Source organism: Larimichthys crocea, chromosome VIII (genome assembly GCF_000972845.2).
Source record: "Larimichthys crocea isolate SSNF chromosome VIII, L_crocea_2.0, whole genome shotgun sequence".
Taxonomy (NCBI): Eukaryota; Metazoa; Chordata; class Actinopteri; family Sciaenidae; genus Larimichthys; species Larimichthys crocea.
Genome location: NC_040018.1, coordinates 7,487,163 through 7,630,999, shown reverse-complemented (window position 1 = coordinate 7,630,999; position 143,837 = coordinate 7,487,163). Strand labels below are relative to the sequence as shown.

Genomic DNA, 143,837 nt, shown 5'->3' with positions numbered 1-143,837 from the left:
AGGTCAGCCACTGTCACCACACTGCTTATATATATTTATATATACACGTATATATTTGTTTCTGTCTACACTTAATATATATTTACATAAATACACACAAATACAGCTACAGCTGCGGCGCGGCACCTGCTCCGTGATGAACGAGTCATCGACGGTGAAAGTTGACGTTTTATGAAACGTCACGTTTTAAATATAAACCATTCAGACAAGCCGACAATAAGTATTTATATTAATAATAAGAAGATTACATTTGACACCCATGTTTCACACGACTGAGCTGGGAATGCAGTTTATCCACTTGACGGCACAGAGAAAAGCCGGTTGCATCATCCTCCACATCCACCCAGACTGTCTACATCCACCCGGCCTCTGTCTACATCCACCCGGCCTCTGTCTACGTCCACCCGGACTCTGTCTACGTCCACCCGGCCTGTAAAATAAAAATTCACACAAGCATGTGCAGCAGTGTTCACAACTATGGAGGACCACAGCTGCCAAAACAAAACACAAATAAATTTAACTTAAAAACTGAAAACATTAACATAAATGTGTTTAATTTATGAAATGATATTTCTGTTTTTAATTACTTTATGGATTTTATCTTACTTCCCCTGTTTACGTTTCTATTTAATGCATTCATTTATATTACAGTGGTCCCGCAAATAACCCGCAATAAACGAAATCCGCGAAGTAAGTTTTACAATTATTATACATGTTTTAAGGCCGTAAAACCCCTAACCACACGCTTTTATACACCTTTTTACACGCATTTTGTACAGTACTCCCTTAGCCAATTTAGGGCGCAGAACACAATGTGCGTTCATACTGTACAGTACGCTGTAAAAAAAAAAAAAAGCATGTGAAATTACACTAAAAAAATCAGAGGGACCACTGTATTCAGTTTTCATTATTTATGCATTCATTCTGTGTTTTCTCTTTCATCTATGCTTTATTATGCAAATGATGGGGCTTATTTTTGTAGTTATGATCTTCCTTATTACATAAACACGGTGTGCATTTATCATTGGTGTTTTTATCTTTGTATTGAAATACTAAACAAATATTATGATGATGTTTTCTGTCTCTTTCTAGGGAGTGAAACAGCCTTTCACTGAGGTCATCAAAGCCAACATTGGTGACGCCCACGCCATGGGCCAGCAGCCAATCACCTTTGTCCGTCAGGTGAGTGTTGGACAGGAAGTGACAGACTTGAGTGTAGATTAAGTCATTTCGAGTTTGGATCTGTTTGCTGGGAAGAAAACATTACCTCAAAGTTATTTAAGAAGGTTTTCTTAATGTTTTTTTTTAGATTTCTAGTGATGTTACTGTTTACTAGCTTATACTTTAAAATGCGTATGCCGTCATGCACCCAGCATACATACAGACACTACGTAGACACTTTGTTTACCACACCCAGTGTTAGATCACATCCCTGGTTCATGCTGTAGCCGTCAGTAGTTCGTCATAAGCTGCTAATTGGTCTGTAATCGCTGTGTTTGGACACAGATGGAATCTCGTGTGATCTCAGGAGTCCAGCTGCATCGCAAAGTGAAAGACTCTGGTTTGATGTGTGTAAGATTTATCTGAGCATGAAGCTGCATTGCAGCAAAGTTCCTCCTTTTTACTTCCAGGATCAATGAATAATGTGCTAACAATTTCTGGAAATAGGAGGGGTGAGGAATGGAAGTACACGTTACTGACACGTGAACTCTAAACAGCTGTAGCCTATTCGAGAAAAGAGGATGTGGTCATTGCTACAGATTACAACAGGCATTGCCTTGTCTACCTGGATACAGTCTCTTGGCAACACTCTGCGTGGGGCTGAGCAAACTATCTGTGCACCCATTGTGCCGTCGCTCCTCTAGCTCTCTTCTCTTCAGCTCACCTACTTTGCAGGGGAGCGACTTCACATGACGTGCGGGCAGAAGAAACTGTTCACGCTCCACGCCCCATGAAAACTGTTGATGCACGCTAATATTAAATGACTTGATTTGAATGCAAACATTTGAATATGTGCTTCTCCCATCTCCTTTTGTCATTTGCGTGCAGGTGGTGGCACTGTGCTGTTTCCCGGAACTGTTGGACAGTCCGGCTTTCCCTGACGATGCAAAGCAGCGAGCCCAGCGTATCCTTCAGGACTGCGGAGGACAGAGTCTAGGTTTGTGTGTGTTGTTCAGGTCACTGTGCGCTAGGGATGGGAATTGATACGATTTTTACGATTCCATTATCGATTCTGCTTAACGATTCGATTCTTTATCGATTCTCATTTGGGAAAAAAGGAGAACAAACAGTTTGATTAGCATCATCTAGAGGAAGTGGTGAACTGGAGCGAGTACTAGTACAGCTGCAGCCTCTGAGCCAGCCAGACTCTCTCTCTCGTCATGGTCATCTTCTAAATGTAATGCAGAAGGTATTTGTTTAATGTTAACTGTTATAGCATGTTTTACAAAGAAGCACATGGCGCTAACATGGTAGGCAGTGTGTTATTTACCTTCTGTAGTAACCGCAGAGGTGGTCATAGCCTGGCTGCTGCCGCTGCTGCTAGGTTGAGATTCATCTCCAGTCCGAAGTGTGTCAAAAACACGACATTCATTTAAAAATATTGCATGTTGTGTGTGCAAATGTTTCTGCATGTTCGTCGTGTTCCCTCCTGACGCTGTTATCTCCACTTTGCAATGATTGCAAGTCGCCCTGTTGCCGCCTGTTTTGGTAAAATGCAGCCAAACTTTGGAGCGTTTGAACCGAGTGGGTGCCATTGTTTACTACTGATTGCACTGCACGTGTGAAACTTGTGTAAGTTACGTGGCGTAATTTGTCGTGCTTACTGGAATCGAGCGTGCGTAACTTCTTGCGGAAGTTACGCGACGTGATTCGTGCTTTCGATTCCCATCCCTACTGTGCGCTGTGTGTATGTAGGCGTGGTGTTGGACATAATACCAGAGTACATGGAGGTGTACCAAGAGGCTTGTATATGGTATGATATTGTTGTACTAAAAAAAACTCAACAACACATATTAGTTGTTGAAGTTACAGAATGGAGTTTCTTTATTCACAAACGGCTGAGTGTAGACACACAAACCTGACAACAGCAAAGCTTAATTTTAGCCTCGCTGTCACTGGTAAAGGCCGGTAGATCAGATGTCACTGTCCAGATACAGATCACATGTTAATACCAGGGGTCAGCGTGGCATTGGTACATGATTAGATGATTGCTAATAAGTGGAATAGGAAGATGGTAGATGGATCCCTGTTTGCTTCAGTCCAGAAGAGGAGTTGGCCAGTTTAAGACCACTGTGGTATTTTTGACATGACATGGCCTGCGTAGCATTCAAGCTCTACAACTGGCGGAGATGTTTCTGTGTGAGAAGTTATCCTTCAGGTCTTTCTACCAGAAAAACTTGGTAACGCTGTGAAAAGAGTTGGTTTTAACCCAAACCATGATCTTTTGTTGTGTAAACCTGGCCAGACACAAACACATAAATCAGTTGTGGCAGGTAAAATTACTGGGAAAATGGAATACATGGTAAAAAAACAAACACTGTTTTCTGTCCAAGTTATACTATTTACTTTCTCTTGGACTGGTTGTGCTGGTTGTGCTGGCTTTTTCTTCTATTAAGAGAAGGAAGGCAATGAAGCTGTACTTACCAGCAGGGAGGGGAAGCTAACTTGTAAAGGAAACAAAACCAACATCATAACCAACCTAATTTTAGTCCTATCAATATGACTCCTTCATACAGGCTGCCACCGGTCAAAATTTTCTGTATTCTGTAGTTGTAATCCATGTAATGATGAACCCTGCGTGTCCAGTGTTGAGTCCTGCAGTTCGATAGAAACCACGACTTTGCATTAAATGTATTTCTTTTTTGCATGTAAAAATATTTGATGTACTGTATGTTGTGTTTGGGACTCAGGCTCGTACAGTGCCAGCCAGGGCGTGGACTGTGTCCGACAGGACATTGCTGACTACATCACCCAGAGAGACCAGGGTGTACCCGCTGACTGGAACAACATCTACCTCACCACAGGAGCCAGCGACGGCATCATGGTATGCTCAGCACTTTTTAGGTTGATGGCAGTGAGTTCATAGAGATGCATTATGACTATGACTGAGCCGTCATAATCATTTATTTCCACATCCTGCCTTCTTATATGCTTCTATAGGAGTGCTGTATTTGCTGATTTCTCAAGTTTTAGTTGCAGAAGAGTATTAGCAGGATGGTTTGGAGCAGCTTTAACAAATGAATCTCACAAGCCGTATGTTTTGTTTCTAGAGCATCCTGAAGCTGCTCGTCTCAGGTCAGGGCAAATCCAGGACAGGCGTGATGATCCCCATCCCTCAGTACCCGCTTTACTCTGCAACCATCTCTGAGTTAGAGGCAGTGCACATTAACTACTACCTGGATGAGGCAAACTGCTGGGCGCTGGATATCGAAGAGCTGCAGCGAGCTTATCTTACAGCCAAGCAGCACTGTCAGCCCAGAGTCCTCTGCATCATCAACCCTGGAAACCCCACCGGTAGGATATTATTGATGTTCATGCCGTTGTTGTAGGGCTGCCACAAACGATTATTTTGATAGTCGACTAATCACCAATTATTTTTTCGATTAGTCGACTAATCGGATCATGCGTAAATTCACTGTCCCGGAAAGGGGCGGGTGAGCGAGCGCTGTAAAGCTCGCGGACGGAGCCGTTAGCCACCTTCGCCCCAGAGTCTTTCCATGCCGACCCAGAGCCGCCGCGGAGGAAATGCGCCCGGCGGAGGCCAGCCAGCATCGGGGAGAGGATCCCACGAGGGGATCCTCCCGCACCGTGCGGCCGTCCCTGACCCGCCGAATTAAATCCCCCGGGCAGACTACGCGGAAGTTGCGGCAAAATCGCGGTGATTGGTTAAAATTGCAACACCGCCCTGAATTCACGGGAATTCACTGAAGTTGCGTTGAAGCAAACTACTAAATTAGTTGTCAACGATTTTGTTCGTCGACATAATCGTGACTAATCGTGGCAGCCCTAGTTGTGAGCAACTTGGTCACACTGTATTGATTTAAACTGTCGTCTAACTCTGTGAATTAAGGATTTATTTTGACCAAATCAGAGTTGGTGGCAGGTTTGGTGAGTTTTATTATTTTGTGTCTGAGTTTGAATGAAGTGTGTTTGTAATTCTGTGGTTCATCAGTGAAGTAAGCTGCAGATCGGAGTCTCCTGACAGTGACAGCCAGACTCCGAACGGGTCAAACACTTTAACATTTTAAGTAGACTTGTGTCATGTCAGAAAGGGTTAATGTAGGCAGATGTAAACATTAGACTAATTCATAAGTTGGTTAACACACACAAATTGAGTTTCATCTCCATTCAGTGTGCAGAGGTTGTTTCTCACACACTGAATCTTTTATTTTTGCTCTCATACACATGAAACATGTTTGTCAGCGGCTCGGTATTTACTTCCAGTGTTACTAACGTTTCTGTATGTATGTCTCTGCACTGTGCTCTTCAGGTCAGGTGCAGAGTAAAAAGTGCATAGAGGAGGTGCTGCACTTTGCCTATGAGGAGAATCTGTTTGTCATGGCTGATGAGGTAACTTCCACTGCCGGCACATTGATCTATAGCACCACATGTCCTCACAAATACTTTCTATGTTTAATGTTTGTCATCATTTTAAATGCCAGACGTTCAGACCTCACATGTTGTTGCCCCCAGGACACTTGACATTTAGCATTTCACTGTGAAAGACAGATTTTCTTTAAAAGATATCTTGACTTTTAGTCCCTAGTATGAATCAAGCCTAAACACAATGGATCGTACAGTTCACATAATGCTCTCAGTGCATCAGGAGTGTCTTTGTTTGACCATGACAGCCTGATTGATGCCTCAGACTTGATCTAATATGACTGGCATTTCAAACTCGGCGTGATTAAAACATGTGATGACAATGAAGACATACAAGTTCTGTTGGTGTCATAATCACATTGACACTAATCTAATGATTCCATTATTCTTCTTTCATTTTCCAGCAGTGCCCTTCTTCATGCATCTCCACCAGCTCTCCTCTGTCCCACTGACACAGTTCAAATTGGACTAAATGTGTGTGTCTGTGATTGGACAGATTCTTTTATTGTTATCCAGTCTGTGACAGAGCTGTCTGCTGTTTTTTTCCAGGTTTACCAAGACAACGTGTACTCGCCTGACTGTCAGTTCCACTCCTTTAAGAAGGTCCTCTATGAGATGGGCCCCGAGTACTTCAACAACGTGGAGCTGGCCTCCTTCCACTCCACCTCCAAGGGCTACACTGGAGAGTGAGTTTCCACTGCACTGAACACACACCAAACACACACACACACACAGCTCTCGTCTCATTACAGGGTGATGGCACAGGAATGAATATAAATATTTGAATATGTACATGAGCTTCTTCAGGAGTTTTTTTGTACCTGACAACTTAGGATATATAATTCCTGAGTGTGTTTCTCAGCTCTGCCACAGTTCATACACATTCACGACTTCAAGTTAAGCAGCAGGATGTAAACATTAGTAAAAGTCTCCAACCAGCATGTTCTCGATTACAGGAAGAGTTCCACATTTTAGGACATTTTCTCTCTTGCTGAGTTAGATATGAGGATTGACGCCTCTGCTAACACGGCACAATAGCTTCCTTGAGCCTTGTTGTTACTGTGAGATTGCCAGGCCTTGTATTCACAAAAACAGGACACTGAGTGTCTTTGTTCCATCTGCTGCTCATTGTTCATTGTTGCTGTAACTGACAGGGAACAGATCATGAACTGTACCTCCAGTGTACGACCTTTCTTATGATCTGTGTTCTGTTTATCTCCCACTCAGGTGTGGTTTCCGTGGAGGCTACATGGAGGTGTTGAACATGGACCCACAGGTGAAGGCCCAACTAGTCAAACTGCTGTCTGTCCGCCTCTGCCCTCCCGTCTCTGGACAGGCAGCGATGGATGTCATTGTGAACCCCCCCAAAGTGCACGAGCCTTCGTATGCTCAGTTTGCCAAGGTAAGCTCTGTGGCTTCCGTTTTTCCTAAAGCAGGTAAATGCATGTCTCAGAAGACATTAGCACTGCGACTCGCCTCTGCACTGTTTGAAAAGAGAGAGGGGATTTGGAGAAATAAATAAGAACTGTGTGTAGAGGCTGACAAGATATGTCCAAACGACTTCATTGATCCCAATGTAAATTGTTCTTATCGTTCAGATTCATTATTAATGGATTAATCCCTTGATGGATTCCTGATCAGTTTTCCAAGTGCACAGGTTTGCAAAAGCTCCACTGTTTAACAGTTTTTACTTTATCTGTAGCAGCAGTCGTTTGTCTACATGTAAAATAAATGAAACAACAATATTTGTCCAGCCGTCATTTTAATTTACATTTTCTTAGTCAAAGAAGTCCTGCCTGTTCAGCGATATATGTATGACATTCATTTTCCTTCACGTTGCGAGTTTGACGTCATTATAACTGTCAGAAAAACAATGACGGCATTGATTTAAACGATAATCTAAAAGGCAAGACTAGTTCCCTTCTCGACTGACATGACTCCACAGCTACGTCATCCTCAATTAAATATCTGTACGACATTTTCTCTGGTGTAGTGGCTTGAGTCAAAGTTGCATGAGAGTGAACGCTGGCGCAATCTTGCTGCCGCTGCTCGCCGCTGTTGCTCACAATGTTGACCAGCAGGACATACATCCTGCTGGTCTGTATCTGGATACTTCTGATGCCCGACCACCTGCCAGTGATGGGTTTACTACAGTACTCTGCCACTGACCTGCTCCGACTGCGCTGCCGCCAGCCTGGACCTGCACCGGAGGCTCTCCATCTCCATCCGGACATCGCCTTCCAGCCTCGCCGGAGATGCATCCACCGAGGGTCCCACCGGCATTTCCACCATAACAACTCAACAGCGATAAGATCCATCTGGTCCACCTCTCGTCACCATTCACGCTCCACCACCAGGTCTGTCAACCACAGTGTGTTAGCCCACCTAGCCCAGTCCGCTAACACCTCCACCTGCTCCGACAGCTCCGCACTCAACTTCGCTCTTCTCAACATCCGCTCACTAACTAACAAGGGACAACTCATCCAGGACATCATCACGGACAATAAACTGGACTTTCTCTGTTTAACCGAAACATGGCAACAGCCCAACGACTTCACCCAGCTCAATGAATCCACTCCAGCTCGGTTTGTTTACATTTCACAACCTCGCGCCTCCGGCGGGGGGGGAGGTCTCGCAGTAATTCACCGCGGGACCTTCTCAGTCTCACCGGTGTCTGTACCTGCCTTCAGCTCGTTCGAGTCCACTGTGTGCGGGCTGTCAGGACCTGTTCCAACCGTAATCGCCACTGTCTACCGTCCCCCCAAACAGAACAGTGAATTTTTAAATGACTTTGCTGCCTTTCTCACTCATTTATCATCCCTCTCACCAAACATAATAATACTGGGTGATTTTAATATTCACATGGACAATATCAATCTGCCTCTCACCAAAGACTTCACTTCCTGTTTAGAAAGTTTTGGCTGTCAGTAACACATCACCTTCCCCACACACTCCAAAGGACATATTCTGGATTTAATCTGCTGCTCTGGTGTCACTCCCTCTGATCTCACAGCCAATGAACTCCCTATAACTGACCACTTCCTCATTTCATTTACAGTGAAACTCACTCTCTCCATCTCCAAACAACCACGCCTCATCTCACTCCGGAATATAAAAAACATTAACCCTGCCACTCTCACCGCTTGCATCAACTCCTCCTGCCTCCCTGACATCCAAAATCTATCCACCCCTGATGATCTGGTTTCTCACTACAACACTGGACTTCTCAATATCCTTAATACCCTCGCCCCGTTAAAAACCAGAACTGTTTCTTTCACTGTCTCCGCCCCCTGGTTCACTACTGCTCTCCGTCTCATGAAGGCAAAAGGTCGACAACTGGAACGCCTCCACAAGAAAACGGGTCTCACTATTCACAAGGAAATGTACAACAACCACATGTCACTCTACAAGGACTCCATCACCAACACCAAAACACACTACTACTCTGGAATAATCACCGCCAATCAAGGAAACTCCAAAACACTCTTCTCCCTCCTCAACAACATCACCCAACCCCAAGACTCTCTTCCCTCTCACTGCTACACAACCACCTTCTGCAACTCCATCATGTCATTTTTCACTGAAAAGATCAAAAATATCCACCAGCAGCTTGGATCAATCCCTCACCTCAACATCTCAACTGACTGGCACCCACCCACACACCCATTCCCCACCTTTCATCTCCCCTCCCTCTCTGAGATCGCAGAACTCATCAAGCAATCCAAACCATCCACCTGCCAACTGGACCCCCTCCCCACACAACTTGTAAAAGCCTGCTCCCCCTCCCTGGTCCCCCTCATCTCTGCCATCATTCACTCATCTCTCACCACTGGAACTGTTCCAACATCCCTCAAAACAGCTACCATTACCCCAATTCTAAAAAAACCTGGTGCCGACCCCTCCGATTTCAACAACTTCCGCCCCATATCTAATCTACCTTTCATTTCAAAAATCCTAGAAAAAACAGTCGCCACCCAACTCCATTCACACCTATCCCGCAATAACCTGTATGAACAGTTCCAGTCTGGTTTCCGCCCACTCCACAGCACAGAAACTGCACTTCTCAAAATCACCAATGACCTTCTCATGGCAGCTTTATGCTGTTTTTAAATGTGATGTGTACGGTGACCTTGAGTGTCAGAAAGGCGCCTTCAAATAAAATTTATTATTATTATTATTATTATTATTATTATTATTAAAGTCTGCAGTGGAAGACGAATATTTCTGACTCACTGGTTGTTGTTGAACCGTGCACTCATCCAGATTCTATTCTAGTCTGATTTCATCTCATCACATTGTGTGTGTGTGTGAACAGACCCCCCCCCCCCCCCCCCCCCCCCCGGCAAACATCCAGTGGCTCTAACATTAACTAACATTAGTGCCAGTTGCTGTTGGAGAACAAACAACAACAGAGCATTACTATTTTAGGCACGCGTTGTAGGTGTGTCACTTTGAATAATCACAGGGAGGAATGGAATGAATTGTGCTGTGTACGCAGCAGGAGATCAGCTCCTGCTCAGCACAGCTACTCCATATGTAGTAACAGTATGTAATGCCTGGCAACACGTCCATTCATTAATTAATTAATTCATCACTGTAGAGCTGCCACGATTAGTCGATTAGTCACGATTATGTCGATGAACAAAATCGTCGACACATCGTTTTTTTTGTTGTTGTTTTTTTTTACTTTTCCACCCCCGCTGATGGACGTCGCTTTAAATTCCAAAATGTTTTGCTCTCTGTTGATGCTGCATTTTTCTGTGAACGCTCAGACAAATAAATGTTTTCTTTGATTTTGAAGCTGTAGCCTCAGGGCTGGTCTCCATATGGTGTTTCTCTGTGTTAAGGCACAAGTGCCTCTTCTGAGCGCCCTGCCAGCAAAACACAAGCACACAGACAGCCAGTCACCTGACAGACCTGTTCTGTCTCTGGAGGCTGCATTTCCTTCTTCGTTGTGTTTTCTTTAATGATTACCGTAGGGCTGCCACGATTAGTCGATTAGTCACGATTATGTCGACGAACAAAATCGTCGATAACTAATTTAGTAGTCGACGCATCGTTTTTTTTAACTTTGCTTTTCTCTCGAAACTGTGGCTGTAGCTTCTACTGCCGCGTCTGCCTTTCTGTCACACACACACACACACACCTACACACATGCGCAGTAGTGGTAATCGGCATCAGACCTGACTGTACCGTAAATGACACCATAACACAGACCCTCCGGGAATTCACGATGTTGCGATTTGCAACTTCAACGCAACTTCAGTGAATCCTCGTGAATTCAGGGCGGTGTTGCAATTTTAACCAATCACCGCGATTTTTCCGCAACTTCCGCGCACGCAGTCTGCCCGGGGGATTCAACTCGGCGGGTCAGGGACGGCACGGTGCGGCAGGATCCCCTCGTGGGACCTCTCCCCGGCGCATTTCCTCCGCGGCAGCTTTGGGTCGGCATGGAAAGACTCGGGGGCGAAGGTGGCTCACGGTTGCATCCGCGAGTTTTACAGCACCCTCCCTCCCACCCGCCCCTCTTCCGGACAGTCAATTTGCGCATGATCCGATTAGTCGACTAATCGAAAAAATAAACAGTGATTAGTCGACTATCAAAATAATCGTTTGTGGCAGCCCTACATCACTGTCAGTAAAACGTCGAGTGGGGTGTATTCTTCCCTGGAAAGAGTGCTTATGTTGTTCCTCCTTGGCCTCAGGTGTGGTGATGTGAAAAGTTTCAAAGGTTTGGTACCGAATGAGTACTCACCAACGTACAGTAGATCCTTGATTATCTCCTAACTCCCGTGTATGTTGTGTCATGTTGTTCCCCAGGAGAAGAGCTCAGTCCTGGATGCGCTGGCTCACAAGGCCAGCCTAACAGAGAAAATCCTAAACTCTGTGCCCGGGATCAAGTGCAACCCAGTCCAAGGAGCCATGTACGCCTTCCCTCAGATCTTCATCCCACCACGAGCAATTCAGGAAGCCCAGGTCTGTTTCGTCGTGCATTCTTTATATACAGCACTGAGCAGAAATGCAGTGAAGACATCCAAACTAACTATCCAAAACACGGTCTGTCAGCTGCAGGGACACAAACACGTATTCACTTCATATTTACTGTATTTTTCAGGCTATAAGGCGCAATAATCGAAACAAAACGTGTGTCAAATAGGTTGAATTTTATTCAACTAATTCACAATATCTCTGCCTTCGTGAAAGCTTGGACAACACTTGAGACTGATACCTTAGCCCAGGCATCCACGATCTATTGGCAGATAGTGGTGTAACTCGCCAGGCGTTGCCTTCTGTCATCCAACGCTCCCATGCAGCTCGCACTTTAACTTTGAACGACCTGACACCAATATCAAGCGGTTGGAGTTCTTTGGTTAATGACGGCATGCACCGAATTAGTTTGCTTGAGATGGGCGTGCATGGAGTCGTACATCAATAGGGACGGAGATTCGTGAAAAAAGCCATCCGTATTACTCCGCGAGGCTCCTGACTACGGTAGCCTACGGTAATCTGTACCACATAAAATCGGTTCGAGGTTAGTAAACACAACCAGAATTAATACATAAGGCGCACTGTTGATTTCTGAGAAAATTAAATGATTATTATAGCCTTATAGCCCGAAAAATACGGTATATAAAGTTTAATCTCTAGTAGTAGTTTGTGTGTGTACACATATGAGAGATGACAGTGCAGGGTCTCACAAAGACTTAAGAATATATCTGAATCAATCCTGAGTTTCTCCTAACATGTCTCCAGCCCTGTGGCCAGATGGGAAACAGCTGAATGGAGTAGAAACGTGATTTGTGGACTGAAGTCTCAGTGGGTCAGCTGAACGTATATATTTCCTGTCTTTGTGTGTCTGCAGGAGCTGTCGATTGCTCCTGACATGCTGTACTGCCTCAAACTGCTGGAGGAAACTGGAATCTGTGTGGTTCCAGGAAGTGGATTCGGCCAGAGGGAGGGAACCTATCACTTCAGGTCAGACAGGAAACACTAACATACACCAACACAGTTTTTATTTCACTACAGTTACACCTGCATGATTACATGTGACACCTTTAAATCTTTAATAAGCTTTAGACAGATTGTTTGTTTGTCATACTCAGACCCAAAATTTCAACTTTGTCAACATTCAGTATGCAGATGGCCGTGAAACATCTATATCACCATCAGGTTCACAGAGGACCGTCTTTCAGTTATTCAGCTTTTATTTACACTCGAGAGGTCATTAAGGGGCGACCCTCATTTAAAGGCATGGAGTTGAGTGACCTTAAGAGTTCTGAAAATAAAGAAACAAGAAAAGAAAACGGCAACGAAGAAATATAATAACAGAAACAATACTGGCTTTTAAAAAGCCATTAAAACTTTATGATTATGGAAGATACATTTTATAGGTACTGTGTGTTTTAAGATAATAAAAATCTGAAATGCATGCAGACTTTGTAGTTACAATAAATTAAAACAATAAAAATGTAAAATAAAACTTTAGATCAAGTGTTAAAAAATATCCAATGTATTGATTTTAGTGAGGTGCTGGATTTTATTCCAGGAGTCAGGAGCACTAAATTTAAAAGCAAGTTCAGAACACGAAACACGAGCCGCTCAGTCGAGTCAGTCTGATCAAGTCTCTCTGAATAATGAAGCAATTCTCAGAGGTCATTTGGTAAATTTCCAGTTAGGACTGCATAGATCTAAAGAAACCAGTGAGTATCAAGTCAATCCAACCTTCTCACAATACATAACAGAAGTCCAGACGTTTAAGAGTAAGATGCATTCCTCTAAATCACATCACTACAGTCTAGGACTGACATGACTCAGCATCCGGCAAAATGTGAAACTGATTTTATTCTGTAAAAATAGCAAACTGTTTTTCTGAGTCTCCACGTAAGATCTATTTAAGTTAATTAGATGTTAAAGTAACACAGATGTACAGAAACTGCAGTTTGTGGTTCAGTATCTTGCCCAAGGAAACCTGCAGACTGGAGGAGCCGGGGATCGTCCACTAATCGGAAGGTTGGTGGTTCAGTCTTCTGATTAGTGGACAACCCGCTCTACCTCTTGAGTCGCAGTCACTCCATCAAACTGCGGCACAGTGAGCAGATACCATGTCATTTCTAACCAATGGGCTAATGTGCTCAAGATGGAAGCTCTGGACAGAGATGAATTGATATTGATAAACTATTTCACTGTTATAAATGCTGGACTGACCCCTGGAAAATTATTATTTACCATATTATTAACAAATAAACAATGCAATGAAATGTGTTAAGCAATAGGAATCGGTCAGCTCAGCATTAAGAATGTAACAAGAATAGAAATATTGAAACATACTGTGTATTTGTGTTTTCCTTTGTCTCGTAGAATGACCATCCTTCCCAGCCCGGAGAAGCTGAAAGTCCTCCTGGAGAAGCTGAAAGAGTTCCACCTCAGATTCCTCGCAGAATATTCACAACTGGAACCTCAGATCAGCAGAACCAACCAAGACCAGCACAGAGAAATGTCAAATCAACCAGACTGATCCCCCCCACAGCTATGCTATTTAAACAGTCTGCATCATGTTAATATCGCTTCGAGTATACTCTTGTATTTAAGGACTTGTGTTACAGAAATGTGTGCCTTCCTCTCAGATGATATTTAAAGAGGCAAAGGATCCTCTGTCTGTCTGTCTGCCTGAATGTGAGAAACGACGGTACAGCAACACACTAAGTTTCCTTCATGCTCTCATTGATCTGTGTGAATCTTACATTCAGCCATCTGCTCTTTACCTACACACAAACACATACATCCTTTTATGCTTGGCCAAGGACACACATCAGTTTGTCACACACACATCTTAAGCGTATGAGGAGCTGTGTGCCTCTATATGACTCTGTACAAGTTTGTTTTGGTTTTACCTCACTGGTATATATGAAGACTTTTGTTTTTTTAAGATTTCTGCCTCCACCCCAATACAGTCATAGTTACAGCATACAATACATGTGTGTACTTGTACAAGGTAAAAGTGTTTTCTGATTAGTTGCCTGTACGTAAACATTTGGTTATGTTTAAGCTAGTAAAACTGATGTTAGGAAAAGACCTGGATCATGGTTGACTGTTGGTGCAGAGGGGATGTTAAAAGCTACCAGAATCATATCCTGGCAGTGTGGAGAAGCCGTTTTTAGACCATCAGGTATGATAACATTTCCAAAAATAGAATTGATTAATTCAATTAATAAAATAAGACATTTTTAAAAATCACATTTTGGTGTTTTTTTTTACACTGTGGGGACTGGGACTCTGTATTTTGTAGAAGTGAATGCACTCAGCTAACTAGAAAAATTTCTAAAGAAATTTTGAGTGTGCCTGACTCTGGCATGGTCACCCCCATACATTATTATTGACACTGCTCAGCAAATTTAGTATTAATATAACAAACTGTCATCATTGCCTTTTTAATGGGATCTTATTTTGAGGGGACTCTGTGTGTGTGTGTGTGTGTGTGTGTGTGTGTGTGTGTGTGTTTCCAAGTTAAAGACCTTGGTAAAGAATACTCTTGCACAGCTTTTTCCATGTGTTGCCACTCTGCAACTTAAGGGTTGCGCTCCACTTTGCCACATCCAAAATGGCGGCGACGTCGATATACAATTCAGCGCTCAATGTGGCGTCTACGTATATATGTCTGTGTATATATGTCTACGTATATATGTCTGTGTATATATGTCTACGTATATATGTCTGTGTATATGTCTACATATATATGTCTGCATATATATGTCTGCGTATATATGTCTGCGTATATATGTCTGCGTATATATGTCTGCATATATATGTCTGTGTATACATGTCTACGTATATATGTCTGCATATATATGTCTGTATATACATGTCTACGTATATATGTCTGCGTATATATGTCTACGTATATATGTCTGTGTATATATGTCTGTATATATATGTCTGTATATAGGTCTGTGTATATATGTCTGTGTATATATGTCTGCGTATATATGTCTGCGTATATATGTCTGCGTATATATGTCTGTGTATATGTCTGCGTATATATGTCTGTGTATATGTCTGTGTATATATGTCTGCGTATATATGTCTGCGTATATATGCCTGTGTATATGTCTGTGTATATATGTCTGCGTATATATGTCTGCGTATATATGTCTGTGTATATATGTCTGTGTATATATGTCTTCGTATATATGTCTGTATATATATGTCTATGGTCTCTATTCACGCGCCAGTAGGGGGCGGTAAACCTGTTCGCCAACAACCATCGAAGAAGAAGTGGACGGAAGCGCAACAGAAAACATGGCGGCTCCTTGTGTGGACACACTCAGGACAAATCTGTGAACACACAGACACACAGACACACACACAGACACACACACAGACACACACACACACAGAGACAGTGTCAGCATGTGGACGAAGACAGCACGAGCTTCTCTCAGAGTCCTCCACCACCTCCAGGCCGGGTGGAGGAGCAGGTGGACTGACCGGGGACAGCGACAGCTCTGCAGGCTGCTGTCTTCATCTGGACCCCCGTGGAGGCTCCTGTTCTTCGGCTCCGATCAGTTCGCTGTGGAGTCTCTGAAAGTCCTCACAGACAGCAGGTACGACACACACACACACACACACACACACACACACACACACACACACACACTAAATATAATATATCTGCTCATATCAGGTACAGTAAATAAACCGAAAATGAAAATGCTTTTATTTTGAAATTCTTCAGTGTGTTATCCACAGTCAGGTCAACTCATTTCAACCGTGTACACTCGTGACAGAACTCTTGAATAAGGAGGACTGGATTCAAAGCATCAAAGTTTAAGTTGAATTTATTATTCTTGTATAAGACGGAGCGTTTAACAGTGCAACACACAAAAAGGCTCCCTGAGGTAGGGCTGCACAATATGGCCTATAACCAATATTGCGATATTTGTAAGCTATATCGCGATACTATGACTCCTGAGAAACTCTTGTATCCCTCATGTGGTGCTGTTCTGATGTCTTGGATGCAGAATCATGGGAAAAGCAAAGCAATTGCCAAAGGATCTGCGAGAAAAGGTCGTACAACTGTACAAATCAGTACAGTTGATAATGCCTGTCAGCACTGTTCAAACACTAATTAAGAAATGGAAAGTAAGAGGAACTGTAGACTTTTGATCAGGGTAAATTGGGTCATTTCTGTTTTTATTTTGGTTTAAATTGAGTTCTCACATTTGTTTCACAATAAATGGCTCCAACTGTCCATTAACCACACGTGGAAAAAATGTCATCATTCATTTTCTCTTACAAATGGGCAAGAAACCATGAATTCTGTAAGAGTATGTAAACTTATGAGCAGCACTGTATCTGTATATATAAAAACCATCAAGCACATTTCCAGGTCAGTCATGTTACACACACGTTAATGATAGAAGACACTTTTAAATGACGCCCCAGCACCCCTGTAGTTTGAACACTGACCCAACATCAGTGTTGGACCTCACTGATGCTCTTGTGGTATTAAAGAGACAGTCGGGCTGCGGAAGAGTGGAACCACAACCATGCTGCTCACATGATCAGCTATTACACAGACACTTTCTGTTCCTAATTTATCTTCACAGAGTTTGTCGTTGTTGATCTTGGAAAGTGAGCGCGCTAACTGACCTCCGTGTTGTGTTTGTAGGAGCAACAGTGAAGGGGTGGTGGAGTCTCTTGAAGTCGTCACGCTGTTCGCTGACGTCCCAGTGAAGAGGTTTGCACAGCAAAACCAGCTTCCACTGCACAGCTGGCCCCCTGACAATGTGGACGGACGGTTTGATGTCGGGGTGGTGGTGTCTTTTGGCTGTTTGCTGCCTGAGAGACTGATCAACAAGTTTCCACAGTGAGCTTCATTTGTTTTAAACATATGAACTGTTGCTCTGCCCTGATCATGTTGTCTCTAGGCCTGCCATGATTTTGTCGGATGATATGATTGCGCTGAACAATGTTATTGTCATTTTATGCCATTGACCGAGTCATTCGGTCCTTAACAGGCAATAGAACAATGGTAGGGAAAACCCTGCTGTTTTTACATATTGGTATATGATCATATCATATATTAAATGATAATGCAATTATTGTAAAAGGCCTAATTGTCTTGAAATCTTAAAATATCACAGTCGCCATTGGAGGTCACTTATTCAGGCTTTAAAGAAGAAGTTAAGATTAAATTGTACTCCCCAAAGTACTGACAGAGATCTCAGCATGCAGCCACGTCGCTAAAAATAATTTAGAATGATCAGGAAACACAAGCAGTCAGACGTTCAGACAAACGTATTTGGAAGATAAAACAAAATGTGGACTGTAAATGAACATTTTTTTCAACAATATTCAATATATTTATTGAAGTTTCAAGTGCATATCGAACTTTATGACAAATTTACAAACATTTTCATTTATATCCCCTCGAACTGCCACTCATTCACACAGACAAAGAAAAAGAAATAAATCAAATGGACAGTGACAAAAGACATCAAACTAATGGAGTAAAAAAAAAAAGGCAGGATCATTTCATAACCTGTTATTCAGTCAGTGTTATCCGTTTCATTGGTCAAAAATGACATATGATTCCCAAATACAAGCAAACTCCTCCTGTTTACCTTTAACAATGTATGTCAATCTCTCCAGTCCAAGACAAGTCGTCAACTCCTTCTTCCATATTGCCAGTGATGCTGGATCTACATTTTTCCAGTATAATGCAATCACTCTCCTTGCATGGAGATCTCCAAAGTCAACCATCTTCGATTGCTTCGTTGTTCTGATGGAGTCTTTGGGGTATATTCCAAGTATACAGATTGTTGACGTCAAAGGAATGTTACACTTAACCATCCGTGATAAACATTTAACTACATTTTCCCAAAATACCAAAATCTTAGAGCATTCCCATAGGCAGTCAATCAAAGTTCCCTTTTCAGTCAGACATTTAACACAAACATCCGGGATGTATGGTGAAGTTTTGCAGGGGTTATATAAACCCTCATTAACCACTTATACTGAATCAATTTTAACCTTGTGTTAATTGAATTCTTTCGCGCTTTTAAACATGCTCTTCCCCAATCTTCTGTTGTGAACATTTATCACAGTGTCGTTCAGTTTTCCTGTCTGTCTGCCAACTTCTTCACAACCTGGTCTGGTCATCTGACTGCTCACACTGCAGGCTGTAGATTTATAAGAAGAGCCGTATAGTTTGCAAATATGTTGCAAATAAATAAATGCAAAACTTTAGTAATTTGTGTTTGATGCAGGGCTACAGATTATTTTCTCTTTGTGAAATAGCTACAGTTGAGTACCCAATAAATGTTCTTTTTTTTTTTTCCAAATGAAACTGCAGTGTCCTTTTTATATTGACAGTCCAAGACACACCTGTGTATAGTCATGCTGTTTAATCGGCATGGACTATCATTTTATTATATTCTATTTCTATATATTCATATATTTAGCTTGTATAATGATGTGCTATGATGCCAAGTGGCTCATGTCAGCCAGAAAACTAATGCACATGGAGCTCTTAGATTATTGGCCACTCATCTTACTTAACATCTGGACTAGTTCAGTCCCAGTTAATCATGGTACAACCAGTTTCAGTAGCTGTTTCAGTTCTTAACTGAATGTGCGTCTGTGCAGCGGGATTTTAAATATTCACCCCAGCCTGTTGCCGAGGTGGCGAGGTCCAGCACCCATCTTCCACACCATCATGCACGGCGACACCGTGACGGGAGTCACCGTTATCCAGATCCGTCCTCACAGGTATACAGCAGGAAAACCTCTCAGTGTTCTTCCTGTTATTATCTTCTTTCAAACAAAAACAGATTCAAAATGTCTTCACATCTCAGGTTTGACGTGGGGCCTATTCTCAACCAGGAGCTCCATCAGGTCCCAGAGAAATGTACCGCTGATGAGCTCGGAGCGATCCTTGCCACCAAGGGAGCACATCTGGTGAGTTGGTGGAACGTACCTGGAGCTAGTTACCTCATGTGCTTCCTAACGAGATGGTAACATGACTGTTTGTCTTCTGGATTGCAGCTGATGGATACGTTGATGACACTGTCTGAGAGAATGGCTCATAAAAGGGAGCAAAGACAGACGGGTGTTACATTTGGTACGTAAGACTGACTACATGCAAAATATAAAACGAGAGGAATTCTCCCGATTTACACATTTAAGTTCTTTCAACAGCCCCAAAACTCAACGCGTCCATGAGCTGGATGGTGTGGGAGGAGCAGACTTGTGACCAAATCGATCGTCTGTATCGTGCCCTTGGATCTTGGGTAATGGATCTGGACTGTTATTTGGTTTGAGCAATGGAAGACTCTGTTGAATGTCACTGACATGATGCTTGTATCTGCCATCAGATGCCTTTGAGGACCTTATGGATGGGCAGGACGGTAAAACTTCTGGATTTTGTAGGAAAGTGTCACATTTCATTATCAGGTAAGTTTTCCACAAGTACAGTGCCAGAGTGAGTTTGTAAAGAAAACCCGGTGATGCTGAGGGAATTCTCGACCCAGACCTGTAAACAGGGATATGAACAACCACTTGTGCCTGTTTGTGTTGGTACAATCAGTGTTGTGCATTTGAGGATGTCTTCACATTAGAATAGATTCCTTAAAGGACCCCCCCTCAAAATTAAAATATGTAGTTTTACTCCTACCTGTAGTATTTTGGAGATATTGGCTGTAGAGGTGTCTGCTTTATCTAGAATATAATGAAACTGCATGGCCATCGGCTTTTGGTGCTTTAAGCGTAGCACCGTTCCAAGCTGATGCACCCTCATAGAGTCCCATAATGCTCTGAAGTATGACATATCCAATCAAGAGGCTTGAAATCAAGTTCTGTTTGACACGTGTGTCTGCCACAACAAACAGTAGGTGGTCATGCAATAGTCCAGAAGATTGCTGCGTCTGTGTTGAGCTGTCATATGTCACTCACATGTTTGCAGACGAAAGGAGGAGGCCGGTCCCTGGCTCAGTGAGCTATCAGAAGGAGACCAACACTCTGGCTGTCTGCTGTAAGGTCTGTCCAACTCCGTCCAACTCACATTTAATTAGTTGAGTACTGACCATGACCTAAACCTGCAGGCATGTCCCTCTTTACATTCACATAGAAACATTTCTCTTTAAAAAAGACCATCAGATTATATTAGTTCTTTTGAATGTGTGTTTTTATAATGTCAGATAAAATGTCACTCAGATGAGAAACATGACCAGCACAGCTTCATATCATATTGAAGCAGGGGTGTCTCAAACTCAAGTCAACACAGCCGTTGAAGATAACTAAGCAGAATATACATCTCATTACATTTCAGTAAAGTCCAACTGCACGTCCTGTTGTAGTCCCTCCACAACAACAAAACTGAAACAAACAGAATCATCCGGGTGTTTCAAGGGTTTCACAACCAGAAGTCTTGTGACTGATTGGCAAAAGCCTGTTTGGCATGTAAGAGGCTGGTGACACCAAGTGTTCACAATAAGAACTGTAATGTACTGTAATGTAGTCAGCAGGCCAAATATAATGTTACGGTCACATTCAATGGTTTATTTTTTATTATTTTCTACATGGTAGATTAACATTTAAGACATTGAAAGTATGAAATAATCACTCATATTATATATGAGTAAACTGTCCAAGTCTGGCCCGGGAACTTTGTTGGAATCTTTCCCTCACCTGTCATCTCTACTCTTAACCATAATAAAGGCATAGATATGCCAGGAAATATTTTTTTTCATTCATGAACAATGTCAATGTCTCTTGTTCTATACTTTGTGTTTTCAACTGCTGTTAATGTACAGTCTGTGAAAGTGAACTCTTGCTATAGATGTTTCACCTCAAGCTTCAAGGAAAAGGAGGTACTTTACCTCTCGAGTCTATGAATGTGAATGTTTTTTAGCTTTAAAAAAAAGAAACATGTTCTTAACAGAGTAGTGAGTGTGTTATGCTGAATTCATCAGGAATTTGTATGAACAGCAAAGAGCATCAACAGTGAATGAAAACGAGCAAATGTGTAAAAAAGATGACTTGACTAAAATCTAATGAAAAGAACAGATAATGATGATAAAGGCTCACCTCTCTGTTTCAGATAAAGACAGCAGCGCTGCCTTCTGTCCCACTCTTCATTTAGATTCATGTCAGTCACATATTTTTCTTGTGGCTCAAATATTTGTGTTTGTCTGTTTTCTGTTCCAGGATGGCTGGGTGGGATTCAAGGCGGTGCTCCTGAAAAAAAGGCTGACAGCAGCTGACTTCTATAATGGCTACCTGCATCAGACAGCTGAAGGACTGTTTGTTAGTAAAAGAAGAGAAAGTCAGACTCATCAGATGAGAAAGAACTTGACGTTGTGACGCCACAACAATCATTTTCTTCCTTTGACATGAACGCTGCAGATGACACCAGCTAATGGAGTTTACTGTATTTCATGTGTTACTCTTGTCTGTTTTAAGACATCTATGTGAAGGCCTACAGTACATCTAATGTATTTATACTGTACACTTGAAATAAATGAATGTACTGATGGCTGATACCAGGAAAAATCATGAACTCTACATTTAATATTTAGTTTGGATTGTTATGTGAGATTTTATTAACTTGAATGTACTTGAACTTGTCTTGAATGTAATAGCATTGTATAGAAGAGCCCAGGGGTCTTCAACCAAGGGTCCACAACCCCTAGGAGGTCTGCAGAGGTACTGCACGGGGTCTGCCAATTTTTGTCATAATTATTGACAATTTTCACCCAAATAATGGTGAATGTGAGGGTGATTGAGAAACTACAAACAGCAGAGGTATTTGCACTCCAATCGGATGAATCAGTGCACATATCCAAACAGCTCGAGAGCACAGCTCTTGGCATTTAATAACCACTAATATTTATAATAATATATAATTTTTTTAACACATATAGGCTAAAACCCCATATATGTATTTAAATAGGTAAATAAGGTTGAATAAAGTAAATACAAAAGTTATTATAAGCCAGACTAAAAATGTGAAACATTTTTTAAAAAAAGTTAATTACATATGTGGGGGTCTGTGTTCTGTTTGTCTCGTCCAAGGGGTCCTTGGGCTGAAAAAGGTGCAAGAGCTTATTTAAAAAGTTTCTGTTAGAAGTGTAGTTCATGGTAACATACTGTATTTTCAATGATAGTTACCATTCCAGTGGCCAAGGTGCCTAGTTATACACATAACACTTCAAGGCGATACACAAACTATTTATTTACAAACTATAAATTTACTTTTTATTTACGCTTTGAGCAGAGAGTTTTATGGTTGTGGCTGTGGTTTATTGGAGTTGTTTTGCAGGGGTTTGATTGTTCCTCAAGAGGAAACACCCTTGTGAGCTACTGTCATCTGGCAGAGTTGATGACATTCTCCTGCTGTCGAACTTGTTTGTGATGCTGGCAGACCTGACAGACAGCATGTTGTCGCCTCTCTAGGAAAGCTTTTCATTAAGTCTCTCTCCTGCTCACTCAACAGTGACGTTACCCAGGATTAAACTTTCTCTCCCACAGAAAGACTCGCCATCTTTGCAAATAGATGTGCCAGTGCTGACAATACTGACCACTTTATCGCTTAAAAACTTAAAAACTTTGCATTTTAAATCTTCAGCAGGTAAGTCTTCTCCATCTCCACCAACCAATGCATCCTACTGACATTCCTGATTCATTTAATACTACTACTTGTATGTAAATATTTTAGACATACTGACACATCTCAGCTTTGATCAAATGAAGAATTACACCCACTGAAGAAAACTTGTAGAAGGCAAATGGAGGACCACAAAACCTCTCACTGACCTCAAAGCTGAGGGATCTCATGAAAACCTTCAAATTAGAGGTAAAAATACTCCAGTAGCATCAACATCATTTTTAGCTGATATTTTGTCTTAAACAGGGTTTAAAACTTTATTATTCCTCCTTACTTTAACACATTTTGCTCACATCCAGATAAATTCAGGATTTTGTTCCAAACCAAAGATAAAGATATTATTGATATATTGATATTGTCTGTTTACACTCGCCTTAATGAATTCTTCTCACGCCTCTGGTGGGTGTCTGAGTGTTTTCAGTTAACAATTCTTCCACTTATGAGACTATTCAATCTCCACATCTTCCACTCTTGGCCAAGGTCTTGGAAGAAGTGATAGCAGAACGGTTCACTGATGATATAAATGGCAATGGCGTCTAATTAATTTCAGTCCGAATTAAGAGTGGGTCATGGTGGCACTGAGCTGTTACTACTAACAAGATTCAGGAGAAGAATGCACATAATCTTATTTTTAGCATCTCTTCATTGGTTGCTTTTATATTTGTTGATTGTATTTTAAGATTTTATCGACCATGTGATCCTGAGATTGACTCTTGACTGTATTTCTGAATGGCTGACATCATACAACCTTAAGTGCAGCCTGAGATCCTCTGGTAGGTCTCTATTAGTCGAAGTCGAAGTTAGTCGAGGCCGAACCTTTGCAGTCAGTGCTTCTCCACTCTGGATCGTCCTGCCAGCAAGCAAGCTGTGCTCTTTATCTTCATTTAATTTACTCTGGAAAACACTTTATTTTAATTTTATTTTTATTTTAGAGTTGCACTTTCTTTAATTGATTTATTTTGGTTGTTCTTGTTCTTTTATTTTTCATCTGTTAAATCTTCTTCTCAATCTATTGCACTTGCATTTTTACATTAGTCAGTATTTTGTGAAACACTTGTTTTTAAAAAGTGCTACAAGTTGTTATTTTTGCTATTATTATTATTATTGTTGTTGTTGTTGTGTTGTTGTTGTTGTTGTTGTTGTATATTGCTGCCCAGGTGAATCCAATTGTGTGTTATTGTTTAATATTTACTTAATAATAACAATAGTGATTAGTGTTTCTTTTGCTTTTTTTGTTGTGCAAATACAGTACAGTATATTTAAATAAATTTTATGGAGGGAGATGGCCGATTGGGAACACCCTGAACATCATGTAAATGTGTCTATATATGTTAGTCGGAACATTTTTTTAGATTAGATTAGATTCAACTTTATTGTCATTCCACATGTATAAATACAAGGCAACGAAATGCAGTTTAGCATCTATTCAATTCAATTCAATTCAAGAGTTTATTGTTATTGTCCAAAGGCAACGAAATTGTGTGTGGAGCACAACACAGAGCAGTAGTTACATTTACAAAAAAAGTGCCAGTGCCCCCCTCTCCAGTTCCCCTTAAAGTGCAAAAAAGATAAGTGACAGGATAAAGTGACATTTGCATGTCATGCAAATGTCCCATGCATAAACAGACAGGCTCCCCATCCCCATACTGAAAATATGAATAAATAAATAAATAGATACCATAATATGAACAAGCAGTTATCCTAGCAGCCCTTGTGAATTTAACAGTCTTATTGCATTGGGGTACAGGCTGTTGACCAGCCTTTTAGTCCAGGTCTGAATCAGAAGTGCAAATAGAAAAGTGCAATAGATACAGCTAAATGCAGTATTTACAGTAGTGCAAAGGTGTAAGGTGTGTATAGCTATGTGCAGAGTATGTACAGATAATTATATGCAGAGTATGTACAGTGAAAACAATGTGGGCAGTAGTTATGGGCAGATTATATACAAATAACTTATGGGAGCATAATGTACAGGTGGTGCAATTAATAAATTAACAAAGTGCAAGATACAGATGTGACTAAACTTGAGTTTATATATAGTTTTTATATAAAGTTATACTGTATCTGCGCTGCTTCATCTTTAGTGACTGAGCATGTTCAGTGTCGATCATCAGAATCAAACATTAATAAACACATTAAGGAGGAAATGATCCATGACAGGACTCCTCTCCGTGGACCGTACCACTCTTAACCCAGGGATCTGTCACGTGCACTCTCACTCCCGTCTCAACGAGGACTGAACGGCAAAGACCACTCATGGAAGAAAAGTTTGTCCACCGGAGGATAAAACGCCACAGACGGACATTTAAACCCAGTCCTGGAGCTGACGCGACATGTAACGCTGGCTGTTGGCCGTGCCCCCCCCCCCCTGCGCAGCTGTCGAGTGGTAACGGGTCTAGTGATGGGAATTCCGGCTCTTTTTAGTGAGCCGGATCATTTGGCTCAGCTCACCAAGAAGGGCCGGCTCTTTCGGGCTCCCTTCCTTTTTCCTTTTATAATTCAGGCAAATTTAGCTCTGTTTTTACTTGTGATTTGTATTTGAACGCATATATCACTTGAATTTCAATAATTTGCTCTAGCCAACTGCATTTAGAGTTGTAAAATCCCTGAAACCACCCAATGAATGCACTAACTTGCTTGAAGAACCACTCTGCTACACAAAGCAGATAGAAACGCCTATAAAAACCCAAGCATAGAAATTTTAAAAAAAGGACAGACATTTTATTTTTTTATATTTATATAAACACACACACACAAAGTAGAAATTAAATAACAGCACTCAAGTAAATGTGCTTTGTTAATGCCCACCACTGACACCTGGACAAATAAAACCAAAATGTTTTTGGTATACAGTAGTGTAAAAAATATTTTTACACCACACTCCTCTATCGTCTTCACTGCTTTCTCTCCTGTCCCTGTGTGTGTGTGTGTGTGTGTACTATATGTATGTATATATGTTCACGTGTAATGTACACGTTAGTGCTCTTTATTCAGAAAACCCTCATGTCACATCTACATTTCATTATTATAGACGCAGATTAAATGTTATATATAAATATTTCAAGATGTATCATCACAGTAACAGTGTTACACACATTAGTAGCTGTAAACACTCAACATTAGAAAAATACATACGTTGGTTTGGTGCTTACATAAGGAGTAAACATTTATAATCATCACTTTAAAAGTTACATACGTTGAGATCTACTGACTCAGGTCAGATAGTGGAGCACAGAGTTCAAACCAGACACGGTAAAGCAGCATTTAGCAGTTATGCTGCTCACAACTGGAACAAACTACCAGCAAATTACTGAAATCAGCCCCAACTCTTAGCACTTTTAAATCCAGGTTAAAATTTTTTCTCTTTTTACGTGCCTATGGCTGAGCTCTTTTAAAGAACTTTTAAAGAATTTTTAATCATAATCCAGTGATCCGTTTAATGTTTTAAATTGTTTTCAAATTTGCTGTTTTAATGATTTTAAATGACATTCTGATGTTTTTAATTAAATTTTCTTCTCTTTTTATTTTTTTTATTTCTATTGTTATTGCTTGTCTTAATGTCAAATGTTTTTCCTTGCCTCTGTAAAGCACTATGAATTGCCTTGTGTACGAATTGTGCTATACAAATAAACTTGCCTTGCCTTGCCTTGCCTTGTTTTTGGTGCCTGTTTGTTTCCCCAGATATATTAGTGTGTGTGTGAATGGGTGTATAAGAGGCATTAACTTAAAGAACTTTGTAGAAAGGCGCTTTATTAAGTTCAGTCCATTTCCTTGTATTAATTTACGGGCAGATCTGCCTTATCCAATATGGCGGACGCGTTAACGTATCGCAGCAATGGACCAACCTGCTCAATGAGGCGTCTGTGTATATATGTCTGTGTATATATGTCTGTGTATATATGTCTATGTATAATGTCTGTGTATATATGTCTGTGTATATATGTCTATGTAATATATGCTGTGTATATATGTCTATGTATATATGTCTATGTGTATATATGTCTGTGTATATATGTCTATGTGTATATGTCTGTGTATACATATATGTCTGTGTATATATGTCTATGTATATATGTCTGCGTATATATGTCTGCGTATATATGTCTGTGTATATATGTCTGAATATGTCTGTGTTATATGCTAGTTCTATTTATATATGTCTATGTATATATGTCTGTATATATGTCTATGTATATATGCTGTGTGTATAAGTCTAGTATATAGTCTGTGTATATATGTCTAGGTATATATGTCTGTGTATATATGTCATATGTATTGTCTATGCTTTTCCTAAAGAGAAAAGTAAAAAAAAAAAAGAGAAAAGAACGGTTCACGATCGGTTGGGAGCCGGCTCCTATCGCTCACCTTAAAAGAGTCGGCTCTTTGAACCGACTCGTTCGCGCACGGCACACCGCTGAACGGTTCAGCAGCAGACTGCCATTTTACACAGTGGCTGCTAGCCGAAGCTCCGAAGTGACAGACCGACAACTAAACCCCCCATGCAGCCAGCCCGTTAACAGCAGCGCAGTGTCAGTGACGCTACACCGTGAGCGAACATCCAAACCGACTGTTTGTTCTAAGCACAAGTCAAATTAACGGTGGCGTAGCAAAACGCGGGTAAGTTCGGTCCTTTTCAAGTTACCGTTAAGCTAGCTAACGTCACCCCATAACTGCTGCTGCTCGTGTAGCTTAGCGCGAGAGCTTTGTCATGTGGGCTCGTGGACGCCACTTTGACAATATGACTGTGTGTGTGTGTGTGTGTTGACAAGTAACGTGTTGATGAAATGACGTCATGACAGACTGGCTTTTAGTCCGCGTGCGTGTAGCGTGATGTGATGTGTGTTTTCAGGTCACGCCACGAGCCTTGTTATTGTTCGTCACAGTGTTATTTATATATATATTATATATATATATATATTAGATATTCTATAGCTCGATATATATATATATAAGTGAACACAGGCACGTGCACGTGATGTCAGCGAAAGCGGAAGTCGCCTACTTGATATTACCCCTCCCACACTGTCAGACCTGTCATCGTGCACTCACACACGAAGAAGAAAACACAGGGTGTGTTTGTGTGCAAGGCTCATCATCATCATCATCATCATCATCATCACAGTGATGCACAGTGTCTGATCAGTGGAAATCCAGGTGGATGAATTATTATACGGCCGCGTGTACGTGTAGGTGTAACTACGTCTGGCGCGTACGCTTCTCGCGGCTCTGTTTACAGATTATGGAATGTAATATGCAAACTATGTTTTCATCAGTGTATCAGCATTACCTCAGAATGAGCCTTTTAATACCTGCAGACGGTGCGGGTGCACCTTGTTGGAATTAGGGCTGCCACGATTAGTCGATTAGTCACGATTAATCGGACTAGTTTAGTAGTCGACGCATTGTTTTTTTTTTTGTTTTTTTTATACTTTACTTTTCTCTCAAAACTGCGGCTGTAGCTTCCACTGCCGCGGCTGCCTTTCTGTCACACACACACACACCTACGCACATGCGCAGTAGTGGTAATCGGCGTCAGGCCTGACTGTACCGTAAATGATACCATAACACAGACCCTCCAGGAATTTGCAATGTTGCGATTTGCAACTTCAACGCAACTTTAGTGAATCCCCGTGAATTCAGGGCGGTGTTGCAATTTTAACCAATCACCGCGATTTTTCCGCAACTTCCGCGCAGTCTGCCCGGGGGATTCAACTCGGCGGGTCAGGGACGGCCGCACGGTGCGGGAGGATCCCCTCGTGGGACGTCTCCCCGGTGCTGGCTGGCCCCCACCGAGCGCGTTTACTCTGCGGCAGTGTGCCGCGACCGGCTCTGGGTCGGCTTGGAAAGGCTCGAGGGCGAAGATGAAGCGCCCGCCCGCCTGGACCTCGCCGTTTCCTGGGGCCGTGGACTCTCATTAACGGCTTAATGAGCTATCATCTTAATTGTTTTTATTTTCAGTTAGCTCATACTTCAAGCTGAAAGCTGATGATCTGATCAGCTGCATGCTGGTGCGATAAGCTGTATGTTTTACAGTCAATTTATGTATGAACCGATTAGTCGACTAATCGAAAAAATAATCGGCGATTAGTCGACGATCAGAATAATCGTTTGTGGCAGCCCTAGTTGAAATGCCATGTTTCTACACCGTGTTCTCACTGCTGGATGCCGCCAGACTTCACACCTGCTTTTGTGTGAGGGCGATCTGTTTCCAGGTCGTCTTAGAGACCTCTGTCCACAGTCAACGTCCGAGCGATGTCGAAACAGCCAAATGATGAACCTATTCTCTCGATTTGAAGGGAACTGCCTCGCTGCAGTGTGACCCGACAGCCTAGATGACCAATAGATCGTTTCATGGTCATGATGCTGTCCCATAAGATCAACATGAATGCAGATTAATGACACAGCTGTTGTATTGATGTTTAAAAATTCCTGATCACAGACAAAGTTATGACAGCAGAGTGAACTGTGCGTGAGCAAGTTTCAGGACGGCCAGCATCTCTATCCCGTCTCCTCCTTTTCTGTTTTCAGACTACTGAATGAAAATAGCTATTGAATCATGCCTGTTTATCAGCAGATATTTCCAGTGTGCTGTTCTAGAATGAAAACACAGTTTGTCAGAATCAACAGGTTAATCACAACGGCTCTGCGTTGGGCCAAACTGACCATGAACGATCAGAGAAAGTTAGAGGCTACCAAAGGTTGGACTCACAGCCCCAGCCAGTGTTTTAAAGATTAAAACACTCTGGAGGCTCTTTTTTGTTGTTGTTGTCTTTATTCTGGACAGAAGGCGTAATGGAGGGAAAAAGACCAAATGTAAGTGGTGTAATGTGGCTGTAAAAGTGGTTGCTTAATGTTAAAACCTCTCTGTTGCTGCTGCTGCTCGATCTAAAAAGGTCAGAATCCTCTGGTGTCAGTAAAGTAAAGGCACTAACTAAAGAAGTTTCATTTCAACAGAAAATACCACAGCTGGGCTGAACTTTACAGTCATTTAACAACAAAAAGTGTAAGTAGAAAAATGTTTGTATTAAGACGATAGAGGACTTGTTCAGTGGACACATTAAGACTTTGCCTCCTCAATCATTTCAAGGTGACCACCGTACAGAACAGCAGGGGTTCCTGCTGGGTCAGCTTCTGCCACAGTGCAGTCCGACATCATTCAGGAACGCTCTGCAGTTTGCCGGTTAAGATACTCAAATGCAGCTTTGGATGCGTTGTGCTAATTTGACTCTTGGACAGAGGAATAAATGAGTGCAGTGATTGTAGTGAGCCTACCTGTTCCAACACGCTCACACTAATGCAGTCCGTGCAGACTTTTAGATTTACTTTTAAAGAGTCTGCACAGTTATTCTGAAGGCCGGAGCTGTACCAGATTATCATTGTTGCTGGAGGAACAGGTCTGAGTGGACTTACTTTCCTCGTAGTGAGTTGTGGATTTTGTGTACCTTTGTCTGTTTCTGTCTCGTTAATCGTCACATTCAGGTGATGCCTGACATGTTTGAAGTGTTTCCACAGTCATACCTGACATCAGCTGCACAGTGTCAGCATACAGTGGATCTAAATGTCTCCCTCAAGCTCTGGTCTCACATTTGTTTTTGCCATTCGGATGGCAGGAACACTGCCTCGGCATGGCTAATCTGGCTAACTGATGACAGTAATTGTTGTTGTGGAGAAATTGCTGAAGTCAAAGGTCAATGGTGAGGTCAGGAAGGAAGAAAGTGTTCAGGAGCCTCTGATGTCTTATCCTGTATTATTTATTGATGCTTGGCCAAGGAGAATTAGAGACACTCTCAAAGTTCATCAGAAGTGCCTGAGTCGGTCTCATGTTCTGCCGAACTCGTGCTGGTGGATCGACTTTAAACCCAAAGATAACACCACAAATACTACACGCCCAGAATTAGTCAAAGAGAATGTCTTTTACCCATGCAGCATATTCTAGTCTGGAGACACGGATGTCTGTTTACGCAGATTGGAGCGTCAAGCTATCTATTATGTCTATGAAGGCAGCAATAGGTCTCTTCGACCCTGGCCACCACAGTGTTGAGATATGGTGGCACCCAGTCAAAGACCAACAATTAATACTGCCGAGGACCTCAAGGCCCACACGTGACCTCGTGCAACCTAAGGATAGAAAATTCCATAACAACAGGGCGTAACGAAATGTGGAATGTCCTGTACTGAATGGTTCTGGATGGATACATGTACCATTACACTGCTAGTATTTCTGTCAGACAAACTCAACTTTGGCCTCTTTCCAACATACAAAGTGATTGTCCTGTAAGTCATACTGATCATGTTTTTCTGATGACTTTTTAAAAAATCTAATATTTGTTAGTTTCCCCTCCCCGCTGTTGCAGCTCTGCAGATTGGTGACATCAGAGTATTCCCCTCTATTTTCCACACAGCATCACAGCTGGCTTTGGGTGTTGCCATAAGCACAACAGACCCACTGAGGCTGGTGTTCCTGTAGTGCTAAAGACTAGACTCGATTTTACAGTCACATCAAGAAATTAGGACAACAGGGAGTTCCTAGAAAGAGCCAATGACTGCAAAATACTGGTGTTTTCTTTAGACACACACACACACACACACACAAAGGTAATTTCCAGGGCAAAGTCTTGAGGGCAGCATTTAGTCATTCCGCAGCAGTTTACAGTCATGCGATCTCTAGTAGCCATGTCCTGTTTGGGTGGGTGGGGGGTGTGTGTGTATCTTGTTACTTCGTCAGCTGCAGTTTCACTTTGATACCACCAAGGCCACTCAAGCAAAAGCAGAAATTAGCACTGGTTTGTGAGTTCAGTGTCTCAGAATTCAGTCAGCTTTCTTTGGACATTTTTTATTTTTTTTCTGAGCAGTCTAGCCAAATAAGTTACAAAAGTCTCTGATCACTGTGATAAACACGTCTTATTCTACGTTGTCCACCTGCTGTTCTGACAGACAGTTATTAACGTTTGAAGTCATGTTCCACATCTATGCATGCAAAAAAATCAATTTTTTTATTGTGAGCGTGCTTTAGGATGACGTGCAAGCAGAGAGGTGTGTTTAATGTGGGTCTGTTTGCTCAGGAACATTTGGACCGTTTATCTTTGACCCAAACAAAACTGAAGTTTAAATGCAGTTTGAGCCAACAGCAACATTTTCATCTGAGAGAAAAAAAAAAGTCAGTTTTTCTCCTGACATGGCATGAATGGAATGCTGCCTTTGGCAGAACATTTGCGAGTTGGGGTCACTCACTGGGTGAATGAGGTATGAAAATGTTTATGTTGAGTTTGTAGCATTTAGAGCTACAGCTCCTCTTTGTCATTAAGCTTTAACATTGTTGATTATCTAGATTTGTTCATCGTGGTCAGCTGTGGTTGTCTTATTTTTATTGGCTAATTGAGCGCAGTTTTCCTATCACATTCAGTCTTTTATTTTTGTGACCTCCACCTGAGTCATATTTCAGAATTCATGTGACTTTTACGTCACTCACTCACTCGCTGGAGTCTCGTGTTGAGGTGCTGACAGACGTAGTTCAAAGCGGGCCTTCACATCATGAAATTTTGGATGCAATCTGTTCTCATGAAGCCGTTCACGTCACAGTCCCACCACTCCTGGCCCCGGACTCTGCATCCACACATACCCCTCTGTACAGAAGTAGCTCTCTTTCTACTTGTCTTCATCAGTGTTGTCATGTGCTCATGAATTCTTGGCCTGTGCTGCACTGCATCAATTTGTAAACAATAAAACGCTGATTTCTGTGGGCTCCATGTTTGAGAGTGTGCCACATGTGACATGGTCTAATGTTTTATTGCTCGTTTTGTGTACGCAGGTCAGTTCAGGACAGTGAGCAGTTCATGCTGGAATCTGAAAAACAAACAAAAAAAATCTGATCTGAGCATTAAATCCAACTTGCAGTGTCAGTCTAGCCTAAGATGTTTGATGTTATGTGTTGAGTGTCTCTGTTAAGTATTTTTGTTGTGTATTTATTTGTCCTGTGTGTGTCTGTGTGTGTGTGTGTGTGTGTGTGTGTCTGTGTGTGTGTTAGCAGTAGTATTGCAAGGCCCTGGATGGATAGCCTCGACCCCGATACCCTGTATGTGTCCCCGGAGCAGACTGGACAGCCCACACTCCCCCTCCCTAACTCGGACATCTCCAACTTGGCACTAGGGGGGTAAGGAGCCTTCTCTACTCTTTTAGTTATAGTTATAGAAAATCTGTCGACGTCCAGTAAACACACTGTACACCATGCATGTCAGTCCATACATGGAGAACCAGAAACAAAAGACTATCTACCTACAGTACAGTGGGCTTAACCCCGATGGTAAGTAAAAATATATATGCATGATTAGGGATGTAACGATACATCTTGACTCACAACTCGATTCGAGTCACGATTTTTTAAAATCAAAATGAGCTACAGACAAATTATGACCAAATAAAATTATCTTTTTATTTATGGGAAAAAAATCTTTCCTTACAGAAACTCTCAAACAGTTTGTGTTCTTATAAAAAGTGCAACTTACATCTTAAACAACAAAACACATGACAAATATCTGCTTTCTTTAGAAACAGTCTCACAGTAAACTGCTGTTAACTGATGTGATGTGCAGTTTTCGCTCACGAGGGGGCGTAACGTTACTTTGCTTCTCACATGCTGCTCGTGTTGCCACTATATGTTGCAGTCTCTTGCAATATTTACATGCTGTTTTGGTTTTGTCTGTCCGCTTCTGACGGTTGTATTTGTGTATATAGGAAATCCAAAATGCCGCCACACAGGTGATTTCAAACTGCTCGGTGCGTCCTCTATTTTAAAGCTATTTTCTACCGCCGCCATGTCTTCCCTCGCTCTGTGCTCCGTACCTACGTAGTGACGTGAGTCACGTGACTTGACGCCTGACGTTGAACAAATCATTCACCAACCAGTGACTTTATTTAAGATAACGTAACCTATTTCTAATTTTTAAAAAAGTCGAAAAAGAACATATCCTACTTCTCTCGCATTCGCCAAGAATCGCAATGAATTTTTTCTGTCAACCGATGCGAGTCGGCACATTTAAAGTGCACCGTTAAAGTCTGTGTGAAGTCATATCACATATCACTTGTAGATTTAGGTTTATTAGGTTCATGGTATTTTAGAGTCATTTTCTGGTAAACGATGAAAAGTGGTTGATGACTTCTTGCGTTTGGAGGTTCATAGTAATTAAGCATCCAATGAAATGCTTTCTCACTTATCACATTATTTTGGTGAAACATATTTTATACAGCAGCACGGTGCTGCAGTGGTTAGCACTGTGGCCTGGAGTTCTCTCTTGCTTACTCCGACTTCCTCCCACAGTCCAAACACATGCAGGTTAATGAACCTGTTAGGTGACTCTAAGTTGTCCGTATTTGTGAATGTGAGTGTGAATGGTTGTTTGTCTCTATGTGCTCTGTGATGAACTGGCGACTTGTCCACAGTGTACCCCACCTCTCCTCCAATGTCAGCTGGGATATGCTCCAGCCATGACCCCGACGAACATAAGTGGTTACAGATATTGGATGGATGGATATTTTGTATAGAATATATTACATGCTGTCTTTAACTCTGGTGACCTCTGGCTGCTCAGCTTCAGCTCTGTTAGACTTTCTTGTTGTCTGTCGTTTTCACAGACAGGTTTGTAAAAATGTCTAATCTGCTCTAATCTAATCTGTCTAAACTATCATTTTAATTTCACCTTTTTTAATGAGAATGAAACATGACCAATTTAATCACATTTTATTAAAAAAACAACAACCACTGGGTTACAGTACACATTCAGTATACACAACTTATAGATTATGTATTGAGCAGGGAGATGAACAGAGACACCGGTCGTGCACTTCATAAAACAGATGAATGATTTTCCCACTGTAACGTCAGCTGCTGCTGGCTACCTTGTCCTTCATCCTCCACCTCATCAGTTCCTTTTTTAACTTCAGATATTTACATCGTTGAAAAGATTCTGTCAGTGATGGAACATTACAGTTAACACGACCTTTGCTAAGGTGCACACAAACAAGCTGATTGGTTTGTGCACTATGTAAATGACTGAACATTATTATCTGTGTTAATCTGCAGTTTTTTTTCTAACCTGATGATCTTGTATTGAAACATGACGTTCTAATCTCGTCTCCCCAAATTTTTGCTATGTTTTAATGAGCCCTTATGGTCGATTGAAAAGACCTTTTTGTTGTCAACAGTTTTCTTATTTTTAATCTTAGTTATCTTATCTGAGACCCTGCTTTTTTAAGAGTTGGTCCACCCCTCCATGTACACTTTCGCACATTTCACAGCCTTGTGTGTGTGTGGTATTAAAATCTACTTTACTGAATGGTTTGAGTGCATGTTTCACAATAAAAAGGTACCAATGTTTGAAACAGAAAAATGAATAGATTAAAATTTCAAGCAAAAACCAAACGCAGCAATAAGAGGTTATGTTGAGTCCAGCCAGCCTGAGGGAAGATTGACAGATCCTATTGTCCGGCGTTATGTTACATACATCCCTGGAGTTGAGCTCATTTCAGAGGTGTGGGTGTGCATGTGAGTTTGTGTGTGCAGTGTGGGGCACACAAAGACTTGTGTCATTTGACATTGGCTCCCTTCTGTTTTCACACACACACACAAATCGCACACAAACGAGTGCAGTCCACAGGACAACAGGGTAAACACAGTCCCCCTCAGGCCGGAACCTAATTGTTAGCCCCTGGTGTGGCTAGTCCGGGGATTAGCTACTGGCTGGAGAGTACTATTCACTCCCTCTTTCATTCCCTCTGCCCACTGGGCCTTATCACCATCAATCTGACACCCTGTTTATCTGACGCTGCAGCCAGATCTGCTGGCCTAGGAGAAATGTTCACAAAAGCCGTGGATCATCAGCACTTTGATTGTGGGACCCCAAATTGCCATTACTCTCTCTGGCCCCAGTGATCCCATCAGCCCTCTGTCTCCATGGTCTCCATGCAGTGGTTAGTCCTAGAACCTGGAAAACCAACCTGAAGGCCTGTCAGTTTGTGTCTGTCATTTGTGCTCTTCTTCCATCTTAAACAAAGGTGGTTCCTCAGTCACATTTTGTTTGCCGTATTTGTGTTCCGGTGGACGGGATCTCCATGTGGATTGGTTTATTCCAGCACACAATCTTTCTTTTGCCTTTCGTGCACTGCTGGCTGCCTTATTGTATCCTTCACCAGGGACTTACCAACAACTGTACAATCTGGAGTTTACCACCACCCCCTGATCACTGCGTCAGTTTAGCTTCATTGTCTTAAAGAAGAAGAAAGAAAACGAAACAGATTTTGCCATCATGGCGTCTTTTAAACTGGATTTTCTCCCTGAGATGATGGTGGACCATTGCTCTTTAAATTCTAGTCCTGTGTAAGTAACTGTGTAAGTGTTGTGTGTTTTTCTAGGGCTCTCCTGTGTCTCTGGAAATCAGTTATGAAGTGTTGGTCTGTGGTGATTTAGTGTATCATTTGTAATAGTAAAGATCAGCTGCTTCGTAGTGTGTCCGGACCATAGTAGGCCTAAGAATGAGGAGTGCCCCTCTCTTGATTATTTTTCTCTTTGCAGTTTCGTCATGCTCAAAAGTTCCTGATGTATATCTGTGTTTGACACTGTTTAGATTCAGTATGACATGGGTTAGATTATTTTCATCTTTAGTGAAAGACTTTCATTAACATTCTGTTAAACCTTTAAACTCTTTAAACCCAATGGGCGTCCACCCCAATTTTCAATGGAATATTCAATGCACCGACATCAAAACTGCTTTTTCTGTAAAGTCAGCACTGCTCTTTCCAGATTTTATTTGGTCATAGTTATTGGTTACGTCTATTGAAGTAGGAAATCCCAAAACGTAGTCAGATTTTGTATCCACATGGCACTCCAGTGTAGTAAAAGGAGTCTTTGGTTGGGTTTTTACAATCTAGTGATCAGTTTCTGTTCTTATGGAAACTGAGCTGTGGAGTTTTCTGCTTAATAGACTTCTGTAACAAGAATTATTATTTATTTTTTTCAAAATAGTTATTTTGTCAACTTTTCTCTGAAAGCATCAATCCTTAAATTAATGTCACAATATATCAGATATATCAGTGTATATTGATATCAAAGTCCTTGATCACAACTGATGATTTTGTCAGTATTGTGGATCCTCATACTGACTGATCCTCACATTCACCTGAATTTAAAGGGTGAGCCTTAAAACATCAAAATGTAGAGATTTTACTTTTGCAATTCATTGTCTCCAGTTTCAAAGTGTAATCGTAAATATAGACACCTGTATTTGTTCTGATTACATTACGTATCATTAAAAACTAAAGAATCGACAACTTTTCTTACATTCAAACATCAACAAGGTCAACAACAGAAGACCTAGCAGCTAGCTGATATTACTGACTAGTCCAACAGCAAGAACCCAGCTCTGTGTCTTTCAGCCTTTTTATTTCATCAAGCTCTCACCAGCCACTAAAAGTCAGTCCCAGTTTTCCCTTTCGACGGCTTTATTTTTGGCTCATTTTTTCTTCTTAGCTTCCTCTTTGGTCTCTTCTCCCTCTGCCATTTTGTCCCTAGAGGCTGCTGCTGGGTTACATCGGCCGCTTGACAAGCTCCCCTTCTGGCACGACACCAGCTCTGATTACTGTCAGCATTTACCCCACCTCAGGCCTGAAAACCTTCTCGGTTGTACAAACACCTAACACTCCCCCGCTGCTCTCAACTCAGTCTTGGCAGCCTGGCTAACAAACTGGGGTGGCATTAGCTAACAGCAACTACAGTTGGCAACCGTTTACTTTACTGTCCATCAGGAAACTCTGTAAATCACAGAGAGTTGATGTCCAGCAGCTAGAGGACATCAGAGGGGAAACCATAAAATATGTTATAGTCACAACAGTGAGGGGATGAATATGAAAAAAAACTATTATTGAGTTATAATTTACATTATTTAGTGTGACATCTTATTTTTTATTATTATTATCGTTATGTATCTTAATTGTGTGACAACATGAGGAAGGAAGCTGTTTTATGAGAAACTATCATAAATGAATTTTTGATGGTCACTAATGGCTATTTAACTTTCATTTACCAGCCACTATTACTGCACAGAGTGGCCACGCCATTTCAAAACATGCTTTCATAGGTGATGCAGTAAACAACCACAATAGAGTGACTGAAGACACAATGCACTTTTGTGTATGTGTGCACTCACTCTTTAGCATTTCTCTTCCATATGCAGATGTTGCAACACAAATAACCCGACCCAAAATAGCTCAAAAAACAAGAAGCTTCAATTAGCAAAACATTTACATCATTCAGTATTTTTGTTTATAGAACTTGCCAAAAACAGGACATTTATGTGCATATTCCACTTATGATTTTAAAGTGTTTTACATATATTATATATATTTTATTGATATAAATCTGTCTAAGCTGTCACTTTTGAAAACAAAAAAAGGCCTGGTGTCTCAATTGTGTGTGAGTGCAATCATCACAAATGAGCCAATACCTTATTCCTAGAATGTATGTATACAAAGTTGTATCAGTTGACTGATGTTATATTATATGTAGATGTTTCATTCTTTTTATTCTGCAGTGTTTTATTCTACATTTCTCTTCTAATAGTAACCGCTTCAAACCACTGTTCAGACTGCAAGTATTACTTGGTTGCCAGATCATTAAATTAGTTATCCCCTGTATCTTGTATTTCATCACAATTGCCTACTTTTAGTAGAAAACACACTCTGCACCTCTGCCTGGACTTTACTGGGATCTCTGTGCAGCGTTAAATCGCAGCAGTATCGTGTCATTGGTAGGGACATCCGTAAGAAAACAACTAGAAGAAGAGAGGCAGTGTCTGAATCAGCTTTCAGTCTGTCTCATTTGTTTCGTTGTGTGTAGATTTATTTCTAGTGTTTTCCTGCTGGCCTCATATTTGCAGGTCTAGCCAGCTGTTTAGGAATGTGGAGCGTCAGACACTTGATGAGGGGATTAGTAATTCCAAAAACACGCTATCCTTCATCTTTAAACTTTTAAGAGAAGCTGTCACTATATATTTCCAATACACCAACCATAACTGTAATGACATGTACAGAAATGTAAGTCGCACATATATTTTCGTTTACATTAGTTAGACAGATAACGCTACATGTCAATAACTAAGTTATTGTCCACTGTATTGATTACACACACTTAGATTTAACCAAAAATAAAACCTAAAAGCACATCTGTTGTTACATTTAGTACATCAGTTATATAAGTAAGAAAATGATTGTTCCTGTTTGTCTGATAATTGTTACTGTGTAACAGCTGAGTGTAATCAGCCACACATCTTAAAGGAAGTTGAATTCGTGAAGCAGTCCCTCTTCTCCACTAGCAGTATGTTTCTTCTCATCAGTATGTTGAAACACTTAAATTCTGAATTAGACCAACTGTCAGTTAAGGGTGTAAGTAATAAATGAGTGAAACTTAAAGAAGAAACATAAAATATATATTTTTGTTTATTTCTATGCCTGTCACAATAACTAACGATAAGTCGTTGTTGGCCGATATATTGTCACTGAAATCCTTGTGATAAAAATTATATATGTTATTTAAAGGTCCAGTGTGTCCGATTTATGAATGGAATATAATATGTATGACTTTATTTTCATTACCTTACAAACACTTGATAAATAATAAAAATTGTATTTTTGTTACCGTAGAGTCAGTCACCTCTGAAGTGACATGTTGCTACAGTGAACGAGCCAAACTTTGGCGCTTCGTGTTTTTCAGGTTTTTGTACTTTCTCCTTCACACTACACAGTGAGGGTGAGTCTAGGGCGTTGCAATCAGCAAACTATACTGCTAGATACCACTAAAGCTTACATAATTGTCCTTTCAGACCATTTTATGGCACTAATATAATTATATTATTATAGCAAAATAATGAAATGTATGGGGTTGAGAGAGAAAGAGAGAATATAAATATTATCATCGATGGATAGAGAAAATAATAAATAGTTGTTGTTAGTAGTTGCAGTTGCATGTTTGTCTCCAGCCTTCATCTAATGTGCTGCTGTTTGTCTCCGCAGTGGGAAAAAGATGAATGGGTCTTTGGACCACCCCGACCAACCAGATGTTGATGCCATTAAGATGTTCGTGGGACAGATTCCCCGGTCCTGGTCTGAGGAGCAGCTTCGGGAGCTGTTTGAGCCTTACGGAGCAGTCTATGAGATTAATGTTCTTCGAGATCGCAGCCAGAATCCACCACAGAGCAAAGGTCAGCCTGTACTAACTTAGTAACATGTCTTCTTGTAGCACATGCATAATCTAGTAGTGAGTCAGATATCTAACATGTGTGTCCTTGTCATTGTCCTCCAGGCTGCTGTTTTATAACGTACTATACTCGTAAATCAGCCTTGGAAGCACAGAATGCTCTGCACAACATGAAGATTCTGCCAGGGGTACGTGACATCTCCTCTAACTGTTTACCCTTTTACATACGTGCTGGTTCATTTGGAAACGTCGGACTTCCTCTCTGCAGCTTCAGCAAAGTGCTTGGTTCAACTTTGGAGTGCGAACATGAGCAGACCATCAAAATACAGGCTTCACTCTTTTCTTTGAGCTATGGGAGCTGATTCAGCAGCCAGGTCTATTGTTCAGGGTCAAAGCACCAACAGCAGTTGAAGCCATATTGTTTTTGGTCGCACGCTTCCTCTTCTTCTTCAGCAAATTGCTCAAATTGTAGCGCTGTGGCAATTTTTAGTTGTTTAATGATAGAGAACTTCTCACACATCAAAAGACACAAAAATCAACTTTGTGTTCTCCTGTTACCCTCTGGTGGGGTCTACAAACCTGTGATTGACAGCTAGTTGCCCTTTGTACTCAGGGTTAGCTCAGGGTCGTAATGTGAATTTGGAGCTCAGCATTTCTATGCTCAGTTGTACTACACAGTGACATTACTCCTGAGAGGTGCAGATTGCTGTGATGTGACAGGATGAACTTATTTATTTGCCACTTTTCAAGGGTAACCTGTAACAGCAAAAATGATTTGCATCCTATATTTTAATGTATTTGCTTCATTGTATCTATGAATATCAATCTGTTCAATATTCAGCATTTAATTTGACTTTTAATCATCTGAAAATTTTATGTTTCATTCATGTACAGTTTGTGCACGCAGCTTTAGCCGAAAAATCGCAATTTCACTTTTTGTTTACCAGTCTGAAGGCAGGATATAAAAAAACAGCACAAAACACAAAAAGAGCAGATATGTTATTATATTAATATAATAAAATGTACAGTGGTCCCTTGTTTATCGCGGGGGATACATTCTAAAAATAACCCACAATAAACGAAATCTGCGAAGTAAGTTTTACAATTATTATACATGTTTTAAGGCTGTAAAACCCCTAACCACACACTTTTATACACTTTTCTCAGACAGGCATTAACATTTTCTCACATTTCTCTTTTATTTAAACACTTCTCCCATAGCCAATCAGAACGCCGAACACAATGCGCGTTCATACTGTACAGTGCGCTGTAAAAAAAGACACAAAAAAATCAGCGAGGCCGCGAAAAGTGAACCGTGTTATAGCGAGGGACAACTGTATTTTCTTTTTTTTATATAGTAAGATTAGCTCACTTTCTGTTCATCTGTGTGTGTATTCACACCAGTAAACTGTTCAGATGATAGAGATGTTTCCTCTCACACAAAAGGCTGATGGTTCAGTGTAGACAGGGACAGGCTGAGTTTTTTAAATTCTTTATGTTTCTACTAGTGTCAGCTTTCAGTCACTTATAGTATTTATATCAGTGTCGTGCTCTAACCATTCAGGGGGCTGTTATATCACAAGATAAATATATATAGAGAGACATACAGCGACTGTTTCTGTTTCACTTTATCTGACAGTTACAGTACAGAGACACAGGAAAGTCAGGGGAGAGAGAGAGAGAGAGAGAGAGAGAGGGGATGACATGACACTCAGTAAAAAGGCCTCGGTCAGACATGAACCTGGTAAGTACTTGAACGTAGGTGAGCTGCTGAGGCGCCCGCACATCTGGGTAATCATGCATTAAAATATGTGATGTGGACATATTTAGAGTGATTTGTTGGTGTGTCTGTCAAGTCTTTGTCTTTTCTAAGGCTCACTCAAATGTATCAAATTTGTTTCTGCTGCCAAAGCTAGGGAGAAAAACTACAGGTTAGAAATCTTGGTACAGCTAATGGATACTTCTTAAATTACGGTTGGCTGGTAAACCGTGTGAATATATTTTTCTAGTAAACTCCTGTGAACCCAGCCCAGTTGTACGGGGATTTTTGAGACTAATACCGATTTTAGAGAAGAAAAAACTCACAGATTGTTGATATAGTGGGAGAAATAATTGTAAATCTTTGAACTAGAATAATAAAAGACCTTGCAACTTTATTTCAGTTAAATATTCTCTAACATGTAAATTGTCACCCAATTCCAGTTGACATTGCCGAGTGCTGCCTCTGCTGTCTCGGTCTGTGCTCTTTGCAACAGTGTTACATCACAGTTGATTCTGCTGGTTGAACTTAATAACACAAATGAAATTCCATGCGCATTTTTTTTCTGTATTATATATCAAAAGGTTTCATATTGCTGAATATCATATACCATATATACGTTACCGATAAGTCTGCAGGAGGCCAGATATACCGATATATTGTTCAGGCCTGGACCTGTTTTTCCTGTGATGAATGAGAATTTACTACATTTATGGAACGTTCATGATCTGAATAGAAATGTTTGACGTTCTGCCGCCAAGTAGAATAACTCGAGAATAACTAGATCTGTAAAATTTTCCTGAGTTTGTTCATATTTCACCAAATTAGGTGTAAACTATCTTTATACCTGAGCAAATAATGATCGTGTAAATTTGAGCCTATAATGCACAAATAATGATAAAGTGTTCAGTGGCGTAGTAGTTGGGTTTATTTGTCAGATTTTGAGTCATCGTCTTGTGATGCTGTCTAATGTTTCTCACTGTTTTAATAGGTAGAGATGTTAATAGGTTAGAGCAGGGGTCCCCAAACATTTTTCGGTGCGGGCCACATCAACTTGCCTTTCTGTGATGGGGGCCGGGGTCAGTCTATAACCGGAAATGATATCAGTCCCACCAGGATTTCACGGGCCTTTTTTGAAATAGTTGCGGCCTAAAATGCCTGATAATGCATGAGGTTTTAAAAAAAAATCACGAGCAAAGTCACGTCGGAATATACCATTGTGTGAGGGGATGAAAATTAGCTAGCACCTTAAATAATTCGTAAATAAGGTAGATTTTAATTGGAATGCCAAGCTTAATCATTAAGTGTGGATATTTTATAATAGGAAAATGCAATTTTGAAAAATAGGCCATGTTTAGAGGGATTGTTTGGGATCGTTAAGTGGGCCACTCCAATTGTTTAGGCGGGCCAGATGTGGCCCACGGGCCGTAGTTTGGAGACCCCTGGGTTAGAAGTTTTCTAACATGTGATCTTTGAAAGTCATGGGTTTTGTACATTGTGCTAAAGCTGTGTGATGCCTTTGTCTTTCCCGTTAGTGAAGCTGATTTATTTTTTTCTTAGTGCTGTGTATAAGGTACTTGAGTTAAGCGCATGTTTTTGTGGACTTTCCACCAAGCTGTCAGAGCTGAGTCACAGCTTTACATTGTTGTTCCATCGATTCAAGTTAAAACACGTTAATACGATTGCAGCTCTTTACTGATACCATTGTATGCTGTATTTGTATCAGTATTATTAAAAAATATTGAACAAAAACTATTTAATGGTCACTGTAACTGATCATAATAATGGTTGTTAGAACGTGATATTTTCTGACATACAGCACTTCTCTTTAGTACACCACTATTTTCCTTCACCCAAATAAACACAAAGCAGCCAGTATCACACACACTGCTCTGGACACTGTTGTTCATTTGCATTCCTGTTCTGGAGAGTCGGTCCGTAGCACCTAATAGATTTGGTTGTGGATGACATCACACCGGTTGTGAAAGATGTCAAGCTATGATTGGTGGAGACTGTCAAGTCTCATCCTAGTCACATTTATGGCTCTAAAGTTCCCTAATATGACACCAAATAATATATATCATGCAGTCTGAATGTGGCATCATAATCAGTTCATCTGTACACAATCAAGCTGTTTGTTTCATGTCCACATTTAGCCCCTTTCAGTTCCTTTTATTCTTCATCAGTTCTCAGGAAATTGTAGCTTTTCATTGTAGTTGTGGGTGAATTCAAGGCTTTCATCATCATGTCTAATGTGGGTTAATGTGTTTATTAACTGCAGTCATGATGAAAATGACCTCCTCTGCTAAACTATGACGTTAACTTCTGAAACTCGTATGCACATGGAATCTCTGCTAATGTTACTGAATGAAAATGAAATGCATTGATCGCTCAACGCATGCATATTTCAGCATTGTGCTGTTTGTTGTTGTCTTATTTAGATGCACCACCCAATCCAGATGAAGCCAGCTGACAGTGAGAAAAACAATGGTAAGGATTCTCTGGCATCTCCATCTGTGTTCTCCGTCCTTTGAGGCCAGATGATGATGATGACCCTAACAAAAGCTCATTGCTTTAAACAGTCCTAATGATCCATCATCTGTCAGTCTAATTAGACTTTGTGAAAAAGTTGAATGACATCATTAACTACCACACTGTTGAAATGCCAACCTGTGATTTAATGCCTATAGATTATAGATTTGGAGAAGAGTTAGGACTCAGTAGGCAGGTAGATTTACACTCCGGTAGTCTACGGTGGATACCGCTGTTGTTTGTGACACACCTAGGGTTGTCTTCAGCAGGCTGCATTCCATTAGGTTGAGATCATTCCCTGGTTTAACGCAGGATTGAGTCATTTACAGCAGACATGTGAAAAGGACAGAGGCTGTGGGTGTTTATTAGACATTAGACAAAATCAAGTTAATATGAGGCTTCAGCAGTAAGAAACTGACAGAACATTAGAATTACTGTGTACGTATATTACTGCAGGATGGGATCTGTGATTGGTCAGTATGAATTTGATGAATTGTGGACTGTTGTTGGAAGTCACACTTGAAAAATGTTTAACCTGTCCTCTGAGCAGCACGGAGCTCATCTGTTCAGAGATATTATCTAAACGTTACTTATGAGTTGCAAAGGAGCCACAATGAAACATATGTGCATGTTGAATCTCATGTTGCACCATTTACCTTGACACAGAGCAGGTGTGTTTGATGTTGTGTTGTGCTGAATACAGCAGTGGAGGACAGGAAGCTGTTTATTGGAATGATCTCCAAGAAATGTAACGAGAACGACATCCGACTCATGTTCTCACCGTACGGACAGATAGAGGAGTGCCGGATACTTCGAGGCCCCGACGGGCTCAGCCGTGGTAAGACATACGCGTTACGTGAATATGTTTTCCTCTTTATTTTACACTTGGATATAGACACTAACATGTCGACTTTGTGTTTCTCACTTTCAGGTTGTGCATTTGTGACGTTCACAGCTAGACAAATGGCCCAGTCGGCCATCAAGTCCATGCACCAGTCCCAGACCATGGAGGTGAACTTCAACCTAAAAACCAGTTTCAAATATTTGACTTACACTGAAGTTGAAAGTTCATTAAAAATACAGAGTATGAAGGATTTTCTGTGTGTGTGTGTGTGTGTGTGTGTGTGTGTGTGTGTGTGTAATTAGGGCTGTTCATCACCCATCGTGGTGAAGTTCGCAGACACTCAGAAGGACAAGGAGCAGAAGCGCATGGCCCAACAGCTGCAGCAGCAGATGCAGCAACTCAGTGCTGCTTCCATGTGGGGAAATCTCACGGGGCTCAACAGCCTGGGGCCACAGTACCTAGCAGTGAGTGTGTGTTTTATATAAAACGTAATGATTAGCCTATTGACAAAGCAAAGTTTCACCCATTCAAATGCTGCTTCCACTTCCACTTTAGCATGTCGTGTCTCATGTCTCCTCCTGGCTTTAGCTCTACTTACAGTTGCTGCAGCAGTCGGCCTCAACGGGGAACGCACTCAACAACCTGCACCCTGTTTCAGGTACACACACACACACACACACACACACATGTGCATGCTTTAACATGAAATATCATGCCAATATGTACGATTATGACTATGAGAATATGTGTTGGCTGAATTATAGTCTGTCCTCTGGCTTTGGAAGTTAGTATGAGAGTGGCTTAACCATCCAGTCAAACATCTAGCAAACTCCAGGAGAGAACATGGAACATGACCGTTTTCATATATTATTCTTACATATTTGTCAGAGGAAGTGGCAGGTGGCAGTCTTAACCGTGTGTGTGTGTGTGTGTGTGTGTGTGTGTGTGTGTGTGTGTGTGTGTGTGTGTGTGTGTGTGTGTGTGTGTGTGTGTGTGTGTCAGGTCTTAATGCCATGCAGAACCTGGCAGCTTTAGCAGCAGCAGCAACTGCCACACAGGCCACGGCCACAGGCTCCAGCGCCATGACAACATCTAGTAGCCCACTAAGTGCACTAACAAGCTCAGGTAAAAAAAATAAAAACCGCATCTCTGTGATTCTAAGTATATATAACTACATATATTAATTTTATAATATATAAATAAACTATATAAAAAGCCAGTTTCACACATTATATTTGCAGGTTTTGACATTAGTGAGCTCTAATAGACAGACTGTATGGATGGAACACAGCTTTGTCTAATATTTTTTTTAACATGTGACTGTAAATCTTCCCTGAGCAGGCTCCTCCCCCACCTCCAGCAACAACTCATCAGTGAACCCCATGGCATCTTTGGGGGCCCTGCAGTCTCTGGCTGCTAGTTCCGGAGCCGGCCTCAACATGAGCTCGCTGGCAGGTACTAACACTGAGCTGGACCTGTCCTTCCTGTCAGACTGCACATTTTCACAGATTACCACACAATGTAAATATTTGTCTTAGAGGTTTCCACAGTGGACACAGTAGTCTTGTGAATGTCGTCGTGCTGACGTTAGCTGCCTGCTCTTCGTTACAACCGCAAGAATTCATATAGAGCCCAAAAATAATGCCGCATACATACATCACTACATCACTGCTTCCACTGAATGTGATTTCATTTCACACAGTGTGCTGCTCAGTAGGGGACTGTATATTAAGAAATGACATACAGTTGTCCCTCGTTTATCGCGGGGGATACGTTCTAAAAATAACCCGCAATAAACGAAATCCGCGAAGTAAGTTTTACAATTATTCTACATGTTTTAAGGCCGTAAAACCCCTAACCACACACTTTTATACACTTTTCTCAGACAGGCATTAACATTTTCTCACATTTCTCTCTTATTTAAACACTCTCAAAGTTCAAACTTTCGCAGATTTAACAAAAATAAGTACAATACTGTATTAGTAAATGAAACCAAAGATCAAAACCTGTTTTCAAGCCCAAACATTTTTAACAAATTTAATTTTAATGATCAATCTACGAGGTTTGACACATAAGAAATTATTACCAGTAACTCACGCGTATTTCACAGTTCCTCTGACGGTGCCGAACACAACGCGCGTTCATACTGTACAGTACACTGTAAAAAAAAAAAAAAAAAATGCAAAATTACACAAAAAAAAATCTGAAACAGTGAGTCTGCGAAAAGTGAACCGCGTTATAGCGAGGGACGACTGTACTGTAATTAAATTCCAGTTATTCAGACGTTATATCTTTAGCCTGTATTATTCTTTTCTATGTTATTTTATTGCATTTGTAAATGCAGTTTATTATTATTATTAGAGGCTTTAATTGGTCTTTTGAGGTCCAGTGTGTCACATTTAGAGGGTTCTATTTACAGAATGAGGCAGAAATATAATAGAATATTCATAAATATGTTTTCATTAGTGTATAGTCCCCTGAAAATAAAAATCTGTTGTGTTTTTGTTACCTCAGAATGAGACATATCTGCAGACTGCAGGTTCTCTTCAGTGGTGTCGCCATGTCGGACCTGCATGTTTGCAGAACAGATAAACTGAACACTGCCTTGAGGGTGTTTCATGTTTTCCTTGCATTTGGTGTTCACCGTAGTTTCTCTTTCACACTTGGAACAGGACAGAGAGTGGAGAAGGAACACTAGATGCCGCTAAATCCTCCACAGTGCTCGTTTTAAATGACTAAACTTTGACTCCTGTAATAACTCACTATTGATGACCTCAGCTTCTCTGTTTGTCTCGTAATTGTTGCAGGCATGGCAGCGCTGAATGGCAGCCTTGGCTCTGGGGGCCTGTCTAACGGCTCAGGAAACACCATGGAGGCACTGAGCCAGGCCTACTCAGGCATCCAGCAGTATGCTGCTGCCGCCCTCCCCAGCCTGTACAACCAGAGTCTGCTGTCGCAGCAGAGCGTCTCAGCAGCTGGCAGCCAAAAGGAAGGTGGGTCGTGTGGAGATAACACAGTACAGAGCAGGATTAGCTGAGGGCTGTTTATTCTACAACTACTGTATGATGAGCATGCTTCAAACTATTTCTGTATTCAGTCCACTTCATTCCACTTTGGATTCAAATTGATCAAACAAAAACTACAGAGCTACAGGCTAAAATGTGAGTTAGATGACTTCTCCTAATGTGCTGACCCGTTCAGTAGACCTCCATAAACTCCCTTTGCAGAGAAAAGAAAGCTAACAGTAATAACACAGCACAGTAGTTTAAAGTATTTGTGTGGGCAGGTTTGTGGAGGTGTGTGTGTGTGTGTGTGTGTGTGTGTGTGTGTGTGTGTGTGTGTGTGTGTGTGTGTGTGTGTGTGTGTGTGTGCTGTGTGTTGATCTGACCTTCTGCTAAGGATTCTGTCTTGTTTTAAATCTGCTGCGTCAGCCAGCGACAGTCGCAGCACCGGTAAGACGTGACCACCTTCTCTCTGACATGGCTCCTGATATTCATGTCAACAGCTCCACTTTAAAACAAGCTCAAGTCCATAACAGAAGGCTTGTCCTTGTTTGTGTTTTAATGTTAGCCATCCTTCTCAGATACTATCATTCATGTCTTACATAATAATACGCAGTACCCCCCCCAGGGCTCGTGTGGTTGGAAGCAATATTGAGGTGAAAACTCTCATCACCAGATTTCCACATCAGTATTCTATTATAGCACACGAGCCCTGGGCGGGTGCTGCTGCTCCATATGATACAGCTGCCATTACATTTAAGGACGTAATTTGATCACGACTGTATTTTATAGATTTAGATTCATTTATTGAGTCATAAATTGTTAAATTGTGCAAATATCAATGTGTTTCATGTCTTACATGATTGGTAAAAGCGGCTCATTTATTGACAGGTCCAGAAGGTGCCAACTTGTTCATTTACCACCTGCCCCAGGAGTTTGGAGACCAGGACCTGCTCCAGATGTTTATGCCCTTTGGAAACGTCATCTCTGCTAAAGTCTTCATTGACAAACAGACAAACCTCAGCAAGTGTTTTGGTGAGTTCATACGACGCAGCAGTTGACTTTACTGTCCATCAGGGAAACTCTGTAAATCACAGAGAGTTCCCCGTAAAATTTGATACAGCCATAGTGTTATGTACTTTCCGTGGGGTGATCATACCCGGAACAAGTTACATGGTGTAAGAGTGGGAATGTAACGATAGTGGCCAACAATATCACAACTAACTTGAGCTTAAACTCTGAAATACAGTAAAATTGCTTAACAAACAAGTGAACCATGTGCTGTAACTTTTGATACTCTGCAAAAGCATCAAAATAAAATGCACTTTAAACTTCAAAAACACAAACTGGTTGCTTGTTAAAGGTTTCAGATATTTCATTGATTAAAAACTCTTCAAAATAAAATGGAATGGTAAGTTAGAGTTGAAACTTTAGAAGTGATTTGGTGAAGCTCACAAAACAAGCCTGTGAGTAAAAACCGCATGAGAAGACGAGTGCAAGGCTTGAAAAAAAAAAAAACAATTCATGAATTTTAAAGGGAGCTGACTTTAGTAGCGTGATTATTAAGGTTCACAGTTATTCTATGTGTTTTTGCTTGCTGCATTAAGTGACCCTTTCATTGTAAAGCCAGTCCTTGTTTTATGCAAACATATTCTCCACACTGTTAAAAAACTGTCTGCTGTGTTTGCCGGAATTTTAGTCTTTTTCTGATATTACGGTAAAAGGGCACAGGCACTGCTGAGTTCACATTTAACGTTGTCATTTTATTCCATATTTTTTTTTTTTTTTTTTTTTCCTTTTCTCTCATCCTGCTTCATCTCCTCCGTCTGGACTACTGTAATCCCTTTTAATCGGCATCCCCACTCGCCTCCTCCATAAACTGCAAATGGTTCAGAACTCCGCTGCCCCGCCTGCTAACCCACACTCGGATGCAGAACACATCACTCCTGTCCTCCGCTCTCCCACTGGCTCCCCATCAAATACCGGATCAATTACAAAATACTCCTCCTCACCTACAAAACACTCCACAACCTGGCACCCCCCTACCTATCCGACCTTCTTACCCCCCCACTGTCCCCCCCGAGTCCTCCGATCCTCTGCCACACTTTCACTCACTCAACCGTCCTCTAAACTGAAGGGTTACGGTGACAGGGCCTTTTCACGTGCTGCACCCCGTCTCTGGAACTCCCTCCCCCCCTCTGTCCGTGACTCACCCTCACTCTCAATCTTCAAAACCAGACTGAAAACTTTTCTCTTTTTCTCAAGCCTCAATCTCCCTCACCCCAGCCCCTGACTCCCCTTCACCACCCCATGCTATTTTCATTTTATTTTATTTTTTATTTTTATTTTATTATTTTTCCTTACTGTGTACAGCGTCTTGTGAGTTCTTGAAAAGCGCTATATAAATCCAATGTATTATTATTATTATTATTATTATTATCTGAAAAAACGCTGTTTGGCCATGTAATTCATCAAAATACCACATGAATGCCATATGGAATAAAGGTTCTGCCATGAAATATTAGTGTTTTACTGTACAAATAACAGTCTCTATAATAATAAACTAATAATAAATAATAATAATAAATAATAATAATAATAATAATAATAAATATTACTTTGTTCTGTATACTGTATTTCCTTAAAATGCCATTATAAATAAAGGTTTTAAAATGACAATTTTATTGTCAAACTGATTTAAAATATTTCATACATATTTTACAGTTTTTCAGTGTAGTTTGTAAAGCTAATATGAGGCTTCAGTGGTGTGAGTAGGGCTGGGTATCGATTCAAATTCCAAGAATCGATTCGATTCCGATTCTCGAGACTGAGAATCGATTAGCATAATCAGATCCGATCTCGATTCCGGTTAGTGTTATTAAAACCATTTTTTTGGTCGCCTGAAGCCCTCGTTTTCAACAACGTAATACGGGCGCATATCTTTGCAAATGTAACCCGCAATCGCCTCAGTTATTTTAAGAGAACGTACAGAAGTGGCTGGTAGTTGTAGAGTTTTCCTTGAGTGTTCTTTTGTCTGTAGTTTTACTATATTTCCGGTGAATTTCCATTTTTCCCACGTTCATGAACACATCATAGTCATTCCGACGGCCATTGAACGCACCTCGCATGTGTGAGACGCTGTAGTGTAGTTTAAACACGGTGCACGCCTGTTTCAATTCAATGACGCGACTAGTGGGGTTAAAGTTCACCAGGGGAAAATGTATTAAAATTATAATTTAATTAAATCGATCTTAAGGAATTAATATGCAAATCGATTCAGAATCGGAAAATCGATTTTTTTCAACACAGGCCTAGGTGTGAGAGACAGATGAAGTCAACCACGTTTCTGTGTTGACATGTGGTGCTATGCTTCTACCACAAAGAGGATTTCATACAAAACAAGCTACCTGCTATACTGCTGAAGCCTCATGCTGTGTTAGTGTAGTGAAGGGATAAGCATCCTTGAGATTAGATTTTCGTAGTTATTGTCGGGAGGACTGAACAGAATTTCAAGCTCTTTATTTGAAAAACGTGTTTCCATTCTGATATTTGTGTTTCCCCCCTCAGGCTTTGTGAGTTATGACAACCCCGTGTCATCACAGGCAGCCATCCAGTCAATGAATGGTTTCCAGATCGGTATGAAGAGGCTGAAGGTGCAGCTGAAACGCTCAAAGAATGACAGCAAGCCCTACTGATGGTGCTGAGGCACTGCAGACTTAGTTAGGCAGGGTGGTGTTATGGTAAGTGGAGTATGAATAACAAACTAAGACTGGTCCACTCAGAAACTTGTCTGTGCATTACAGGGTGATGTCTGCCGCGCTGCCTCTCCTGGTCATTCTATCATGTCCAGGCAAAGAGACACATGAAGCTACATGCAAGATTTTTCAGGCTAGACTGGATTCTTTCTGTGTTCTGTTGTGGTTCATGCACTTTGTTTTCCTTTTTAACCATTGAGACAAACAGGTGTATCTTCTTTAAGTTGAAATGTTATCAGTTTGCTGTGGTACATAATACACATATGAGTTGATTGTTAGGATGTGTTGCACAGTGACAGTCAGGTGCCAAATCCATCTGTTTTTACTTCCTGTCCCCCTCCCCATCCCCATCCCCACCTGCATCACCCAGACCCAGCATAAACCTCCTGAAAGCAGGCAGCAGCTGGAGAAGACAAGGCTCTACATTTGATTTCCAAATCATTACACGGTTTTCTTTTCTGTTTTTCACAAAGCAAAAATGTGTGGGGTGTCCCCCCCTACGTATGTATCAGATATCTCTATCTCTTAAAATGGAGACAATGTCTGTGATGTCCATCCTAAATTTAGATAAGGGTGAAGTACAGAAAGGAGGAGCTCCACCAAAACATGCAGATGAGTTTAAACTATATTTGTCCTGAGGAGCTGTTGGTTAGTTATCGCTGTTAACTGGACTGCCACCTGTCTCTGACTTGTCGTCTGGGTGTAAGTCTCAGGTGGGTGACTTCACATTTGCGTGTAGGTTTTTTTTTTTCACAAACACCGTCTGGAGTTGATTTCTGTCTGATATTGCCTTTGTCGTAATTTTCTTTAGACACACTTCCGATGCAGTTAAAATGGCATGTAGTGACGTAGCTGTGGAGTTATAGACTTTCCTCCAGAGGACGAAAAACACGGCATGTTTTGGCGGAGCTCCTCCCGTGCTTCAGGTTGGGCTGACGTGTTTTGCGAAGACCAACTGTCAGCTACAGATAAGCAATACTGTGAAATTTGGCAATAAAACCAAAAACATCATAGGCTTTTTTTTCCACTCATTTAAATATCTGTGTGATGCAGATGTGATGCTTTGTTCGAACACATTTCTATGGTTTCAATTAGTCTCTACCTTGAATCCAGGTGTCATCAACATCCCTCAGCTACTGTCCTGCTAGCTCGTGGCTGGCTATTTTACAGAGGGCTACACGACTATGTCTCCCACTTGAATATCTTCTGTGACTGGAGAATTCATATCATGTCAAATTGCTCAAGATGAACCTGTTAGTTGCTTAAACTTGCAAGAATGTGTTTTTTTTTTTTTTGTTCTTTTTTTATAGAACTAGGAAAGCAAGACAATTATTGAGATGTATATTTAAACTATTATGCCTTTTCTATTTTTATATAGGTTTTATACTTCCCCTGTGTGTCGGGGAACTATTTATTGCCTAAATTATTTATCTGAATTGAAATTATTTTGAAAAAAAACAAAAAACAATGTAAAGTCCAACAACTCCATTTGATCTCCTGGTGTGTGTCCTCTCCTCTCCTTGCCTGTTCAGCGTTGTTTCTTTTTTTGCTGATGTGTACTGCGTGTCATGTGGCATGGACTGTGTGTGTAGGATCCATCAGTGCTGCTACAGACTTCATAGAAACCCCCCTTACAACCCCGCCCTCCCTTCTTCTCTGTTACACGTCTTCATCTGAATAAATCACAAATTTTCCAAAAAAAAAAACACAGGGAGCATAGTTTATTCTAAAAAGTTCATCACGTGCCTGTTGGTCCTGTCTTCATCTGACGAGTCCTGTCTGTATTTCTAGCAGTAGAACTACTTTTAAAACTGATTCTAGGTCCAGGTCCAAAGATTGAGTCAGAGTTAAAACTATGTGATATGAGAACGGCTCGACTGCTGTGGGGTCATTCGGATCAGTCACCATGTTTTATGGAATATTGTCCCACTTACTTCACGTTATGGACATTTCACGGTATATTGTTTACCAAAGCATTCTTGCTGTTGCACAAGAATCACAGTTATGTATCAGGGACTTAGTCTTCATAGCTGATCCAGCTGTGATTCCATTCCTGTTTGATAATGTGTCTGTGAAGTGTTTAGAAATCATTTATCACATGAACTGGAAGACTGAAAAACTACTGCAGGAGTCACTGCTCCAGATAAATGAAGCTAATACTTTGTACATTTATGTGTTGAACTGAAGTCTTCAGTTTACCGCTGTTATTTACACTTTGTCAACCTTCTGAGGGCGACTTGGTCGTACGTTTTTTTTATACCATCACCTAAATTCACCTTCAGTGTTTGTTTCTAAATGGTCAGAGCATTTCGTCTTTATCTCACCTCTTCATAGGATGCTTCTTTTGTCAGTGCTCAGCACCTTTTAGCTTTAGTTTTTACTGTGGCTGCGTGTCAAAGAGACATGTTTCAAAGGCCCAAAAATTTAATGAAAAGACCAAAACCAACAAAGTGTTAGGTCATCTTTCAGCACTATCTCACTTCCCTGGTCTGCCTGTGTGTGTCTCTCTCAACCCATTGATCATGCTGAGCGTGCACATCTTAGCTCCGTAATTTCCGCTGTTTTTAGCCAACCATTACACAAAGAGGAAGAAATGGTACATTTGTTAGTGACTATTTTCACTGGTGGATTTATCCACATTTGGTACTCTAGTTAGCATTTCAGACAGCAGGATGGTGCATGTGGGATTCATTCATAATAAACTTACAGTGTGTGTGTGTTCATTGTAATGAAGAGTGGAGCTCTGTGCACAGAGGGAATGAAATAACACACAGTACACACAGGAGGACCTAGTCATTGTTTATTTGGCCGTGTATATGGGATTTGTTGACCATATGCAGTATATACATATATATATGAATATCACAAGAATGTTTGAAGCGGTCAGAAATGAGTTGTTGTGAAATATGATAAGACATGAAAAGTAACATCGCTCTACAAATCATGTATTCTTTACATTTTTTTCATATAGTAATGCTTAGACGTCATTTTCCTGCTGCTTTAGGCATACATTTCTTTACATGATGGTCTAGTCCATCAGTGTTTGTGTTAATCTTTGTTCAAAGTTGTTTGTTTTCTATGCAGACCTTTCAAATCTACATTAGTGAGCGACAAAAGTTCATGTTCACAGTGAGTCTGTGCAACTTACAAAGTTTCAAGAGTCTTTATCATTCATAGAAATGGATAGAAACTAGTGACGGTAAAAAAATGACATCCAGAAATCAAAAATGGAGCAACATAATTTGCACATTGGTTAGTTATGGTGTTAACTATTATATCGTTTTGGGATAAAATGTGCAAAACTACTGATAGGTACTATAATAACTTGACAAATGTATTTGATGTAGTATGGAACTTTTTTTTACTTGTTTTTTAAACGCACAATTTAGTCACCAGTCAACCGTTTAACATTTTATTTTCACAGATCTGTATAAAAAGTCATTATTCCAGTGGCCTTCATAATGTGATGAGCTGTGTTTAGATAGCGTGCCGGACTCTAGCTGCTCTTCAGGACTCTGTAGACCCGGTTCAACCCGACCCTGTCACCGATCCTGTGCTGGCATTTAATTTAGGCTGTCATATGTGTGTGTCGCTGTTCGTCGTCATCCACCTCAGTTCCTGGTAGCATGTGGCTCGTCCTCACTCTGTCCCTGACACTGACTGTTTTAGAGTGTAATCAACCCCACACACACACAGATGATCATTCTTGGTTTTCTTTTCTCTCTCCTGTCTGTGTTCCATTGCTGTTTAACCTAGGTTTGTCTCCCTGTTGTGTTTTTCTTTTTGTTTTTTCTAGATCTCTTCCTGTTTGCCCTAGCATGTTGATGTGGCGTCACAGTTCATCGTCCAGTCCTTGTCTTCTGCGCTTCTCTGATGCTTCCAAATTCACCTTTGACCTTGTGTTTGACATTGATTACTAGGAGGTTTTGTTTTGTTGTTTCCCCATATGTCCTCTGTGCTGCCAACAGGGGCACTAGAAAGACTGCCACTGAACATGTTTGAAAGTTACATCCCGATTATTATTATTATTATTATTAGTAGTAGTAGTATTATGATTAATATTATTATTATTACAAGCAAAAAGAGAATCTATTTTTCTAGAACTGACTGACATAACCACTAGAGTTTTTGCAAAATCAGCTTGACATGAGTCTGACCTTTAACTTTGTTTTTATCTCCTGTGTTGTGGAGCAGTCCTCCCAGTGCCCCATCCTCTGGTTTTGTTGTGTTTTTTTTTGTTTTTGTTTTTTTTGGGTGTGTGTGTGAAAGCATCTAATCTGTCTTTAGGCGGTGTTGTGTGAGAGTGTGAGTGTGTGAGTGTGTGAGTGTTGGTGTGTGTGTCCTAAGTTAGAAAAAGAAGAAAAAAAGTTTTCACGCGAGTTAGCGATCATGTGTTGTTGGACATTTGTAATTTAATGCTAGGCTAGCTAAGAGTTCATCTTTGGGAGTTCCCATTTGAGTGATGTTATGAGGAGGTAACATTTATTGTCAGTGTTAAAAAAAAAAAATTAAAAAAAAGAATCAGTTTTTACTTTCAGCTTGTCGGCTCACCACCGCAAGCACATGATGCCGTTCTGCTCTTTTTTTTTGTGTGGAGAATCAGACACAAAGACTTTTGTCACAGTATATTTAGTATGCATGTTTTTTTTTATATCTGCACTGAAATTCTTGGCAAAATGTGATCTAGTTTGTGTTAAGTTAAAAATGATGAATAAACTGGTGCCAAATGTTTTGCACAATCAGTATTTTCCCCCCTTTTTATTATTGGACTTGCTTTACTGGTCAGACTTCAGGGGGTTGATTTGGTGTGGCAGGCGGCTTCATGAACAGCAGATCTTTACTGAAGAACTGACTCAGGCTTGATGTCAAGTTGAATGGTTGCAACATTAAATCATTTTTTTTATCACAGACCAATATCAAACACAAGTGGCATACTCATTCTTAGTGGTGTGTACACTGTGTGTGTATTCATTGAATATAATCCAGAAAAGCCACGGACTCGGTCAGCAGTCTTCCTGACCGGCGGACCAACATTGTGACTTGTACTTGTACGTTGTGAGTGTAATGTATCCATGATCCAGCCATGATCTCATCCGGCTTGATTAAAACTTTATTTTACTTTACAGGTCCAGTGGTCTCTCACAGTTCGCTAGACAGAAACTGAAATGTAACTGTAAAAATTCACACACTCACAATTGTTAGTGTTACCCACACTAACATTTTAGTCCGAGCACAGCAGGTCAGCTGATCAGACAAAAATGTGACATTTGACTACAGGCATCAGTAATAAACCATGACCTTCCAAGGTTCTATCTGACTTTCTTTTTAGTTTATTGATCATTAAGATTGGGGTGTTGAGTAGTTCAGTTTGTAGAGCATCCGCCCCATGTTCAAAGGCTGAGCAGCGGCCCAGGGTTCAAATCCAACCTGCGGTTCTTTGCTGCATGTCGTTCCCCATCTCTCTCTCTCTCTCCCCACTTTCCTGTCGCTCTTCAGCCGTCTCTCAAAAATAAAGCTTGAAAAAAGCCAAAATATCTTTGATTAACATTTGTATTGGTTTATTTTTAACTGTGGTGCATTTATGGTCCCGATATTTAAAAATATAAAATCTTGGTTCTACCTGCAAAGCACCAATCTCCAAATGTGCACAGGAAGACCAATCAGATTCACCCTGCTCTATGACTGAGGTTAAAAAAAGCAATCATAGGTTTTGAAACCTCAGAGTAAGTTTTATGGAAGATATTATGACCAGTCAGCTTTTTAAAATCTTGTTGGAACCTGTTAAAACTTTTAGCTACCATGTAAGATAGCTTGTTAATCACACAGATCATGTTACTACTTGTTAGCAAGAGTTGATCGTTAATTTTAAAAGCTATTAAAATAAAGCCTTATATAATATTCTCCAAACAAACATATAAAGGACCATAACTGTTTCAAGTAGCTATTAACAAAATGTTTTCCTATAAACCATTTTTTTCACGGAACAAAGGATCCAAAGTTGTTCAATCTCAGAAACTCAGAAATGTGTTTTGGATAATTCCTAGATAAATGAGTTGCTTTCTACAGAGGTGTTAAGTCTTTGCCTGGATATCCATCATCCAATTTTTACTCTCCACAAGGACTGTTTCAACCACGTACACGTGATCTGGTCAATGCTACTCGAACTACAGTACAAACAGAAGCCAGAGTGATTCCTGTGCCATGGTCTTGGTCCCTTGTTGCAGTTATATGCACATATCTCTTTGTACATATTATTACATTTTCTCTCAAGAAATAACATTTTACAAATTGAAAAGGGTACATGTTCAGTCAGGAACTGTCAGATTAGAGTTACAAGATGATGAAGAAGAAAAAAGGTAATATGTCCCCAAGCAGACGTTTGATGCAACTTCAAGTATTGCAAATCAGTGGTGGTATGGAGACACTTGAAACTTCCTCTACTTCGGTCTTCCATCATGTTTGTTTTTTACAGTTATGAGTTATGTAGTACAGTAAGGCAGACACAAGACATTTAGCTCCTACAGTTGCACTCCGTCACAGTGGTAACACAACATCAGACAATAGAAAAGCAGCTGGGATGTTTATTAGTTGATTGCACAACTAAATTGTGTCCAATGTCTAAACAAATTTGAACAAATTCTGCCTGGAAGGTGGGAAAACGGCAGTGGCCTGGAAGGGACAGAGGTGAATGTAACAAATGAGACACATATTTTGTGACTTCTGGTCCAACAAAGTCTATCCAGACTGACATTTTGAGACTCTTAAACTCTCCAAACACTCTAACCTACACGTCATCCTCACACTCACCTGTATTTGAGTTGATAGCTGTGATATCAGTGGAGTGTCACTGCTCATTTTCTGTTACAGCAGAGGGTATTTATTAGAGAATGGTCCAATTGGCTATCTAGTCAGATCTTTATAGGTGCCTCCATATAATGTGCCTTTACATATTGTGTTATTTTTCTCATTTTTCAACAGTCTATATATATAGATATAGATATGATATGATATGATATGATATGATATGGCCCTTTGATTTAGATTTTCATTATCAAATGTATCTTAACGCATGTCCGCGCAGCCACATGAAGGATGAGGGTTTTTGTGATCCCGTGACAAACTGGAGCGTTGTCTGCTGTGAAGCTCCCACTGCAGCAAGAAAGGGTAATCAGATCTACACCAGGTTCATTTCAGAAGGCTTTCCTGCCATGTAACATGGATAACATGAATCCAGTATTTCATCCTGTGTGTAATTTGAGTGATAGTATTCATCCGTCATGTTGCTCACTCAAACTGTTTGCAGACGAAAGCTCTGACCAAACTCTCTGCTCTTATGGATGAAATACGAGCTGATGAAGCCGTGTTTCTATGAAGCTGCCTTTTGCTCCATTTCATTTAAATAAAAGCAGTTTTTTTTTTCTTTCAGTTTTACGTTGTGATTTTGATGCAAGACCTCGTTAAAACGGAGCTCTTAAGTTTTAGATTTTCTTTGGGGTTGGATCTGTGTCTTCAGTGCTTGGGTTGTTTTGAAGCTTCAGATATTTGCATTCTGCAACACATGAAGCTACAGTGCTGTCATTTCTGTGAGACGACTCTGTGATCCCTACTGCTTGGTAGATTGTTTGGTTTCTGTACGAATAAAGTGTTTGAGAAAATGTCATATTTCCTGTGTTTTCTGTCCGAAGTGTGTTTCTGGATGAATGTTTGTCTTTGACTTGAAGAGTGAGTGTGAACAGAGATAGTGTACAGCATTTTTACAGTGAACAAAAAAATCGTGACTTGAATCGAGTCGTGAGTTGAGTCCATCGTTACATCCCTAACTAGAATCGTTTTGTTTTCTCAAGATCTCGAATTAATTATCTCGTTATCACGGGAAAACTGGAATAAAATGTATGTATGTATGGCCTTTTAGGGCTTCCATAGTTAATAGTAGTAGCGTTACGTGCAGCTGCATAGACATAGACATATATACATAGACCCCGCATTGAGCGCTGAATCGTAAATGGCGCCGCCATATTGGTTCGGGCAGATCTGCCCGTAAACTAATACAAGGAAATGGACTGAACTTCATAAAGCGCCTTTCTACAAAGTTCTTTAAGTTAATGTCTCTTATACACCCATTCACACACACACACTAATATATCTGGGAAACAAACATATATATATATATATATATGTGTGTGTGTGTGGGGGTGTGTTGTTGTAATGTACACGTTAGTGCTCTTTATTCAGAAAACCCTCATGTCACATCTACATTTCAGGATGTGGTTATTATAGACACAGAATAAATGTTAAATAATATTTCAATATTTATCATAGTAACAGTGTTACACACATTAGTAGTTGCAAACACTCAGCATTAGAAAATACATACGTTGGTTTGGTGCTTACATAAGGAGTAAACATTTAATCATCACTTTAAAAGTTACATACGTTGTTTTCGGTGCCTATTTGTTCCCAGATATATTAGTGTGTGTGTGAATGGGTGTATAAGAGACATTAACTTAAAGAACTTTGTAGAAAGGCGCTTTATGAAGTTCAGTCCATTTCCTTGTATTAGTTTACCGGCAGATCTGCCACATCCAATATGGCGGCGTGTCAACGTACGATTCAGTACTCAATGCGGCGTCTATGTATATATGTCATGTCATGGACTACATGCATTTGCCATACTTCTGTAATACGGGCGCACTTGAATTAATTATCGTTATCACGAGAAAACGGGAATAAAATGTATGTATGTTTGGCCTTTAGGGCTTCCGTAGTTAAGTAGTAGTAGCGTTACATAACACCTGCAGCTGTTTGTCGAACTTGGTTGAAATAAAGATTTGTTCAAAAAAAAAAAAAGTAAAAAAAAGTGAAATCACTTCCGGGTCGAGAGTAATCCGTTCCACTCAGACCAGAGCCTGTTTGTTGTTAATCTGTAAAAACAAAACGTCTGCGGGTCAAGAACGATCTGATCCCCCACCTGAAGACACCATGGCGACCACCACACACGCAGCGGGACAGGTACACCGTCTGTCTGTCTGTCCTGCTGTCTGTCTGTCTGTCGTCTGTCTGTGGACCGTTAGGCGGAACTAGCTGTCTGTAGTTTGTCAACACCTCTGTTAACTACTTTAGTCTGTAAACAACAACACAACACACAACACACGCACCACACCACACACACACACCACTGTTACGTTTATGGCGAGCTAATGCTAATGCTAGCTCCGATGAGCTAACAGAGTCCGTGGACAGCTGTCAGTCAAACGACGTCACACCGTCCACGACCATATATATATATATATATATGTATGTATATGTATGTATGTATGTATATATATATTTATATATAATATTATATATATTATATATATATATATATATAGGGCTGCAACGATTAAAAAAAACACACTAATTAATCGCAAAATTCGTAATTATCGCGATTAATCGGACACGGACATTAATCGCGACACGGACATTAATCGCGATTATTTATCAGTAAATTTATCATTAAATTAATTGCATTTTTCTGGAGACTGAAGCCTATAATGAAGTGTTATTTATGTAAAATGATCAAATTAATGTAGAATAACACAGAGGAAGTATATTTAAATTCATTCATGTTATTGGCTTAAGGTGCACATATGTGCACAGTGCAAATAGACAAAAAGCCAGAATGAGGAAATAACTGAGAGTGCCCACTCCTGTAGTGTAGACGGGCGAGGTCCCGTGAGGTAATTTTCAGGAGGGTGTTTTGCTTTGAGGTGATATGTTAAAGTCGTGTTCTTCTGGGTAATTTAAATTCGGCTTTGCAAACTGTGCAAATCACCTTGTTTTTGTCCAACGAGCCGTCGGGCAACTTTTTAAAATGAAATGTTCCCCCAAAGTCCGTACTCATCCATCTTTACGCCATAGACTCTCCTTTAGTTAGGATAGATGTTTGACCGTGCATGTTGTTTTAATCACTTTTATTGTTCTTGAAAGAAAACTATTAGTTTTATTATATTTCCGGTGAATTTAAATTTTTCCCACATTCATGAACGCATCATAGTCATTCCGATGGTCATTGAACGGCGAATACTTTCAGTTGGGAATATTCGGTGCATCCCATAATATATTATATATATATATATATATTAAATAAACATTTGAAGAGCTTCAGGAGGAGTTCACTGTATTCAAGTAAAAGTACCGTTCCCTTGTAGAAATAAAGACCTGAGTAGACGTCTGACTGTTCGTGTACAAACGTATCAACCGAAAAAAGACTAGATCATGACTCACGTGCATGATAAATCCGTGTTTTATTGTAGGTGAAAATGACGTCATTTCAACTACAGGTGTGTTCCTCAGGTGAAGAAGTGAACATGCTCAGTCTGTCGTCTCCTAACCAGGCCAAATCAGTCTCCACCCTCACTGACGGTATCTCATATCACATGTGAATACAGGTACATGCGATATGTACAGACACTGATAGTCGGAATATTTACGCAATGACAGGAAGCAGGAGTAGTAGTTTTATGAGATACTGTGTGTGTGTGTGTGTAGTGTTCAGCTTGTTATCGTCAGAGTCATAACAGGATTACAATCTACTTAGTACATGGAGTAACTTGCTACCTGCCCTGGTTCAGGCTAGTTAACAGGTCAGCTGTTGGATCACCAGCAGTCACTTCATCTTTAGTTTCCTCACATCACAGTTCCTGCTTCGAATCTGGGCTGGGGCCTTTCTGTGTGATTTGCGTGTTCTCCCCACACTGTCTGCGCGGGTCCTCTCCGGGTACTCCGGCTTCCTCCCACAGTCCAAAGACGTGATCTTAACGGGTTCATTGGTGACTCTAAATTGTCCGTAGGTGTCAATGTGAGTGTGAATGGTTGTTTGTCTCTATGTGCCTCTCTCCCAATGTCAGCTGGGATAGGCTCCAACCCCCCTGCGACCCTAGTGAGCGTCTCTAGTGTCTCCCTCTGTACAGATGGAACATGCACCCTGGCATACATGAGTACTTGTTGCTTGATTACCAGTATATTTAGATGCAATATGAGATAATAGAGATCATAAGAATAATGTATGGCTATATTGCTATTAAGATATGAACCTAAATCCTCATCAACAAGCTGGTCAATCTGCTTGTGGTCTGCTGTTAGCAGGCTGAGTTGAGCTTTTCTAGCCACACCCTGACTTCAGTCTTTCTCACGAGTCTGTGTCACTGTTTTGTGTTTCACTTTTTTCAAAGATGGCCTTGCTGGTCTGTTGTTGGATTTATCTTTCTCTGGCCGCCTCCTGGTCCATGACCTTTGACCTCTTTCCACTGTGCTGTGAACAGTTTGTTTAGGGTCCTGACTGTTACACTCATGCCGTGTTCCCTACAGCAGTGGTCTGCATGGTTTGCATGTTCTGACAGTCCGTACGTGTAAGATGAAAAAAGACTGAAAAGAATCACTTTATACGACACACTGAGCAGGTCGAAGGTAAGAAGGTAAGGTCGAAGTGTTTAAAGTTGTTGTAGACAGTAGGGCTGCCACAAACGATTATTTTGATAGTCGACTAATCACCGATTATTTTTTCGATTAGTTGACTAATCGGATCATGCGTAAATTCACTGTCCCGGGAAGGGGCGGGCACTGTAAACCTTGCAGATGGAGCCGTGAGCCACCTTCGCCCCAGAGTTTTCCCATGCCGACCCAGAGCCGCCGCGGAGGAAATGCGCCCGGCGAAGGCCAGCCAGTGCCAGGGAGAGGTCCCACGAGGTGATCCTCCTGCACCGTGCGTCCGTCCCTGACCCGCCAAGTTGAATCCCCTGGGCAGACTCCGCGGAAGTTGCGGAAAAAGTGATTGGTTAAAATTGCAACACCGCCCTGAATTCACGGGGATTCACTGAAGTTGCGTTGAAGTTGCAAATCGCAACATCGTGAATTCCTGGAGGGTCTGTGTTATGGTATCATTTACGGTACAGTCAGGCCTGACGCCGATTACCACTACTGCGCATGTGCATAGGGGTGTGTGTGTGTGACAGAAAGGCAGACGCAGTTACGAGAGAAAAGCAAAGTAAAAAAAAACAAAACGATGAGTCGACGACTAAATTAGTTGTCGACGATTTTGTTCGTCGACATAATCATGACTAATCGACTAATCGTGGCAGCCCTAGTAGACGGCCTGCTGATTTAAGTCGGGTGCTCATGCTGATGATGCTCATACACTCTTGTGCCTGTGCAGCACTTCACAGCACCTCCAAAATACACGCTGGCTGAACACCAGGCTGCTGAGTCTCTCTATTCCAGTTGTGTTGCATACACACCACACACTGTTGATCACGTGCGCAAAGACCACTGGCTGTATTGTTAGGAGGAGTCATTATAGACTCACATGATGTTCATAAGATTCAAATGATGTTTCAATGTGGGGATCCTCGTATCGTCATTTTCTGGTTACTTTGGATATGACAGAAACATACACAAAAACTGAATAATAGATACTGCAGGGTCAAAACTACAGAGATAAAATGCAATTAATTTCATTTTAGTTTAAACTATTATACGATAATGAACATCAACTTGTTTTTACTGTGTCAGGTGTCTGCTTTCTCTATATCACTCTGAATAAGTGTGTGTGTCTGTGTGTGTTCGTGTTCAGGTGTATATTGGCGAGCTTCCTCAGGACTTCCTGCGGATCACTCCCACACAGCAGCAGCAGCAGGTCCAGCTGGATGCCCAGGCAGCCAGACAGCTGCAGTATGGAGGCTCAATAGGCACCGTAGGGCGACTCAGCATTACGGTGGTCCAGGTAAGCACAGCCAAGTTTGAGCTGTTAGAAACGTGACTACAAACATTTAGATAATACAATGTAGATAATGGGATTTGATTGTGGAAGGCAAGTGGGAAAATTGCAGCGATAATTCTGGTGATAGTCCAGTTAATAAAAGTGAATCCACACCTTTCAGCCAATCAGAATCAAGAATTTTCCATGGACATAGTACAAACTATAAAGAACAGTTAGTTTATCCCATTAACACGTCCTTACTGTGTGCATATAAATGTAACTGGGAGCTGAAATCATGTGGAATATCTCAGTAATGTACATCTGTATGCCACCACCCACTGAATTAATCTGAACACACTTTTGCTGTATAGGCCAAGCTGGCTAAAAACTACGGGATGACCAGGATGGATCCATACTGTAGGATCAGACTGGGATACGCAGTCTACGAGACACCAACAGCTCACAACGGAGCTAAGAACCCACGCTGGAACAAGGTGATCCAGTGCACGGTGCCTCCTGGGGTGGACTCCTTCTACCTGGAGATCTTCGATGAGGTGAGGAGGTGGAGGAGGTCGTAGAGGCCACAGAGTTGTCGATCACTGTTCTCCATTCTCTGGCTAATTGCTGAAGGAAGTCATCCATTATACATGTTTGTATTGAGGACGATGATGAACATGTTTATTGTGCCATGCAGAGAGCGTTCTCCATGGATGACAGGATAGCATGGACTCATGTTACCATCCCAGAAGGCCTGAGGGAGGGCAGCGTGGTGGATGAGTGGTACAGCCTCAGTGGCAGGCAGGGTGACGACAAGGAGGGCATGATCAACCTGGTGATGTCTTTCGCTGTGAGTACATTTACAGATACCCCGTAAAACAAACGGCTACATGTTCTTTTTCTTCTTAACTGAATTTTACCCGGAGGACAACGTGAAAGTTTCAGGTTCTCTGTTAGTGTTGCCACCATGGATGTACACTCTGTGTTATTCTCAGCAACTTCACACCCTATGCTGGTCTGGATGTTGCCTCCATAGACTTGAGGTCGCAGGGATGTGACTGTCGTCTCTGTGTGTTTTTTATGCCAGTCGATACCGGCAGGGATGATGACTCAGCCTGTTGTCCTGATGCCCTCTGTTTATCAGCAAGGAGTAGGATACGTGCCCATCGCAGGTCAGAAACACACACACACTCTCCCACTGTCTTTGTGAATGGCTTATGTATCATGTATTCTGTGACCTCAGAGGAACTCTGTCAAGTGTGACAACATAACCCTGATGATGTCATAGTAGTGTCATCAGGTTTATTGCAACTTCAGCTTGTAAACAGCAAAATATTTGGGTCCCACAGGTCTTTGAAATCCTTGAAAGTTTGCGAATTTGAGGGCAAAAATCGTTCGTTCGTTCGTTCGTTCGTCTTCTACCGCTTTTCCGGTACCGGTTGCGGGGGCAGCAGCTTCAGCAGGGAAGCCCAGACTTCCCTCTCCCCAGCCACTTCTTCTAGCTCTCCCAGGGGGACCCCAAGGCGTTCCCAGGCCAGCCGAGAGACATAGTCCCTCCAGCGTGTCCTGGGTCTTCCCCGGGGCCGCCTCCCGGAGGGACGTGCCCGGAACATCTCACCAGGGAGACGTCCAGGAGGCATTCTCACGAGATGTCCGAGCCACCTCAGCTGGCTCCTCTCGAAGCGGAGGAGCAGCGGTTCTACTCTGAGCTCCTCGCGGATGGCCGAGCTTCTCACCCTATCTCTAAGGGAGAGCCCGGCCACCCTGCGAAGGAAGCTCATTTCGGCCACTTGTATTCGCGATCTCATTCTTTCGGTCACTACCCACTATGCAAAAATCAAAGCTACAAATGGACACTGGTCATGGAACCTGCTTGAATTTTTATATATATATAAAAATAGGGTACATTCTGTTAGTTCTCTGTCTTGTAACAGTAATTAACTTGGATCACCATCTGAAATTATGCTGTGTTGGGTCCTTAAATTTAAGGGATTTGGCCTTGGAAAGTCCAAACCTTGTATCTATCTGTATGTTCTCTGTCACTAGGAGTGCCTGCGGTCTACAACCAGGGAATGGTGCCCATGGCAATGCCAGCAGCCATGCCAGCTGTCGGGGGCCAGGGTGGTCCAGTGTGCAGCGAAGAGGACCTGAAGGCTCTTCAGGACATGTTCCCCAACCTGGATAAGGAAGTGGTCCGCACTGTGCTGGACGCACAGCAGGGCAACAAGGACGCTGCCATCAACTCTCTGCTGCAGATGGCCGAGGAGCTCTAACTTGCAGAGCCTGAGCTCACAGTGGACATGCTAACACACACATATACACACATTCCCTACAAATGCATGCACACAGACATTTAGAAAACAGTCTTTACTCATGGAGAGACTGCCCTTCCTTTGCATTCACACACACACATACAGAGTCCTCCCACACTACAGCCATATCTGGGCTCCCACCAGCTCAGCTGCTAGCCACAGAGATCTGTTTCCTTCATTGACTCCTTGTTGGCTTACCAGTACATGAGGCCTGGGCTGTCTCTGCTAACACACAGCTGGCTGTCAAACTATATCCTCAAAGCATCGCAACAACTGTGCTCACCTTTGGTTATTGGTATATGGTGATATCAATGTCAGATGTATTTGGGAAATTCTTTAAGTCGTGACAGGATCATTAAGGTTTGTGTCACACAGACTCTCTTCTTCTCTTTCTAGCTCAAATCATTGTGTGTTTTGATCACAGTGGTACACCCATCTGTATCCCCCACACTGATTACAGGGTTTGATTTGCACTGTTTAGCTGTACTTCAGTCCATCTTCAGTTTATGGCAATGTTGTTATTAATAGTGTGTGGAGAACCTATTTATAGTAACCTGCAATGAACTGCTTCTGTTTCATATGTAGCTGTAAAATGTCTAGTGCACTCAGAATCTGATAAATTATTATGGATGTATTAAATTATATAGAATTCTATATGGTGAGGAGAGGATGGAGACTGAACAAACGACCTGAAGGATCGAGGTTTAGAAGAAATATCCCCACAATGTGTCTTTGCAGAGTTTAGTCGTGACCCTTTTCAGTCAGCAAAGTGAGGATGTGAAGACTTGATGTTATTCAGCGGTATCCTGTGGAGTCTCCTTTAATTAAAAAAATAATATTTTTTGATAGGTGTGAGCAAGATGTCACTTTAATCAGGACGCGTTATCCAGACTCAATGTTCATTGTCCTCAGAAGCTGACTCCTGACCATCAGTTTTAAAGTTGTACATGAGGTGAAGAGAAAATTTAGTTCATGCTTCAGCATCTTCTAACACCGCAAGCAGAGCTTTATATGTTTAGTTTTCTTTCAGCCACGGTGTTTGTAGTCCCTACAGACGCTAACGCTTTCCATTGGTTGATGCTCGTAAGTTACAAGGTCTTGTTAATGTGCTGTCTGCCAAAGGTTTCATTTAAGCGATGTTGTCTGATAGTTACAACTTCTTTGTGATTCCAAAACTACCGCTGTAAAATTTTTCTTAAAACGTCACAGTTCTTTTATTGTGTGTCATGTGATTCTGTTATTTTCGGTTCTCTGCTACACAGCACCTGAAAGTCTGAACACTTTGGTCTGAAAAATTTGATGTGCATTTTTTAAAATGTCGTCTTCAAAATGTAAAACAGCCTGATGGTTATATCATATGTTTGGAACACACAGATGTTATCCATTGATTCCCCAGAGTCAATCTGAATGTCTCAAGTGTTCATGTTGCTGAAATATAAGTTTAATAATCATTCAAGAAATCGTAAGTTGAAGAAAGTTTACAGTACATCACAGTAGTATGTTGTGACACTGCAGAAGAACACATGATGCCTATAAATAATAAAACCTGACAAGAAAAAGAAGGTCTAAGGTTACACCTTGCATTGTGTTTCTAAGGTCTCATTCTCGTTTAAAGCCATAAGTTATCGATCAGCGTCTCCTGCGGCGTTGTGGCCTGGGTGTTGTCCCGGACACACAGTCTGCCTTGTTGCAGCGGCACGTCTCCGCCACAGTGTAGCTGTGCTGGACCTTGGAACCGTCAGCGCAGGTCAGCTCCACCTGCTTCTTGCTGGTGGTGTCCTCTTGGCAACACTCACACTGGTGTATCATCGCGTTAGCTTCTGCTGAATATCTGTACACACACAGACAGCAGACAGCAGCTTATTCAACAGTGAATTAAATATAGAGGTTTGGATCAGCTTCAAATACCTCACCTTGTACAGGTGTAAAGGGTCATGCCTGCAATTTTGTTTTTCACTTTAATGCACTGTGACGTGTTCTTGTTTCTGAGGGTGAGTAACTCGTACTAACTAACAAAAGGGAACATGAAAACTATTATTAAGTCATGTGGCTGGTATCACCAACAGATGACCCCAAAATGAGCTGCTGTATTAAAGAGTGCACAGACAAACTCACTCTGAACTTCAAATTACAGTGAAAACTAACTGATTTTGCAGATCCAGTTGAACTTTTGGTGCTAAAGAGACTCACATGGATGAGCTACCACAGTGTCCAGCACAGGACGTCAGGTTGACTGTGCTCTTACAGCCGTTCACCTCGATGACTGTCTCCTTATTCTGGACCTCACACACACTTCGCACTTTGCCTGCAACAAACAGCAACTGTTAGGCTCTGACGATGGCATGTGATACACAGGATTTTTATTTAAATACTGTGACTCCACTGACTTACAGGATTTGCAACATCCATCAGCGTCTGTTGTCTCGGTGCCCTAGAGGAGAAAAAGTCGTGTCATGTTGCGTATTAGACGTGGACAGTATGAGCGGGGCGGAGGCGGATTCAGTTATACATGTTTAATATACTCACAGGTTCACAGTCCAAGGGGTTATAGGCAGGACAGGTGGTCTTGGTCTCCTTTGTAACAAGGTCTCCATTGATATTCTCACAGGTATACTTGACACACTTGTCATCAGGGGATACAAAAGTTTCGTTGACCTGTGCCAATAGGAAACAGAAGTCAAGTCAGATATTCAACAAGATTATTTTTTTTGCTCACACCCTGGGCTAAAATACCATTACATCTCTGAAAGTTGGTGATATGAATAGGTTCTGGTATTTTGTTTAATTTAATTTCTGCACCAAATATAATCAACCTTAATGCTCTGAAATAAGCCTAGTCTTATGTATTACTATTATGAAGAAGTTTTTCCATGCCATTGTCACCAAGTGCTTGCTCATGGTTGGAATTGTCCAGTCTCTGTGTAATAAATATACTAGAGCCGAAGATTTACTTTAATAAACAATCTTATCTAAATATGCATCAAAATTATTAATTGGTAAACCAAACTCAGCTTACATCAATGACACGTGTTGTGTTGTCAGGTGTGGTGAAAATACAGCGCTTCTGAACACACTGCCCGCAGCACTTGTCAGGTTCAGTCTGATATTCATAACCCTGGAGAAAGAGAGGGGAAGGGAGAGTGAGGGTGAGAGAATAAACTGCTACAATTTAATGCAATCCAAATACATTGGCTCTGTCATAAACTCTACCTTTATGATCTTTATGATTTTAAGTTAAGTTAATTCAAGAGTTAATTCAGTTACATGTTTATCATGAGGTTGAAGCTTGTGGTGCTGTTGTACTTGATTCCATTGTACTGAGAAGTATTTCTCTTGACCAGACCAGTACAACAATTAACTCTATACTGTGTGAGTGTGAATGCATCTCTGTTGTCTGTCCAATAAGAGTACTTTTGTGTAAGAGTCGTGAATGTGTGCTTACCTCAGAGCAGTTTGTTTCGCAGACAACAGGTGTGCAGGTAGCGATGTTAAGCTTGGTGACGGGATCCATTTCGGGGCCACAGTAACACTCCTGACAGGGCCCGGGTACAAAACGCTCCTGTGATACTGTTGTTTGTCCTGATGGTGGTGCTGTTGTTCCTGATGGCTGTCCTGCACCTGATGGTGGTGCCGTTGTTGTTGTTGTTTGGGATGGTTGTCCAGCTCCTGTTGGTGGTGCTGTTGTTTCTGATGGTTGTCCAGCTCCAGATGGTGGTGCTGTTGTTGTTGTTGTTTGGGATGGTTGTCCAGCTCCAGATGGTGGTGCTGTTGTTGTTGTTTGGGATGGTTGTCCAGCTCCTGATGGTGGTGCTGTTGTTGTTGTTGTTTGGGATGGTTGTCCAGCTCCAGATGGTGGTGCTGTTGTTGTTGTTGTTTGGGATGGTTGTCCAGCTCCTGATGGTGGTGCTGTTGTTGTTGTTGTTTGGGATGGTTGTCCAGCTCCTGATGGTGGTGCTGTTGTTGTTGTTGTTTGGGATGGTTGTCCAGCTCCTGATGGTGGTGCTGTTGTTGTTGTTGTTTGGGATGGTTGTCCAGCTCCTGATGGTGGTGCTGTTGTTGTTGTTGTTTGGGATGGTTGTCCAGCTCCTGATGGTGGTGCTGTTGTTTCTGATGGTTGTCCAGCTCCAGATGGTGGTGCTGTTGTTGTTGTTGTTGTTTCTGATGGTTGTCCAGCTCCTGATGGTGGTGCTGTTGTTGTTGTTGTTGTTTCTGATGGTTGTCCAGCTCCTGATGGTGGTGCTGTTGTTGTTGTTGTTTGGGATGGTTGTCCAGCTCCTGATGGTGGTGCTGTTGTTTCTGATGGTTGTCCAGCTCCAGATGGTGGTGCTGTTGTTGTTTTTGTTGTTTCTGATGGTTGTCCAGCTCCAGATGGTGGTGCTGTTGTTGTTTTTGTTGTTTCTGATGGTTGTCCAGCTCCTGATGGTGGTGCTGTTGTTTCTGATGGTTGTCCAGCTCCAGATGGTGGTGCTGTTGTTGCTGTTGTTTCTGATGGTTGTCCAGCTCCTGATGGTGGTGGTGTTGTTGTTGTTGTTTGGGATGGTTGTCCAGCTCCAGATGGTGGTGCTGTTGTTGTTGTTGTTTGGGATGGTTGTCCAGCTCCTGATGGTGGTGCTGTTGTTGTTGTTGTTTGGGATGGTTGTCCAGCTCCTGATGGTAGTGATGTTGTTGTTGTTGTTGTTTGGGATGGTTGTCCAGCTCCTGATGGTGGTGCTGTTGTTGTTGTTTGGGATGGTTGTCCAGCTCCAGATGGTGGTGCTGTTGTTGTTGTTGTTTGGGATGGTTGTCCAGCTCCTGATGGTGGTGCTGTTGTTGTTGTTGTTTGGGATGGTTGTCCAGCTCCTGATGGTGGTGCTGTTGTTGTTGTTGTTTGGGATGGTTGTCCAGCTCCTGATGGTGGTGCTGTTGTTGTTGTTGTTTGGGATGGTTGTCCAGCTCCTGATGGTGGTGCTGTTGTTGTTGTTGTTTGGGATGGTTGTCCAGCTCCTGATGGTGGTGCTGTTGTTGTTGTTGTTTGGGATGGTTGTCCAGCTCCTGATGGTGGTGCTGTTGTTGTTGTTGTTTGGGATGGTTGTCCAGCTCCTGATGGTGGTGCTGTTGTTTCTGATGGTTGTCCAGCTCCAGATGGTGGTGCTGTTGTTGTTTTTGTTGTTTCTGATGGTTGTCCAGCTCCAGATGGTGGTGCTGTTGTTGTTTTTGTTGTTTCTGATGGTTGTCCAGCTCCAGATGGTGGTGCTGTTGTTGTTTTTGTTGTTTCTGATGGTTGTCCAGCTCCAGATGGTGGTGCCGTTGTTGTTTTTGTTGTTTCTGATGGTTGTCCAGCTCCTGATGGTGGTGCTGTTGTTTCTGATGGTTGTCCAGCTCCAGATGGTGGTGCTGTTGTTGCTGTTGTTTCTGATGGTTGTCCAGCTCCTGATGGTGGTGCTGTTGTTGTTGTTGTTTGGGATGGTTGTCCAGCTCCTGATGGTGGTGCTGTTGTTGCTGTTGTTTCTGATGGCTGTCCAGCTCCAGATGGTGGTGCTGTTGTTTCTGATGGTTGTCCAGCTCCAGATGGTGGTGCTGTTGTTGTTGTTGTTTGGGATGGTTGTCCAGCTCCTGATGGTGGTGCTGTTGTTGTTGTTTTTTCTGATGGTTGTCCAGCTCCTGATGATGCTGTTGTTGTTCCTGATGGCTGTCCTGCACCTGATGGTGGTGCCGTTGTTGTTGTTGTTTGGGATGGTTGTCCAGCTTCTAATTGTGGTCCAGTTCCTGATGGTGGTGGCGTTGTTGTTGTTGTTTGGGATGGTTGTTTGGCTCCTGATGTTGTTGTTGTTGTTTGGGATGGTTGTCCAGCTCCTGATGGTGGTGCTGTTGTTGTTGTTTTTTCTGATGCTTGTCCAGCTCCTGATGGTGGTGCTGTTGTTCCTGATGGCTGTCCTGCACCTGATGGTGGTGCCGTTGTTGTTGTTGTTTGGGATGGTTGTCCTGCACCTGATGGTGGTGCCGTTGTCTCTGATGGTTGTCCTGCACCGGATGGTGGTGCTGTTGTTGTTGTTGTTTGTGATGGTTGTCCAGCTCCTGATGGTGGCACTGTAGTTTTTTCCGATGTTTGTCCTGCTCCCGATGATGGTGTTGTGGATGTGGTTTGTTCTTCTGAAGGTTTTTCTAATGGCTTTTCTGGTTCTGGTGTTTGTGGTGTTGGTATCTTTTCACCAGGCTAAAAAATACACATTGATTAGTGCTTTACTCTCAAACAAAAATGCAGTAATCAAAGGAAACTTTCACACCTATTTTTCAAATAATTTTCCATTGTTAAATTTTAGCTTGGGTCTATTTCATGTTCACACTGACTTAGTGCAAAACAAATCTAGTGTAAACATACAGTGAAATGACTGACAGGTAATTAATTCCATTAAAAGGTTTAATGACTGTAATGCTGCATCATCAGTGTTTTATAAATAAGGACTCATTCTTACTCGCTTATGTATCGGGAAATCACATGATGATGCACATACAGGTTACCATGGACAACAAATGATCTTGCATAATAGGAATAACACCAAACACAGAATTGTGATGTAGAATATCAATCAAATTAATATGAATTTATTAATTGGAGATTTAATTCAACCTGCTCTGTCTGTGTGTGTCTCCTTTGCACCTTTGATGTTGTACCTTAACCTTGACAGATATATTGACATGTGACTTTTGGAATTTGTGTGTGCTTACCTTGTACTTAGTCATGTTATAGATGCATACACCTTCAGGAACTGCAAAAAGAAAATAGAGACACGAGTTAGGTTCACACTGACACTAGTTTATTAAATTACTGATGAAGATGTATCGATCTGTTTCTCTGTGTTGGATGCAATGAAACAAATCAATACTGATCTCGTGTCAATGTAATCTGAAGCAAGAGTTTTTCCTCAAAACAGTTTAACGTGAAGACTCATTGTTTCAGATTTACAAAAATTAATAAAATTTCTGAACACCACAAAATTCAGTGGATTCCAACTATCCATCTAGTGACAATATCCTTAAAACTTTTACTGCTTTAAACCTTACACACAACAACGTATTCAACAAATATTCTCCACCATGTAGACGCTCATTTGCAAGTGTTGGAGAGTGATGGTATGCTTTTTCTCACTGCTGCTTTCAACTGTTATAACACTTTTGCACTTACAACAACAGTAATACCAGATCACCTCTGTTTATCTCTCTGATATGTTTCAACTGGTGTGGAGTTCTAAGCTAATGATATGTTAATAGGCTGGAGTCACATACCACACGAGTAGGATTTGCAACAGGTTCCTTCGGTTTCGTTGAGTATTAAGCCCAGCGGGCAGGTCATAGGAGAGGGGCACAAGGTTACATTGCATTCTGTTGGGGACAAAAGGATGGGATGATTAGTATCAGATCAAAATGTGAAGGTGGAGATTTTGGAATTTTACTTTGATAACAACAATTCCAAGAACCAGGCTCTCTTTTACAGAAAGCAGTGACCTAGTCATGAACCCACTTCTCGAACCTTAAACCAATACTCCAATACTACTGTTTAGCATTATTCAAAGAACATTGTTTTAAGCTGTGAAGATTTCGTTGTTCCTTCCAGACAGACAATAATTGTAACCACTGACTGCAATTAAACCATGAAGTAAGGGTATAAGACTGAAGGTTTTTCAACAATCCCATGAAAAGAGGGCTGGTGGGTTCATCTTTGTAAGAAGCAGATTCATTCATAAGATTCAACAAAAAAAGTAACAGAATCACATCTAGTTCGGTGACACCACAACTCACCACATGACACTGTTGGACAGCAGTTTTCGGTCTTATTGACTAGCTGCTGGCCAGTCTCGGTGCAGTCAGGGCTCTGTATTGCTGGGCATTCAATGGACTTACACTGGACGCTTAATGAATCCATGTCACACACACATTCTTTGCAGTCAGCTGTCCATGTGTCATTAGGCTGGTTAAGAGAAAGGAACCAGTTCAGACACACAGCTCATGCTTTGCTTTACATGAATGTACTATGTGTCACTCAGGGTACTCACCTGTTTGGGTTTCCCATCAGGTCCAACACAACCTGAAATTCAAACAGACAGTGTTTGTAGATTTGCAGGTGTGACAGCTAATGCGTTTGTAAAAAAATATTTCATGAACTAATCAAATCAAGTTTTCTAAACGATTTCTCTCTTACCGCACGAGGCAACACATGTGTCATAGACCGTGTTGAATAGGGTGGTGCCCTCAGGACAGTAGCAACCCTCCTGAGTCTTGTTGGCTGGCCAGCTACCAGCCTGGTACTTCTCATTGTATCTGATTTCAGATATGGAATTAGAGGTTGTTAAAATGGCATGAAGATTTTCACAATACAGGGCTTTAAGAGCGGAGACCTTTGCTGGTGAAGAAACAGTTACACCCACACCCAATAATATTGTTGGAATATATATCTTTGTAATTGTAATCAAGTCTCTGTCTCGGTATCGCTTTAACCCTCAACAGGAGGGTTAAAGCGATACCTTCATACTAGCCTTCAATCTAGCAACCTGCGTGAGCTTCAGTCTGAGGACCAGGGGGTGAGGCGAGACGATTCTTGTTTTGAATTTAGAGTGCAGTACCACTTTTAAACACTAAGTGCCACTGTTACAAGCAAAATGACATATTGTTCCTATTCCTTACATACAGTATAACTTAAAATCTGTGGGTTCTGAGACGTCCTCATCACACACTGACAAGAGACAAAACAACCTCCACAACTGAGCATCATTTAATTCAAAATGTGAGCATATGAATCAGGTAAAAACAAAAAACATCATACTAACATACTTTACCTGTCATTGCATGTAGGCTCTACAATGGGGCCACAGGCCACATATACTTTGTCGCTTGGACACTTGTTCTCTGTAAGATGGACATATGTTTACATACACATTTTCACAATTCCACATGACAAACTGTACACTATTGGTTTATATATCTCACCACACTCTCCATTGGTAGCATTCCTCCAGTCAATACAGATTCCTTCATTGGAGCACTGAGAGGCATATTCCTCCAGGCTCGTGCAAGTGGTATTGCCACTATTGCAAGAGTTGGACTTGCATATTTCCACAAATCGATCAGGAGATATGACTGAGTGGCATGGTTGAAATACACTAGAGGGGATATACAAGCAAGGACCGCGTGTCAGTAAGTTCAGAAGTTTTTGTGAACAGAAAAATGTAATAGGTTATATGGTAAGCAATAAACAGACAGACCTGCAATTAACATTCATTCTCACATAATTGTTCAGTTTTTGTTGAGACCTCTGCTTTAGTTATTTATTGTTTTTATTTCTACCCATAATAGTGGTGTTTTTTTTATGTTGATAATTGGCCAAAGTTAGGTCAAGTATTTTTGGCACATGCTTATAGTGGGAATTATTGGTCTCTGTACATACACTGAAGAGATGTACATTTGGGTGCTGCATCAGGGTTATGGTAGGCCCATAGGTTCTCTTTTCAGTCTGTCTTTGTCACATCTACAACTGTTAATCTAATGTAGAATATATGTTGATATCCCATACTTTATGGTACAACAATTGTCATCAATAAAAATGTAAAATTTCTTCCCCCAGTCTATAGTCATGTACATACCTAGTTAGACTGAGGCTACTTTTATTGAGTTAGGTAGGTTAATACAGTGTTTTTTTAATATACATGTTTAGGTTAGTAAACTACTAATACTCTATGCACCAGATGCCTCCTACTCCCCAGTGGTAAACAGTAGCTATAGCAGGCATCTCTTCCATCTCACCTGCTGGTTAGGAGATCACAGATGACCGGTGTGCATGAGGTTGTTGAAGGAGGCACTGAGGTTGTGGGTTGAGTTGTAGGTGGTATTAGGGGGGTCGTGGTTATTGAGCCAGTTGCTGAAGGAGGCACTGAGGTTGTGGGTGTTATTAGGGTGGTCGTGGTTATTGAGCCAGTTGTTGAAGGAGGCGCTGTGGTTGGGGGTTGAGTTGTGGGGGTGACACAGGGTGTGCCTGGGACATGCCACTGGCCTGCAGAGTCCGAGCAGCTTTCCACCTGGCCGTTTGGAGCACGGCAGTCATTGTTTTGGGAGTTGTCACAGGTGCCTGGTAAAGGAGATGCAGTATGATGAAGCCTGAGTGCTCATGCAAGAAGCAGCCATGCAAACAGATCTGATCTGAACAGATCTGAACAGACCTGCGTCTGGTTCTAATCTGATTTAAGACAGAAGAACTTGAAATTTTATGAATGAAACATTTCTAATTTCTTTCTCCCCATGATCTGGTGTAAGGTGGTCTGGTAACTCACCACACTGTCCTTCAGTGTTCCCACCAAATAGGGAAGAAGGAATATCAATTTTGAATGAGGAGGTTCTATAGACCACTTTAGTATTGATCTCTGGTATTTCCAATGTCATCGCCTTTATTGTGTTGGTGAGCTGCAGAACAGAATTGCTGTAGGCGGGATAGATACGTTTTCCATTCACATGCACCTGAAGGAGAAGGATACCAAACACATTAGAGAACACTGTGAACTGGCACACAGCATCATTTCTAACTTCAGTTATACCCTGTATCAAATATGCACAAGAAAAGTCTTTATGTAACGCAAAATACATTAATATTTTGATTATCTTCGATATGCAATATTTTGTCATTTATCACATTTTAAAATTCAGTATTTTTTTCTTTTTCTATCAAACTAAAGTTCATATCCAAGTGTCTTTGAATTACTGCTTACCACATTAGTTGTTCCTGAATCCGTCTTCAGCTGACTGAAAACTACCTTGGTGGATTGGTATATAACAGTGAGAACCTTGTCATTGTTATTTACAATAATAGTCAGGTTGTATTTATTAATTATCTCTTTGACCAGATAGTAAGAGCAGTTCTCGTTGAAGGTGTATGATTTTCCATCAAACGTCATGTAGCTGGATCCATCCAAGACACTGCACACACCTGCAGGACAAAAAGAACCACGCAAATTAAATGTAAAAACTGGAACACTCATAAAACACAATTACTTCCATAAAGATGTTTCTTAGCTGTTTCTACTACAGAGTAGCTTTGGCAGTTAGTTGCTTTTGTAGCTACTGAAGCAATTTAGATGTAATGTAGTGAATAGTAAGGTGCTAGTCCAAGAAATAAATTAATAACTTTTGATGTGTAGTGCCACCATTTGTCCATTTTTTCATACCTTATACATTTTTATCACTCCTATAAATTCCATCCAGTCTTTATAACATGTTTTCTTTATCATACTGTATATGAATGAAAACATGTTATTCAGTTTGTTTTGTGATATTCTATACCATTTTTCCAGCTACTCAGAGATCCTGCAAAACATGACGACTTTTCACTTGTCAGTATGTGGATCTTCCGTTGGATCTGAATCCAAATGAATGGCTGAATTTTAGTGTGAGTGTGTGTTTCAAAAGTAGTCACAGTAACAGAGGTTAAGTATGTGTTCTACTGGATTTACTAGGCTCACACAATTTGCAACAGTCAGTTTTGTAGGGAATGTTCTCCCCCTCTGAAGGCCTAACGTAGTACAAGGCAGATTACGGGGATGAAAAGATAGGTGCATTAAATATTAGTATGTATATAACCAGAAATGTGTTAGATGAAATAATCAGCCTATAATTATTGAGCACAGTAACCAATTAAAAAAGCACTGAAGATCATCCACTGCATATAAAAATCAATATCATAAACTGTGCTGAAAGATTACATTTTCAACTTACATTCACATTCATACTTGAAGCAGCATCCGTTGTCCTCATAGATCTTGACTGCTTTGTGTCCATTGACACATATGGGTTCTGTTTCTGTGGCACAGGAAGCAGACACCGTGGTCACCTCACCATTGATGCAGGTAGAATTGGTACAGTTGTCCACTTTCCAGGACTCTCCATTCTGGATTGGGATTGAGAGACAGTAAGTCATACTGGAAACCATAGGTTTGAGAAACCATGTGCAATGCAATAGATTTTTTTTTTTGCAAGATCTGTGCCATGGCCAGTGTGCACCTTAGGGTAATTTAATGGCCAAGCTATGGTGCACTTGGATCCAGGACTGGAAAGAATACAATATCATGCATTATAGATGGTGCATTAGAGGTTATGACAATCATAGCCAATTACATTCTCTTGCACTCCCTTTTAAATACATGTTGCATTAAGAGTTTCAAATATAAATACAGCAGCTCAAATATACTTCCAAGAAGAGATTACGTTTCTTTAAAAGTTCTTTTAGACATGTTGATAGTCACCAAAATTCCGTGCTTAATAGTGTGCGACTTTGTCATCATGATAGTGCCATATATAAAACCAATGTAACGTCAAACTGTGGTCTGGTATTTTGTTGCTCATGATACACAGTTGCCCATTGATTGGGGTAGAGGCACCAGGAGAGGATTTTGAATTAAAAACTGTAGAGAATATTTCATCATAACTGACAGGTTTAATATGAACCAGGATTGCAGTGTGCCCCTGGTTTGGTACTGCCGCACCCTCTACTCTGTCTGTAAGTCACAAACCAGAGTCACTTTTGAGGAAATAACCTCAGTGGTCCCCAGAAAATTACCAGTTCACGAGTCAAGCCAAGTCTTTTAGAAATGCACAAAAAAAAAACATTTTACATTTCAAATCACACCTTTCTTGGTGGATTCACATCATTGCAGTCCAGGGTGGTTGTAGATGGGGTTGGTAAAGTTGTTGTTGGAGGTGGAGGAATAGTTGTGGGACATGGTCTGGATTCTGTTTGAACTTGACATGATGCATTGCAAGATGCAAAATAACACCACCCTAAACCATCATTGACAGTATACACTGAATCCCCTGTAAAAATCATAGTGGAGAATCGTTTAGTGCACAAAGTTCAAAGATCTGATTTATAAAGAAACGCATGAAAAAAGAACAAGATAATTAGACAGAGAATAGTGTTTGTATTGTAAAGGGTTACACCTAAGTAGTTACTTAAGAATGACTAAGGAATGACTGCAGACCTGATAATGACTCATCAATAAGTAGTTCCTGAATTACTTTGAATCAAAGACTATGTGGGCTAGTAAAACTTTACTTAAGAATAATTAGGATTAAATGAGAGTAACCAAAGAAATGCAATTGATTTGTGTTAAGCCATAAATTCTAAAAGGAAATATGTTGTAAAATGTAAATGGAAAAATTAGAAAAGGAGGATCACCTACCCGGATTGTATTTGGTTCCATTGACAATGCAGACACATTGTGCAGTCGTGCTAACCAATGATGTTATGGTAACTGTGGTAACAGATGGTCTCGTAGTGGTTGCACCAGTTGTTGTAATCTGTGTTGTGCCTGGAAGTGTCTGTGTTATTGGGCCAATAGAAGTTGTACCTGTTGCAGCTGTTGTTCCTGTATTTACAGTTGAAACCACACTAGTTGTAGTGTTCAATACAGAGGGTTTTGTAATTAAAGTTGATGTTGTCTCAGCACTTCCTGTAACTACATTAAGAGTAGTTTGGGACGTTCCTGTAGAGGCTGTCACAGTGGTGACTGTAGGTGTTTTTGTTGTCTCAACCTTCACAGTTGTTCCTCCTGATGTTGTTGTTTCAACAGGTGTGACTGTTGTTCCTTTCGTCGTTGTTGAGGGTCCTTTGGTTGTCGCGGTGGTCACAGATGGTTTTGATGTCACAACTGTTGTTTCTGGGCCTGTTGTTGTGACACTTGGCACTGTGGTTGTAGTTTCAACAACAACTGTGGTAGAGGTTGTTACTGGGCCAGTGGTGACTGTAGGTGGTTTTGTTGTCTCAACCTTCACAGTTGTTCCTCCTGATGTTGTTGTTTCAACAGGTGTGACTGTTGTTCCATTTATGGTTGTTACTCCTGATGTTGTTGTTGCAACAGGTGTGACTGTTGTTCCATTTGTGGTTGTTACTCCTGATGTAGTTGAAGTCGAAAGATACACTGTGACAAAAGGAGACATTGTGTAACCAGCATTATGTTAATTAAGTCTGTCATGTGGGTATATACATTTTTTGTTCTGACACTTAATATTTAAATATACTTTAAAGTATTTCCTTCAGCATTGTCTGTGAAAAAAGCGAAATTTTTGTTTATACTGTGTAGAAGTTTTCTACCTGTAGTTGTCTCTCCAGTTGTTGTGAACTTAAAGGGGGTTGTTGTTGGACCAGCAGTAGTTGTAGTTATGCATGGGTACATGGACCTGATCACAGTCCCATTCTCTCCGCATATAGCTGTAATGCAGTTATCTAGGCCATCGGTGGTGTTGTAGATGGTTTCCCCATATTTGTAGGTTTTTCCATTAATATAGCATGTACAATCTGCAGATCATGAAAATCATCATTTAATTTTTATATACTGTATTTATATTTCTTATCTATATTTACACAATACACACTGTTATGATCCGACAGGGCAAGACTTAGTCTAGGGGAATTTAGGGAGGTAACAATTAAAGTAAAGACCCAAAAACAAAGGGATTAACCAGGGACCGACTGCAAGCGCAGGGATTTATTCAATAACACAAGTTGAACAACGTAAAGTGAAGGCTTCTTCAAACGTCACGATGACTGTGCGATCATACGCCACACGCAATGAACCGCTCGCTGCGGGAACACACAACCACTGAAACACCCGGTAGGCAGTTACAGCCTACCGGTGTTGATCAGCTAATCAGCTGATTGAGGAGGAGAGGGAAAAGGGCGGTACCTGAAATCAAAGGGAGCGCAAGACAACAAGACACACCCACCCCTGCATGTAACACTCACGCACACACAAACATAAATAAATAAATAAATATTTAGATTATATGTGTACTTACAGTTCACATCGTATGGGCATGTTATTCCTGACTCTGTACAGGTGCTTTGGAATAGAAAGAAATTTGGGTGAAAAAAATGGAGTGAAAAACATCAACTTGGAGCTGTTTGAGCTATTCTAAATTGTTTCATAGATTTTATGAAATAACTAACTAAAAGTAACCATTTTTTTCCAGTCATCAAGGAGGAGGAACCTAGTGGAATCATCATATTAAATTTAAAGTTTGATTGTGTATAATCTACTGATACATTGCACACTGGCATGATTCACTACATAATCAGTGGCTATTTTTTGGTCTGTCAGTATGTCCTGTCCTAATTGGTCAAAGTATGGATACAATCACTCAAAAAAAAAAAAAATTTTCTCTTCAGCCCTTTTCTTAAGCCCTTAGTGTAAAAATAATTTCTCTTTAAGACACATACCAATTGTAACAGTTCTCTGATTTAACATTTTCTCCGATGATGTAATGAGTGCCTTTGTCATCATAGCAGCCACATTGGTTCGAGGGGACGCACTTCATTGTGTCTTCATCGAAATAGGGCTTGGTTGGGGGACACTGTGGATAGCAGCCTGCAACACCATTAAAACATTTTGATTAAGCTCAGTTCGAATACAAGCACATTTTTCTGCAGTACTTTCCTGTCTGCTTTATGGGTGAGCCATACATTAACCAGAATGTGTTTATTTTAAATAATTTTAATAGTTTTGTGTGTTTTTTTTATACATTACTTTTTAATTTGAATCAAACAAAAAAACAAAATAACAAAAAACAAAGCAACAAATAGTAATTCCTGATTCACTGATTTGACTCACTTTTTTTTTTTGTCCATGGTCTGTGGCTCTGACACACATATGCTTAAATACTGAACTAAAAGCACATCTGATTGACATTCACTTTTACGGCTTACCTGAGCAGAGAAAAGGTCAATCAGTCAGTTGGCCGACCTGAGTTGCATTGTACATACCTTCCACAGCAGTGACGAAGTTGGAACAGTCTCCTGATGGATTTCTACATGTCTTCATACAGGCAGCTCCACAAGGCTTGTAGTGCCATTCACAGTCATCAGGAGCATTATAGTAGTCACAGAAAATAGCTGTGACAGACAAAATAAGTACTTTACTCACTTACAAAAGTCAATTATGAGTATAAAGTGTTACTTCTTCTTCTTAATACAATACAACTAACAAATACATTTAAATCAGTTTGCTCAGGATACAATTTCAGATTTATTTTTCAGCATTCAAGAGAGTAGAGAGAAGTTGTAAATATGCCTGGTGTGTAATAGTGGCTAAACTTACGGCACAGCTTTGGAGTTCTCCATCTGACACAGGCCCCGGCTTCAGTACAAGCTTTGGCGTAGGCAGCCACAGCAGTGCAGAGACACTCACAGTCTCCACCGGTGTCACAAGCACAGGAGTCTCTCACACAAGAATCATAGTATGGACCAGGATCAACCTTGAACAAACAATATTATACTGTTTAGCAGTTCTGCGCTAGTAGTAGTTATTTCATTACATTATAGCACCATTAGCAGGCTGTGCTAATGGTGGACCAACATTTTGATTGGACTGATGCATGGGCGGACCACCCAAATTATGTGCTTAGTGCCAAAAGTGAAAAAAAAAGTAATTTCCCAAATACCATGGCAGCTGTGAAGTTTGTGTCCATGTAAGTCAGTTTGCTGTCACCATAGTTACCTGTGAATGACAGCTGCTGAAGGTGACACTGGTGATGATGCTACACTGTTTCTGGGACCAGGCTGCCCGGTAAAGGTTGGAGGAACAGGGATCAGTGATTAATTCGGCATTTGGGCAGCTGGATGAAACCTTCCAGCTGTTACCAAATTCCAGAACGTCTGCCACTGTCTCCTGGGAACGTGTGGTGAAGTCGTTTCTACTGTTGCCGTCGTAGTTCCCACACAGACCACATACTTGGCCCTGAGAGGAAAGAGGAACCCAATGATTGTTGTTACTGAAATATCCTTCACTACACAAGTGGAGTTTGGCATTTTCATTTAATGTTATTGTTCAGTTTATAAAGTGCTGACACTGCAAACCCACGTCAACCATGGCCTATGTCACATTTAACTTTGTAATGTGTTTAAATGTGGCACACAGATTTTAAGCCATTAGAATCAATGTGTTAATCAAAAATACGGATTAATGCAAGTTCCTTTGAGGATAAAAATGTCCTGACTTCTCAATGCATGACTTCTTATGGTGTACCACAACCTAGATGGAAATGAACTGGCTTGAATCCAGACATGCAAACTTGATTGTGTTTACCTTGAGGTCCGGGCTGAGTTTCATGAAAAGACTGGTTCTCTGGTCCCACATGAGCACAAGTCCCGGCTTGATTGTCACCACCAGGAAAATACCCATCTTTTGTACCTGAGAAGGGAGCACCTTGCTGCTGCCCTTTACCACTTGGAACTTCTCATCTTTAAGTTGGAATTCATTGTCCTGTTGGTAAAATAAATATGCATATTATTACTGCATCTTTAAAGTGCAAGTAATGACTTCCTCGACAAAATGATTTCTATTTTTTTCTCTCTCTCTCTTTCTCTTTTTTGTTTTTTATGTGGAATTTCACATGGTATTTATAGTATGCTAAATTATGAAAAGGAACATAGTTTGAAAGAAACTGTTCCTTTCCCCAAAGGAACAAATACATATTGGCAGCGTCATTGAATGTAATTGTTTTAACAAACTGCATATCCAATGTCCAGGATATCTGTATTGTGGGTATCAGCATCATTGCATAACCATGGGATACAATGTCAATTATGAACCATAAATTAGTAATATGTCCCAGACTTAGTAACTATCACTTGAGTCATAATTCTCGTCCAATATTACTGTGGTAAAATCAATATTATTTTGATATTCTGATCTGGTGTTTGAGGCAGAACACGTGGACAGTATGCATGTGTTTACCCCCAGAAAAATCTTGATGGTCTTGGAGCAGGTGGTTCCTGTGGTTCCACATGGAACATTTTCAGTGATAATCCTGAAGCTGCCATTGTTCTGACCAGCGGTACAGTAATCCTGAGTGGGGCACAGACACAGCATGCAATTAGTGGACACCATCATCAAAGACACACTTTATAATCTAGCGCAATTTTATCTCACTCTTCATGCTCTTGCAGCCATAATCAGCTCTATTAAAGCTGCGATATGTAAGACTGTGAGCCATTCTACCTATCGATGTCACGTTTTAATTACTTTTTATTGCTAAAGGGTGAACAGTTTTGTAACATAACTTGCAAATGAGAACTTTCTCAGATCTCTGCCACTTTACCTGGAGGAGGGTGTATTCACATTGTCCACTGAAGTCAAACCTCTTATCATCAAAGGTGACGTAGTGACCGTCACCATAGATCTCACAAACTGAATCACACACGTTGGTGGTACATTTGAACTTTCTTTCACTGCAGTAGCTGGAGACACACAGCAGATACAACTGTTCAGTTAAATCTGTGCAACATAATCATTCAATAGCATGTATTTGGGTTTATTTGTTTATTAGAGAATTGTTTGAAAAGTCATTCAGAGAAATATTTCTGCCCTCATCACCAGAAGTGCCTGGTTATAATGATTCGGTCAAAATATTTGGCTACAAGTATACAAAATCATAACTAAATATTATATCAGATATTACAAAAGAAGAAATTGATTTTGTCTATAAATAGTGTGCACATTGCCATGTACTGTATATTGCTGTGTATCTAAAGCATTGTACAAACCAGGTGTTGCAGTCCACAGTCAGTGTCTGTCCAGGCTGGTAGACCTTTCCATTGTGCAGACATGGACAGCTGGTCTCATTGATACAACCTCCTAATCCATCTGATACCAGGCCATCAGGACACATGCAGCCTGATGTACAGCCTGTACTGATCTGTATGCAGCCAAAGTAGAAAGAGGGTGTGAGCCAAGTAGGGACTGTGCTTGTATCTCTATGTAAGTGTTTCGCTTCTGTCGGTTTGTGCTGCGCTGTACTTACACAAGCCATGTCCAGAGTGTTGCAGCTCTTCTGACACTCAGTCCCAGTGACCCCAGGTTGAGCAGTGGAACAGTCAAAGTAAACCATGGGCTCAATGCACGATTTTAGGGCTGGGTATCAAATGACAAAAAAAAACGTGTTATGGTGGGGTCAAAGTTCCAAACATCATTCCATTTACAATTCCTTGCAGCATGAATTTAAAATACTTGGCCACTCAACAGGTCTCTGTAGTTCCTGATGTAGTGTTAGTTGGACATGTGCATTTTAAGAGTATCAACAGTTAAGCACGATTGCATTTAGACATATACCAAAAAAGAAGCTTACAGTCTAGTTGTATCCCTGAGCAGCTGATAACTCCATTTCTGCAGATACTGTGAAAACAGGCATGACAGGACATGTCAAAAATCCATCCACCTTAATGACATAGTTTGATGTTGTAAACTGGCTACAGTGTCATTCAGGTTGCCTATTGACTGTCTCATCATTTTTTTAATTGATTGTCCCTTAATAATAAAATTCTAGCTGTATTGTTGCGTTCTCAGATATTCCAAGTTAGTTCCCGTTGCTGGCTTTGTAAGTCACACCAGATCAATGAAAATGGTGGCTTTGCAGCGGGCTATTATTTTGGTTGGTTCAATGGATTGCCATTTAACTCTTCAGCTAGCACCGTTGGGTTTGACTTTGTCCACACACATTCATGACTTGTGCAAGGTAGCAAATGTTAGGGTTAGCAAACTAAGACAGTGATGGTAAACATTACTCTACAACCATCGGCATGTTGCGTTGTCATTGTGTGCGTGCTCTCACGTTAACATTTGTATCTCAAAATATTGACAGAGGTGTTAGTGTGGCTGCAGGCTTATTTCCATTAAAATGACGCTTCCTGAAATAACTGCCTACAGAGTACACTGTGTTTACTGTGTCTACGTTGTCCAAAAACTCAGTTGACTTCCTACCATAAAGTAGATTTTAGTGTGTTTATTCCCCTGACCCTTTAATGCCAAACTCTTGATATCACTACACTGTAGTACTGTGTATTTACCATGTGGTTCCCTCTTTGCTGACAGTCTCTCCAGCAGGAATAATGTTGTCTTTGTCGTAGCAGGGACAGTTCGCACTGGTCACACACTGGCCTTTGTCGTTCATGTAGGTTCCCTCGGCACATCCACAGCCGTCCACTGGGGTAAATTTGATCTGGCAAGAGTAGTCAGGCTGGCTGAGGGATTGGCAGGTACGCCTGCAGGAGGTCATGTTGTAGCCATACACTGTTCCGGCTGGGCATAATTTACTGAATTTGCCTAGAGGGAGAGATAACAGGTAAGTGGTAGCAAGAGTGTGCATCTGCCAGATGAATCAGACTTTTAATGCAGAGGGTTAAAATGTACAACTGCACCCAGTCCCGCACACTGCCATAGACTTAGCTTAGTGCTTAGTTTTTGTAATGTTTACCTCACTGAATTACTGCTGCAGTAAACAATCCAATCATTTCATAAAATAAAATATGCACGTGACCAGCTGTTTCTTACAAAACCAGATTCTCCCTATTACCACAGCAAAACAACAGTTCTTGTCTTTTTACTCACTACAGATGGTCGTCCTCCAGTCAGTGATGTAGACTCCTGCCGCTGCACATGCATAGACATACGAGGAGACTGCCGCACACATGCAGTCCTCACTCTGCTCACAGTTACAGCTGTCATACATGCAACTCTGTAAGGAGAGATACAGACATATTAACGAAGGCACGGTAGTTTAGCTTATTTGCTGTGACAGCTTTGTGTGTGCAGACTTACATCTTTGTACACATTGGGGCTAATGATATAGTGACAAGAAGCAAACACTCCTTTGGGATCTGTTAGTTTGGAGCACCAGTACTGAGCATAACTCTCTGAGACACAGAAACAAACAGAAATGAAAGGGTTACAAAACATCATATGCCCTAAAAACAACAAGGTTAGCTCACAATCACGTGGTATGACATGACAAACATGATGTAATAAAGCATTGGAAGAGAGATTGAAGCTGTACCCTTGTTGATGCCCTGGCTACAGGGGTGCACAAAACGCGTTGTGATGTCAGGGCAGGTTGCTCTGGTTTTCCACGTGTTGGCAAATACTATGGCTGTGCCCTCCACCAGCCCACTGGCCACCTTGAAGTCATCCGTCATTATGTTGTTGAAGTTTCCGCACAAACCTGTTGGACACGATGACACACGTTTATGCAGCTATTAACATTTAACAATTAACTATTACAAACCAAAAACGTACACTCAGAATATCAGAACTGGTCAATTCATTTGTAAATGTTGGTAAATGCAAGGATGCAGGAGGGGTTTTCCAAATACTGACACAATAATAAGGAGACATACCAGCGGTGCTTCCTTTGAGTGAAGAGTCAGCTGAAACGAAGACCTGCATCACGGGGGACAGCTGGACCAGCACTCGTATGCCCACCTTGAGGTTTATGACGATATAGAAGGATGATGGCCTGAAGGCACTCAGATCAGCTGCAACGACAAAACACATTGAAAAACTCAGTGCAACAGAGACGTGTCCAATCAGTCATGGAAATATACACACTATGTTCTCATGTTCATCTTTTCATTTTCACGTGGGTCACTAGAATATTGCTGTAACTCATTTTTAATTAACTACAACATATAGAAAGTATTTTCAGATCTTTTTAAGATTCTGTGCTGTATCATTTCATATCATTTGAAGGAACTCACTTGTAAACAGTGGCAGCTGAGAAACGATCCGATTCACAGAAACTTGTCCAGATGCATAAATTTTGACAATCTGTTGGTTTGTGGAAAGACATCGTTTAGATCAGACAGTCCAAACATTTTTTCCAAATTGGATTTTGTTTCAACATTTATACATATATTCGGTGAAGTAAAACGCTCCATACAGATTGTAATTAAGTAGTATATCTGCGTGTGTGTGTGTGTTAGTGAGCTTACCACAGAATTGCTGTATAAGGCCAGAGTTACAGCTCTGAGGCAGGTCCTACTGTCAGAAAAACCACACTTGACAATGTCCACCAGCACAGTGAATAAGGAGCCGCTACTTTGCTACAAGAGACATTGGAACAAAACATGAACTTTAATACAGACTGAAGAACTGGTGAGGGTAGAACACGCAAATACCTCTGTTCATGAAATACTAAACGTATATTTATACATCAGATCGTGTAGCATGATGATATGTGGTTGTCCATGCATGCTGTTTATCAATCCGTGCTCCTGGTATGTAATGGTATGACTCTGGTGATGATGATGTGCGTTACCTTAGCCAGAATGTAGGTGCAGTCCCCATGGAAGGTGTAGACTTTCCCATCGAAGGTGTTTATGTGAGATCCTCCCTCCACAGAGCAGGTTCCTGGACAGTCCCCCTCTGTGCAATTCCACTGGCCACTCTCACACACACTGTCAGCACAAACACACAGTAATCTCTGAACATAGGATAAAGTCAAGGTTCAAAATTTGTGTTTGATGTTTTTTTAACAGATTTTCACAAGGGGGATTTGGTGAAGTAAAATGAACACCTAAAATGTGCACCTTTGATTTGAGTTTTGTGTGATTATTGACAGCAGTTGTACCTATTTGTCTCTGACACCAATAAAGTCAATAAAGGCACCTGAGATCTCATCTTACCAGGATCTGCAGTTGTAAGAGTAAGACTGTCCTGATGTGTAGACTTTGTTGTTGTGCTGACATGGACAGTCCTCGGCTTTAATACAACCAGTATTACTGATGTCATCAAAGATGAATCCTGAGGGGAAATAATCATTATTGTCATGTTCTATGGCCATGAGTGCGATTGTGTGTGCTTGGCAGTCTCATAGTGTAAAATGTGTGTGGCTACCGGCAGGGCAGCCGCAGCCATCATGGCAGTGGCTGTCACATGTCTGGCTGGCCTGAGGGTTGGAGCAGCTGTCCGGACATGAACTTGTACACTCAAAGAACTGCATGTTGTATGGACACTCCTTGTCTGTGGAGACAAACACATAAATGTCGCTGTATAAGTGACAAATAATTCAGCTGGAGGAAAAAAAACAACCACAACTGATTCAAGACTAGAACATTTAAATGAACCCTTACAGCAAAAGTTTTCCGTCCTCCATGGTTGGGGCTTGCCACCTGCATGCACACACTGCCTGGAGAATTCTGAGATGGTTTTGCAGAGGTCTTGACCATCTTCACCGCACATATCAAGCATACAGACGTGACTGAAGGCTTCCAAATCCAGATTGTTTTGACAACTGCTGAATTTATCACTGGTGAACTGCTGGTTACAGAGTAGCTGAAGAAAACAAAATCAGAGGGCATAAAAGAAATTGTAAATGTTTTTTTTGTCTGTTTGTTTGTATACAATAAAATAATGGACAATATCTGTAAACAACCAAACTATTATTTTAAGTATTATTATTAATGACAAATTAAAGTTATTTCTAATTTATCTAAATTAATCTAAAAATATGATATTACTTACACCATATTTTTTTCTGCTTCCTTAAGTTATATACACATAATGTAAATTAAATGATTTGAAATATAAATGTTTATGTTCATACTAACAATGCTATATTTTCTTTGTAATTTTAAGATAAATCAAGGTTAAATATGGGAGGGATGCTGGTTCGATTCCTGAGTCCTCCAGTCCAGTCGAAGGGTCCCTAAGCAAGGTACTGAATATAAGTGTGAATGGGTGAATGTGACAAAGGTTGTAAAAGCATGTTGAGTGGTTTCTAGATAATAATTCAGAAAACATCTTCAAAATCTCTGCAAAACCTTGATTTTTTTTTACATTTATTTGAATTGATACTTTACCTGAATTTTATATGTTTTGTTTGGCTGCCAGTCAGTTGTTTGTTTGTTTTGTTTTTTAAATTATTTATTTATTTATTTATTTATTTATTTATTTTTGTATGTATCCTTCACACACATGATGATAAAGAGTGAAGAGTTACCTTATTGCCACAGACACGGGTCGGGTCGATCGGCAGCTCCACACAGTTCTCTGTCGGCCCGTTCACCTTGTAGGTATCGGCATAGTCTTCCACAGACAGAAGAGCTCCTACAGTACAGTATCACACACAATCACACAGCAGTGTTAATGGCATGATTATTCAGTGTTAATTTGCAATTCATCATCAAGTTTTTTATGCCATAAACTGCAATTTAAAGTAAGCGGGGAAATGTTTGATTACAGAGTTCTTTCGTTCAGTGCCTAAAAGTCAACTTCATTACAAATTCTTGCAATAGTCACTAGTTGCAGTAACATTAGCCTTGTTTGTTTTTTTTGTGCCCTAAGACCAAACTCTGAGGCAGTTTTTTCTCGGAGTGCAGCTCTCCAAAAAAGCTGGATAAACACAACAGTTAGCCTAAAGGTATCGGGCCTAGAATAGCTCCGTTTCGGTAAATACTGAGAAAGCATTTGAAAAACATGTTGCAATATATTTATTTTGCCTTAGAACAAAGCCGTACAATCGAGTTATGTCAATCTGAAATTTGTTTTTGAATGTGAGTTTCTTTTCAGTGTTGAAATCCACAGTACATTTTCCCTCCATAATGTTGAAAAGGATCTTACCATTTATCCTTAAATCATCGGCGTCACCATCAAAGTTTCCACAGAGTCCACACAGCTGGTCCTTGTATTTGGTATCTATTTCAACCTGTAAACACAACCCAAACATACAGTAGTTATTGGCAAAATTGGCATTTTAAGGTTTTAACACATTATTCATAAAAGTTTCTTTCATGTAATCCATTTGGCGAATCTTTCTGAGACCATCTAAAAAAAAAGGTTCATCAGCCAGAAATGTTTGGGAAGCTGGTCTACATCAATTATATTAATCTCTAATGAGGAAATTCTTTTGTCACATCCTCCTTGATAAAGTAAAGCTGTAATGTTTACTTTTATCCATTAGCATTTGAACTGTGGTTTTCAGGCATGGCTTATTTATATTGTTTGCCTATTTCTCCATGACATATCCCACAGCCTCACCCAGTGACTCACTGCTTTTGCAGTGCGCCTTGATCAATGGCTTCTCCCTGCTTCAGCCACATCAGCCATGAAGTTTATTGTTTTAGCCAAGTTTGTCTTCCTCAAAACAGATTTCCGTGAGATTTGAATTTAGGCCAGGTGCCAAGCAATTTGACTGTCGTGTGAATCATGCGAGTGACATTTCTTTGAATCTTGAAAGTCTGGCTTATTTGACAAAATAATTCTTGAGGACACACAATTAAGATGACATTACACATTTAAACACATGTAAATGTTCACAGTTGAGCAGTCACAGGTTTAATTGAATCAGATTTAATCAATTTCACTTATCAGACAGGCAGTCTGTTACAAGAGGTTATTTTGTACAGCAGGTTGACCATTGTATTTTGCGTACCTCTAGAGGGAGTGGCGTATCGCCAATGGTACATAGTTTGAGAGCGAGCAGTCCAAATTATTCAACTTCTTCAGTTGCTTTGCAAACAACCATGAGGATACTAGCTGGATAAGATAGAACTGAACTACACTGGCTGTTTTATGAGATATCAAATATATGTCACCCAAGTGCAACACTATGGTCTTCTATTATGGTTTTAATAGCTTTTGGAGAACAATGGAGTTCTGCAGCATAGAGATAAGCTCTATCAGACTGTGTCAACACAGACAATAATTGTTAGAAAGATAAGTTCATTGTTGGTTTGGTCTTTTCATGGGATTTGTAGATAATATTAATAAAATGGTAAGATAGCGTCAGTCTTATCCTTAACAGAAACATACTCTGCAGTGGTGTGGTCAGTTGTGCACAGTGGACCCAACTTTGTCAGCGTGTTTAAAACCCCATGAAAATACACCTGAACTCAAAACTTAAGAAAGATGTGTGTGCATATGTGAAGGTGTGTTTCCTACATCAAAGGAGTCATCCAGGTTCCAGAAGGCTTTAATGCCCAGCTTGGCTTCGACAACGATACTAGACGTGGTTCCCTTGACAGCAACCCCGTATGTGACAAATGGCAGAGACACCCTGCAGTGAACAAATGAGACAGAAAGCAGCCAGTGACACAGAATGATTGCTTGTTCCCAGAGTGATACAGAAGATCAGACAAAAAAATCTAGATAACTGTCTTACTGCTATTATTTGATTTATCAGAAATCTGCAAATGACTACCTTCACAGTGTTAATGGTAGTGGTGAATCAGTAAAACCAAAAAAGAGGCTAAAAGAGGTTAAAATGCTTGGCAGAGCAGAACTGCAGAGGTGGGTGTTTATGACCTTAGCACCATGAAATTACTTTGGGTCATTTAATTCATTGTTTATATTGAAAATATTGATTCATTCATGTCTATTTTTTGCCCAGGTTTAACCTTTGCCAAGCAAAGGCAGGGAGGTTCTTAGCAGTTTGTTTATAGTGATGCTTGGCTGCTTAAGCAACTTCTAATTCACCTTCCTATCTGTGCAGCCTTTGTTTGCACTTCACTCAACCACAGCGTGAAAATCAACTTGAAACTTAAAACGTGTTTCAATATGCTCATATGCACTGATGTTTGCCAGTGTGTCCTTTTTTGATGCTGCTGATGGGAAAAATTAAAATCTTTGTTACGTTTAGAGCAGGGCTGTTGAACTGTTGAACTGAATTTGGTCAACTGCATAATAACCTTGCAAAAACACGAACACCACCGCCAAAGAGTTCTGTTATTTAAGTATAAAGGAATACAAGTGTATTCTAAAAACACAGACATTCATGAGAGATGAGATGATGATCCTGAAGCTTAAGAAAAAGCGCATTTTTTACATGTCAGTTTCTCAGCATTCAGTCTGTCTGCTGCCATTACGGTGTACAGATCACTCTGAATCTACACAAGCATGAACCCTTTAGTCACATGCATTTTCTTTTCTTTTTTTCCAACTTTATTTATAGAACCTTTTGAACATTTTAGACAGACAGTGTGGTGTACAGCACCAGCCACAAGGGTACAAAACATCAATTATCACAACTGACTGTCAGATTTTTAGAGGCACCAGTATGGGGAGCAATACCAAAAACTGCAGACAGACTGTTTAGAGAAATAACATAGCCATATGCCCGAGACAGTATGTCAAAAATGTACGACCATAACGACTCCAGTTTAGCACAGGACCAGAACATATGAGCATGATTTGCAGGGGAGAAGTCACATCTACCACAAGCATCACTGACAGAGGGGTCTATTTTAGCAAGTCGTGCGCTTGTATAGTGGATTCTAAAGAACACTTTGCATTGAATCAGCCTGTGTCGAGAGCAAATTGATGACAAGTGAATAAGGGAGAGTGCAGATTCCCATTGTTGCTCAGTTAGTTTGACGTTGAGAGTCTCTTCCCATGCAATTTGAACGGCATTCAGGGAGGTTGAGGATGTAGACCAGATAGATCTATATAGGAAAGAAATACATCCCTTAGCGATCGGATCTCTGTTTCAAAGAGTGTCAACTCAAGTGTCAACAAGGTTTCTGGGGAGCGATTCGGGAACTGGGGGAATAGTTTTTTGACATAGTCACGCACCTGAAGGAAGCGGAAGAGATGATGTGGTGGGAGGTTATACTTCATTCGAAGTTGTGCACAAGAGGAGAAGACCTTTCCTGTGTATAAATCATTAACTGATTTTATGCCTTTGTTATGCCACATCCAAAATGCTGAGTCCGACCTAGATGGTTCACCAGATCTTTAAAGAGACGGCTACTATAGGACAGTTAGCCATACATGACATAGGCAGCGGGAGTTGTGCACACAGAACTGAGCGTAGTGAGAACGGGGAAGCTTTGTTTTCCAAATGTTCCCACACAGGCAGAGGTTCTTGATCTTCACGCATCCAGAAGGGAAGCTTTTGCACATTTGCGGCCCAGTAGTGGTATCTAAATACTGGGAGGGCAAAACCGCCTTTGTCTTTAGGGGACTGCAGAATCGAAGTCACATGTATTTTAAACAGATTAACAAATACGGCATTTTACTGGCCCACTCCGTTCTGGCCTGCTAATTGTATGCCTAAAGACTCAATCAGATGTGTCATTAAAGACACATAAGTCTTCATAAATTATCTGTAAATGTCTAAATCACTGTAATATTCTTTGCTGCATTTTATATCCAGGATAGATTTAGTTGAACTTACGTCACGCCGTCGACAACCACTGAATCACTGGAAAGCACCAACACAGCTCCATCCAGCTTCATGATGATGGTGCCGATGGTGGTGATGTTGCCGACTATCTTGCGCCTCAACTGGATGTTGAAATTTTCGTAGCTCAGCTTGCAGGATGAGGACATGACATGGTTACAGGTGGAGGGCAGCTCGAAGAAATTTCCATCAAAGGTCTTCCAGTGAGTCTGTCCCCAAGTTGAGCACACTTGGCCAATGTGAGATGGATTCTCTGCAACAATATTAACACATTTTTCATATTACATATCACATATTTTGGATTAAAATCTATTTTGAAAATTTGCACAGTTAACTGAATTCACTTTAAGTGTGTTGTGTGTTGTGTGTGTGTAGTAAGAAATAATTATTTTTGAATTTAGAAACACATATGGAATGATTTTAAATATTGCAAAACCATACATAATAACTCTAAACCAAAGCATTTGGAAATGTCATGCAGAATGACATGAGTTTGTATGTAGGTAACAGAAGGATGATTGGCTGTTTTTAATCAGCTGTCAGTGTTAAAGTTTAAAATTCATCTTTGGTGTTTCGTATGATACAGAAGGAAAATGTAAAAACAAATGTAGAAGTGTCAAAAAAAGATGAAAATTCAAGTTGTTTTCTTTCCTTCACCGTACGTCTGAACTAAACCAAACCTCTGTGGAAACATCCACTATGTGACCTGTTCCAATCATCTTGTTGAGTGTGAAGCTGTAAGCAGTTTTCAAGTCATCACTCACCATTTGTCTGAGTGACTGCGCCAACCAGCAGCGTTAGGTAAATGAGCCATAAGGTGGACTGAAGTCCTGACGTCCCCATGTTGCTTCTGAGGACTGTCCCACTATGCAGGGACTCACCTTGAGGACAGGTCCTTTTATAACCCATAAATCAAGGTGGAGCTACACTAGTCCCTTCAGGTGAGTGAGCGAGAGAGAGAGAGAGAGAGAGAGAGAGAGAGTGTGTGTGTGTTTGTGTGAGTGTTAAGGCAGTTACTATTTGTTTGCTCGGTCAACATGCATCACTTCCATCACTACTTAATACATACTATAAATACAGAGCCTACAGAGACATTTAACCATGATGGGTTTTTCTCATGTCATGCAGTTAACATTCAAACAAAACAAAACAAACAAACCAAAAAATAAATGCTGACAAAAAAATAAAATAAAATTAGAAGAGGCAGCAATACTGGGAACAAGTCTGACAGTGACAGAAGATGTGTCATCATTCTACTGAAGAATATTAGTTTTATTACTAACTCTGTATGGATCTAGCAAACAGCCCAGCTGGAGATTTAGAGCTTGCATTGTTGAGTCACTGCTGTCAGAGCTGAGTGACTGACATTTGCTTAAGTGATAGGTAATGAATGAGCCTGTAAAAGTCCGGCTTGCAAAGTACTCATCACCTCTCTTTGGAACCGAGAGAAGGCCATTTTGTCATAGACATTTATGTGGATGGAGAAATGATCCAGGGCCAGTGACAAAGCATGGCTATTAAGACTTTTAGTATCTCAGATCACTGGTGAGATGAAGTTTATTTGTATAGTTGTAGTTGTAATGTATAATTTGTATATGGCCCAGATTAAATTTCTAAAATGCACATGCAAAAACATCATTTATGTATTTTATTTAACTTAAAGTCTGTGTAAAGTAAAAATAAATATGTGTGTATTTGTCAGACCAAAGAAGAAAGTGTTATTAACCAAACTAAGCCAAATTTGAATGATTAAAAATATCGACAAGTTTATGAAATTAGGTTTAAAAATCGGGTAAAAATGATTTTTTCATGACTGTGGGGCGTGTCCTCTGAATGTCTCTGTCTCTCTGAAAAATACAGGCAGCTCAGGTTACCGACACATGTAAACTTCAGATCTTTTTCAAAAATAAGAATTATCATCTCTTTGTGTTTGGGAAGTTTAAATAAAGCTGTTCATCCAGAAAAAATGCATTTGCAGTACTTTGAAGAGCTTTAGGGGGGTGGGGAGATTATGCTCAGCATCATTGGGCCACCTTTTAGGACCGCCCAAAAAATCCTGGACTGAAAACTTGTAAAAAACTCCAAAGTGCTCACATTTCAGTAATATATCATTTAAAGTCCTTTCACCTATTTTTAGCAACTATTTTCCAACATATTTGATGTATTTTAAAAGAAATCTCATAACTTTTCACAGTTTTGAATGAATTGTTTTCATTTTCTGTTTCTCATATAATTCTCATACTGTATTTTCATCCTTAATGCTTTGGCAGAATGTTCACATTAATAAAGCAATAAATCAAAGTGACTTGAATTAAGAGGGAGAATGCTTTAACTAACCATTGTTATCTGTACTCTTTGTTTGTCTTTGATTCCTTCGAGGCTGACGGGGCAGACTTGCCTCCAGGCTATGAAGAATTACCAGTCAAATCAAGAAAACTTCAAGATTACACAAACACACACGCACGCACACACACAATATAAATTCAGTACTTTATAAATAGTAGTGTAGTGTAGTGTAGTGTAGTGTAGTGTAGTGTAGTGCACTGAAGTAAGAGTTTGAGATTGAGTTTGAGTAAGACATGAGGCAGTGGAGACTTGCCAAATGGCTTTCCACAGGCTATGAGGAGTTAATAGTTAATTCAGTAAAACTTCCTGGGGTGACAAGGAAGTAGCTCAGGAGTGTTGCTTATCAGATTTAAAGCTGAATATACAAATTCCATTAAACTTGTTAGATAAGGTGAAAATTACATTTGGCTTAAGTTAGAAAAAGAACGACATGACCCAAAACACCTTTCTATGTGTGATGTGATATTCTAATTGTAGATGTGAACACACAGCAGAAGAACTAAACACTACAAGCTCAAAAGGAGGCAGACACATGAATAACAGAACCTGTCTCACTCTTGCCCCAAATGACAATTAGCAAAAAATGAAGTAAGTGAGTAACATAGGGCTGTAATTGAAATGAAATGTCTCCTTTATGCTGATGACGAGGTCCTGCTGTCCCCCATAAAAGACAAAAAACAACAATTATCAGAATTATCAGAATCAACCCAAAACCAAAGTGCTCATTAATCACTGAACTACCAATTAAAATTTGATTTAAAATAATCAGATTGCTGTATATGGTTTAAGGAGACTGAACAAAATGGGACAAACACTGCAAAGTTCTCTAAAAGTATCCTCCAGGTGCAGAGGAGAGAAGAGCTATGACAGTCTCCTCTGCCTATGTGCAATTTATGTAACATGAATCAAGACTAAACTAAACACAATCAAAATCAAACAAAACCAAGATAGCCTTCCAAGAGGAAGTGAGAGGAAGTCATCTCAAAATCATCCAGTTCAACATAGGTTTCACCAAAACATACATGGTTTTAAGGCCAGGGCCATCGTACATTTTATGCCCCCCTTCTTCTTTTATCTTTCTTTCCTCCCCAGAACTTTAGGCAGGTTGCAGATGAGATCTCCTTTTGGGGCTTTCAGGGTGTTTTTACTTTCACCATGCTGTCCCATACTGTGCTGTCTACTCTCCCCAAACCCCTCAAACCCCCTCAGCCACCAGAGGTCAGTCAAAGGGGCACCCTTTTTCTCTAAATTCTTTATGAATTATAGAATGAGATAATTTAAGAGAAATATAATTTTATTTATTTAGCACTGTCAAGGCTACGACCATGCCTCAGTGACCTTCCTTGTTTTCCCCTCTCTGTCTGTGTTTGTGTGGGTGTGGTCTCCCTGGCTCTGCTCTCTCTACACACCTGCCAATCATCTGCAAGCAACATACCTGTCTGCTATCAAACCTGCAAGAGCTCTGGACAAACTGTCCCTGCTGGATAATATTTGTGCTGTTATGTCCTGCTTACCTTGCTTACGTTTGTTCTGTCTCAGTTTATAGTAGCTTGTTTGTCCACCAGCTCTCTTCTCTATAGATTCCCTCTACCAAGCCAGTGTCTGCATATGGGTTCAGTTTAACTAAATGATGAGCATCAGTTTTCTTAACACAGTGTGCTTTACAAAGAGAAATATAGGTATAGATAGATAGATAGATAGATAGATAGATAGATAGATAGATAGATAGATAGATAGATAGATAGATAGATAGATAGATAGATAGATAGATAGATAGGGTGCTTTGTTGAGAGATACAGTGGTCCCTCGTTTATCGTGGGGGATACGTTCTGAAAATAACCCGCAATAAACGAAATCCATGAAGTAAGTTTTACAATTATTATACATGGTTTAAGGCTGTAAAACCCCTAACCACACACTTTATACACCTTTTTACACGCATTTTGTACAGTACTCCCTTAGTTAATCAGGACGCAGAACACAATACACGTTCATACTGTACAGTACGCTGTAAACAAAAGCATGCAAAATTACACTTAAAAAAATCAGCGAAACAGCGAGTCCGCGAAAAGTGAACCGCGTTATAGCGAGGGACAACTGTACTATGGCAGAAGGTAAAAAACTCCTGCCTCCAGGAACATGAGTACAAAAGTGAAAAAGGTACAAAACAATTAAAATGTTTCCAAAAAGCATTCATAAAAACATTTAAAAGAAGCTAGACTTAGTGTGTCTGTGTTTATAAGGCAGGAAGTTTAGTAGGCTCTAAAAATGGGCTCGAAATTATAATTATTAGGAAGAAACATAAACATTTTTAAACTTGATCATCAAGACATATTAGGTATTCCTAGATGCCTGCTAGATGCTAACGTTTCTACAAAATTATAGAACAGATTTTAAGCCATTTTGGTCATCATATTGACCAACCAACCATTCTCAATGTGACAATAACATCCTTTAACAAGTGACAATATTCCTTTATTTTACTGACTGATAATAAAGTCGTACTGGGTTACATTTGGGTACATGTTATCCTGCATGAAACGACATAGTAAGAATGCATTGGGGAGAAGTATCTAAGAGGTGCCTTTTAACATCCACCATTGCATTTTGTCATGACCTCTCTGTGCCTCATACAGCCCGACCTTGACCTTGATGGAAAAGTCAAGGTCAACGTGGGTGGGCGCATAGAGGGCGCGACAAAATGTCTGTATTTGATGCCCTGAGAGTGAGAACAGGCTGCAACATCATTCTAGTAATAATTAACTGTACTTTTATCACTGTCATTATCATGGTAATAATTATTATAATGGGTTGATTAAAATAAATAATAGAATATAATAGTGAAAATAAAAAAAAAATAATAAGGTGGGGTGGTGGAGTTGGAGCCATATTTGACTCAAGTCTGTTAATAAATCCTAAACCTAAACTAAATTATAATTAATTTGAAAGTCTTGTTCTTAGCCTCAGTCACCCAACCCGGAAAACATTACAGCCAACTCTGTTTGTTACAGTATATCGAGCTCCTGGTCCTTACTCTGAATTTTTATCTGAATTTGCATCAGGCTTGATCCTTAAAACAGATAAAGTAATTATTGTAGGTGATTTTAATATTCATGTGGACAACCACAATGGTCTTAGTACTGCGTTTATCTCTTTATTAGATCCGGCTTCTGTCAGAGTGTAAATAAGCCGACTCATTGTCTGAACCACACCCATGATCTTGTTCTCTCATATGGCATTGAAATTGATCATCTAATAGTCTTTCCACAGAATCCTCTTCTGTTTGACTATTTTTTAATAGCCTTTGAGTTCATACTACTGGACTATAAACCTTTTGGCACAAACTCCTACAGCAGATGTTTATCTGATAGTGCTGTAGCCAAATTTAATTAAGTGATTCCTTCAGTATTGAATTCAGTGTCATGTCTCAATGTAACAGAGGACTTGTCTGCTTCCTTTAGCCCCTCACAAATAGATCATTTTGTTGACAGTACTACAGGCTCATTACGGACAACTCTAGACTCTATTGCACCTTGCAACTATTAGAAACAAAATCCATCACCTCTTGCCCTCAACAGGAACTTATCTGCATTCTGATACAGCAAGTTTGGAAACAGCTGATATATATTTAGACTGTTTTTCTCCCATCGACCTTCATCAAATAACTTTAATCATTTCTGCAGCTAAGCCGTCAACCTGTCTTTTAGACCCCATCCCAACCAGGCTGCTCAAGGATGTTTTACCTCTAGTTAGCCCTTCTTTATTGGATATGATTAGGATATGATTAGTGATTGGATACGTCTTTATTATCGGGATATGTACCACAGTCCTTAAAAGTAGCTGTAATTCTTCTTAAAAAGCCCACTTTAGATCCAGAGGTTTTAGCCAATTACAGATTGATATCAAACCTTCGCTTTCTCTCTAAGATACTTGAGAAAGTTGTAGCCAATCAGCTGTGTGACTTTCTCCATACGAACAGTTTATTTGAAGATTTTCAGTCAGGATTTAGAGTGCATCATAGCACAGAGACAGCACTAGTCAAAGTTACAAATGACCTCCTCACGGAGTCCCACAAGGTTCTGTACTAGGACCACTTCTATTCAGTTTGCTTCCTTTAGGGAACATTATTAGGAATCAAGCCTGATGCAACCAATCAGTTAACTAAACTCCAAGCATGCCTTAAGGATATAAAAAGTTGGATGACCTACAATTTTTTTTATGTTAAATTCAGACAAAACTGAAGTTCTTGTAATTGGACCCAAACACCTCAGAAACTCTCTTTCTAGAGACTTAGTTACTTTAGATGGGATCACCTTGGCCTCCAGCTCCACTGTAAAGAATCTTGGAGGGTTTTTTTTAATCAGGATTTGTCCTTTAATGTCCACATAAAACAAATTTCGTGGACTGCATTCTTCCACTTACGTAATATCGTCAAAATCAGACGCATTGTATCTCAAGCGGATGCATAAAAACTTTTGTTGTTTCTTTTGTTACTTCTAGGCTTTTACTTCTCTCTCTCTCTCTCTCTGTGTCTCAACCACCACCACCATCTGTAAACATACATGTCTCATTAATGCATGTTGATGTATGTTACTAACTAGATAGATTAGATTAGATTAGATTAGATAACACTTTATTTATCCCACAAATAAACTTAAAAAAAAAAATAGCAATGGAGAACAAAAAAAAGCAATGGACAAAAAAAATAGCAATGGTTGACATGAACAAGAGATTACAACATGATCAGGTGCAGGTGTTGTAAAGTCTCACAGCAGCAGGGATGAAGGACCTGCGGAACCTCTCCTTCTTACACCGTGGGTGTATAGGTCTGCTGCTGAAGGAGCTGCTCAGAGACCCCACAGTGTCATGTAGGGGGTGAGAGGGGTTGTCCATGATGGATGTCAGCTTAGCTAACATCCTCCTCTCACCCACTTCCTCTATGGAGTCCAGAGGACAGTCCAGGACAGAGCTCGCTCTTCTAATAAGTCTATTGAGTCTGCTCCTGTCCCTGTCCGTGCTGCCCCCTCTCCAGCAGACCACAGCATAAAAGATGGCTGAAGCCACCACAGAGTCATAAAAAGTTTTGAGGAGAGCCCTGCACACTCCAAAGGACCTCAGCCTCCTCAGCAGGTGGAGACGACTCTGGCCCTTCTTGTAGAGAGCTAACTAAACTGATAAACTGATTTGATTTAAATATTCTTGTACTTAACTTATCTCACATGTAGGCCTACGGCTTTCACAGTAATTAGAAAATTAGTGAAGATGTCTGTACTGCTATTTTATTGGCTTGAGCGAGCAAGATGACGCCAGTGTATGTGGCGGGCCGTCAGCTGCTCCGACTGTTGTGTGTGTTTCTGCTGTTTGTAACACTTGATGCACAAACCATCAACCTGCAGCTGTTCACCCTGACCCGCCAGCTCCTGCCAGATTTGGCCTGGTAAACGCCAGATCGCTTGCAAATAAATCATTTATCTTCAAGGATTTCTTCACATCACAGGAACTGGATTTCCTTTTTATCTCCGAGACCTGGCTGAGTGTTGGTGAGTCCAGTGTCTTCACAGAACTTTTACCCGATGACTACTGCTTTTTTAACTCTCCTCGGATATCTGGCTGAGGAGGAGGAATTGCGACTGTTTTTAAGAGTGACTTTAAATGAAAACAGATATCGCTGCCGTCCTTCTTCACCAGCTTTGAACTCTCAGTCTGTTTGAGCTGAGACACCCTCACACAGTCCTGTGTGCTGTGGTTTACCAGCCTCCCAGATATAACAGACACTTTTTAACAGATTTTTGGCTGATATTATGCCGAAATATGACCGGGTCCTTATTGTTGGAGACTGTAATATTCATGTGTGCTGCCCTGGAAACCCTTTGGGTGCAGCCTGTACTTGGGCCTACACATGAACGTGGTCACACGTTGATCTTGTCTTATCTTATGGTCTGCCTGTTCTTAACCTGGAGGTCTGTGATGCTTTTTTCTCTGATCATATGCCTGTACTTTTTGAAGCTGCTGTCACACAGTTAAACCTCGTGCTGCTGCTCGCAGATGTCGAGTTATTAACTCTTCCACTGTTGCTCACTTCCCCGCAGTTTTCAGCCAGAACTGCGTCATTCCTGAGTCTGTGTATGAGGATACAAAGGTTCTTAACTCATGGTTTCTCGACACCTGCCAAACTGCCATAGACATTGCGGCTCTATTAAAGACCAGGCAGCAGAAAGCTAAATCTGTTACATCTGCCTCTGCCACGCCTACCTCAAGGGGTTAATTGTCCTGTCCCCAGTCCTTGTGTGTGTGTGTGAGTGAGTGTTTTCAGGTGTGCTGGAGCAGAGCAGGAACCACCAGCTGCACCCAATCCTGCAATCATCGGCAACCTACTTATACTCAGCCCTGCCACGCCACACTGCCAGATTGTAGACACTATCTGTTTTTTGCCTGCGCTGCTCAGCCCTTGACTTCCTGACCCGTTGCCCTCGCCTGCCCCACCAAGCTCTGTGTCAAGCTTCCTGGGGAGACTCCGCCTGGGTCATCCCCGTCCGGCCTCCGACCAAACCTGCCTAAAAACAATACACTGCTTTAACTTCACCCATCTGCTTCCCTTGTGTGTCCACATCTGGGTTCTTAGCCCCCCTAGCCCATAACAAAATCAGAGCCTTGGCTGAATGAAACAACGCGCACTGCCCGACAGGAGTGTCGAAGAGTTGGGCGAAAGTGGAAGAAGGACAAACTGCAAGTGTCTTTTGGGATTGTTGGCGTCATTATCAATCCACTGTGAAAGAGGTAAACATTTTTTTGATATTGTTCTGTTAAACTGTCATAATCCTCGTGTGTTGTTTAAAGTCATCAACTCCGCTCTGGATGCACCACAGACTGGAATCGAGGCCTCCCCTGTTGTGTGTTTCTGTACCACTTTATTGATAAAGTCACTTCTACCAGGCACGTATTTCACCTCCTGCTTCTGACCCTTCAGTGTTTGTCCCCTGCTCTACTGTGTTGGACACGTTTGACCCTGTGACCCTGCCCCTTGTGCAGGAGATTGTGGGTCATTTGAAGCCCTCAGGTTCTCCGGATGATGCTGTCCCACCCTGACTTTTTAAGGTTTTTCCCACCATTGGATCATCTTGTCTCACTGTTATTGATAGCAGCCTGTCCTCTGGAGTGGTCCCTGTACATTTTAAACATGCAGTTGTGTAGCCTCTGTTAAAAAACCAGGGCTTGATCCTACTGTCTTGGCAAATTTCAGGCCTATCTCTAAATTGCCTTTCTTCTCTAAAATCTTAGTTTATTTCCAGCTTATGGACTTTTTAAATGAACAAATATATTGAGATTTTCCAGTCCAGTGCTTTTAGAGTTTTTAATGATATCTTTCTAGCTATTGACTCTGGTCACTGTGTTGTCCTTGTACTTTTAGATTTAACTGCAGCTTTTGATACAGTTGACCATGAAATCCTGATTGCTCGTCTGGAGCAGTGGGTGGGCATCAGTGGCACGGCACTGCAATGGTTCAGGTCCTATCTGTGACATCAGACTTTCTGTGTCAGCCTCGACGAAGCCTCCTCCACTGCTCCTTTCTCCCGCAGGGGTCCCGCAGGGCTCTGTGCTTGGCCCTCTTATTTTGCCTTTACCTACTCCCACTTGGCTCCATTCTCAGGAAACATGGCATATCCTTCCACTCCTATGCGGATGACAGCCAGATCTATGTCCCTCTCAAAAAGTCGGACTCATACTCTGTTAAACCGCTGCTAATGTGTTTAGATGATCAGTCAGTCTTTGGTGGCACTTCTGGGACCCCCCCTCTAGTTGATCTGGGTTCCTTGGCACATTATCGCGTCCCATTTGTTAAAAATCTAGGGGTAAAAGTGGACGCTGATCTTATATTTGACAGCCAGATTAAAGCTGTGGTGAAGTCCAGCTTTTTTCAGTTAAAACGGCTGGCAAAAATAAAACCAGTCCTTCAGAGATAGCACCTTGAGCACTTTATTTGGGAGTTAGTGGGTCCTCGATTAGTCGTCCTCAGCTGGTACAAAATGCTGCTGCACGTCTTTTAACCGGCACAAACAAATTTGATCATCTTTCACTGATTTTAGCTTCACTCCACTGGCTGCCTGTCCATTTTAGGATTTTATTTTAGAGTTCTTATTTGCTTTTAAGGCCTTGAATGGCCTTGCCCCACCTTACCTCTCTGAGCTGCTGCACCCCTACACGCCTAGCCGTTCTTTCAGGTCAGCTGACCAGCTGCTCCTTACAGCTTAAGCTCAGAGGGGATCGAGCGTTCGCTGTTGCAGCTCCGAAACTGTGGAACGAATTGTCGCTGCATATTAGAAAGGCCTTCTCTCTGTCTCATTTTAAAACCCACCTCTTCTCTTTGGCTTTTAACACCATGTAGATTGGTAAATTTTTGTGTATACATGCATAGTGTTATTTACTTTATTTTTGTCATTTATTTTATCTAGTGCTTTTTATTTTCTATCTTTCTGTTATCTACTTGATTTTGTTGTGTTTCTAGTGTGTTGTGTTCTATCGTATTGTGCAGCACTTTGGAAACCCTGTGTTTGTTAAAATCGTGCTATATAAATAAAGTGGATTGGATATAATATGAATAATTTTAGATCCATAATATTTTAACACTTACTTTTTACTGTGTTTTCATGCCATTTGGTATTTGTTTACTAGTTTTCTTGTTTGCTTTGATTCCTAGTTACTGCTGTCTGAGGTTCACTTATTGGTTGAGGATGCTGCATGAACCGTGAATTACCCATGCTCCATCAGGCACCAGCAGTCTGGACACAACTAAGTTGGACTGTGGATAGAAGCCGTTCTCTTAAAGTGTAGTTTTCTTTCCAGCACCAGTACGACTAACTTGAACCTGTATGTTATGTTTTAACATTCTACAGTTGGCTAGTAGAACATACATCCATTTTCCATATATCCTTATCAGGGTCTCAGGTTGCTGGTGTCTAATTCCAGCAGACATTAGACGAGAGGCTAGGTACAGTCAAATCACCAGTTCATCACAGGGTGCATAGAGACAAACAACCATTGACATTCACATTAACACCTATGGGCAATTCAGAGTCAATTAACCTGCATGTGTTTGGACTGTAGGAGGGAGAACATGCACACAGAAAGGCCCCAGCAACCTTCTTACTGTAAAAAAAAAAAGTAAAACTGTTGTTTCCTGGATTGATATTCACATAACACAGGGTTAGCCAGAGCCTCTGTGCTTTGACTTTTCTTATTGGTGCATCAAAGGGTCCAAAACCATGTTCAGTTTGCTAATGTACAAAAAAGAAGCCATTATACAACCTGTGTGATTTGTGTGTTTGCTTATAGACACTGTGGATTGGAAAGTGAACTTCTGTGTTCAGCCTGTCCATGTTGAAAGAGAATTTATGCTGCGCTTTTGAATATCTAATGAAGTGCGTAAGACATCTCAACATGCAGCAGTCGCACCCATCACTTAGTCAGCAATGGAAATTGAACACAATATCGCACATTGTTCAGGTGTGTTGCTCTAAGGAGGTGAAGGATTGTTGAGTTTGTGTTAATGTCAAAGGCGTGCGTAAATAAGCCACTATGACTCAGCTCGCTCATACCAGGATATACATCCTGTGGTGCATCTTTAATAAAAACTCTGCTCTGTTTTACTGACTGGAGTGTTTGTGTGGTGTCAATAATGACTTATGTTCTGCCAAATGACATGAAAGAAACTGTGATGTCAGTACACTAAGATTTCTGACTGAACTGAAAGTTGTACTCGGGTCTGATTGAAATTTTTGTCAATTTGTGATGATTTTTAATCAATTTTATTCCTATTAATCCTTTTATTGTTTGTGAGGTCATCTGGAGGTCTCCTCTGTCATTCTTGAAACCAGTCAGTTGGACAGACTAGAGGATGCTTTGTTTCTTGAGGTTTAATGCCTCAAGTATTGTTTCTTACGATACTTCCTCTACTACATCTTGACCTGGGGTGACACCACTTGAATCAGGGGCCAAGCAATGACAGAGCAGACTAACTTTAACTTTTTTGGAGGAGCACGATTTGACGAGTGGCGTCATGTGACCCTAGATCCCTTAAACAAGCAAACACATTAACTTTGTTTGTTCTGGTGTGTAACTCTTTAGCATTCAGAGTTGAAACATCCAGACTCATCTGCTTTTTGCAAAAGATTCTTGATGTTAATTATTGTGTATTGTTTTTGATAAATGAATAAGTAAAGGAAGAGGTAGGTTTTTCTAAAGTGAATATTCAATATGCCAAAGTATATTCAAATCTCTAAACTTAAAGGTCCAGTGTGTAGGATTTAATGTCGGGAGGAGCAATTGCAGGTTGCACAGACTGTATTCATAGGACTCAACCAATCATGGAGGAGAAGGAGAAACATGTAACATGAAAATGTTGTAGAAACTTACAGTTCATCTTGGCGGACTCTGTGGAAGAGGAGCAAGTCTAGTCTATTTTCCAGATGAGTCAAGATATCGATGAAAATGTTTGGCAAACAAATCATGGACACTTGCTCAACATGTTCGATTTGTGATGGACTGAAAGTTGCATTCTAAAGATGTTCAGATTTCCAATATTTTGATGGAGTTTTATGTATGTGTATATAAATCTCATGAACTCATGAATTTTAAAATACATATTCTGCTGTGGGATTGTCAGTCATGTAGGAGCATGTCAGTCAGATCATGTTGAGCAACTGTCCATGCTCTGTGGGATTTTCATTGGGGCAAGAGTTCCTGAGGGCAATATATAGTGACTAAAGTACCCAGAGATATTCTGGTAACTTGCATATCATATAATTATATAGTGATAAATATTGCATATTTGTGATTTCAGACAGGTCCTTGGTCTTTATGAGATTTGTTGGTGATAAGAAAATATGGAAAGGCGCCAGCCTTATTGTTTAATAACAAAGCAGTCTATAGTCTGACTAGTTCACTTTGTCTTGTGATTTTTAAAAAAAAAAAAAAAAAAAAAAAAAAAGACTCAGGGGAAGTAGATTGTGTACACACTGGTTCTGATTTCCTCATTTATAAACAGCAGTCTGGTCAGAGTTGTTGAAACCATCATATTTCGTCTGCAGGTCTAAAAATCCAACATGTACTTTTATTGGTAAGTGCAAAAACTAAATTACTTATTAAATGACTTATGTTTTCCATTTTATCAGGTGATTGGAAATTCATGATGCCAGAAGGTCAGCAGGATAGCTGATTAACTAAACGTGCTTGACCTAGTTTTAACTAGGAGCAGTCTCTTACTTTGATCCACTCAGGACAGAAGTTAAACAGAAGCCTGAAGATTAATGCGGATTTACAGGTAGGGGAAACACAGATCTAGCCTGTTTTTGTAAGTGCTGGATTGAAAAAACGCAGGTAATACTCAAACTACCGAACGAAGATGTCACAAAACATTTTCATTCTTGGAAAATGTAAGATAACATAAGGTGCAACAACACAAAGGTGCAGCGTGTAAGATTTAGGGACTTTATGTTCAGAATAAGGCAAACATGGAATATAATATTCATAACTATGTTTTTTCCTGAAAAAATATTTTTGTGTTCTTAAAAATTTGGGAGCGGGTCCTCTTCCATGAAGGCCGGCATGTTGAAACCCTGTGTTTCAAAAATAGTGACTCTAGACGGGGTGTTGTTTCTCCTTTACACTAGGAAGGTTTAGGGTTGCAATGCAGCAATTTGTCTACTAGATGCAACTAAATTCTACACATTGGACCTTTAATGAGCCCACACCAGGGAAATTCTCTTGTTACAGTAGCTCATATACATTGACATACAGGTAGATGTGAATAGTTGTTTATATACACCCCTGATCAAAATCTTAAGACCAAGAGAAAAATTATTAAATAAAATAATTATTAATTTTTCGTGCTGGTGGAACCAGATTGTAAGTAGAGCTTCAGAATGCAAAAAGAAGAAACAGGAGCAAGAGACAACAAAACAGAATCAGCAGTTTATTGAAAACTGCATTTAAACTCAAACAGGCTGTTTATCAGCTGATCAAAAGTTGAAGACCACAGCCTTTTAAAAAGTCAAAATCTGCACAAAAGTCTGTCTTTTATGTCATCATTTATGCTGTCGTGACCCACTTATGGCAAAGGCAAAAAGGTTTTCTGCCTTTGAATGTCACAGGATTGTTGAGCTGCACAAGCAAGGCCTCTCACAACGTGCCATCCCTGCCGAGCTTGGGCGCAAATTTCTTAAAAGATCCTGAGGGTTACGGGACAAAAAGTCAAGCGACAGGCCCAAAAAAATGTCACCTGCACTGAGCTGGACGATCTGACGGGCTGTCCATGAAGACACGGGCCAATTCTTGACCCAAACTAACTGTACTGCACTTTTTGACTGTAGCCCAATCACCATAAGACACCATCTGCAACAGAAGGGCTTAAAGAACAAAAAATGTCTTTAAAGGTCACGTCTCCTCCCACGGCACAAACTTGCCCATTTGTGGGAGGCAAACATGCGACATTAGAAGGTGGAAGAAAGTTTTATTCTCTGACAAAAAAAATTTAATCAGGAGATCCCACTGGAGATGTTTTCTCCATGGCACAGTGGAGGAGGCTCCATCATGATCTGGGGTGCTTTTCCCTTCAATGTAAAAATGGAGCTTCAGTTTGTGCAGGGGGTCAAAATGCAGCTGGCTCTGTGGAGATGTTGCAGCAGGGATCCATCCCTCTTGACTGAGAACTCTCGTCTGTGCAGTGATGACTGGGTCTTTCAACAAGATAAGGCTTCAGTTCACAACGCCCGCCTGACAAAGGACTTCTTCCAGAGTTAGGGTTTGGCTCTTTTGGATCATTCTGCATGTCCCCCTGATCTAAATCCCACTGAGGACGTTTGGTGATGGATGACAAGGGAAGTTTACAAAAATGGACATCAGTTCCAGACCATGGATGCCCTTCTTGAAGCCATCTTCACCACATGGGGCAATGTTCTCACCAACCTTCTGGAAAAACTCACATCAAGCATGCCTAAATTATTTTTGAAATGATAAACAAGAACAGTGGGGCTACTGAGTACTACTGAGTCAATTTTTGACACTTTTAGATCTATTTTTGAGTTATTTTGGGCTGTGTTCTTAAACTTTTGGTCTGCTGATTAAAAGCCTGTTTAAATTTAAATGCAGTTTTCAATAAACTGCTGATTCTGTTTTGTTGGCTTTTGGCTTTTTTTAGCAGGTCATCACAACTATATCTTATTTGTAATTGGATGATTTACAGATGCACGTCAACATCTCTCAACTCTATTGATCCCAGCACCTTGGCCTCAAAGAAAAACTTCCTTATCTGCCTCCTTTCTAGTTAATGTGAGTTAATGTGTTACTTCTGCAGTCTAATTGCTCGTGTCTTTAAATCATTATGGTGTAGAGACGTAAGTTACGATAATTTGCTTTCACTGACGTATCTAGTTAGATAAATGTTAAATTAAGTAAACATCCTTGTTTACCAAGACTCCTATGAATACTTGTCCTCTCCACCCATTAGCCTGTGAAAGATCTGACTGGGGGAATTGTGCTATGTGGTAACACCTTGCCCAAAGGCACTCTGTCACACTGGGAGTGTTTGTGTGCTACTGTGTGTGTAACTCTGTTTCCAGGTTAAGTGTTTGGCTGCTCTGTCATCTCTTTCTGTGAGACCTTTATCTCACATATCCTGGGCAAATACTCAGGGTTGGGAAGTAAACTGGGAACAGGATGTGGCCACAGCCTGTATGCATGGAGGTGATAGACTTCTCACACAGCTGCCTGATTGATGGACTACAGCTGAATGTGGAGTGTTACTACAGGTTAAGGTGGAGGCACGCACACAAACGCACACTTGTATTTTACACTTGTATTGTAATACTGAATAACAGCACAAGGTGGCCGGTACAGGTGGAATCACTTTGTCCTCAAAAACATCTATTGTGTTCACAGTTTTCAAATATTGCTGAGATTCATTGCGACAGTACAAACCACAGTCTCCACAGTAACTCTTAATATTTATCGAATGTGAATCTATTATTCATTTATGTTTGGAAACTTCACATATGTTGAATTATGTTTTACATTGACTTATCTGGAAACCAACGTTTATTTTGAGTTCAACACGACTACAACTAAATTCAAAAGAACTGAGCTGTGATAATGTAACAATATGAACTGTGATAAAGGTGTAGAGTTTAATCTCCCTAAGAAATGTTGTGATTGTGTCAGCCCAAGATGACAACTCAAATATATATATAAAGCACTGTTGACTTTGTCATTCTGGCTTCTGCGGCTTTGTCATCTCTCTGCATCTCAACCTGTCTGACTATTACTATAATTATATTATACTATTATTAGTAGTATATTATCATTATTAAGTGTGAAAATGTGCTGTAATAAATCCTCATCTAGTACAGTGAAATTTGAGTACTGTCATAACAGCCTCTGAGTGTATTAAAGCTAATATTTGATGTACAGGTTTGATTTTATTTGGTTTTAAATTTGAATATCAATAAAGGATAAAGGAGTGACACACACACACACACACACACACACACACACACACACACACACACACACACACACACACACACACACACACACACACACACAGTGTGCATGCAGTAACTGGAGATTCACACTGGGGATGTAATCGTCACGGTTTAGCTCCGTGTATAAACTGTGTATAAAGGAAACAACAACAAACAGCTGACTTTGCTTCTCCGACGTGGAAGAGATTATAAAAAGGATCTGTTGTGTCATAAATTATTGTGTGTCCACTTTAACAATTACTCTCTCATCGTCCATGTTGAGACCCTTTGATTGATTGACTGCTGACCTGGTGCCACCGGCCATGACGTAACGTTGATGTTGTGTTTTATTTTGAAAGGGGGCGGAAGTGTATTACTTTGATTCTGTGTCGGATTTCCTGTCTGGTGCAATCTGCTCTGTTGAGATTCACGTGGTTTAGCAATGGCTCGCGTCAAAAATAGAAATGCTATGGAATGATGGGGCTGCAACGCGGAGAGATGCTGCTGTGACGCTGCTGAGACGTTCCGTGATGCACGGGTCCATGTTTGATCGACCTGCACCGACTGACGTTTTAAACTAACACTCCCAAACTCGGACCGCAGCAAATAATTGTGAAATATTGTACCCAACCCGCTTCCTGACCCGCATTTTAAAAAGTAGTCTATACTTTCTCTACCTCCTGTAGAGCTTGTGGCATCTTCACGCCAGTTATTCAGCCAATAAAGTCTGTGTATTTCACAGAAAATTTTGTCTACTACATAAATTACAAAACTTTACTCTGCATCTTTATTTCAAACGACCCGACCGACCGCGACCCGAATATCATTAAAAATATTGTTTGGTGACTCGTGACCGTGGGCACCCGCTCAATTTGGATCAACCTGTGCATCACTGGTGTAAATAAGGGTTAAGACACCTGAACAAAAACAGACATGCTCAGCTTGCAGCTACAGTATGATCTTTATTAATAACAATCTAATCAAGCTAAAACTAATACACTAATACATTAGACATAAATAGAGGAATTATGCAGATGAAGATGACACTGATTCAGTTAAAACAGTTCACTCATGTTCCTATAAATTCATGCTCATTGTATAAGAGGCCAGCGCATACGTCCGGGTTTATGCCTTATCTCCTGCGTCGACGTGACCTGACGCTGGAGGAGGGAGTGGACGCCATTTCACCGTGGCTGAACGCAGAGCACTCTGTCTTGAGGCAGCCACAGGCGTCGATGTGGGTGTAGGTGTAGGTGAGTTCTGTGTTGTCAGGGCAGAAGAGCTGGACCTGGCGCTCAGATGTGAACAACTCCTGGCAGCAGGAGCAGGAGTGCTGCAAGGATCTCATTTTGGTTGAGTAGCTGAGAGAAGAGAGAGAGAGAGAGAGAGGAAGGAGTGTGAAGAAGGGAGAAGGCTAACAAGAAAATTAAATTCAGTTAAAGAAAATTCAAATTTAAGACCACAGAGCTACTAATGGTTTGTATGACTGAGCCTGTAAAAACAGTTGTATGATGTTATCTGTGGCTCAGAAGGAACAAGTGTGTGATTTCATTAGAAGTTCTCTTGGAGGCAAACTCTTGGTCTTTGCATGTGTCCAATCCAGTTTGCAAAGGAAATGTAGGATTTTTGAAACTTTTTCTTATTTTGAAACCGATATTATCATCTACAAGTGCCTTTTAATAAAAGAAGAACATGAGAAGTATTTTTCAAAACACTCATAATAAAGAAATGACATGATTTGGGACTTACAAGGTGTAGGTGCCACATGCTCCACTACAGGATGTGACATTGACCTTTTCTTTGGACTGGCAGCCCTTGCTCTCCAGGTACACAGCAGAGGTGGATACATTGCATGGTTGATCCTTTGGAATACCTGGGAGGAGAGTTTTGAGAACTTAGACGCTCTAAATCAATACAATTACACAGGCAAGATGATTAAATTGCTAAATAAAATAACCAGAAATTAAAGCTGCAAGCAGCGATGGTCGGGCCCTCGCACATGTGCACACGTCAAAATGTGCGCATGTCGAAATGTGCGCATGTCGGTCTTAATAACCACAAGAAGTTTCAGACAGCTCTGAGGAAGTATATGATAGCCCAACACTTTTGCCTGAAAATCAACCCAAAAGTAAATGGAGTCAAATTTTTTTCCGAAACGATCGGCAGCGTTGATTTTGATGCGCCGTCACGGCCACGCCCTCTGATGAAAAGTTGTGATTTTGATAACTTTTCATTGTCGAGGCCAGAAGAACACACACGGCAAGTTTCAAACGCATCGGATAAAATCCCTAGGAGGAGTTCGTTCAAATGCGACCCCTGGAAATGACCCCAAAAACACAAAAGTCCAAATTTGACAAAAATTTGACGCTGCACGCTTCACTGTAGCCCGGGTCACCGAGAGACTTTTTTGTGTGTCTCGGCATGTCACATACTCCCTCCAAATTTTGTACACGTGGATGAAACCATGGCGAGGGGCCCCTCCAAAAACACACACCTAGGTGGCGCTGTCGAGCCATATGCGTACGTCCATGTGCGAAATGCGATTTACTTTTAAGCGTCGTTCAGCATTTGAAATCCAATAGGGCCTCGCCCCAGTGTGCCGTGCTCGGGCCCTAATAACCAAATGCCTTCAGTGTAGGGTTTATCTAGACATGAAATGCTCATGGGTGCAGTATACGTACAGACTGGGCAGCATCCATCTGGAGTAGTGGTCTCAGTTCCCTGCAGGAGACAAACATAGTCTCACATCAGTATTCTATCGAGTCATGCTTCATTTTGTATAGTCTCATGTTAGACAGTAGGTAGCAGTGTGTTCACACCAGTGTGTTTTGTATTTCATATGAAGGAATCAGATGTTCCAAGAATAAGAAGCAACAATGATGACTGTGGTTTGTGTCGTGTAGTTTACCGGTATGCAGTTTTGAGCCTCGTAGGAAGGACAGATGGTCTTGGCCTCGACGGTGATGAACTGATTAGCGATCTTCACACATTCAAACTTCACGCAGGGTTTCCCAGGGGGAGTCCAAATGGTGCCAGGCTAAAAAAACAAAACACACATTTTGTAACAGCAGGCAGGGCTGCATCAGAGTCACCCTCATCTCCATAACAACATATGTAGTTATATGTATTATATGTATTCTTTTAGATTAGGGGTCACCAAACTTTTTTCGTTGCGGGCCACATCAACTTGCCTTTCTGTGATGGGGGGCCGGGGTCAGTCTATAACTGAAATGATATCAGCCCCACCAGGATTTCACGGGCCTTTTTTGAAATAGTTGCGGCCTAAAATGCCTGATTTCAAAAAAATTGCTGTGAAAGTTGCGGTGCTTTTTACATTTTTGTTGCGATTTTGTTGCGGGAGGAAGTGAAAGTTGCGTTACGTTGCGATTCGACAGACGCGGAGAGGGCACAGTGAGCACTAAGTCCACGGCCCCGGGAAGTGGCAAGGTCCGGGCGGGAGGGTGCTGTAAAGCTTGTGGCCGGAGCCGTGAGCCACCTTCGCCCCCGAGCCTTTCCAAGCCGACCCAGAGCCGTTTGCGGTGCACCACCACAGAGGAAATGCGCCCGGCGGAGGCCAGCCAGCTCCGGGGAGAGGTCCCATGAGAGGATCCTCCCGCACCGTGCGGCCGTCCCTGACCTGCCGAGTTGAATCCCCCGGGCAGACTACGCAGAAGTTGATCACGAGCAAAGTCACGTCGGAATATACCATTGTGTGAGGAGATGAAAATTAGCTAGTACTGTAAATAGTTTGTAAATAAGGTAGATTTTAATTAGAATGCCAAGCTTAATCATTAAGTGTGGATATTTTATAATAGGAAAATGCAATTTTGAAAAATAGGCCATGTTTAGAGGGATTGTTTGGGATCGTTAAGTGGGCCACTCCAATTGTTTAGGCGGGCCGGATGCGGGTCGTAGTTTGGAGACCCCTGTTTTAGATTTGTGCCGATTCTAGTGACATGAAAAGTTCAACTTGAAGAAACTTAAAGGGGCATATCAGAGGTTTTGTGTCTGTTATGGAATTTTCTATCCTTAGGTTACACGAGGTCACGTCTGGGCCTTGAGGTCCTCGGCAGTATTAGTTGTTTGGTTTTGGTTGGGAACAGTAGGTGCCAGTCTACCTCAACACTGTGGTGGCCAGGGTCGAAGAGACCTATTGCTGCCTTCCTAGTCATAATAGATAGCTTGACGTTCCAATGGGAGTATAGTATTTATGGTATCTGTAGGGGGTTTAAAGTCTGACCACCAGCATGAGTTCACTTCTGATGAACTTTGAGAGTGTCTCTAATTCTCCTTGGCCAAGCGTCAATAAATAATACAGCATCAGCATCAGAGGTTCCTGAACACTTTCTTCCCTCCTGACCTCACCATTGACCTTTGACTTCAGCAATTTCTCCACAACAGTGTCTACATAACACAAATAGTTTAGATGAGAATTCTGAATTATGTTTGCCTCTTTGTTGATAATCATTTCACTGCAAAATTAAAACTTGAAACCTGCGTTAGGATGTAAAACTACTTAATCTAAATCCTATACTGTGGAGATCAATCGACCAATTCAACTTTATTTATGTAATGAGTGTAATGTAATGTATTATATTTAATAATGACACAGAATAATTGTAGACTCTGATATAGTGAAATAAAAACTAAAGAAATACAAAGGCCTCCTGGTTCTGGCGAGCACTCGGGCTGCAGAGTTCTGAATCAGCTGCAGCTGATTTATAACTTTGTTGGGTAGACATAATCGTTTTACAGCAGCTCAGTCAGTCTTTACATACATTTTCTGCGTCACTTAGGGAGAAATGGTCACACTTTAACAATATTTTTAAAAATGATACAAATCTGATTTAGTGACAAACCCTGTATGAGCTTTAAATTGCATGTGTGAGTCAAAGACCACACTAAGGTCTCTTGCTTGTTTTCTAGGGATAAGTGCAAAGAAATGACAAATTTCTCTCTCTTCAGAATCTATGACTAACATTTCCATCTTATCCAGATGAACACCAAAAGCAACAGAAATATTTTCTTCCACAGTTTTCAACTGCATGAAATGAAAATAAAATAAAAATTTGATTAAAAAACAAAACAAATGAACACAATGTGATCGGATCATCATTATATTCAAAACCAGCAGAGATGGCAGAGACTTTAGTGACCTTATCCTCATTTAGCTTTCTATGTCCACACACGCACACACACACACACACACACACACACACACACACACACACACACACAGAGCTCAGATATACAAGATATACCAACCTTTAATGTGTGTGTGGAGCTGTCTGGCAGCATGATAATGCAACCTGTTTGGACACACTTCCCACAGCAGCTGTCAGTGCTGGTCTCGTACTGATAACCCTGAATAGCAACACAAAGACAGACTCGGCATGTAAAAAAAAAAATAATAATAATTCAAACCATCACAAGATCCAATCAGGTGAAGTGAGGATTTCCATCCAGTGTTGACACTGTTGTCCTTGTTTTTATGGACATGAATGACAACCAGAAAAATTACAATGACACTAATGACGGACCTTTAATATTAAAATCAAACATGTTTAATGTGAAAATAAAATCCACGAATGCTTGAATGAATAAATGTGCTCAAGTAAGTAAGTGAGAGAGAGAGATGAAAAGAGAAGGAGAGCAGTCTTACCACAGGGCAGTGTGTGTCACATGGTATCTGCTGACAGACTGGTATGTACGTGTGGGTGCCGGCATCTGTCTGGTCTGTACAAATGCACTTGAGACATGGATTTCCAGGCATAAGGTCTCCAACCTGGATGGATAGGGTAAGAAGGTCAGCACAGCTACTCCTGCTTGTAAATGAGGTACCGCAGTCCAGTGCATCAATGATAAACAAATAGTTACAGTCACTGAACTTTGTCAGCTTTGTAAAATGAGAATTTGTAGCTAGACTTTTGTATTGGACAGCATTGGGTTTTAAAATAAACCTAACAAAGTGGCAACTAAAGTGTAAGTCCATGCTAAACAAATAAAGGGATGGAAAGAATAATATCAATCAGCCTAATAGCCACCATTCTGTATGTCTGTCCTTCGCATATCTCAATAACTTTTCATCTATTGCCATTGATCCAAGAAAGCACAGTGTCAAGTTGTTTGGCTGAGCTGTTCTCGAGAGACCAAGCAGCCAGTAGGGTTTGAACAGTCATGTTTTAAATGGGCAGTAGTCCTGAACATGGATTAACATGACAAGCAAAACATTAGTGAGTAAGTTATTGTAAGCCGTACAATCTTCTCCAAGTGTTTTACGTAACACTCATGGTCGTTTAATATGCTGTGACTGTGTCATGTCGTTGAAGTGGTTGTCAAATTTGATAATTGATTAATTGTTGGACATGAAGTGCAGAATTATCTTTAATATATTGTTATTTGCAACATAACTGAGCACTGATGAGCTGTGACCAAACTGTCTTCCTGTAAAAAGCTTATTATTACCAGCCAAGATTCAGGGAACCTCATAAATTGTGTTATGTGACAATGTGAAATCTTTATGATGACATAAGGTTTTCATTTTAGAGAAATAACACAATGCCACAGTGTTAAATCATTTTTGTATATTATTTTGTATTGTATTTCCTCCAGTAACTCAAGTGGTTTCTCGTGTGGGTGTCAGTTGTGAGATCTCACCTGATATTCACTGTTGTTAAAAACACACACATCCTTTCTCACTGTGAAGGAAACAAAAATGTCTCTATGAATGTATTTTAAACATGCTGCAACAATCACAAAAATGAAACCTTTTTACAGCAACATGCACACACGTAAGCAACTTTACCGCAGGTATAGGTGAAACAGCAGGCTCCCTGAATGATGTTCAGAGTATAACCAATCGGACAGGATGGCACACGACCAGTGCACTGACTCACGTCACACTCTGTTCAAAGACACAAATGAATGAATATTCATGCAAGCAGGTCTGTGGTTTTCACAACAGGCAAGAAAAGAGCTTGCCATGGTCATTTTTGACGTGTCGCCTCTGTGTCGTCCATTACGATGACGACCAAAGATTTCATCACGTTTTCATCACGGTGTCCTGCACAAAACCTCTCTCTGATCAGAGTTTTGATCTATCTTTTTGGTTACAATATTTGCACATAGTTCCTGTACGTTAGAATTCTGGTGCTTGTGAGTTTATTGGTGTAGTTTACCTGCGTCAGGTGTCCTATCACACCATCTGGTACTAGATGTTAATGCACACCTGCCAGTTTGTCAAAACCGACAAGTCTCAGTGCCTATGTGAGTCTCCTCTTAAACCCCATTCTGAATACAGGTGTGAATTATGTGTTAACTATCTAAGCTCAGTACCTTTTTAAATACAGCGTTTATTGACCCAAAGAGTTGCTACCTACTTGATGCACACTTACCACACCTCTCCTGATGACAGCAGCCAGTGGTGTCAGTGCAGTTGACCTTGACCTGACCTTCTTGATCACAGCTAAGGGGTGGATATGTTGGACAGGGCCTTTCATGACAGGTGACCTGCATTGTGTGGTCCTCACATGTACACTCCTTGCAGCCTTCGTTCCATTTTTCATTGGGCTGAGGATGCAACAATTATTGCAGAATTATGGTAGGAGGCATAGCATTATCAGCTATATAAAAAGAGACCGGGATTATAATACAAAAAATTTACCTTCTTGTATTGCCCATTTGGCAGTTGACACAATTCTATTAGGAGAAAAAATATAAATCATAAATTGATTTCCATTCATCAAGACTTGGGTTTTTCTGTCTCGGGGGCTAAGGCTAGTAAAAAGTGTATCCTCCATGAAATCACATCTAAATCTAAATCTTTTTTATGATTTTAAATGATTCATTTATATTACTATATCATATTCTTAAACATTGATTCACCATTAATAGTCCTGAACATATTGCTAAGGTACTGTAGTACTGTAGTATTGCGTAGTAGCTAGAAGCTGCTGCTCAGCTGCAGATAGTCAGTTTGCATGTTCCTTCTTTTAATTGGGTAGCAGTCTACCAACAGGCTCTGTTTTCCTAAATTACTGATAGACCTGCTCCACCTAAAGCTAAATATGTTTTGTTTACACATGTAAACTAACTGAAACAGGTGAAGCAGAAACCTGTATATGTGTACAGGCTAATGGCCAAAGAAAATGTTGATTTCAGTTCTACAACACGCTGGATAAAATAATGACATTTTTCTAAGGCTTCTTCTTTCTGTTGGTCTTAGATGAGCTGCAAACCTGGGTTTATGGTTTCCCATTCAGTCAGTGCCTAAATTTTGTGCTTTGATGATAGAATAACAAACGTGATTTTGACTTGATCACAAAGGTCCATTGAAAAGTGCAGGCAGGATATTCTTAAATGCAACTCTGCTCTTACCACAGTTGGGCACACATTCATTTGAGTTGGAAGAGAGGAGGATGGTGCCATTTGGGCAATGGCAACCCTCCAGCGTCGTCTTTAGCATGGCACTGAATTCATTGACAGTGTACACGAATTTGTTATTGTACCTGCAAAAACAATAGCATACTGTGTGAAGTTCACTTATTGTTATTGTGCATGTCAATGCATAAACGAATGAAAAAAATAATTGAGTGTGACAACTGTGTGTTTGTGAATTTCTGTACCATAATTCACAGGTAGGCTCCACCATAGGGCCACAGGCCTGGTACACTTTGGGACTTGGACAGTTAAAATCTATTAAGAAATAAAGTGATCATGTTGGTGAGTTGTGAAATTATAAGAAGTAGTATATGTAGCCTTGACAATGAAATTTAATATTCTAGTTGCATACCACAGAGTCCTTTGGTGGCGCTCCTCCAGTCAATACACACTCCGGCCTCAGCACATGCATCAGCATAGGTTTGCAAGCTGACACAGCTAATGTTTTTAATGTGCATGTGACAAACGTCAAACTCGCATGCCATGACAAATGGTTTGTAGTCAATGTACTTGTGGCAACCCTCAAACATACTGGAGAAGATGGAATTCATAGTCAATATGGACACTGGACACAAACTGAATGCATCAATACACAATAACAAGGCAAATGTACATTGTGAATGTGCAGTTGAATGACAAAGTCTGTCTAAGTCTAAGTGAATAAACAAGTCACGTGCTTCTTGTCAGGTGTGCTTCAAAGCCTTTTTTTTAGAGATGTAGTCTTTTTTAATAACAATGCTGGGATAATTTATCTGATAAAGTAATTCCTTTTTGTCAGACACAGGCTTTATTCGGACATGAAGAAGAGGAGAGTTTTTCTGTTCACTAACACTGAATGTGCAACTATTAACTAGATTTTAAAGAACTGATTGAGGAACACTGTGAGTGTTATCTGTATTATTGTAGTTAGAGCTTGCAGTGCAGACATGTTTTCCTTTTACCGTACCTGCTTTTAATTATTTCACAGATGGATGTATCGCAGGGAGTAGGCGTAGGAGTTGGTGTGGGTTGAACTGGATGTTCACACAAACTGCCATTAGCATGCCACTCATGTGCCATATTAGGACATGAAGGATCAATTTTACCAGTGGGCAGCCTGCAGTCATCTGTCCGGTTGTTGGTGCATGTACCTAAAGAGACCCTCATCATTAGTAAAAGCATGACACAACTCAAGTCAAACATGCACTGGCATTTACCTGACTAATCATTAGAATTAAATAGAATGAATTGAAGTGAATTATTTTTCAAGATTTAATCAGACTAAATGCAGAATGTGTTAAATATGTGCAACAGGTTCTGTTTTGGATACATAAACTGTTAAAACTGTTAAACTTCTGTAGATATGCATGTCATCTATCAACTGTTAATTTATACATATAATAATATGATATCAATTTCCACTGCAGAACTCACCACACTGTCCCTGGGTGTTGTTGCCAAATATACTATAGGGTAGGTATATACTGAATATGAGCCCAGAGAAAGTGACCTTGGCGTGGATTTGAGGGATGACGAGCACTGTATCAATACCGGTGGTGGTTACAGAGAATTCAGTAGTTTGGTATGCAAGACTCACAGCCTTGTTATTGACATAAATCTGAAACAGAAAGCATTGTTATATAAATATGAGAAATACCACTTTACGAACTTCTTATTAAGGTATGAAAAGCCTTCTTTGGAAACTTTTACATATATTAGATAACAGTAAAATGTATATGTTAAATATATGAGTTAATTTAATTTGTTAAAAGTTAATTTAATTACCTGGTTTTTAAAAATGCCATTGATTTCCTTCTGTGTAATAAAAATCTTGTAACTTTTGTAGAAGACAGTGATGGACTGTGGACAGGACAAGCCATCTAATGCACCACAGTAGTAGTTATCGATCATAACACTAAAGTTGTATTTGGGCAGTATTTCTTTCACCAGCCAGTATGAACAGTTGCCTTGAAAAGCATAGTAGGTTCCATCGAAGGTGACATAATGGGGGTCTCCCCAACCGTAGCAGATACCTTCACACAATACAAAAAGAAACATTTTTAAATCTTTAAGACATTTAAGAAGGACACAAAACATTGATACAGGTAAGCTTTTACATGTTTAACCTGAGGATTTTACGAATAATCATTATTTTAGTAGGTCAGACTTACATTGGCATTCATAGTGAGAGCAGCATTCGTCATCCTGCACTTCAACAGCAGGGTAGTTATTTGCACACACTAAAGGCTTTTTAGTTGGACATGGTGTTCGGCTATAGGTCACTTTGCCATTAACACATGTTCCTATAATACAGTTATTTACCTTCCAACTTTCACCATCCTATGAGAATAAATAGATTGGAATTAAAAAAATAAAGGGTTGGTAGAATTTTAAGAATGGAGCAGTATTGCTATACAACTGCATATAGAAACAAAGTTAAACATGTAAAGAATAGAAATAAAGATGTACCTTTCTTGGAGGATTTAGATCAACACACCCAGGATTGTGGGTAGTGATAGAAGTAGTGGTAGGGGTAGTATTAGAGGTAGGGTGAGGAGTAGATGTAACACACGGGTAGTGTAGGGGTACTACATGACAACTCTCATTGCAGTACCCTATGAAACAGTGGCCATCAAGATCTGTCTCATTGTAAACTATGGAGCCTGAAAATAAAGCAAAGGAAGATTAATGAAAGAAAAATACATACGGTTTTATCCCATTAGTAACCAAGCAACTCGTTAAATTAAAAATTAATTTTCTTTCCAAGGTTGGATAACCTGGGGTGCATTTACTACATGCCCTGATTTTGTTGTACAATTGTCACTGAGCATGGTCAGAACAACAAAACTAAAACCCTAAATATAGCAAATACAGTATAAATGTACTTATTCAGACCATGCAAGATGTAAAATGGCAAAGTTAGATGGCTATTGTACATTTTCATGTGCTAAACATGTGCTCTTTACGTTTGAATATGGATAATTATTATGAATACTTCAGAGCACTAAAGATTCATTTTACTTCTGCTACCAATATATTAATTTATTTAGCAGTGTTTATGAAATAGAACTTACCAGGGGTGAAACTTTTATTTAGATGATAGCAATAGCAATGCAGTGGCTGAGTATGGGGTATAGAGGTTGTGAGTCGACCTCCTGTCACAGGCTGCTCAGGTGTAGTAGGTGTAGTGGTAGGAAAGGTAGGTGTAGGTAGGTGAGTTGCAGTTGTTGTTTCAGTTGTAGTAGAAGGTGTAGTTGTTGGAGTAGTGGTACTTGTAGGTGGCTGGGGTGTGGTTGTTGTTTCAGTTGTGGTAGAAGGTGTAGTTGTTGTAATCGTAGTAGTGCTGCATTGCATTGTTTTGCAACACTTTACCTTTATTTGATAATCTAAACATATCGGAGGATGTTGTTGGCTGTTCTCACACAGGAGTCCTTTGGTATTGCATGTTACTTTTTGTCCCAGTTGTTTTAGTGGAATCCCTGGATAGTGCACTGCCTGACACTCCACCGCCACTGGATTTTGACAGATGTCATATCCTTTCTGTATAATGTGTTTGATAGTTTCATTGTCCCCTCCAGGACCATATTCAGGATAGTCTGAGCTTATCCACTGTGACCAGTAGCATGTTTCCTCACAAGGTTTAGTAACATGTGTTGTTGGAGTAGTAGTAGTAGTTGTAGGCAGTTGAGTTGTAGTTGTTGTTTCAGTTGTGGTAGAAGGTGTAGTTGTTGTAGTTGTAGATGGCTGAGATGTGTACGTAACATGTGTTGTAGGTATTTTCGGGGTGTTTGTCGTTGAGCTTGGTGCTTCTGTAGAAGGAGTAGGCTTTGTTGGGCATGCACTATAATCACAGCACAGTACTCTGACTTGGTAGTTGAAGCACAAGGGCAGTGGTCCTGACTGGTCTTCATTTCTGCATGTCAGTCCCTTAGCCAGGTTACAATCCACCACTTGTCCAACTTTGTCAATGCTGACATTTAGGAATTTTTCAGCTCTGCATTGGATTTGGCTTGGTTTGTCACATATCTTGTGACCTGCTTCTCTAATCTTTACATATGTTTCATTGTCTCCGCCTGGAGTTCCCAGAGTGGGGAAGCTGGCGTCGTACCATTGTGACCATTTACAAGGATTACATGTGACTGGCTCTGTGGACACATAATACAGGTATTGGTTATGCAGTAAATCTTCCATTACACAGCTGAATAGGGATACACACGTCTTTATTTTCAAAAATGAATATCTTTTCCTACCTGGTGTGGTTGATGTAAAAACAAAGATAGTTGTAGGCTGGCTGGGCGTGTTAGTGGTTGAAGTTGGCATATGTGTTGGTGGTGTCGATACTGGGCATGGGTATGACCCCTTGTCAATGGTGCCATTCTTCCGACACACGGCTGTGATACAGTTACCATGCCCATCTGTTGTGTTATAGATGGTAGTGCCAGGGGGATATTTGTTCCCATTATATGTGCAAGTACAGGCTGTAAAGATGGGAGATATATTATTAACATATTAAAATAAAGTATGTATTTCTAATTGTAATTTCAATTCAATTTTACAGCCCACAATCTCTAGCATCTGGCATACCTTGGGCATCATAATGGCATTGGATGGTCAGTGAACTGCATGTACTTTGAGAGAGAACATGAAATATATTGTCAGTTTTGATTTGTTTTCAACTCCACAGTTATAGAATGTTGGCACGTGTAATATTTGCAAAACCTACCAAGAATGACAATTTTCGGTTGTTGGCACTTTGTCACCATTATTATAGTGTTGTCCCTCTTTATCATAGCAGCCACATTGGTCTTTTGAAACACATGTCATTGTATCCTCATCAAAGTATGGCTGAGCAGGAGGACATTTTGGATAGCAACCTAATGAAAAACAAACAATACTTCTTTTAAACACAGCTACAAAAGATAGCGAAAAGACCATGTGTTCAGTCTCGAATGTTGAATTTTATTTGATAAGTTGGCCAGATCAAATTCTAAACATTTATCTTTTACCTTCTAGGGGAGGTATATGTGTAGAGCAGATGCCTGAGGGGTTCCGGCACGTTTTCATACAAGGAGAGCCACATGGCATGTAGTGCCATTCACATTCACCAGGGGGATTGTAGTAATCACAGAAGATAGCTGGAAATGATACCAGAATGATTAGATGTGGTACTATGGAAAATAGTGGAGCTATTTTCATTTCTTTCCATTACATTTTTCATAAGAAATGTTAAAATTCAAATTTACAAGTCCAGGCTGCAATTTTATTTTGCTGATAACAGTGCTTTTTTTTTTTAGAAAACATCCAGATCATCACACAGTTACACACACGACACTGAAGCTCAGCTTAAACCATAGCCTTGAGCAATGACCACTAAGAACAGTTGGGAGTTAAGTACTTTCTTAAAAACAGATGATCAAAGCAGCAGTGACCAACCGTGGCAGGTCAGTGGCAGCTGCGCCACACAGAGGCAGCGATTGAAAGGTTAATTAAGAAAACCTCGCAAATGAATGCAGAACCCTAACCCTAACTACCCGGACAAACTAATAAATTCAATTTCAAATTACAATTCAGATTCAGTTTTTCAATGCAATCATTCAAATTGAACAATACAAATTTAAATTATGTGATTCAAATTCAGTTTTTAAATGCAATTATTCAAGTTAAGAAATTCAAATTCAAATATAAATGACTCAAATTCAGTTTCTGGTGGCACATATTTCGACCCATAGAGAGCGCCCTGTGGTGACTGGCCAAAAGCCAACTTCTCTAACCTATAGGCCACCCATGCCTAAAATTAAAAGCTCATTTCAGATTAAATTTTATTGTGTCACCCTACTTTTGATGCACATGCTTCTTAAGGCAACTAATTTGGTTCTGAAGGTCATTCCTAACTGTAGCTTCCAGAGATTGGATAAATACAGGATCAAGATCTCCAATGAATTGCCATCAACAAAATTTTGGCAGAAAAATAACTATTAATGACAAATTGTGATGGGGAATGTTTTATCCTGGTTACTCACGGCAGATCTTAGGGGTTCTCCATCGTATACAGATGCCAGCTTGATTACAGGATTCAGCATAAGCAGCCACGGCAGTGCAGAAACATTCGCAATCTCCACCGGTGTCACAAGCACACGAGTCAAACACACATGCTTCATAGTATGGAGTGGGATCAACCTGAAAACAAGTGACGCAAATGAGTTGAACAGAGCAACTCCATAACACAAAATGTTGTATGCTGCTTCTGGTATATTGTACTTTGTACTGTACTAAAATTATCTAACAGCTACACTTATTACTTACTTTACAAATTGGATCAAATTTAGTTAATAACTAAGAATATAATATTTTTTTTCCATTTTCTGAAAGGGGGGAAAGGATCTGATACTGCCAAAAAAATTGGAATTTCTTATCTCTAAGTAGTAAATACATTTAGGAGTTCACCAAAATATTGAGATATTACATTGTATTGAAAGATATTGATATCTCGTGACATATTTCATTCTCAATCTGTGTTCTAAAACAACCTACAGTGGAGTGGCAGGCAGAGAAGACATCACTCTGTATAATGCTGCACTGTTTCTGGGCCCAGGACTGTCGGTATGGGTTGGCTGTGCAGGGGCTGGTGATACCCTGAGCATCAGGACAGCTTGGCGAGTCCTTCCAGCTGTTCCCAAACACCAGTGAGTTGACCACCACAGCATGGCACCTTGTGGTGAAGTCATTATTTGCATTGCCGTCATAGTTGCCACACAGCCCACACACACGACCCTGAAAAAGTAAAGACCTTTAGCAGTGCTGGAAGGAGTACTGGAAATCTGTACTTGAGTACAAATAGTGTTGTATTACTCAAATATTACACAACAAGTAAAATGACCGATTCTTCTAAAATACTAGTCAGTTTTATTAGTTAGCGTATTAGTTACTTTTTAACTGTTGATGTTTAATGCAGGCAGTCAACTGTAAGGGAAGATTCATATAAAAAATATTTACTTTTAATAAAACACATTTCTCTGAAAAATGATAAAAGCTATGAATTGCTCAAACTAAGTTACTTTAAACTACAGTTAAACAAATAAAAGAATAAAGGTAAAAATTACAGGTTTGAAAAAATCCTCAACACACTTAAACTTAAAAAATGACTTGTGATGTGAGAAGTAATTGTTCAACTTACATATCAAAACAAAGTGTGTCATTTGTTTTCCTAATAAATCAGTTGTAGTCACATTAAAACCAAAACCTTCATTCATATATTACAGGGTTACCTTATATTTTGGGCTGAGCTTGATGAACAAACTGGTCTTCTTGTCCCACATGAAAATTAGTCCATTGTTGGCTTCTATTACCAGGTAGATGCCCATCGTACTGTAACGGAATGGGACTGTTTCTTCATTTCCACTTGAAAGCAGCTGGTAGTTTCCCTCTGTTAGGATCAGTTCTGCACTCTAAATGAAAGATCAGAAAAATGACGGTCAGTTTTACATACATATACCGCTAATTTCATTTAACAGCTCAGAAAACATCACCTCAACGAACATTTTTGCAGTTAAAAGGAGCTCCTACATTTCCATTCCATCGACACCACCCTTAAAAAATAAAGTGATTTTTATCTGCATATTAGCGTTTTTTTAATTTAATGATTTTCTGTGATCTGCAAAGTGAGAACTTGTCCAGTTGCTTTTGACTTCTAGATAAACCAAACAAGTTCACATGTTTGTATCTATCAGAAATTTCAGCAAGCAGTCTACGTTGAATCAGACATTTCAGTTGTTTTATATTGACTACCTACCCCTAGGAAGATCTTGATGGTCTTGGAGCAGGTGGTTCCTGTGGTTCCACATGGAACATTCTCAGTGATCACTCTGAAGGTCCCATTACTCTGAGCGCTGCCACAATAGTCCTGAGGAAGGACACACAGAAGCACACCAATGTTATTCTCTCTGCTTGATTTTTGCACCATACCAAAGCCTTTTGTCACACAGCATTAGAGTTGGATTTAGCTTTTGTTGGTCTAATGATTGTCTGGGATGTCTCATTCCTGTTTCACAAAGCATGTGGTGATGGTGGTGATAACGTTTCCAAAAACTTGTGTCTAAAAAATGCACATCAGTTCCATCACCCTGTTCCCCAACTGATTTTGTGTGCATTCATACCTGAGTGAGAATATATTCACAGTTGCCATCAAACGTGAAACGCTTCTGATCAAAAGTCATGTAGTGTCCATCCCCATAGACAGAGCAGGTTCCATCACACGGGTCGGTAGTGCACTGCCACTTCCTGTCTTTACAAGTGCTGTAAATAGATACAGATTAGGTTCTGTTCAGATGTCTTTTTTGTTTGGTAGCTTTACATCATTTGATTCCACTTGTAATTCACCTACCAGGTGTTGCAGTCCACCTTGGTGGTCTCTCCAGGCTGGTAGGAGATGCCGTTGTGAACGCAAGAACAGGCCTCCGGGTTGATGCAGCCTCCTTTACCATCAGATACCATCCCAGATGGACACATACAGCCAGAGACACATCCCATGCTCATCTGTAGAAAAGATCAAATTTACAGAGAAAAAGTTGTAATTTCACTCCAGATGTCAGATTGTTCAAAAATTTGAGTATTTGCATGAATATTTTCCTTATGTTGAGGAAATGGTGACTCACACAGGCCATGTCTAGTGTGTTGCAGCTCTTCTCACACTCGGTTCCTTTTGCACCTGGACTGTGAGCAGAGCAGTTGAAAAAAACCATGGGGGGAGCACAGGCGGCTGGGAAAAGACATCAGACAATTAGTTTAATGCATTTCTAAAGTAAATCTAGTTTTGCATCGCTGTTGTCTTGATTTAATGCAGCACCAGCTGGCATTAGCATTAGCATTAGTTTTATTCCTTATTTAACAGAGCTGAGAGCACAGATTTCTTTATATTACTAAAACTTTTTCAGCTTGAGAATGAAAGTAACACAACAAACATTCTTCTATTTAAATGTGGAATTTTATCTGAGATGAATGGCACACTCTTTGCTTTCTATTCAGAGATAGCAGAGGTATATCCTAAGCAGTTTACTGTAAACTGTGGTAAACATCCCCCCCTGGCAGAAGCTGAGTATTAGTATAAAGAGCATTCTGACTACTGTTGGTAAGAATTCTTCTCATCAAGGAGGTCAGCCAAGGAGCATGTTGGTTTAAACTGATTTTCATCTTGATTTTATGTTCTACTGCACAATACTGTCTTTTAAGAGGACATTGACCACTGTAGGTTACAACAAAGTAGTTGCTCCTGTAACCATCAGCTCAGAAAATACTTCCAGTATAGATAGAAGAGGTAACGGGAGATGATGGAGTTCTGTGCTTGAAATGTTTGTATGTTGAATTTCACCTGAACTCTATTATTGATACTTTTTTATAATATTTCCATGTATCTTTTCTTTGTCTGTGTGTTTAACCTGAACTCAAACAGAAACAGGGTTTTAGAGGTAGTTATGTGTTGGGACTATTTCTTGATAGTACTTTCTTGACTAAAAACAAAACAAAAACAGCAACAAAAAAACGGCTAGGTGCAACAGGTTTGATGAATAGATAAAACTGTAGTGTGTTTTTTTTTATAGATTTAACAAGTGAGCTTTAGAGGTTTGAACAGACATACAGTAGATCGGTTTCCTTTTCAACACTTGCTCTTAGAGAAGCAAAATGAACATCCCTGATAGTATTTTGAAATATAAAGCTAATAAAAAATAATGTAGTCATCTATTTTATCTATGTGGGGAGCCAACTACTGTCCAAGAAACCCTTTTTAAAGCTGCTGCTTATCAGGTGATTCTGTATTATGACACTTACATGGCAGTGCAATAAACTCTCCAATGCAGCTGAACTTGCCCTTCTTACAGGTGCTGGTGGAGAAATATAAAAAAAATACACATTAATATACATACAGCACACTGCTGAAAGATAACAATAATACTTATGGTAGATCACAAATAGATCCAAGAACAAATATTCACTTGTTCTACAAAAGTGAATTTTGAATGATTCAAAAATGATTTTCATACCACATGACTCCGTCCTTGTTGACGACCTGTCCAGGAGGCACCACAGAGCCTTTGTCATAGCAGGGACAAGACTCAGGTGGGACACAGTTCCTAGATTCATCCAGATAGGTTCCCTCTGCACAGATGCAGCCGTCGATGGGCAGGAAGGAGAGGTGACAGCTGAGCTCAGTGAAGTCGATGCAGCGACAGGTGCGACTGCTGGACGTGATGTTGTAGGAATAGACCATGCTGCTGGGGCAGGAGCTGGCATATTTACCTGAGGAGGTCAGACCACCAGAATCAATGGCAAGCAGTCATATCATATGAAGATTTTTCAGATCAGATCCATCCTTACCATTCAATTTAAATCACGACTGCTAGATTCATTTCAAAGCTCAAAATTTCCCATAATTTCAATGTAACCTTATGTGTGTTACCTAGGTGCTAGATGCTAATTAGAATCTGGTCAGGACGAGCCCCTGGAGTATTGGCAATCTATAACTTAGCTTGCCTTTTTATCTGTGAGTTTTCTCCAACTTGTGATCCATTCTAGCATACTAATTGTCTTCTAGTAATTGTAGAATTATGTCTTTAGGTCTTTGGTATACATAGTTTGATCTCATATGAAGTGGTTTAACAGTAGAAGCTGTTCTCTCTGTCAAAGCTAGAAAGGATTGTAGATCAATAATACACTTTTAAAAGCTCTGTTTGACACATGAGTGATAGGAAGTCCTGGAAAAACAGGACTGGTGTGGTTTAACACAAAGTTTATTTAATGCTTGATCAAACTGACATTTGATATATGTGAGGACACAGGTCCATTGGAAAAATAAGTGTTTTTTTTTATATGATTTGGACAGAGACACATGCCTAACGTAGTTCCTCACTACTCACCACAGATTGTCTTCCTCCAGTCACTGACCTGGATCCCTGCAGCTGCACAGGCATGGACGTAGGAGGAGACTGCAGCACACATGCAGTCCTCACTTTTCTCACAGTTACAGCTGTCATACATGCAGTTCTGTGATGAGATAAAATAAAACATGTGAGGTCTGGAGACAGGTACAGCCCACAGAAGCCTGTAAAAGCTGTAGCTGTGAGACTTACCTCTTTGTAGGAGTCAGGACTGATTTCTAAGTGACAGGGGGCGAACACTCCCTTAGGGTCACTCACCATGGAGCACCAGTGCTTGGCGTACCTCTCTGTCATTGACACACAACAACCAACATCAGTCATTCTGAAGAACTCACAGTGATGACAGGAAATCTAAATGAATCAGACCTACCATTATCCAGACTAAGACTGCAAGGGTTCTCAAAGTTGGTCTTAACATTGGGGCAACTAGCGTGTGTCTTCCAGCTGTTGACAAAACCAGCTGCTGTGGCATCTGGAACACCGCTGAGCTTGAGAAAGTCATCAGCTTGGTTATTGTTGAAGTTCCCGCACAGACCTGCAGACGGACATCATGTCAGTGACAATATTTCTGTTTGTCCCCACTGGGCAGGAGAGTCATTACCGCATTGATTATTTTTATAATGTTCAGTACGTATCATCATCGTACTAAAACGGACAACAGAACGCTTTGCACAGCAGTCTAGACTGGTTCCATGGGGGAGATGATCAACATCGTGCCACTATATCAGCTCTAAAAGTAATTAAATTAATGCTTAAAAACTTTTTAATTCTAATTTTCTTTTCTTATTTCTTTTTTTTATTTATTAAAATGTGGTGTGTGAATGTGTATGGGTCATTCGCAGTGTGTATATATATATTATTTTTTTTACTTATTTTTATCATTCTATATTTTATTGTTGCTTTATATCATTTATCATTATGATTTTTTCTAATTTTTATGTATTGTTTAAAAAAAAATCGTATCCTGTTTGTGTCTGTCTGTCAAAGCACTTTGTAAACTCAAGGTGCTATATAAATAAATATAAATATATAATCATTATTATTATATTTACTTTATATGCTAGGATCGAAACTTTCACTAAAATGTATACATCAGGAGTTGCTATTATTCATTAGAGTACAACGCATACAGACAAATTCATTCATTCATTAAAAAACATAAAACTACCGTTAATTAAAACTTTTGTTTAAACATCATCATTCAGTATCTCCCTCGACACAAACTTAAAAATAGATATACATGGAATTTTAACATGTAAACTGGCTTCATGGAAATACTTGGGACACTTTTGATACTATTTTACGTGTTGCTTATGATTAATATTGACTTTCTTAATTTAAACAAGTGTGCATGGTATGCCTGCGTGCTGCCACAGTTGCTTATGTATGTTGATATTCTTCCTATTTTTTCTGTTTCTATTCACAAATTCACTGATTGCAACCACCAGCAGGGATCAGTAACTCCACAGTATTTGAGTGGAATGTTTTCATGCACATCAGTTCAGAGTACATACCACAGGTCTTGGTCTTGTAGTCAGTGTTCACTGTGATGTAGAGCTGCATGATTGGTTGGAGCTGTGCCTCCAACAGAACACCGACAGACGTCTGGACTAGCAGGTAAAAAGAGGATCCTCTGAACGCGGTGAGTCCAGCTAAGAAAGGTTAAGGGAGGGAGTTGTTTAAATGATGGATAGGAGGAGGCAGAATCAAATACTATTTGTGTGCCCATCTGACTAGTCAGGGAAACAACTGAAACATGCTATCATCATATTAGGACCAGAGACAAATGAAATTACACTGGATTTGCAGTAAAGAACTACTGGATGTTTATTGGAACTTGCTTCTAGGAGCTCATGAAGTCAGATCGTGCTGCACATTTCAGTGCAAATTGTCAGTGTTTGTATGTAAACTCATTTAATTTTTGATTGAGGGCTGAGAGAAGTCCTAGCGACTCTGAACTCTGCTGTTCAGCCTGTGACCTCAAATGGACACAAGATGTCGCCAGCAATGCAATTTTAAAGTGTCACACCTCACACTAACACACTGATCTCCAAACATTATGTTATCTCCAGCTGACCAGCAGATGTTGCTAACGATCCTATGCTAGATATAATAGTTATACTATAATACCTGAGAAAGAAGTGTCATTCAACGAAACTATTTGTTATGCACATTACACAGGAAAATGTACTGTAGCGTGCACTGTGGGTCTTTTTCTACACGTCATACAGAGAAAGTCAGAGGTGAAAAGTCTCTTACCAGCAGAGAATGGTAACTGAGCGTAGATGCCATTCACAAAAACCTTGCCATTGGGATGGATGGTGATCACCTTTATATGAAAGGAGACAAGATGTGTTCAATGATGATGTTATGAGAAAAAAAAAACAAGAAACAAAACTCTGATGGATTCAACTCTGATAAATAATCAAAGTGCTCATGATATTTGCTGTGATGGATGAACTCTGTATAGATCTGAGGTAGTGAGATTTTTTTCTAACATAGTACTAGTGGGTGTTAATGTGTACATATCACACTCACATTAGCCCCTCCAGACAAACCCAAAGTGATCGACTTGAGGCAGGTTTCACTCTCAGTCAGTCCACACTGCACCAGTTCTCCCTGTACCACAAACCGGTCTCCACCGCAGTCCTAAACATCCGAAAAGAAAACTATTAAACCACTGCTGCAATAAAAATTTTTTAGTAAACTATGAGAGATCAACATTGTGTGTTAACTAACCCATGATAAAAACAAAGTTGTGGTATAATTCTTTTAAATGATTAATGAAACAAAACACTGGATGGATGGATTTTTAATATTTAAATGAAGTCATTTATAATATGAGACGCTACAGACATGACATATGTACATATCTCTACTGGTATGAGGTGGTTTAGCAGTGTGTGTGTGTGTGTGTGTGTGTGTGTGTGTGTGTGTGTGTGTGTGTGTGTGTGTGTGTGTGTGGTATAACAGCATTGATGATGATGTGCGTTACCTTAGCCAGAACGTAGGTGCAGTCCCCATGGAAGGTGTAGACTTTCTCATCGAAGGTGTTTATGTGAGACCCTCCCTCCACAGAGCAGGTTCCTGGACAGTCCTCCTCCGTACACTCCCACTGGCCACTCTCACACACACTGTCAGCACACACAATTTAATCTTAACAGCAATACCCGCTCTTTTCAAACAAACACGTGATGTGTTATGTAGAGTGTTGCTGTGACATGCAAACACCCTGACATACTGTGTGCATCTTACCATTTTTTGCAGTTACTGGTGTAGGACTCTCCAGGTCCATAGATCTTACTGTTGTATGTGCAGGAGCATTTGCTCAGTGGGACACAGCCACTGTTGTTTAAATCATCCAGCACCATGCCTGAAAATGATCAAAGTATTACTGTACTGAAACACATTGTATGCATGTGTGTGTGTGTGTGTGTGTGTGTGTGTGTGTGTGTGTCACTCTGCTGTACCTGCGGGGCAGAAGCATCCATCGATGCAGTGACTGTCACAGGTGTGGCTGGCCTCTGGGTTGGAGCAGGTGTTAGCACAGGGACTCCCACACTCTTTGTACTCCATTTTGTAAGGACATGACTTCCCTGTGAATACATCAGTAGTTTTTTCACCACTTGACTTATGTAACCTCTCTGATAACATTCATTTCTGCAGACATTACTATTGTATTCAGTCTCTGGGCCTTGAAGAGCCTGCCCACGCTTCACAAGTGTCCCCACTGACCACAGTACTTTGAGAAGAGGTGCAGTTGATCTCATATTATGCATATAAACCCGCTGACTCACTCTGATCACAGTGTTTGGTTAATGAGGGATTGGCCTGTGTAAGTGAATCTAATGATGCTGTGCTTTCCAGTGTGCCAGTAGCAGAGTCAGTTTGTTTGCTTCTAACTCTTTCAGCCTTGAAATGTTTTGTGCCCTCGCTTGGCCATCAATCCCAACGTAAATGGCTCTGAAGTTGGTCAGTTGCCATAAACTGTTCAATTGCAGATAAAAGTCAAGGTTAATTGTCTCTTTAATTAAATGCGTAAGGTGAATTAACTGTTTAACTCCCAAATTTTATTTGAAATTTTGCAAGTTTGCATGACGCTGCAACATACAGTAGCTTTCCATACACACTCTGTACTGTACTGTATATTCAATTCAATTTAGTTTCATTTATATCCACATTCAGAGGATTTACACCTAGTCAAAACAGAGAGACATTATCACATGTCAATTTCCAGATCCAATAATTTCCACCAATGACCAAGCACTTGACGACATTGTTACATTAATAAAATTTGACCTCATTTTTTGGATTTCTTCATACCCATGATATTTCATCAGCAGTGTCTAATAAGTGTACTCACAGCAGAGGTCTTTGGTTCTCCAGTTGTGGGGCTTGCCACCAGCATGCACACACTGTCTAGAGAACTCGGACACAGTGTTGCACAGGCAAGAGGGGTCTGCGTTTTCATTTTTGCCATTGCCACAGTGACAGAGGTCTGCAACACAGGCGGAAGTGAAAGAGGCAATGTCCAGCAGATTGTGGCAGGTGTTGAAAGCAGGCCCTGTGAGGATCTGCTCACACAGAGGTTTCTACAGGACGGACAGACGAGAGAGAATAGAGAAAGAGGAGCATGATTAGGCAGGCAACACTGTAAAGCCACACATATCCAGGGATAACCACTTGTGGAAATTCTGAAGTTCTGCTGACCAGTACTGACAAGTACTGCTTGAGTATTTCATCAAGTACTGTACGCCCAACTTTATACTTCCACTAACTCCACCACATCTCAGAGGCAAATGTTGTGTGACAGCTTTAGTCACTCTTTCATACCCTTCCTGTCAAAAATCAAAACCACCAAATTTGGAGATACATGGTTTTCACTGGTATCTCCAAATTTGGTGGTTTTGATTTTCCTACTTGTTTAGCTAAATTAAATTATTTAACCATTTAAAATCTCTTTGCTGGAAAATGCCTGACAGGGCTGTTTTTTTTCCGAATTGCTGAAAAGTAGACTTTTTACAGACACGTGGTTCTCACAGGAGAATGTGAAGTTCCCAACAGTATATAATAGTTAAAATGAACTCCACCTGAAAAATCTACAACAGTAACATGCAACATACACATTAATGCAGCAGTAATATCAATCTAAAAACATATAATAATAGATATGATAGTAAAGTAACAGTGACAGAAACCTTTACTCTTCATTCTTCAAGTATATTTTGCTCATAGTTCTTACACTCGACTGAATACAGGATTTTTATTTGTAGTGAAATATTTTCACAGTGTGGTTATCGCTATTTTCAGTTCAATGAAGCTTCTTGCACTGGTACTTCTCTCACCACTGTTGAAAACTGATTAACTGGTAATGTTGTTGCTTAGCTTGGTGCACTAAGCTTTGAGTGTTGCTCTGTCACCATAGCTTAGCTGTGGTTTAAGGTTTAGGACGGGTTTAGGTTTAAACCTGTATTGTCTGGTTCTGTCACATGATCACTTAAACCACATTGCTTCTGAATCCACCTGCTGTGTCCTGAAATCACCTAAACTCCTGTAGAGGTCACTGCGGTTGAGGTTTAAGGTCCTAATATTTCAGTATAAGGAGTATATCAAATATTAGTTTCAAATTTAATTAATGTAATTTTGTCATTGTGATGTTTCATTTTTCATTTTGCCAATTCAAACACAACAATCATCCAACACCATCTTAACCACCATGAAATCACATTCTGTGATCTATATTAAACATGGAAACATTCTGCTGGACATGTTGGTGTTCAAGTTTGCCATCTGTTGTCATGCAAATGTTCTAAAAATTAGTGTAAAATATGATCATATAAACTATTCATGCAGCAAAAAACACTAATGTGGTGCAGCATGTAGTACAACATCATGATACAGACTGATATTCTCTCAGTCTAAAGCCTTAAAATCAATACCTGAATACTTTTGTACCATCTCACAATGCACAAACCAAAGCAAGAAAGAAGAAGACATGGATCATAAACATGGATCCAAACAATATAAAATTACCTCAAGCACTTCAAATGTGCAAATGCAAATGTTTTATGAAGAAATCTGCTTTGATTCACTGCTATCAGAAGATTTTCTTAAACATCACAAACAAGTAGTCGCACTGTGAGCAATTTATTTGTTCAGTTTTACACTCTGAGTCCTACTGAGAATTCAAAGTTAAGATTTTGCTGGATGACCAAAAAATATTCCCACCACTCCACCAATATATCAGTGCAATACTGATGAATACATGAACAGTGTGGTATCATCTGAAAACTTCCATATTCGTGCATTTGGAATATCAGTTTAACAATTGCCTGTTTAAAGAGTAGAGGTACGTAGAGTAAAAGTAGATAGTACACAGAGTAACTGACCAACTTTTGACTCATACTCTAACATATTTTACACTTTAAGTAACAATACTTTTACTTGAGTATTTACTCATTTACTTGACTACAATAGTACAGTATAATGATATAGCACTATAACTTTCATATCAGTAGTGAATCCTCACCATGTCGTTGCAGCTTTGTGTTGATTCCGGTGTGTAGTCAGAGCAGCTTTCAACTGGACCATCCATTTTCCAGAAGTTAGCAAAATCCATAGTGGATAGTGTCGCACCTGTTTGGAAAACACCAATAAAGGAAAAAGAGCTCAGTTCTGCGGCCAAGCCTTCGCTGAGTGACTTGACTTGAAGTGGCTCAAAGCATACCGTGGCTGTAGAACTCATTGTAGAGCTGGACCCCATTAAAGTCTCCGCAAAGACCACAGGTTTGGTTCTTGTATTTCAGGTCTAGCTCCACCTGTGGGGACAAAACCATCAGCCATCTCTCTAATCTAAATAAAGTCTTTTAACTACCACTACCACAACTATATCTATGCATATATTTTATATGCATAGATATAGTTATACTTTAATCTAAAGCTTCGACAGTATTTTTAAACAGTAATGCACATAGCAGGCTTCTTTGTGCAGTCATATTCCTACCAGAAAAGAGTCCTCCTCATTCCAGATAGCAAGCAATCCCAACTTTGCTTTGATTTTGATGTAGGTGGGCGTTTTCTCGATGAACACTCCTGACTGACTGACAGGTAGGATCGCTCTGCAAAAAGAAAAAACAGAAAGAACAGAAAGAAGTCACATTATTTTGGCTGCTATATGTTTTTCAAAGTTTTGTTCCAAGAGCCAAATATTTTACAGTGAAGGAATGAGATTAAATATGACATGTATGTATAAACCAGTCTGAAGCAATAAGTTAGCAGTAAGTTAACAGTGGAAAGGGTTTTTAGAGTATACTCACAATTTGCCATCAATGACCACTGAGCCTTTGGAGAGCTCCACCACTGAACCCTCCAGCTTCATAATGATGGTTTTGATGGTGGGATGGCCGTCAGCCTCATCTCTTCTGATCTGGATGTTGAAGTCACTGTACATGCCCTTGCAAAAAGACGTCAGAACGTAGTTGCAGGTGGAGTGCAACTGGAAAACATCCCCATCAAAGGTCTTGAAGTGGAAGTTGCCCCATGTACTGCAAACCTGGCCATTGTGGATGGGACTCACACCTGCAGGACAAGGTCAGCAACCATATTATACACCGGTCTTAACTTACATGACAGTTACAGAGACAGTTTACAGTTGTTACCAATAACCAACAAGCTCACCGGTTATTTTTTCTGGAATCTGGGACATGGAGAACGTGTTCACAGCAGACTTCGCCTCTGTTGAAAGAAGTGAGAGTTATTTGTAAAGTAATAAAACTAAAAAAAAACATTCAAACACAATAAAAAAGGGTAAACATGTGAGCTATTAACAAATTTATCAGGCTGTCTAATGGAGTATAATGGATGTACCGCTGTGCCAAGCAGCGACGATGGCTGACAGGGCCACACATAGCAGCCACTTGTTAGCCATTTGCTTCTCTGCTGGAACTCTGAGCAAGGTGGGAGGGAGACCCAGCTTTTTATACCAGGGGGCAAGGTCTTAATGTGGCAGGTGAGGGAGTGGCATTTTCATAGGTTCACATAGTGATTTATGAGTGCAGGTCCCAATTGTTTCCTTGTCTCCTTCACAACTGATATGAAGGGAGAGGTTACAGAGCATGGGTTCACCTCACACCTGTAATGGAAACAAACTATGGCACATGGTCATACAGGTTGATAACAGTGAAGCAGAAATACTTCACAACAGCTCCATGGAAGACTCTCAGCTTATTCAGATAATAACAAAAATAAAAAAAGTTTTTTTTGTTCCCACATTGTTACTGCTTTATTCCTTCACATCTCTTGTACCCACATGTATTGGTAAATAAAGTACTGGTACAACAATTGTAGAAAATATGCCACTGTAAATTACAAAGAATAACACTGAACAGTTTACTTATTTTTACTTCATAAATAATGGAAGTGAAATTGCACTTTTAACCCCTCAAAAAGGTTTGTGCGAGCGACCGTTCGATACAAAAAATGTTTTTTTCTAAAAAATATATTATGTGTGAATATTTTTTTTTCACTTTTACTGCATTTAATCTTTTGACCAACTTCAGTCCTAATCATAACTATCAAATGTATTCATGTATTTCTTAAATAATTTAACCCTTTAATGCCATTTTGGGAATATGAACCCACATGATAAAAAAACACAAAATATGATTTTTTTCAGGGGGGATTATTACATATCCAATAACTGACAACAATATTGATTTGAATGCATTAATTTTTTTTGAGTAGTGTCAGTTTATTAACAAAAAAGCCACAGATTACCCCTTGGTGCAACTTTTTTTTTCTAAAAAGTGCTATAAAAAATATTATATGTGAATGTTTTTTTTCACTTTCACTGCATTAAATGTTTTGACCAACTTCAGTCGTAATCATAACTATCAAATTTACATGTATTTCTTAAATATTTACCCTTTATGCCCTGGCCATAAGAAAGAGAGGGAGAGAGACAGGGATATACATACCAACACACACAGACTACCTTTGGTAATTGAGTGCTTCATTGACCTTTGACCTTTTGATTTCGATTGAATTCTCTTTTGTTTGTTTTTTTAAGATTATTTTTTTGGCCTTTTATGCCTTTAATGATAGTACAGCTGAAGATAGACAGGAAGCAGAGAGAGGGGGAGTGACACGCAGTAAATTAGCCGTCCGATGCGGGATTCGAACCGGGGCCAGCTGCAGCAAGGACTATAGCCTCCACACACGGGGCGGCCGCTTAACCCACTACACTACCGACCGCCCCTTTTGTTTTGTTTTTTGTTTAACAAGTACAGTAGTGTGTATGGGACTCTGTTATACCTGGCCCAATTATTAAATCCAATGTTGGAACTTTAAAATTGGATAAAAAACCCAAAACCTTGGAAAGTTTTGTCTCATTATGTTTTGTACCATTAACACAGGCAAAATTTCTGAGTTTTTTAAATTAAAAAGTACACAAAATGTACTGAGGGGAGCACAAGGATTAAGAGAGAACTTTGTTTTTGTTTTGTTTAAATAAGAGAAGGTATGGGCTATTAATGCGACATGAATATGTCCGATGGAGAGAGAGGGGGTATAAGAAGAGCTCAGTGCATCATGGGAAGTCCCCCCGGCAGTCTAGTCCTACAGCAGCATAACCAAGGGGTGACCAGAGCCAGCCCTAACCATAAGCTCTATCAAAAAGGAAAGTCTTAAGCCTACTCTTAAAATTATAGAGGTTGTCTGCCTACACAGAAGAGGAGCTTGATAAGTGAAAGCTCTGCTCTACTTTTGGAGGCTAAAGGAACCACAAGGAACCCTGAGGGAGGTGCAGCAGGCCTGGGGGTCACTCAGGACCAACAGCTTAAAGACCTAACTCAACAGAGACCATCAGAATCATCCTAGAACATGGTCGGACAATCAGAAGCTCTAACCAGAGTCTTCATGTTTCAAGGAATCAGCACCAATCAAAAACTATTTAACACCTCAAGATCTCTGCTGGTAGACTGGAGTCCCAGCATAAAGAGAAGAGGTCAAACTGGGAGTCAGTGGAAAAACTGGAGAAAGTTGAAGGAAGACAATCACATGGTTAGACATGGGTTATCATTTCCCCCCATGAACTTTCTTTTCCCACTAAATAAAGACTGTGAATTGCAGCTTAAAAAACAAACTTATATCCTGTATTAGATATGTTCTTTTAGTTTCTGCCTGTGGCAATGAGCATTGAGAAAGAAAGCAAAGGTTACGTTGTTTCATGCTCAGAGCTTCAGGATACACTTTTGACATTATTAAAGGTTTAAGCAGGAAACACCCACAACAACCAAATCTGATTTAGACCTGTTGGAACAATAGATCACCATTATTACCAGTTATTGTGTGTTGATACAATCTCAGGCTTTAGATACATTCACTAAATACTCTCCTGAGTGTTTTTATTTGCTTTGTTTTATCATATTTTGACTGCAGCGATAAAAGCCTAAATCTGTTCAAGGTGTGTTCAGATCTCTGAGTGATTAACACTTTTGTGTTTTGTCTTCTTATCGCCAGCAGTCATCTTCAACAAAAGCAAGACTCAAGAGTGACTCAAAGCAGCGATTACTTAAATTCACCTGGCTTCATTACAGATCCATTAGTATTGTTTTACCGTCCACCCAAAATTAGATTATGTAGCTGGTGTAGTGGGTCTGCTGTGCGCTGTGCGGCAATGGGTGTAGCTGCCATCTACGCAGCAGCTCTAATCAGTAATTGTTCTCTTAGGAGGTTCTGGAAAACACACCCACAGTATTAGCTCATTATGATGCATCAAACATAAAAATACTGTTTGAAAATAACAAGTAAATTGTTAATTTTAGGTATATATGCATGTTTCCCAGTGACGCTGATTTAAAGATGGTGGTAACCGCACTAAAAAGGTGGTGTATGGATGCCGGTAGGTTTAGTGTCTCCGAACCATGAGTATGGACTTGATGACGGCAATGAGGGAAAACTTCCCTTGAGATACTGAAACCTCGAGTAGAATCAGATCATGCTCGACAGACATCTGCCCTCAGAGAGGGAGACATACAATAGAAGCACATGTGCACAGTAGTCAGAAAAGTAATGATTATAACTATACATTTTAATGGAGATATGACTAATAATAATGATAATAAGGAAAATAGTATTTGTAGTTGATGTCAAGTGGGACCACAGCAGCAGGTACAACCACAATCTCTGTGAGACGAGAAAGCAGAGAAACTCTGGAGGAAGAAGTGAAGGCAGTAGCATACATCAATGAGATATTAATGTGTTCAGATGGAGATGGAAAAAAATTAAATTAATGCGGTGCCAAAAATGGCCACTTGAGGCTGGGTACAGAACAAGAAACCATGTTAAACATGTTTACAGCCTGGTACAAAAAACAGTTTTGGTCTCTATAGTTAATTTGCCCATTCATGACAACTGTACTGAGGGTGAGTTTTTATAGAACTCACCTCTTCAGATTATATTAAAGTTTTACCGAATTAAGAGTATGGCTGCTTTGAGTGATGGATGCCCTCACAGGTGGCTTGTTTGAGCACTCAGGCGTCAATCAGAGATCCTGAGCTTCAAACGTCACTCATACGCCATCCTTTATGCTGTCAGTGGTCTAGGCTATAGCAGCATAACTAAGGGATGGTTCAGGACTCACCTGAGCAGCTCTAACTATAAGTTCTGTAAAAAAGGAACGTCATAAGCCTACTCTTAAATGGCAAGAGGGGGTCTGCCTCCAGAACCAGAACTGGGAGCTGGTTCCACAGGAACAGGAACTTAATATACATAGACTCCTTTATGTAATAGTAATGCCACTATAATATTTAAAATATTTCTATGATATTTATCTGCTATCATTAATGCTTCAGCATTGTTGCTCAAAGGTGAGTTTAACATATTTTATTCTTATTTAAGCCAAAGTATCAGTGTAGTATAATATTCAGAAGCACTCCAGAGGACAGTAGGTAAGCAAAATATTCAAAACTTCATCATCACTGTTTGACACCTCATACATAATGTTTACCAGCCTGTTATCACAGAGCTATTATACATATTAAAGGAAGTAAGATATATATTTAGTATTATATTTCTTATGTATTATATAATTATATATCTTATTTATTATATACTTATTTCCTTTAATATTACATATTAAAGGAAATAAGAAAAATAGTTACTTAGTTGTGATGAACTCAAATGACATTGGTCATTCGTGTTGAGCTGAGCCTTTTGAAATCAGT

The 143,837-nt window shown here is 40.5% G+C and overlaps 7 protein-coding genes across 16 annotated transcripts in view; 4 read left to right on the top strand and 3 right to left on the bottom strand.

Moving 5' to 3' along the window:
* gpt2 (glutamic pyruvate transaminase (alanine aminotransferase) 2) overlaps positions 1-14,838 on the top strand; it is a 15,299-nt gene extending 461 nt beyond the window's left edge. The window contains exons 1-11 of the mRNA XM_010752181.3: positions 1-2; positions 1,093-1,182; positions 2,050-2,158; positions 3,912-4,045; positions 4,272-4,515; positions 5,492-5,571; positions 6,154-6,290; positions 6,832-7,006; positions 11,425-11,580; positions 12,467-12,579; positions 13,963-14,838. The exon at positions 1-2 is cut by the window's left edge and continues 461 nt beyond it. Of these exons, the coding sequence (XP_010750483.1) occupies positions 1-2; positions 1,093-1,182; positions 2,050-2,158; positions 3,912-4,045; positions 4,272-4,515; positions 5,492-5,571; positions 6,154-6,290; positions 6,832-7,006; positions 11,425-11,580; positions 12,467-12,579; positions 13,963-14,119 (1,397 nt within the window). The 3' untranslated portion in view covers positions 14,120-14,838. The remainder of the gene's footprint in view (positions 3-1,092; positions 1,183-2,049; positions 2,159-3,911; positions 4,046-4,271; positions 4,516-5,491; positions 5,572-6,153; positions 6,291-6,831; positions 7,007-11,424; positions 11,581-12,466; positions 12,580-13,962) is intronic.
* A 1,014-nt stretch (positions 14,839-15,852) lies between these two features.
* mtfmt (mitochondrial methionyl-tRNA formyltransferase) lies at positions 15,853-22,145 on the top strand. The gene is made up of 9 exons (XM_010752182.3): positions 15,853-16,205; positions 17,273-17,470; positions 19,252-19,374; positions 19,461-19,563; positions 19,651-19,726; positions 19,804-19,895; positions 19,980-20,058; positions 20,567-20,640; positions 21,811-22,145. The coding sequence occupies exons 1-9, from the start codon at positions 16,012-16,014 to the stop codon at positions 21,964-21,966; spliced, it is 1,095 nt and encodes a 364-aa protein (XP_010750484.1). The 5' UTR covers positions 15,853-16,011; the 3' UTR covers positions 21,967-22,145.
* Positions 22,146-27,750: 5,605 nt separating this feature from the next.
* celf1 (cugbp, Elav-like family member 1) lies at positions 27,751-60,055 on the top strand. 10 transcript variants are annotated; one of them, XM_027281268.1, is made up of 16 exons: positions 27,751-27,886; positions 33,294-33,419; positions 40,325-40,512; positions 40,614-40,696; positions 44,709-44,757; positions 45,503-45,637; positions 45,731-45,810; positions 45,946-46,107; positions 46,232-46,301; positions 46,646-46,768; positions 46,985-47,098; positions 48,451-48,636; positions 49,075-49,095; positions 49,537-49,680; positions 52,213-52,385; positions 56,197-60,055. In XM_027281268.1, the coding sequence occupies exons 2-15, from the start codon at positions 33,316-33,318 to the stop codon at positions 52,338-52,340; spliced, it is 1,587 nt and encodes a 528-aa protein (XP_027137069.1). In that variant the 5' UTR covers positions 27,751-27,886; positions 33,294-33,315; the 3' UTR covers positions 52,341-52,385; positions 56,197-60,055. The 10 variants fall into 10 exon arrangements, with proteins under 10 accessions (XP_027137069.1, XP_027137070.1, XP_027137071.1 ...); XM_027281269.1 differs by having other exon boundaries at positions 52,771-60,055; XM_027281270.1 differs by having other exon boundaries at positions 33,297-33,419; positions 52,213-60,055.
* Positions 60,056-64,988: 4,933 nt separating this feature from the next.
* tollip (toll interacting protein) lies at positions 64,989-69,004 on the top strand. Its single transcript, XM_027281414.1, has 5 exons — positions 64,989-65,160; positions 65,508-65,690; positions 65,831-65,983; positions 66,221-66,305; positions 67,180-69,004. Exons 2-5 carry the CDS (start codon positions 65,532-65,534, stop codon positions 67,404-67,406), a joined length of 624 nt encoding a protein of 207 aa, XP_027137215.1. The 5' UTR covers positions 64,989-65,160; positions 65,508-65,531; the 3' UTR covers positions 67,407-69,004.
* On the bottom strand, positions 68,302-93,189 carry LOC104936201 (mucin-5B). Its single transcript, XM_027281413.1, has 46 exons — positions 93,170-93,189; positions 91,850-91,934; positions 91,230-91,336; positions 90,361-90,562; positions 90,125-90,250; positions 89,914-90,031; positions 89,547-89,685; positions 89,221-89,331; positions 88,987-89,056; positions 88,627-88,764; positions 88,287-88,451; positions 88,052-88,146; positions 87,842-87,968; positions 87,301-87,556; positions 86,583-86,629; positions 86,259-86,368; positions 86,002-86,153; positions 85,557-85,695; positions 85,193-85,303; positions 84,542-84,718; positions 83,954-84,193; positions 83,555-83,711; positions 83,221-83,349; positions 82,678-82,825; positions 82,257-82,300; positions 81,553-81,756; positions 80,642-81,379; positions 80,089-80,273; positions 79,179-79,350; positions 78,176-78,393; positions 77,744-77,927; positions 77,220-77,541; positions 76,407-76,579; positions 76,256-76,325; positions 75,622-75,740; positions 75,476-75,507; positions 75,222-75,390; positions 74,709-74,804; positions 74,151-74,191; positions 73,278-73,638; positions 70,888-71,111; positions 70,462-70,560; positions 69,972-70,100; positions 69,837-69,876; positions 69,636-69,750; positions 68,302-69,276 (listed from the first exon to the last, which is right to left on the bottom strand). Exons 4-46 carry the CDS (start codon positions 90,476-90,478, stop codon positions 69,075-69,077), a joined length of 6,810 nt encoding a protein of 2,269 aa, XP_027137214.1. The 5' UTR covers positions 90,479-90,562; positions 91,230-91,336; positions 91,850-91,934; positions 93,170-93,189; the 3' UTR covers positions 68,302-69,074.
* On the bottom strand, positions 92,795-96,257 carry LOC113746321 (mucin-5AC). The gene is made up of 3 exons (XM_027281415.1): positions 96,173-96,257; positions 95,403-95,661; positions 92,795-93,284 (listed from the first exon to the last, which is right to left on the bottom strand). The coding sequence occupies exons 1-3, from the start codon at positions 96,249-96,251 to the stop codon at positions 93,128-93,130; spliced, it is 495 nt and encodes a 164-aa protein (XP_027137216.1). The 5' UTR covers positions 96,252-96,257; the 3' UTR covers positions 92,795-93,127.
* Positions 96,258-113,233: 16,976 nt separating this feature from the next.
* On the bottom strand, positions 113,234-139,548 carry LOC104937577 (mucin-5AC). The gene is made up of 48 exons (XM_027281412.1): positions 139,480-139,548; positions 139,291-139,347; positions 138,930-139,191; positions 138,617-138,731; positions 138,341-138,431; positions 138,143-138,249; positions 135,977-136,205; positions 135,084-135,209; positions 134,869-134,986; positions 134,609-134,747; positions 134,152-134,262; positions 133,873-133,942; positions 133,128-133,265; positions 131,984-132,148; positions 131,806-131,900; positions 131,593-131,719; positions 130,720-130,975; positions 130,508-130,560; positions 129,337-129,440; positions 129,066-129,217; positions 128,839-128,977; positions 128,475-128,585; positions 127,951-128,130; positions 127,217-127,456; positions 126,706-126,862; positions 125,692-125,820; positions 125,409-125,559; positions 125,270-125,313; positions 124,936-125,163; positions 123,760-124,830; positions 123,155-123,348; positions 122,857-123,025; positions 122,471-122,718; positions 122,120-122,303; positions 121,653-121,836; positions 121,059-121,237; positions 120,892-120,961; positions 120,644-120,774; positions 119,931-119,965; positions 119,662-119,836; positions 119,073-119,171; positions 118,925-118,965; positions 117,930-118,052; positions 117,533-117,631; positions 115,176-115,304; positions 114,949-114,988; positions 114,017-114,140; positions 113,234-113,628 (listed from the first exon to the last, which is right to left on the bottom strand). The coding sequence occupies exons 1-48, from the start codon at positions 139,538-139,540 to the stop codon at positions 113,400-113,402; spliced, it is 7,479 nt and encodes a 2,492-aa protein (XP_027137213.1). The 5' UTR covers positions 139,541-139,548; the 3' UTR covers positions 113,234-113,399.
* Between the last annotated feature and the right edge of the window lie 4,289 nt (positions 139,549-143,837).

Coding starts and splice junctions, on each gene's coding strand:
- celf1 (XM_027281270.1), top strand. CDS start 33,316: ATGGATAGCCTCGACCCCGATACCCTGTATGTGTCCCCGGAGCAGACT. Junction 46,302..46,645: donor CAACCTGCACCCTGTTTCAG/GTACACACACAC, acceptor TGTGTGTGTCAG/GTCTTAATGCCATGCAGAAC. Junction 46,769..46,984: donor AAGTGCACTAACAAGCTCAG/GTAAAAAAAATA, acceptor TTCCCTGAGCAG/GCTCCTCCCCCACCTCCAGC.
- LOC113746321 (XM_027281415.1), bottom strand. CDS start 96,251: ATGGGGACGTCAGGACTTCAGTCCACCTTATGGCTCATTTACCTAACG. Junction 95,662..96,172: donor CGCAGTCACTCAGACAAATG/GTGAGTGATGAC, acceptor ATATTGTTGCAG/AGAATCCATCTCACATTGGC. Junction 93,285..95,402: donor GTGGTTGTCGACGGCGTGAC/GTAAGTTCAACT, acceptor TGTTCACTGCAG/GGTGTCTCTGCCATTTGTCA.
- tollip (XM_027281414.1), top strand. CDS start 65,532: ATGACCAGGATGGATCCATACTGTAGGATCAGACTGGGATACGCAGTC. Junction 65,984..66,220: donor ACCTGGTGATGTCTTTCGCT/GTGAGTACATTT, acceptor TTTTTATGCCAG/TCGATACCGGCAGGGATGAT. Junction 66,306..67,179: donor AGGATACGTGCCCATCGCAG/GTCAGAAACACA, acceptor CTCTGTCACTAG/GAGTGCCTGCGGTCTACAAC.
- LOC104937577 (XM_027281412.1), bottom strand. CDS start 139,540: ATGGCTAACAAGTGGCTGCTATGTGTGGCCCTGTCAGCCATCGTCGCT. Junction 134,987..135,083: donor TGGATGCTTCTGCCCCGCAG/GTACAGCAGAGT, acceptor GATCATTTTCAG/GCATGGTGCTGGATGATTTA. Junction 120,775..120,891: donor GAGCCTACCTGTGAATTATG/GTACAGAAATTC, acceptor TTGTTTTTGCAG/GTACAATAACAAATTCGTGT.
- LOC104936201 (XM_027281413.1), bottom strand. CDS start 90,478: ATGCTTGATATGTGCGGTGAAGATGGTCAAGACCTCTGCAAAACCATC. Junction 86,154..86,258: donor ACACTCTGGACATGGCTTGT/GTAAGTACAGCG, acceptor GGCTGCATACAG/ATCAGTACAGGCTGTACATC. Junction 75,508..75,621: donor CACATGTGTTGCCTCGTGCG/GTAAGAGAGAAA, acceptor TTTGAATTTCAG/GTTGTGTTGGACCTGATGGG.
- mtfmt (XM_010752182.3), top strand. CDS start 16,012: ATGTGGACGAAGACAGCACGAGCTTCTCTCAGAGTCCTCCACCACCTC. Junction 17,471..19,251: donor CTGATCAACAAGTTTCCACA/GTGAGCTTCATT, acceptor GCGTCTGTGCAG/CGGGATTTTAAATATTCACC. Junction 19,564..19,650: donor CCACCAAGGGAGCACATCTG/GTGAGTTGGTGG, acceptor TCTGGATTGCAG/CTGATGGATACGTTGATGAC.